Raw genomic sequence first — 144179 nt, forward strand, 5'->3', positions numbered from 1 at the left:
GTTCGTGTTGCGGATTGGGGGTCCTTGGAGTTGGTGGTAAATTGATGTGGGGGGATTCATCCTAGATATGTTCCCTAACAATTTATATAATTGCTCATTGCTATGGGCTTATTTTAGGCTCCTGATGGGTGGTGTCCTGGGGAGTAGTTTACATTCTTGGCAAGCCAACTGCGCATTAGAACGGTGCCCCTGAGCCTGTAGGGAGACGGCTGGGGGTAAATAGTTATATAGGTGGGCAGTTTGGCTCCAGATTTGTAGTTCCAAGTACTTCCCTTCCTCGTTATGTTTTATCTATATAATATTGTTTATGTTTATGTATATGTGTTAATAAAATGGCTGCGGTGGCCGACCCATTGTCTTGGTGTGTTTATTGGGCGGGTAAGGGGAGGGAAAAAAGAAGCGCTGCATTTTTAGCTAGGGGGTTAAGAAAAAGATAGAAATAATAATGGATAAGCTCTGTAATCCCATGGTCATGTTCTATAAAATCAGCTTCTTAGAATGTGTGCTAAATTATTAGTTGCTAAATGTAAATCCATCACGGTTTCTTTCATAGATTCTGATAGCGCTTGCGTCTGCAGGTATTGCTGGATGTGTGGATTTATCAAGCATCAATTCATCATTACTGTTTCATTTTTATATACTATTTTCATGAGTCTGAATTTGTTATTGATCCAAGCAGAAAAGACCTGAATTTAAACATGTTCAAGTTGTGTCAAATTTCTTGTGCTTGGCGAAGAGACCTGCTTTTCCCATAGACACCTTAGGGTATGTTCACACGGCCAAATTTCAGACGTATACGAGGCGTATTATGCCTCGTTTTACGTCTGAAAATAGGGCTGCAATACGTCGGCAAACATCTGCCCATTCATTTGAATGGGTTTGCCGACGTACTGTGCAGACGACCTGTTATTTACGCGTCGTCGTTTGACAGCTGTCAAACGACGACGCATAAATTTACTGCCTCGGCAAAGAAGTGCAGGGCACTTCTTTGCCACGTAATTTGAGCCGTTCTTCATTGAAATCAATGAAGCACGGCTCAAGGTTTACGAGCGTCTCAGACGCCTTGTAAATTACGAGGAGGAGCTTTTACGTGTGAAACGAGGCAGCTGTTAACAGTCTGTCTTTTCACACGTAACTGCCTCTCAGCGTGTGAACATACCCTTAGTTGGGCTGGAGTGGCATTCACTACAGAATAGCCAAACAAAGATGCTGCAAACTCCCAACCTGATAGAGACTGATATTGTAGTTACAAAGCTATATCGGGCAATGTCGTAACTATAGGGATTGCAATTGCGACCGGCCCCGAAGCCAGGGGGGTCTACTGCCTCCCTCACCACATCAATGAAACTTTACTATAGTAACTGGGGCCTATGAAATAAACTACACAGGCCCCTGTTACTATAGTAACTGACAGTACTTACCCCCCTCTTTCCGGAGCGCAGCTGAGGTTCTGACGTTACAGCGCCGTGCGCAGTGCATGACGTCATGACGCTATGCGCTGCGCACAACATCCCGACCCTGGATGGAGTCAGGACCTCCACTGTGGCAGAAGAGTAGGGTAAGAATAATATTACTGTCTGCTGAAGCTGATGGGTCGGAGTCCGACTCCCGGGACCCCCGCCAATCAGCTATTTGGAAGAGGGTGCGGCCGCTCGTACGAGCGGTACCTCCCCTTCATTCCGGTTAATGAGGGTTGTGTATTTTTTTTAATTTCAATAAATCAATTTTTTCTATGTCTTTGTATGTTTTTTTAAAAATGCTAGCCTGCTGCTGGTATGTTGTATCTGGCTGGTTATGAAAAATGGGGACGACCCTACGTCATATTTAAAAAAAAACACAAATATTTGGAAGCACGATGTGGGGTTCCCCCATTTTTATAACCAGCCAGATACAACACAGCAGCAGCAGGTTAGCATTACCAGAATGGGAAGGGCCACTGTTTTTGGGTTTTCCCTGCCTGACAATAACAGCCTGCGGCCGAGCCAGTGCCCCTCCGTCACTACAGGTGGTCGGGTACTGGGCCGTACCCGGCTCATCCCGGTACCCCTGGTGGCGGTGGGTACCAGTGTAATAATGGGGGTTAGTGTTAACCTCTTCATGTCTAACATTAAGCCCCACCTTTGTAATGGATGTTGTCAATCAGCCAGCAGCTATTGGTAGTAATAAATTGACGCCCCTGGCTGCTAGTGCTGCATCGTTGGGTCACTTAGGAGACCCAGTGATGCAGGTGAAAGCTGCGGGCCATTGGCCATGAGAAGTTTGGGGGGGGGCCAAGAAGAACCTTTGCATCGGGGCCCATGAGCCTTTAGCTATGCCCCTGATACCGGGGCTGACCTTCACACCACACTTGTGGTCAGTACCAAATTTACGCATACAAGTCTGTATGTCTTCAAATGTTTTTCTGCTTTTACAACATAAAGCAGAACATTCACAACGTCGTACAACATCTAGCAACATCTGACACATTCTGATATAATCTCCATTTAAAAATTCTATGCGGATTGAGGTAAATTGTTTTCAGCTAGAAGTATACAAAGATTAACTGGTTTCCGACCACTGGCTGTGTATTTACGGCCAGCGGTCAGGGTCCTTAAAACCCGCGCCATAGACTATTTACTACGCAGATTTTAACTTGCTGCCCTAGCGATCGTGCAGCTGAATATCGGGTTTCCGGTAGTCATTGACTGCCGGGGACCCTGACGAGAAGATAGAAGCAGCTTTCGCTGCTTCTGTCTTCTCCGATCTCTTTTACACAGTGCTCAATGAGCGCTGTGTATAGGAATAGAGGCAGTGGCCGCGCCGCTGTGTCTATTGGTTCTGGTGATCATGTGACTGGTCATATGATGGCCGGCATGCTGTTAGTGGCAGACTGCTGCTGGGTCTTACTAGACCCAGCACAGCCCTATTAGTGACAATAGTCACTATAAGAGGGCTGATTTCTGTGCAGCCCCAGTTACAGTGGTGTAAAAGAAAGAAAAAATATATATAAAGTCCCCCAAAGGTCTTTTCTGATCTTTGAGGGATGGACCATAGTAATAAAAAAATAAAAGTAAAGTAAAGTTCAAAAAAAATTAATAATAAATACACATAAAATACCCACCCCAAAAAAAACGTCGTCTCCCCCCCCCCCCGCAAATCATTGTCGTAACGCTAGCCCGGACCCAATTACCCTAATATAGACATGTAATATATTAAAATTTATGATAGACAATGACTATCACAAATAAAAGGTATATTTTAGGGTAAAACTATGCTATTACCAGGAAAAAAATAACTAAAAAGTAAAAAAGCTTATTTATTTACTTTTATTTTAAAACTTTAAGCCTAAAAATTCTAAAATAGAAAAAAGGATGTGTACAAAAATGATTAAAAAAAAACGAAACCTGCATTGTCTACGGAAAAAAAAAAAACACAAAAATAACGTCGCTATCCCAACAAATAAAAAAGTTATAGCCATTTAACTAACGCGTGCTAAAAATGGCTAAAAGGGGTCTGGTCCTGAAGGCTCAAAATAGCCCGGTCCTGAATTGGTTAAAATAACTAATAACATTATTTTTCTGTACAAATTTCCAATAAAAATCCATTCGTTTTCAACCACAATGTGTGCAACTTCGACAATATGATGTTTTGAAAATGGTTTTCAGGATATTAATGTCTTGCTTGATTGATATGTACTCACCAATTTATAATTATTAAAATGATGCCACTGTGCCGAGCTCTGGAAACCCACTGCCACATATTAAACAATCTGCAACAAGCAATGTTTTGATCTGACTAATCCATTGGGGATGTGACTGCATCATACAAAGGCAATTGAACTTCCAGGACTTTAACTCTGAAGGTGTAACCCGAAGTCACCACAAGGAGGAGATAAGTAACTGTTCATCTGTAACCTCCAGAAGAAGGCACTGTAATTGGAGAGGCTGCTTGCCCACACAGGAAGTGTGTGTGTGTGTGTGTGTGTGTGTGTGTGTGTGTGTGTTAAGTGTTTACACTCAGTGCACGTGTGGGGAGAACTGATGTGTGCAGAGGAGCAGTGCAGTGAGTACCTTTGGTACTACAGGGGGGTTGTATGACCCTATCTACAGGGGGATATATGGCGCCAGTTGCGTAGCTATAGGGGTCGCAGCGGTCGAAATTGCGACCGGGCCCCGAAGCCTGGGGGGCCCACGGCCCCCCCACCACATATTCGTGAGGTTACTTATGTAAAAACGCTGCATAAGCAGCATTAAAGCTGGACAGATGCCGTTTGCTAAAGGACTTTTAATGACGACATGCCCATGTGACCTGATTCACCTTTGAGGAACAGAAGCCATGCCCACCGATCAGGTCCTTCTACCACAGTATAGCAGCAGCAGAGTCGGGAGAAGAGAAGGCACGTCCACCTCTCAGGTCCTGGTGAGCGCTTCCTTAACCCCCTCTCTCCCTGCATCCCTCATTGTCTCTTCTTTACTTGTCTCTCCTGACCCCAACTCCTGTAGGGTTTGTTACGTTTTTTAATTCACCATGCGTTTTGCCGCGATTTTCGTAATCGTGGCAAAAATGCAGCGATTATGAAACTTGCAGCAAACCACACCATTCATATCACAAATTCGAAGATTGCTTAAAAGTAGTACAAGATGCATAAAAACATTAGGCTTAGGGCTTATTCAGACGAACGGGATATATGTCCGTGCAACGCGCGTGATTTTCATGCGCGTCGCACGGACCTATATTAGTCTATGGGGCCGTGCAGACAGGTGCGTGATTTTTACACAGCGTGAGTCCGCTACGAAAAACTCACATGTCCGTTCTTTGTGCGTATTTCGCGCATCACGCACCCATTGAAGTCAATGGGTGCGTAAAAATCACGCGCACCACACGGAAGCACTTCCATGGGACGCGCGTGATTCTCGCAACAGCAGTGAAAAGTATGAATGAAAACAGAAAAGCACCACGTGCTTTTCTGTTTACAAACATCCAAGCGGAGTGTCATAATGATTGCCACTGGCGTAGCTATAGGGGTCGCAGCGGTCGCAATTGCAACCGGGCCCCGAAGCCAGGGGGCCCACAGCCCCCCGCACCACATCAATAAAAAATTACTATAGTAACTCGGGCCGCGGGCCCCTGTTACTATAGTAACAGACTTTACTTACCTTCCTGGTTCCGGATCGCAGCGGAGGTCCTGACGTCAAGCGCTGTGTGCAGCGCATGACGTCACAGCGCTATGCGCCGCGCACAACATCGAGAGGACAGAACTTCCGCCGCGGCTGAAGAGGAAGGTAAGATTAGTAGCCCTCACTGGCGGGGTCCGACTCCCGGGTCCCGCCAATCAGCTGTTTTGAAGGGGCCGCAGCACTCGTACGAGAGCTGCTTCCCTTCATTCCGGTCACACTGTGAATCGGTGTCGGCGATTCACAGTGTGAGCAAGTAGTGAAATGAAGGGGAAGCAGCTCTCGTACGAGTGCTGCGGCCCCTTCAAAACAGCTGATTGGTGGGGCCCAGGAGACGGACCCCGACACATCAGCTATTGATGGCCTATCCTGTGGATAGGCCATCAATGATTAGGGACTGCACAACCCCTTTGAGCCTACGATGTAGCAGGCTTAGAGGGCCCATTAGACAGGATCACATATTGTGTGATCCTATCTGCTGGGCCCTGTATCTAAGCCAATCACATGGTAGGCTTAGATACATGGCCCATGTGTGATCTTGTCTGATGGGCCCTGTATATAAGCCTACCACACTGTAGGTTTAGATACAGGGCCCCAGCACACAGTAATCTTATACTGTATAAGATTACTGTCTGCTGGACCCTGTATCTAGGCCTACCTTGTGGTAGGCTAAGATACAGGATCACACATGGGCCCTGTATCTAAGCCTAACACGTGTTATTAATCGGTTTTTTTTGTGTGTTTTCTTACAGGTTCGGTCGTTGGACTACGTCGGATTCCAGGACTACTTCGATGACGGCTTTTTTTTTATTATCAATAAAATGGTTAATGAGGGTTGTGTGGGTTTTTTTTTTTATTTCTCTAAAATATTTTTTCTATGTCTTTGTGTTTTTTTTTAAACTATATTACTACCGCCTTAGTAATGGCCGCCGGCTGATTGACAGCATCGTTTGCTAAGGCGGGGCTTAGTGTTAGCCGGTGCAGAGGCTAACACTAACCCCCATTATTACCCCGGTACCCACCGCCACCAGGGGTGCTGGGAAGAGCCGGGTATGATCCAGTACCTGACCATCTGTAGTGATGGTCCGGCACTGGGGTGGCCGCAGGCTGGTATTATCAGGAGAGGAAAGGCCAAAAACAGTGGCCCTTCCCACCCTGGTAATGCTAGGCTGCTGCTGCTTTATTGTATCTTGCTGGTTATGAAAAATGGGGGGGACCCCACGTCATTTAAAAAAATAAAAATACAAAATAATTGGAAAGAACAATGTCAGGCCCCCCCCCCCCCCCAATTTTCATAACCAGCCAGATACAGCACAGCAGCAGCAGGCAGCATTACCAGGGTGGTAGGTGCCACTGTTTTTGGCCTTCCCCAGCCTAGTACTACTAGCCTGCGGCCACCCCGGTGCCTGCCCGTCACTACAGATGGACGGGTACTGGTTCGTACCTGGCTCTTCCCAGTACCCCTGGTGGCGGTGGGTACCGGGGTAATAATGGGGGTTAGTGTTGGCCTTTGCACCGGCTAACATTAAGCCCCGCCTTAGTAATGGAGGTTGTCAATCAGCCAGCGGCCATTACTAAGGCGGTGATAATAAAGTTTAAAAAGATACAAGCACATAGAAAAAATATTTTATTGAAATAAAAAAACACAACCCTCATTAACCATTTTATTGAGAATAAAAAAACGCCGTCATTGAAGTCCTCGTATCCGAAGTCCAACAACCGAACCTGTAAAAAATCACAAACACACAAAAATAATCAGTAACACATAAAGAAGCAATATTATTATTCTTACCTTTCCTGGGTCCAGCGCTGGAGCCGCAATGTCAGTGAGCTGAGCCCTGTATCTAATCCAATCATGTGTGATACTGTCTGCTGGGCCCTATATCTAATCCTATCATGTGTGATACTGTCTGCGGAGCTGTGTATCTAATCCTATCATGTGTGATACTGTCTGCTGGGCCACTGCATCTAATCCTATCATGTGTGATACTGTCTGCTCAGCCACTGTATCTAATCCTATCATGTGTGATACTGTCTGCTCAGCCACTGTATCTAATCCTATTATGTGTGATACTGTCTGCTCAGCCACTGTATCTAATCCTATCATGTGTGATACTGTCTGCTGAGCCACTGTATCTAATCCTATCATGTGTAATACTGTCTGCTCAGCCACTGTATCTAATCCTATCATGTGTGATACTGTCTGCTGAGCCACTGTATCTAATCCTATCATGTGTAATACTGTCTGCTGAGCCACTGTATCTAATCCTATCATGTGTGATACTGTCTGCTCAGCCACTGTATCTAATCCTATCATGTGTGATACTGTCTGCTCAGCCACTGTATCTAATCCTATCATGTGTGATACTGTCTGCTCAGCCACTGTATCTAATCCTATCATGTGTGATACTGTCTGCTCAGCCACTGTATCTAATCCTATCATGTGTGATACTGTCTGCTCAGCCACTGTATCTAATCCTATCATGTGTGATACTGTCTGCTCAGCCACTGTATCTAATCGTATCCATAGTTTATAGGGTCGTAGTGCTATAGATATGCTATGCTGTCTCCTATACACACATTTTTTTTTTGGGTGGACACATATGTTATATGGTGCTATCTACAGGGGGATATATGGCTCTATCTAAAGGGTAGGCTGTACGGCGCTAACTACAGGAGGGGCTGTATGGCGCTATCTACAGGGGGGACGTTATGGCACTATCTACAGGGGGGCTGTATGGTGCTATCTACAGGGGGGATGTTATGGCACTATCTACAGGGAGCTGTATGGTGCTACCTATGGGGGGGTTGTATGACACTATCTGCAGGGGGCTGTATGGTGCTATCTACAGGGGAGGCTGTATGGCACTATCTACAAAGGGGAGGTGGGGGCGCGATATACAGGGGCCCCTATGGCGCTATCTACAGGGGGAGGTGGGGGGCAGTATCTACAAAGGGGTCTGCATGGCACTGTCTACAAGGGGGGCACTATCTACAAGCGGGGTGTTACACTGTCTACAGGGGGGCTGTATAGCACTGTCTACAGGGGTGTTGTATGGCGCTATCTACAAAGGGGAGGTGGGAGCGCTATCTAAACGGGGGCTGTATGGTGCTATCTACAGGGGAAGGTGGGGGCACTATCTACAAGGGGCCTGTATGGCACTGTCTACAAGGGGGCACTATCTAAAGGGGGGGTGTTACACTGTCTACAGGGGGGGCTGTATACCACTGTCTACAGGGGACTGTATGGCAGAACCTACAGGGGGCACAATCTACAGGAGGGGGCTGTGTGTGGCACCCAGGGGAGGGGGTCCCTGTCAAATTTTGCTATGGGGCCCATTCTTTCCTAGTTACGCCCCTGCTAGAGAGCATAATACATAAATAAGCTGTTGCTGCTGCACTGTTAAAGTTTGCTGCATTCACTTCAGTAAATAAACAGTTAGTTGCACTAATTGCCTAGTCATTTGTCGCCCGTCCACCTGCACCTTATAATTCTCTGGTTTTGCTTTGCAGTTTTGACGACTCTGCTACAGAGAATCTTGCATGTTCTAGCTTTGCCCCAGACATTTGTTTGATGCTCTCCCTTATATATTCATCAAGTCTTTCATTCCAACTTGGCTAAAATGATGCCACTTTCAATAAATGTTGGTCATATAGGCAGCAAAAATGAAGGACATGTTTGGCATTGAATAAAGGCAAGCATCAAAAGCTTATAATGTGTGGATGTGTGTCATTAAAACACAAACGACTAGTGATCTAATGTGGTGTTGGCAATACATAATCAGAAAAAGGAAAAAAAAGGGGACACATTTGATGTGATTGTGACAAAGAAAGAAAGAAAATAGATAAGACGACCCTGTATTAAATGAAAACAAGGGGAGGGGACAGATAAGTGAAATTAAGATGTAATGGAAGGAACAAAAAACACACAAAAAAAAAAGGGGGAGAGAGGGAAGAGGGATGGGATAAGGGGGGGGGGGCAACGTGAATCGTGTGGTGACAGTGTATAAATAAAGTTAAACGTATATTGTGCTTAAATATAGGGTGCATACATGTCATGGGCACAAATACTATGCACGCACGAAAGACACAAAAAAGAGAAAGAAAGGTGTGCGCATGTGTCGGCGCACACGCGAAACCGTGTGTGCACAGGCACATGAGCACAATATGAATGCTAGTAAAAAACAGTGATTAATCCCTACGCATAAAAAACCGCAAGGAAAAGTGTGCACATGTGTCAGTGCGCATGCAAAAACGCGTGCGCGCGGACACATGATCACAAAGGAGTAAGCTGATGAAGAACAATATAATACACTAAATGTAATGCAAAGACCATATGCAATATGGTAATATATTCCAATCTGCACAACCCACACACCAAGAGTAAGTCTCGGGAAGAAAAACATATAGTTCGCAGTCCATTTTATTCAATTCTATGTCTTCCCGCATCATTCTTGTATAACCAAACAACCGAAGCTTGTAACAGCTGCCTATCCAGGAACCTTATGAAAAAGAAAAAACCGGGGAGGGTAGTTACCAATATAAGAGATAAAATACAACATATAAAAACATAGACCCGCAAAGAGTCAATGGTTATAAAAACGGAGCGAAACTCAAGGATTCGTTCAAACCAAGTGGATGCATTGTCCCAAGGGTCCATATCCAACGGGCTTCACATTGTGCCAGTTTTTGTTTGATACTCCCTCCCCTCATATTGGTTACAATGTGATCAATCCCTCTCACCTTCAGTTGGGATGGGTCACAGGAATGGTGTGTCTTAAAGTGTCGAGGTATTGGTTTCAGGACTACCATAACAACCTCATCTGCTGCTCGTCTAATGTCAGACATATGTTCTCTTATGCGTACCTTCAATTCTCTAGATGTAAGACCGACATATATTTTAGGGCATGGACATGTTGCGTAATACACTACCGCTTTCGTAGTGCATGTTATCGGATGCGTAATAGTATATGTTTTTGTACCTGTCGCATTGGAGAACATTGTTGTTTTCTCGATGTTAGGACATGCAATGCAATGTCCACAAGGGGTAAAGCCCTTAGTCCCAAAAGGATATTTTGCTTTAATAGGGTCATAGTGATTCCTCACTAGATGATCCTTCAAGTTTTTTGTGCGTCTCGCTGTGATACTGGGATATCTAGTAATATAATTTACAAGTGTTGGGTCTGTCAGTAGTATTGGCCAATATCGTTTGAAAATTTCCCTCATCTGTGGCCACCTAGAGTGGTAATTGGTTATAAATCTCACCTGCATTTGTGTGTCTATTCTTTTTTTTGGAAAAAGAAGATCATCTCTGGTTGTGTGTTTTGCCCTATGATATGCTTTTTTGATGGACCTCCTGCTATAAGCACGATTAAGGAAATGGTTCTTTAGATCTTTTGCCTGTTCCTCAAAGAGTGTATCGGTGGAACAGATTCTCCTGATCCTCAAAAATTGTCCAATAGGGACTGCCTGGATTGTCTGTGGGGGATGGGAAGTGGAAAAATGCATCGCTTTGTAGGATATCTTTAGAAAGTTTAATATCCAAGAAGTCCATTCATTTCTTATCAAATTTATAGGTAAACCTGAGGTTGAGATTGATGTTATTCAGATTGCCCATGAAAATATCCAAATCAGACGGTGTACCTTTCCAAATGACCAGGATGTCATCGATGTACCGGAACAAAAGAGGACTCGGTCCATCGAATCATCCTGGTCATTCGCCAGCAAATCTCTCTCCCACAGCCCCAGAAACAGATTGGCATGCAGAGGGTGCAGTTTTTTTCATTGTATGACTCATCTTTTTAACATTTTTGTATCTGTCTGTTAATAAAATTAATTTCTATATTTATTACGTTTGTGCTAGTATTTGTCCTCTTGTGTCTATAGTTTCTTTAGTAATGAAGAGTGCATACTCTTAAGTGAGAGATCAGTGTAACACTGCCTGCGCCTCTTACCTCCTTCAGGCAGCCACACTGCCGTTCAGAGTTTGGCGGCTGCTTCGGCCACTGACGTTTTCCACTGGGTCCTATCGCGCAGACTGATACTTGCATTCTTAAAGGCTAGCGCGCACCAAAATTCTAGTTTCCCTAGATTTCCTGGTATAAAAGCTCCTCCTGCACTAGAACACATTGCCAGAGCAATTTGGTTCTCTTGTGTTCCATAGTGTTCCAAGATTATTCTTTCTGTGTACCAATCTTGCTGTTATCCCTGCTGTGTACCGACCTTGCCGTGAATTTCTGTGTACCGACCTCGTCTGCTTTGGCCATCTGTGTCTGCCACCTGCCCTGACCAGTTGTTACATTTTCTGTGACTAATCTCTGCTGCCTGCCATGTCCTATTGCTACGTTAACCATTACGAACCTCCGCAGCCTGCCCAGACTGTTAGCTCTCCTGACTACTGTGCTTCTACTAACATCACCTGTCACCAATGGAGACTTCTGCAGGGGTAGTGAGCTGGGGCTCCCTCTCAGTGAAGTCCACGTCCCTGTACAGGGGTTAAAAGTAGACTTCGCTCCCCGGAGTAGCCCCAAGTCAAATCTTTTGGTAACAATTAGGGTTCACATCGCCTCCTGTTGCTCCAGTTACAGATAATTCCTTGGACATATGCAGAGTTCGATACAAAGGAGAGCAATAGTGGTTAAGCAGAGGGAAGCTGAATTACTTGCAAGACAAAATAATCAGGCTCAGGAAGAAAGAACTGTGAGTAAATATAGGGCAGCACATACTGTGATTGGCTACATAGCTAGTGCAATCCATAACTAAATACCAAGAGCAGCAAACACATGACTAGGACAAAGCTAAAGCACGCAAGGCTCTCTGTCAGTGCTGTCAAGGTTGCAAAGCAAGTCAGGGGAGTCCAGAGTTCCAGTAGAGGAAGTTCACGACAAATCAAATAAACTTACGAAGCTGCTTAAATGCTGATAATACCTAATAACAATGATAAACACTTGAATGTGGTTAAACCTTAAACCAAATTAAATACATGGGGTTTGTTTATCTGTGAAGCCTGCAAATTATCACCACCAATAAAAAGAACTAATGCACAAAAATTTAATCAATAAACATGTGTTTTATTAATGTCCATAGACATACGTGGTTAAACAACTTTTACAAAAATAAAATATCATCGTGCATACAATACCAATGAGTCTCAACCCATGCTCATATACCGTACAATTCCACCATAGCTGTATAATGATTAAAGCGACCCTCTGGTCCTGGGTAAACATTTTAAATATGATGTTTTATATGAAGTAATATTATATGATGCCCTCCTGCTACAAGTCTGACACACACCAACTGTTCTCAGATTGGCCAGAGCTGCACACTGCTCAGAAGCGCTGTGGCCATTTTGAGACAACACAGAGGAGACCCTAAAATGGCGGATCTCCGGCATAGGGGGGCAACCGGAGGACACCAGAATATACTACTCCATACACCCCATGATGTTTATAATTTTGTCCTGGGACCGGAGGGTCACTTTAAGTGCTAATAGTGCAAATGATGGTTACCCCACTGTTAGTTATACATAGCATCAGCAATATACACACATGAGGAAGTCCAAACCATGAGAGAGAAACCCCAACACATGTTGGGGGCTATCAATGTAGAACCTTGCCCGAATAACTCATAGACAAACTTGTCACCACAAATCCCTGTACCACCACGTGGGCATGTCTTTGTTGATCCGACAGGTGACAATAGCGACACTCTTCGATGACCTTTGAAAGGGGACAAGATCCTGCCATATGCCAGCTGCAACGCCTATTAGAAACAATCCAAGTATTAATACAGACATAAACAAAGACCCAATTATAAAACAAGAGGAAAACCATGAATAAGAATCGCTACACCACTCGGATCGGTGGGGCCACCAGTGATGAGACAATTGTCACCTATACTGTGGATGGGTGATAATTATCGACTTTGAAACAAACCCTGTAATTGAATCCTTATTTGAATCCAAGTTACATTTTGGTGACACATCACATATATAGACATATCATTTGTGACACAGAATTCATGTAATTTGAATTCATAAAATTCATTAATAAAATTGTTGCTGCAAAAATGGCATCTCATATTGCATTTTTAATAGTGTCCCTAAGGCCTCCCTCACACAACAATTTTGTCTCGCATTTTAAATTGCATAAAAAAACGCCCTAAAAAATACCAGTATTTTTTAACTGTAACGCGTTTTTGATGGTGGTTTAAAAGCGTTTTTGAGGGCGTTTCTATTTAGTGTCCTTTTGCACATCCATTTTTGTGCATTTTAATCCTGGTGTTTTGTCCATTGGCTTTTTTATAGGACCTTAAAAACGCCAAGACAAATACTTAGGGAATTCTGCGTTTTGAAACAACACTCCACTGACTGCAGGAACGCTGTGTATGTAGGCTTCCTCATATTTGACTGCAGCCTTAATATAACATCTGTCTGCAGCAATTTTTTGGTAAGAAAAGCCGTGAAAAACGGCACCGAAAACACGAGTGAACGCTGTGTGTGTCCAGGTTTAGTAATCATTTGGTTATTTAGCACCTGGTACTGGTCTAATCCTCTATCTTCTAATCAAGTCTTACAAAGAAATGAGCAATTGCAAGAAGATCCATCTTGAAACAGAATTATTATAGAAAACCATCTGGTTATAGAGAACTTGTGGTTGCAAGAAGAGGAACTTGCAAGGAGGGTGGGGTTGAAAAAGATATAGAGAGTTAAAAGCGTTAAAAGGAGAGATAAGACAAGGTTGGGCACAGAAAAACCATCTTCATGAAACCTCAGAAAAGGAATAAACAGGAAACAGCAACTTGACCAGCATGAAACGTCTGCGGTTCTTAAACGCATTATCTGTGTAGAGTTGAGGTGATGGCGAGGCAGGGATAGGAAGTGTGACTTCAGCAAGCAGAGCACTAACCGCAATGTGCCTGTCCTCTTCCTGTTACTAGGATCTTACTTTGTCACCAGCTTATGTGTGCATAGACATTGCGACGGGACTAACTTTAAAGTCACTGCAAAAGTATGCTGCGGTACAGGACATAGGACATGTGAGGAATCAGTTAGAATATTGTGCAAGCAGATTGTAGAAGAAGCAGAACGTAAGGGATACAACTAATCGTAAACAATAGGATGAACAGGGTTTGATGGAGAGGAAACATGGAACAGTCATTACGATGCGTATTATGAAGAATTGGAGAAGATATTAAATAATGAAAAGAAAAGATACAGAAATAACATCAAGAGATCCAAAGAGATAAAACACAGCTACAAGCAAGACTGGATGGATAACTAGTAGTAACTAGATAGTAGCAACTGAGTGTAAGGGCAAAAAAGGAAAAGAAAAATAATTATCAAATGGGGAGCAGAGATACAGCAAGATATCTAATGCCATTATCGGGGTCACCCACAAAAGAAGGAGGGGTCCAACTTTTAATTGGACACCATGAAAACGGTGAGTATCCTTCTCACTACTACTAGCAAGAGCTATTTGATGTTATCATTATTATTTGTGTTATGGTTTTGGTTGCTCTGTAAAATAAATTATTATTTGATTATTAATGTGAGTCATAGAGATCACTGGAAAAACTTCTAAACTTGTAGAAAGGACGCTGCGACGAATTGTATTTTTGTGCAAACATACACGTTAATATAATATTGTTTTCAATAGTATATTATGGGATTGCCTTTACAGCAATTTCCTCATATATTAAGAAAAGCGGCTCCAATGCGGAGCTTCTCTTTAAGTTCTTGCCCACACCACCAACCCTAACATGTTGCAAGTTCCTTGCTCTGAGATTTATTGTGCGTTATCCTTTTGTGGTTTTGTGCCCTTTACACATTATTCCATATTTTAGGTGGTTCCTCACACTTCATGATGGGCGACCCAACAGGCAACATTTTAAAACAGATTTTCTGAACACTTGTGCATTAACCATTGTTAGGATAACGCTCCACCGTAACACAATACATTACATGCAATATGTTGCTATATCACACCATGATCGAACACAATTGCATTTGTGCTAACCGTGAAGCCCTAGCATAAAAAGGAATCTCCAACAATATTTAGACAGATAACCTATCACTTGCTCTAGTACTCTTGTTGAAAATTTGGTCCCCAGGTGCTGATGGGTAGTTGAGGTTTATTTACATTCTTCTTGCTGTATAGAAGGATATGAATCAGCTCAATATATAGAAACAATCAGTGAACATGTTGTATGACCAGTGTATATCCTGATCCTGTTGCCTAATATTGCAGTTAAAGGCTATGTATGCCTCAACAATATATTTTGCATCTAAAATTAAAAAAGTAGCAAATTAGAAGCAGTCCTGAACAAACATGTACTATCGTTTTTTGTATACAGCACCTATTCAGGTCCATGGTTATAGGCTACAATCAAGCCCTGTATAGTCTGATCCTGCAATCATACTCTCTTCGATATGTAGCCTAGTTCTTGCTAATCTACCGAATGTACAAAACATTAGAAGAATACATTTCATATGGTCACAATAAGACTTTTAAAGGGCATGACTACTTTAGACAACCCTTTTAATAGGGCTTAATGCCTGATGCTTTTTATACTGTCAATTTGATTGATCCCGAGGGTGATCCTATACACAAGTTATATACTAATATGTTTCCTTGCACATTGTGATCCCTACGGCTTCCTCCACAGTGGTTTCCTTTGCTTCCTTAAAATGCAAAATATGCTGCACAATGTCCCTGCTTTGTAGTTCCTTGTATTCTGTGCAATTCCATCTACCTTTTGCAAGTTGTCCTATCTGTGTACACTTCCATTTCCGTAATATACTTATATTATTGGAACTGCTTCTTTTAATAGCATCAAACTTTTGATATGAGAGCAAAAAAGCCACAGAGAAATAAGTTTCCTGCACCCTTTGAATAGACAGTCTGTTTACGACAGCCTGTATTTGCTGGGCCATAAGTAAAAAACAGCCTGCCATAAACAGCATTCTAAATCATACTGTTGACTTGCAAGGTCGAAGTATTGAATGAATGAACTGCTTCATAAGAACAGCCGTACCCAGCCGCAGGTAGGGGGAGGCTTCATGACGAGGGGAAGAGGAAGGAGAGGCGCCGAGGGACACGAAGGTGGATTAGACGGCGCTCCATACTGAGCGCCAGTCTAACTCGGAAGTAACCAGGAGCAGGTTGTGTCCCGCAGCACGCTCCCCTAACGACGCAACAACCCACCTGGAAACATGGCTGACGTCCTCACTCTGCTGGAGCAGCTCTGGGCGATGGCAGGCGAATGGGGAACGGACTGGCTGAGGTCCCTGCTGGCGCCCATAACAGAGGGAGCGGTACAGGCGGAGGACGCAATCCCCAGGAGGTGAATCCACGGCTGTCCATGATGGAGCCCGGACGCAACTCATAGGGCCCGGCGCAGGGTTGGGAGCCCCACCAGGCCTGCCCTCACATCCTGGGCGAAGGCCTTGGGCTGGCAGGAATCCTGTCTCCCCGCCGGGGTCGGGGGGACTGGTCCCCAGAAGGCAGAGGGTGCCCTTAGGCCCCAGGACAATGGTGCCAGGATCTGCGGCAGGCCAACCTGGCGATGCTCCAGTCGGGTGGCCTGCTTGTCTCCAGGATGACATTGCTGATGACGACATCGCTCGGCAACCACAGTCGGTGGTCGTGCGGGGCAACGGCGGTGGGCGGTGCCCCACGGGCTCAACGATCAAGGACCATGGGGCACGGACATTGCGGACGGTGTTGTTGCCAGAATGGGCGGAGGGCAGCAGGAGCGGCCCTCCAGGGATGGCTGAGACTGGGTACGAGACCCACGAAGAGGACCATGTGGGAGAACCATGTGGGAGAACAGGACGCATATCAAGGAGGACGACGGGATGATCCGGTTTCCCCGGCTGGTGGGCCCACAGCTCTTACGCAGCCCGGTGAGTACACAAGTCCGTATTTTACTTATGCTAGCCTTAGCTTCACGGGGTAGGGCGTCACAAGGGAGTTAGGAAAGGAATCATGTGCGGGGGGGTAGGGCAGGGGCAGGACAATAGTTTGCATGATTTGTTGGGGGGTACGGGAATTATTGTCGTGGTGCCAGAATCTCGGTTTATGGGGGAGTCCGTCACCGGTTGATGCGTGGGAGGGGGCCACGGGCGCGGCTAAAAGGTCACGGGAGACAGGCACTGAGGTGCAGGGGGTTACAGTTCGGGAGGCGGGCGTGGCATTGTCGGTTCAGACTGATAAGGATGGAGAGGTTGATCGGGTGCGGTTAGATGATAAGGCAAAGGGGGAGGTTTGCGTTTGCTTTGAGGGCCCTCTGGGAGCGTATTTAAAACCGGAGGTTAAGGAAAAGACATGGAAGGACGAGTATGTGGAGATTTTTTCACTGCTACCGCTGGAGAAATTTAATTTGGAAAAGCCAAAGCAGGTGGAGAGTAAGAAAGAAGAGGAAGAGAAGAGTAGGTATAGGTTAATACCCCAAACTTTTCCCAACTGGTTGCAGGTGTTTGCTATATTAGCAAGTGTCATAGGGGAGAAGGCGCCAGATAACTGCTCCGGACTCTTCTGCTATCTAGATGCCATAGGTGAGGCGTACAGGGTCTACGGGGGGATGACCTGGCTCAGATATGACGAGCAGTTCAGACAGCGTAAGGCGGTCCGCCCCAGTATACGGTTATAATCAAAAGGACATTGGTTATGGCTGAGGGTAATGACACCGGTGAGGTTTGGCAGGGAGTCCTTTCCAGGGGGGCCGGGGGGGGTCCGGCCAGTATGGACAACAGGGGGGGCGCTGCAAACAGCAAAACGGGTTTGTGCTGGCAGTTTAATGACGGACAGTGTAAGTTCGGAGCAGGATGCAAATTTAAACACTCCTGCTCCGTTTGCGGGGGGGGGGGGCGTCCCATGGGTCATCCCGCTGCTTCAAGAAAGGAAAGGGAAAGGGAGCCAATGCAGGTGCCCATGGGGGAGACACCGGTGAAACTGGCAGAGATGTTGCCGTACCGAGGTAGATGTCCGGATAGCGAGAGGGCAAAGTTGCTGGCAGCAGGTTTTGGGGACGGGTTTCGAATACCTCCCCCGCAGCATGAGGTCCCCTTTTTGTTACGTAACTTAAAGTCGGCATGGGAGTTCCCATTGATAGTTACGGAAAAATTGAGCAAGGAGGTGGGGCTGGGTAGAATGGCAGGTCCTTTTGTTTCGCCCCCCCCCCTTTCCGGACTTAGTGGTTTCCCCACTGGGGGGTGGTCCCCAAAAAGGAACCCAACAAGTTTAGCCTCATTCATCACCTGTCACATCCAAAAGGGGCTTCTGTGAATGATGGCATCGATCCGTCTATATGTTCAGTAGTTTACACTTCATTTGATGCAGCAGTTGATCGGGTTAGGCGGTACGGAAAGGGGGCGCTTATGGCAAAGATGGAAATAGAGTCAGCTTTCCGGTTGCTTCCGATACAGCCAGAGAGTGTTCGGCTGCTGGGTTGCTATTGGGAGGGGGGCTATTTAGTGGACAGAAGTTTGCCGATGGGCTGCTCGATCTCCTGTGCCTATTATGAAGCGTTTAGTTCCTTCTTGGAGTGGGGTATTTGTGAGGTGTCGGGGGTGGCCTCAATCATTCATTACTTGGATGATTTTCTTTGTGTTGGGCCGGCAGGTTCCCGGGTGTGTAGCAACCTGTTATCAACTGTACAGTGGGTGTGTAAACGGTTCAGGGTGCCGCTTTGAGCTGGAAAAAACAGAGGGCCCCAGTTCAGTAATGGTGTTTCTGGGTATCACCATTGACACTGAACGTATGGAATGCCGCCTTCCCCCAGAGAAATTGCAGGATTTAAAGTTGCCTGGGGAAAGAATGCATCACGTGCTGAAAATCACGCTGCGGGACCTGCAAACTCTCCTTGGGAAGCTTAATTTTGCGTGTCAAATTATGCCCATGGGCAGGATATTTTGTAGGCAGTTGGCGCAAACTACGGCGGGGGTAAAGGCACCTCATCATTTTGTTTGCTTAGTCAGGGAACATCGGGACGACTTAAAGGTGTGGTCAGAGTTTCTGGACTAGTACAATGGCCGATCAGTTATCATGGCACCGGTGGTTAATAGTTTTGATTGGAACCTATTCACCGATGCGGCTGGAAGCGTGGGTTTCGGCACCTACTGCGAGGGGCAGTGGCGTGTGGGTCAGTGGCCCGACACCTGGGTGGAGGAGGGCTGGGTTCATAACCTGGCTTTCCTGGAGTGGTTTCCCATTGTCGTAGCGGATACAATATGGTGGGAGCAGTTTAGGAACAGGAAGGTGCGGTTCCACTGTGACAATATGGGGGTGGTGATGGCAATTAACAATGTTTCAGCATCACTCCCCCTGTTGTCTGTTTGTTGCGACATCTAGTCTTGTGTTTGTCTTTGAATGCGTGGGTTACTGCGGTGCACGTACCAGGGGTCGACAACTCAATTGCGGATTCTCTCTCTCGGTTACAGTGGGATCGGTTCCGGCTGTTGGCCCCAGAAGCGGAGGCAGAGGGACTCATCTGTCCAGCGCACTCTGGTCTGCAGGGAGCGGAGCGGCTGATCCTTTCATCATTAGCTCCAGGGATGTGGTTAGCGTACGAGGCAGCTTGGAGAGATTGAGAGGACTGGTTGAATGAGATGGAGGGGGTGGTAACGGATGATTACTGGATGGTTGCGTTGCTTGCGTTTTTGGGCCATGTGTCGGCCGCGGGTTGGTCGGTCGCAAAGTTGAATCGCTTTGTGGCGGCCTTGGCTTTTGGATGCAAATGGTGGGGACGGCCAGGCCCTGAGGGGATTTAGACGGGGGTGGGTGGTGTCAGATAGGCGTCGCCCCATGTCATTTGCGTTGCTCGAACAACTGGGATCGGCAGTGGACGAGGTGTGCACCTCCGGGGATGAGGTGGTTTTGTTTAGGGTGGCTTTCTCGTGGGCATTTTTCGGGGCACTTAGGGTGGGTGAACTGGTGTCGTCACGTCGATCGTGACCGGGGGGTGTGTTAAGGGAGGATGTAACGCAGCTGCATGGCAGGGTGGAGTTCTGGATTCGTCGGTCTAAAACGGATCAGCCAGCAAGATTGAAGCGGGTGGTGTTAGATAGAGTGTCGGGGGCAATCATGTGTCCGGTGCATACTTTAGTGTCTTATTTGGGGACTAACGGGTTGGGGGCGGGTCCATTGCTGCGTTATGTGGACGGGGGGTTTATGCCTCATTTCCAGTTTACGGCTGTTTTTCAAAGGTGTCTGCAGTTCATGGGCCTAGAGGATAGATCTTACGCACCACATTCATTTCGGTTTGGGGCAGCCACTGAGGTGGCCAGCTGGGGGTTGGCACCGGAAGTGGTGAATCATATAGGGATGTGGGAATCTCGGCGATATAAAACATATGTGCGTCCGCACTTTCTTGCATAAGGGCAGGGGAAGGTGGGGGGGGGGAGCGGTTTCCAGGGGAGATTGAGGCGTTCCTGAGGCTCTTGTTATTGCTCATGCCTAATGGTTGTGTTCATTCTTTTTTCAGACCAGTCCCCGTGCCTGGTATGGATCTTTGGTCACTCGTATGTCCATTGGGGGGCGATTCTGGCGGACGCACAGCCGGACGGGTGCCAGCTGGGATTCAATAGATCGGTAGCTAGGTTGCGTTGGCTCGGATTCCGGGGCATGTCATGGGCGAGGGTTTTGACGAAGTTTAATCACTTGGCAGGGCTGGCCAGGGCACAGAATGTCTTGGTGCTGCATGTAGGGGGAAATTACCTAGGCGTCCGTCCTTTTAGGGAGCTTATTTGGGACATCCAATTCAATCTCCTGCGACTATGTTGCATTTTTCCCTGGGTGGTGGTGGTTTGGTCGGAAATCGTCCCGTGAAAATCATGGAGGACCGTCAGGTCCGTGTCGGCAATCAATAGGGCACAGGTGCAGGTCAATCGGGCGGTATCTGCATTTGTGGCAAGGAATGGCAGAGTGTTTGTGCGTCATGTTGATTTTGAGGATGGTGTGGGTAAATTATGGTTGGCGGATGGTGTGCATTTGAATGCAGTGCGTGTGGATCTGTGGGCATTGAAGATTCAGGAAGGAATCGAGCAAGCCTTGGTGTTGTGGGGGAACTCGCATACTTGAGGGGGTCAAGATATGCTCGCTGTGGCAGGGTTGGGGGTCCTTGGAGTTGGTCAAATTTGGTGGGGGAGGGACTAATAGTAGGGATGGTCCCTCCCAAAATTATGTTCTGGGGGATCTGGTGGATTTGGGCTCCTGCTGGGTGGTGTCCTGAGGAGTAGGTACATGTGACTTTTTAGCCATCTGCGGTTGGTCACGGTGCACCTGAGCCTGTGTTTTGGACGGCTAGGGGTAAAATTACATTGTATGGGCAGATTGGCGCCAGATCCTCCTTCCTGAGTTACAAGGACCTCCCTCCCAAATGTTATGTAAATTGTGGTTATTTATTTCGTGTGTATTGATGTGTGGAATGTTTTGGTTTTGTTAATAAAATGGCTGCTGTGGCTAAATTCATTCCAAGCAAAAGTCCCTGTGTCTTATTGGGCTAGTTAGCAGTATGGTAAGTGGGGGACGCAGCGGGTGAATTGGTGCAGTAGTGGGAGGTAAGGTAAGACAAGACCACACTCTATTATCCCTCGCCATGGTAAGATAGTTGTTCATTGTGGATCAGTATTGTTCTCTTGGGACACATAATATTGTGGAATGCTTTTAATAGCAAATACTGTAGGACCAGACACTTCCTCCTTTTTCAATAAATATCTCAATACATCACACATACAATTGAATTTGTACTTTAGATACCTTTTGTACAAGCAGCAGTCGGCTTTGATCAAAGTTCTGAAATTTGCTGTAAACAGCAGAAATTTAAGGAAATGAAAATGAACTCACAGGGAAGCGTGCAGTTTTGGGACAGTGCGGTTGAAATTAAAGCCTGGGTGTATCTTTCTTTCAAAATTTTATTAGTTTTGCCAGCTTATGGTGTACTAGTGTTTAGATTTAGTGGTGGAGTGGAGAACTGCTTCTTTAAGGCTGGATTTACAAATTAAAATTCGCAGCATGCCCTGTCCATTGCGAAGGTGGTTTGTGAAAGGTTTTCATGTTTTGCTCTGATGAGTTGATTCCATTCTTGGCACAAAATATACGACTCACATGAAGAGCCATATTATGGCCTTCTGGATGTGGCCTAAATCTCATGTTTTGGCCTACAAGGTCAGTTTTAAATCAATGGAGCAAGTGGGTCAGGTCAAGAAATGCCCATCTCTGAAACCTTTTATGTTCAACCAAGTAACGGAATACCACAGGTGCATTCACTGGCATAAATATTACGGTTGTAATTTGATGACTTCTTCTTGGCTTCTTTCTTCTTCTTCTGTTTAAAAAAAGCATGTTCCAAAAATTGGAAGTAACTTTGAGGATTGGGATTTTATTGGTGATCACGTCAAGCCCACACATACTCGGTCATCAGTCACCCTCGTTTCATCTGTCCAAAAGATTAAAAAAATGTTTGTGTATAAGATTATACACTGAGCACTGAGGGTATGTTGACACGGGCTATTTTCAGCCGTTTTTCGGGCCATAAACCTCCGAAAAACGGCTGAAAAAATCGGAAGCAGAACGCCTACAAACATCTGCCCATTGATTTCAATATGACGTTCTGTTGCGACGGGGCGTTATGTTACACCTCACTTTCAAATAACGGCACGTAAAAAGACGCCCCATAAAGAGAAGTGCATGTCACTTCTTGAGCTGTTTTTGGAGCCGTTTTTCATTGACTCAATAGAAAAACTTCTCCAAAAATGGCCGTAAAAAACGCTAGTTGCTTAAAAAACAGCTGAAAATCTGAGGATGTTTTCGCTTGAAAACAGCTCTGTATTTTCAGCCATTATTTGTTAAACGTGTGAACATACCCTCAGTCTTAAAATTTCTCTTGGTCAATCCTGTGATTATTTAGGTTTCAATTTTTTTTTTCTTGGAAATAACCTACCGTAATTCTCTTCTCTTCCTTCTTTGAGTAAATACAGTATGTGTTTCTTAAACCACTGGGCTCTGTAGGCACTCAATCTCATTTTTAGCTTTCTTATATAGAGGAGATGATATGTGTAATGATACTGACAGAATACCAGTCCAGCAAAAAGCGCACCCACAACCAGATTTGGCGCAAGCAGTCAGACTAGGCAAGTGATGGCAAACTCACCCTGCGAAGTCCCTGCAGACTGGGGCCCTGCCTGCAGCGGATATTCCACTAACTGGAACCTGCTAACAGACCCTCAATGATCCTTCAGGTGGAAGGGAAACTTGCTTTCGCCTGGCAGCTGTTGGTAGGTGGAACGGACATGTAGAGTAGACAGGTAGTGAAGTCAGACAAGCCGAGATAATACCAGAGAGGTAACGTAGAATAAGGCATAATTTACACGAGCGTAATATACGCGCGTGCAACTCGCGTGCTTTTCACGCGTGTCGTACGCACCTATATTAGGCTATGGGGCAGTGCAGACAGTGCGTGAATTTTACGCAGCACGAGTGCGCTGCGTAAAACTCACGACATGTCCTTTCTTTGTGCTCTGTTTGCGCATCACAAACCCATTGAAGTCAATGGGTGCATGAAAACCACGCAGGTCGCACGGAAGCACTTCCGTGCGAACTGCGTGGTTCGCGCAACTGCTGTCAAACTCTGAATGGAAACAGAAAAGCACCACGTGCTTTTCTGTTTACAAACATCCAAACGGAGTGTCAAAATGATGGCGGCTGCGTGAAAATCACGCAGCCGCGCATCATACACTGATGACAAACGCAGCTGTTAAGTGCCTTTTGCGCACGCAAAATGCTGCGTTTTTTGCGTGCGCAAAACGCACACGCTCGTGTAAATCAGGCCTAATGCAGTGAAACACAAGATAAGTCAGGCAGTCCGAGGTCTAAACACTATAAATCAAATGCGGTACAAAATCGGAAGACAAGTCAGAAAAGCCGGGATCAGACAACAGGGTAACAACAAATAGATCTCACAGAAGCCCAAGAGCAAATGAGCCACAGCAAGTAAAGACAATCTCTGGCAAAGAGGACTAGCACCATGGCTGTTGTATAGGAGGCTAACTAGATGATTGAGATTGACAGCTAAGCAAAGCATTCAAGATTTTGACCCTCACCTACCTCTCAGACCAGTTCTGAGAACAGGGAATGTGACAATATGTTAAGGGATATCATCTTAGACCTAAATCACACTCTGCAGATTAGGTGCATTTTTTAGACAAAAAGATGAGTTTCAATGCAGTTTTTTGCTCAGTTTTTTTTTTTTTTTAGCAAAGCCAGAAGTGGATCCAAAAGGAAGGAAAAGTATAAAGAATAGACATGTATCTACTTTTTTTTGCACCCACTTCTGGGTTTGGCTCCAAAAACTGAGCCAAAAACTGCCACAAAAACTGCATCAAAACTGAGTTTGTGTGATCCCGGCCTACAGAGAGAGTCAAGATTGTAAATGTTGTCCTTTGAATACACTTTTTGACCTAGTTTTGCCTAAAATAACTGCCTGGAAAAAACAAAAAAACAAACAAACATTGTAGTGCCTGTAATATTTTTCTTAATAGAAATAACTCTACTGGTATTAACAAGTCTCTGAAAGTGACACATACTAATTTTCCCATACTTAAAGTTGTCCTGATACATTTGTTTGTCTTGTCATGTGTCATCAACATCTTAGGGTATGTTCACACGATGAGAGGCAGTTACGTGTGAAAAGACAGACTGTTAACAGCTGCCTCGTTTCACACGTAAATGCTCCTCCTCGTAATTTACGAGGCGTCTGAGACGCTCTGAGACGCTCGTAAATCTTGAGCTGTGCTTCAGTGAGTTCAATGAAGAACAGCTCAAATTACGTGGCAAAGAAGTGCCCTGCACTTCTTTGCCGAGGCAGTCAATTTACGCGTCGTCGTTTGACAGCTGTCAAACGACGACGCGTAAATGACAGGTTGTCTGCACAGTACGTCGGCAAACCCATTCAAATGAATGGGCAGATGTTTGCCGACGTATTGCAGCCCTATTTTCAGACGTAAAACGAGGCATAATACGCCTCGTTTACGTCTGAAAATAGGTCATGTGAACCCAGCCTAAGAATATAGGATAGCTCCAGGATTTTTTTTTCCTTTGTAATAGGTGGAAGAGTGATATAATAAAAGCAATAATAGGGCATGATGCACTATCTTTTGAACTACTGTTAATCTCATACAAAGAAGAAAAATGACTCACGGTAAACAGTAATGTCTATAGGTAGTATGGTGGATGATATTTTGAAAGGTCTTCAACTTTTGTTACTGCTCTATGTCAGAAAAAGTGGTCAAATACCTAATATAGGTGACAAGCGGCACAATATGTATCTTAGCTTACCAAACCCTACTCAGATATTGTCCAACTAATGATAAGAAGCTATTACAAATGTCAAGTGCTGATTGCTGAAATGTAACTTTAGATTCTCTGTTCTAAGCAGTCACAATCTTCGGGTGACGGACACCTTTTATTTGCTGTTTGAGCTATCTTGAAACATAAAATACAGTTGCTCAATGAGACTATGGACAGAGAAAAGGATGAAGGTCATAGCATCAGTAGGTCTGAAGTTGAGCTGCTCAATTGTTGTCTCTTTATAGCCATTTAAATTGGATTTTATTACATGTATAGGCAAATGTGTACGGAGTAATCTACGCCCCATGGCATTGAAGGTTATGAGTCCCTTATTAACCACTAAAGCCATGATACACTTGAATGAAGACCCTGGGCAAACTGAGTCAATGTGATATGCCTAGTGCAGAAATGGAGGAGGCAGTACATGACATAGGATTCTCTCTTTGGTGCTCTTTGAGTCATGTACCTCCATCTGGGGACCTGCACTAGCCATAACACAGTGTTTAGGCTTTACCTGGAGTGCTCCTTTAATTTGGGTTAATAAAAATGCATTGCAGAATACCCAAGATGAAGCTGATGACAGTACACTTCACTTCTGTACTGTCCTTGGCTTCATCTACACAATGCCACTGGACTCATCTCCCAGACTCATCTCGGGTAATTCTTAAGTTCTTTTAGTACCTAATGCCGAGGACAGTTTTGACGTGGGCATGTTTGGAACGTTAAACCCAAGCGGCAACGATATGCTGCTAGTTTAGTTTCCAATCCTAATGACAGGTTCCCTTTTAATTTTCCTTTATTTTGCTGCCAACCAAATTGACCATAGTGTATACTGCATGTGAATATCTGATAGAACAAATGACTGAAAATTGTAAGCCCTGCTACGAACAGGGACAAATGTGCATTCTCTATACAGCGTAGAAGTATGTGTCAGTGCTATTAAAATAACAGGTTTCAAAAAAAGAAATGACAAGATCCAATGACTGGTTCAAGATGACGATTTTCCCTTTTTCCTACCTACGGATGCTAAAATGTGGATCTGTGTTTTAGCCTCCTAGAAAGGATGTGTCAATAGTTTATTAATTCCCTATCTCCTAACTAATCTAATAGGCGCTATGATGCTCATAACTATAGTGTCAATTTTTATCAAAAACATTTATTATTTGCAAAGTTATGAGTATTTTTCTAAATATGTTAATGTGGCTATACTTGCCAAATGGGAGGTGACTCTTTCTTTTCACTCTGGGCGGGGTAATGTTTTCTGTATGACGCTGCATAAGCATACAGCTTCTCTCCCTTCTCTGCCCAGCAACACAGCGCGATCATATAGTATACAGCTTCCATTCCCGACTCTATATTCAACTGTTGATTTTCACTAGCACTATGAGTGTGACGGCGCCTATCAGATTAGCTAAGAGATTGGGTGTTACCAAACTGGTGACAGATCCTCTTTAAATGGTACTGTAAGTGGAGGTTTGATGAACTTTCACTCAATTCTACAAATATTTGTATTTTGTACAGTTAATGGTACGTTTTCCTCTAGAATAATTCTAAATGCATTTTTTGTTTTCTCTCAATAGGAAACGCCATGGCTCAGACAAAGGAGACAAAGATGACCTTATCAACTAGAGATGAGCTAATGGAGCAAATTAAAGTGTGTTGGTACACCACTCTGAATCCATCCTGAGCTGCTTACCCAAGAGATATTCTTTACTTGTATTTTCTAATATACAGTGTAATTTTTTTGTGTGTTTGTGCTATGATTCAGTTGTAGTACACAATTTGCAGCAACTTTTTTTTAACTCTACAGTGACACGGAGTAGCCTGGCCTTACTTGTATGTCAGATTAGTTTGGTATTTTTGCAAGGTTGCTTGCAATATTATAGTAAGGCATAAGTCGTGGTAACTGCAACTTTTCAGTGAATTGCAGGCGAGTCTGTGTTTCCATGTCCTAAAGTGTCCACCTTTTAACACTATGTTGTTTTTAGGTCCAACATTCTGTGCAGATTAATTTGCCAATACGGATGTATCTTTATCTTGACTTTGAACGCATTAAATACAGTGTCAAGAAACTTTAACTTGACTTTTTCAATGACTTTAAAATGTCTTTGTTGTGCGATATCAACGCTGCAGGAAGTTATCAGTCAAGATAAACTTGGCTACATCTGTACATCGTTATAGTGGTCGGAGCTCCGCATCTTTCTGATATAGAACTCCAAATCCTCTGTATAGACATAGAGTGAAAGGGTAACATTTTTGATGACTGCAGCCACCACAAAGCGGAACTTCTGAGCTTTATACTGTTATATAATTGAGTTCAGTGTATAAACAGTCTGCAGTAAGCTCCTAGGCTCCCCATTTTATAATTTAACTCTATGTCTATGCAGCACATTTGGAGCTCTATATCAGAAAAGTGGAGCTTTAAATTCTATAAATATATAATAACAATAACAAAAACACTAGTACACAATTTTGGACCTATTTAAAAAAATAAAATTTGAGTATCTAACCATAGGGACTCTGCAAAGTCTTTAAGGCCAATGTGTACATCTGCATAGGTCATACATTATTGGATGTGGTACAAATACACTAAATATATACTCAATGTTCTCACTGTATTTAAATGTCTTCCCTTTTTCAGTATTATTCTTTAAACTTTACAACTTCTAGGCTCTACCTATTAATGTTGGTGCTCTTTTTGAAACCCTTTGTGTTCTTTCTTCCCAACTATTTGGAGCAGAACTTGCAGAATGATATAACAGAAATTGTGGCTGAAATAGATGATTTTGAGCGCTTGCAGTTAAGGTGAGAGGAATTTACTATGTGGACTTAGCATAAACATGGAGTGCTGCTATTAAGATTTTTCATCTACGTTTTGATTTGTTTTTTTATAGCCGAAAAATACAGAGGGACAATGAACTGCTCAGTGCAAGCAGGAAATTTAACATGGATCCAGAGAAGGTGAGTTTATAAGAACTAGAAAATGATGTGGAATTATACAGTGTGTTATTAGCACATCTAGAGTTTAGACCATAGACCAGTGGCAGTGGGGCAGCTATAGGGGATTCAGAAGTAGCATCGCACCTGGGCCTTGGTGCATCATCTGTCATATAAGAACACACCGGTAATATAAAAGGCACATGTCTGCAAGGGCCCAGGAGCTTTAAGTTACGTCTCTAACCAATGTTGTTATGCCTGTGGCCCTCTCGCCTTACACTACAATTCCCAGCATTCCCCAACAGCTGAAGACTCCCGAGGTTCCACATTTACGCCTCATGCACACAACCGTAACTTTGATCTGCAATTACAGATCCCATTTATTTTATGGAATGTGTCTGGGTTGCAAAAAAAAGGACATGACCTATTTTTTAATTTACGGACCGTGCTCTTATGCTTTATAATGGGAGCATGGCCTGCAGATGCACGTGACTGTCCAAAGCCATGTGCAGGGGGCCTTAGAGTGACCATTCGAGGTTTAGAGTTTTCCCTCTAAGCTGTGTGCTCTGGAAAGTAATGAGTTAAAACAAAATTCTAATAAGGTTAACAAGCCTAATAGCAGTTGTACCTGTCTGCGGGAATTGGAATTATAAACCCTATCATTTCCAGAGTGTAAAGCTTAGAGGAAACAGTGGTTCCAACTATCTCCAACAAAAGTCCATTCACATACAGTTAGGTCAAGAACTATTTGGACAGTGACACAAGTTTTGGCATTTTAGCTGCTTACCCAAACATATTAAATACACAGTTATATAATCAATATGGGCTTAAAGTGCAGACTCTCAACTTTCATTTGAGGAAGGGTTTAGGAAATACAGATCTTTAATATGTAGCAGCCTCTTTTTCAAGGAATCAAAGGTAATTGAACAATTATCTCAAAAGCTATTTAATGGGCTGCATGGGCTATTCCCTCATTAATTCATCATCAATTAAGCAGGTAAAAGGTCTTGGGTTGATTCCAGGTGTAGCATTTGCATTTGGAAGCTGTTGCTGTGAACCCACAACATGAGGTCAAAGGAACTCTCAATGCAATCGTTAGGCTGAAAAAAAATGAAGAAATCCTTAAGAGAGATATCACAAATATTAGTGGCCAAATCAACAGTTTGGTACATTCTTGAAAAAAAAGAGCGCACTGGTGATCTTGTGAACTCCAAAATGCCTTGATGTCCATGGAAGACAACAGTGGTGGATGATCGCAGAATCCTTTCCATGGTGAAGAAAAAACCCTCACAACATCTACCCAAGTGAAGAATACTCTTCTGGAAGTAGGTGTATCAGTATCTAAGTCTACCATACAGAGAAGACTTCATGAGAGCAAATACAGAGGGTTCACCACAAGGTGCAAACCATTAATCAGCCTCAAAAATAGAAAGGCCAGATTAGACTTTGCCAAACAACATGTAAAGAAGCCGCCCAGTTCTGGAACAGCATGAAACTAAGATCAACCTGTACTAGAATGATGGGAGGAGGAAAGTATGGAGAAGACTTGGAACGGCTCATGATCCAAAGCACACCACATCCTCTATAAAACATGGTGGAGGCAGTGTGATGGCATGGGCATGCATGGCTGCCAAAGGCGCTGGATCATAAGAGTTTATTGATGATGTGACTGAAGACAGAAGCAGCTGGATGAATTCTGAAGTGTTCAGGGATTTACTTTCTGCTCAGATTCTACCAAATGCAGCAAGGTTGATTGGACGTCTCTTCACAGTACAGATGGACAATGACCCAAAATATACTGCGAAAGCAGCTCAGGATTTTTTAATGCAAAGAATTGGAGTATTCTGCAATTCCCAAGTCAATCACCAGATCTCAACCCGATCGAGCTGCATTTCACTTGCTTAAGACAAAACTTAAGGCAGAAAGACCCACAAACAAGCAACAACTGAAGATGGCTGCAGTAATGGCCTGGCAAAGTATCACAAAAGAGGAACCCCAGAGTTTGGTGATGTCCATGGGTTCCAGACTTCAGGCAGTCATTCCCTACAAAGGATTCTTTACAAAGTATTAAAAACATTTTTTATTTATGGTAATGTTAATTTGTTTATTTACTTTTGAGCCCCTGAAATGAGGCGGCTGTGTAGAAAAATGGATGAAATTCCTAAACGTTTCACAGGATATTTTTGTTTAACCCCTTGAATTAAGCCTGAAAGTCTTCACTGCAATTGCATCTCAGTTGTTTCATTTCAAATCCAATGTAGTGGCACACAGAGCCCAAATCATGAAAATTGTGTCACTGTCCAAATACTTCTGGACCTAACTGTAATTGTCCACTCACACGACACTCAATTCTGTAGCATAACATCAATTGTTGCAAGTATACAGCCTAAGTACACAGAATTGTAGTATCTCTAGAAAACATAGGTGAAGGTAAAGCGATTTATTGTCCACAGAGGGACCTCAATGTAGTTTATAAGAATTTTGCTAACTTTTATGCTAAGTTGGTAAGAGGTTTACACAGCATATGTTCAGGCTGAAAATACGATGCGGATTTCAAGAGAAAACAGTTTGTGAAAGACAGGTGTTTTTGGAACTGATTTTCAAAGAGTTTTTTTATTGTTACAATAATTTTTTAAGTCTATTTTAAGGTGTATTTTCAAAGCAATTTTTGATGTGCTAGTGGGAAATTAGAAAAATCCAGGCATTTTTATTAAGCAGCATAAAAATACGCCTCATATTGAAATCTATGGGAAACTGTTTGTAGGCGTATGTCAAGTGTATTATAGAGCTTAATACGAGTGCTTTACGCTCTGAAATACCCCTGAAAATATGCCGTGTGAGTGTGAACATGGCCGAAGGAAGGATGTGGCAATTTACAGTAGCGGGCATAATATCTACTTTGTGCGTTTGACTCAAGGAACCACTATCAATGCTCACATGCACATTCCTATGAATGAACATTTATATAAGAAACATTGCTCCAAAGTGTAATATTTGCATAATAATATGCCCATCAACAGCATTTCCATACCATAGATTTCATACATGCTGTATATGTAAGGGAGATATGCATAGTCCATTATAGGGATGAAGTAATTACAATCAGGATTGGGGTAAGGCCATAAAAGTCAGAGTAAACATTAGTATATGAAGTATAACAAACTCTTAAAGAGGAATAACTGGATCAGCGCAGCAGCCTGTGGTGGATATCAGAGTTAGGACTGGGATAAGTTGTAGGCCGAGAACTCAATCACCTAAGCACCATTGAGGAGGACGGGGGCAATTCATGGACTTAAAGTGTAGCCAAACTTCTGACATGTCATAATGACATGTCAGAAGTTTGAATTAGTGGATGTACGAGCACTGAGACCCCCACCAATCGCTAGAACGAAGCAGCTGAAGCGCTCGTGTAAGTGCTCAGCCGCTTCGTGTCTGTTCGGCTTTTTCGGAAATAAATGTATCGGTGTACGGACTCAATAGAAAGTCTATGAGCCCGTACTCCGATATATCGGCTTTCCGGAAAAAGCCGAACAGACACGAAGCGGCTGAGCGCTTACACGAGCGCTTCAGCTGCTTCGTTCTAGTGATTGGTGGGGATCTCAGTGCTCGGACCCCCACCAATCCAAACTATGACATGTCAGAAGTTTGTCAAACATTTAGCTACACTTTAAAATTTATTTATACAGCTAATCGGACATTGTGTCCAAGTAACTGAAAATGCTGTCGTTTCGAAGTCCAATTCCCCTACACTAAGGCCTTATTCACACCAGCGTATTTCACATCCATGTGCTGTCTGTATTTTTCACGGACACCACACCCGCGCAAAATGGACATGCACTCAAAACCGATACGTTCATGAGAACAAGGCCTAAAGAGAAGTGTTTATTGGTGAGGAAGCTGCCCCCTGTCATGAAGGTACAGATTTTTTCTGTGTGACAGTCACCCACTGTAAGCAATTAGCGCTTCTCTGTAGATAGAATCAACTGTTGACGGCTTTCACACAAGGGTAATACAGGTGCTTTTTTGCACCCGTATTATGGACACAACACCCGGATCTCCCGTTGTTCATCGGAAATGATGTTAGAGCACACCAAAGAGACATATGGTGCTTTAATTCCAGTTTTCAATGTATATTCATTGTCAGGACACTGCAGTAATGTTATAGTGTGTTGTGGCTGCACATAGCGATATAGTTATATCGCTATGTGCAGAGTAAATGAATGGAGAGAAGTGTATGATGCTGATTGGTCAGTGTCATACACTTATCTCCACGCCCAGTTGTCCATTGAGAAACTCATTAGCATAAAGCTAATATAGGTCATAACTCAATAATAACTAAATAAAAAAACACTGCTGTGATCTACATTACAGCGCCAATCACATCATGTACAATATAGGCCACTTATAATGTGGTGACAGAGCCTCTTTAAGCTGGAGTCACTGATCATAGTAGTGTACCAGAATGGGGCAAAAAAAAAAACAAGTAGCCAACACTGAGCACTGACCTGAATAAACAGCAGGTAATGGCCAAGGAAAGATAGTTTTACCCATTCACATGCCATTATTTACTTATATTAGTCATCCTGCTATTTCCACTAAATATGGCTTTTGCTTTTAGTATATGCCTTGTTATTATGCAGCATGTTATTAAATGTATTTTTTTTTTTTTTACTTATTTATTTATTTATATATGATATACAGGGAATTCAGTTGCTGATCACAAAGAAGTTTGTGGAAAAAGAGCCAGAACAAATAGCATGCTTCCTATATAATGGTTCAGGACTCAGCAAGGCTGCCATAGGCGAGTACCTTGGACAAAGGTTAGTACATAAAAAATAGATGTATGTATTAAAGGGGTTTTACAGGACTAGAAAATCATGGATGTTATTTACAGAAACAATGCCATACATGTCCATGGGTTTTGCCTGGTATTGCAGTTCAGCTCTAATAAAGTAAATGGGGCTCATCTGCAATACCACACACAACCTGTGAATGGATGTGGTGCTGTTTTTAGAAGAAAGCAACCATATGTTTTTAGTCTTGTACATTTAGTCTTGTACACAAATTATAACTGCTACCTTTGTACTAACAAATCACAAATCAGCTTGCCCATCGGTCTGTCAGCAGACAGCTTCTCTATCAGTCTGTCAGCAGACACAAACATCAGTCATCAGTATAACAGTACTGTATGTGAAATAAATCCTATTTAAATCAGCATTAAATTGCAGCAACAGAACAATCCCAGGGATCATTACGCTAATGACAAAGCCGATAATTATGTTATAATAGCCATTATATTTTATAATGAATTACAACAATAAAAACAACTACAAGTGATACTGCTGTACATGTGACGATTAGATTAACAGGCCACTACTTATACAGACTTCTCTCACAGCTCGAATCCGTGTGGCCCTTCAAGCTGCAGAACAAATTGGCTTATTTTCAGAAATAATAGCAGTCTGTTCATCCTCTTTCATTACTGATCTTTTATGCCGGTCATTATCTTTATACTGGAACAATCATCAGAAGGAGAACACTGCAAACATGGAGACCTCACCTGCTGGGTTGCACTATAACCGTTCATTCATTAATTCTAATATAGAAATAAAAACCACAATGAATATATAGTTTCGCAACAAACAGATGTAGCAGCGCTGAGCCTGTCATTCTGTGGATTTCCAAAGGAAAGAAATGTAAACTTATTATAACGCACTGATTTATCCTGGTGCATAAGAAATAGCTTAATGTTACGTTTAGCTCTGCTGAATGTGGAATTTTAACATCTAAATGGGTCAACAACCTGTTTTTTTTCCTTTATTTTCCATTGTATCTTCCCTTTGCTGTTATTTTCCTCTTTTGTCCCCATCCCATTTCCTTCCTAAACTTTTCTCTTTTGTTCTATCTCTCCAGGGAGTCACTGAATATTCAGGTTCTAAAGGCTTTCATTAAATGCCACAACTTCAACAAACTCAGTCTTGTAGATGCTCTGAGGTGAGAATCTTACTATATCGGCATCCAAACTTCTCACTATCACAGCTCATAACATAATACACACACGTTTCAAATTGTTCTATATTTTTATGTAATTAAAGACTATTTATACTTTTGAATAGATTTTTTTAATAAATTTTTTGGGCATTTTTAAGCACTTTTATACTTGACTTTGATTTTTCTTAACGATACAGCATCTATGTATTCTGTATACATATAAGCTGTATCATTCTCTCTCAGCCGATCGGCTGAGAGCGGATCCTGTTTATGTGTAACACACAGGATCTGTCTAATATCTATCACATTTCAGTTCATCAACTCAGATGTGATCGATATTAGTTAGATCCTGATTCAGAAACACACAGGACCTACTCTTAGCCGAGCCGTCAGATCAGCTGAACTAACGGAATCGGATGAGAGAGAGCAATACAGCTTTAGGATACATAGAGCCTGTATCGTAAAATGGAAAAAAAATGTAATAGAAATCAATTATAAAAGTGCTTAAAAACACAAAAAAAATTAATTGAATTTAAAAAAAACATCATTCAAATGGGTGCATAGCCTTAAAAGCCTTTTTCTGAGACAATTAAGGCCCATGCATACAAACGTATTTTTGCGGGCGCAATTCACCCGCAAATCCCATTTATTTCAAAGGGCCCATGCACACGACCGTGGTTTCCACGGTCCGTGCATGGCCCAGAAGCCTGGACCGCAAAAAGAACGGACATGTCTTATTACGGCCATGTTTTGCGGTCCAGGCTCATATAAATTAATGCACGCGGCCATATGCACGACCAGCAATTTGCGGGCAGCCCGCGGGTGACACTCTGCGGCCGTCCAACCCGAAAATCACGGCCGTGCACATGGCTACGGTCGTGTGCATGAGGCCTAAGTGCCTGGATGTTTTTCTGTACTCAAACATTGACTCTCCCTCCCTGCAATCGTCCAAAAGATTGACAGTGAAATACTATTTCACTCCACCTTCATTAAAGAGGCTCTGTCACCAGATTTTGCAGCCCCTATCTGCTATTACAGCAGATCGGCGCTGCAATGTAGATTACAGTAACGTTTTTATTTTTAAAAAACGAGCGTTTTTGGCCAAGTTATGACCATTTTCGTATTTATGCAAATGAGGCTTGCAAAAGTACAACTGGGCGTGTTGAAAAGTAAAAGTACAACTGGGCGTGTATTATGTGCGTACATCGGGGCGTGTTTAATACTTTTACTAGCTGGGCTTTCTGACGAGAAGTATCATCTACTTCTCTTCAGAACGCCCAGCTTCTGGCAGTGCAGATCTGTGACGTCACTCACAGGTCCTGCATCGTGTCAGACGAGCCGGCACCAGAGGCTACAGATGATTCTGCAGCAGCATCGGTGTTTGCAGGTAAATCGATGTAGCTACTTACCTGCAAACGCTGATGCTGCTGCAGAATCAACTGTAGCCTCTGGTGCCGACACGATGCAGGACCTGTGAGTGACGTCACAGATCTGCACTGCCAGAAGCTGGGCGTTGTGAAGAGAAGTGGATGATACTTCTCATCAGAAAGCCCAGCTAGTAAAAGTAGTAAACACGCCCCGATGTACGCACATAATACACGCCCAGTTGTCAGTGGCGGATTATCATTAGGGCGTTTCGGGCGGTCGCCCGGGGCCCAAGACTGCCAGGGGGCCCAAGGAGCCTATGACCGCCCGAACCCCCTCATGCCCAGTGGCGTCGCTAGCACCGGAGGGAGCCCCGGTGCCAGGACCGCACCTGTCAGGCGAGGGGAGCTTTGCTTCTACTTAGCAGCCGTGGTCTGTGCTGCTTTAGAAGCTCCCCCTCCAGCCCCCCTTCCCTGCTCTAAACATCTCTGCTGCTAGCTGTCGGGACATGGGGGAGGGGAGACTGTCGGCGGGCTCTGTGCTGTGAGCAGGAGAAGAGCTGCAGTGAAGACATAAAAGGTAAGTGCATGTGTGTTTAATATCCATATTCATGTGTGTTTAATGTCCATATTCATGTATGTTTAATGTCCATATTCATGTATGTTTAATGTCCATATTCATGTATGTTTAATGTCCATATTCATGTATGTTTAATGTCCATATTCATGTGTTTACAAGGTGTACTTTGTGTATAATGTGCATACTCGTGTATAATGTGCCTACTTAGTGTATAATGTGCATACTCGTGTGTACTTTGTGTACTATGCATACTTTGTGTATAATGTGCCTACTTTGTGTACTTTGTGCATAATGTGTGTACTTTGGGTACTGTGCGTACTTTGTGCATAATGTGCGTACTTTGTACTGTGCGTACTTTGTGCATAATGTGCGTACTTTGTGCGTACTTTGTGCATAATGTGCGTACTTTGTGCATAATGTGCGTACTTTGTGCATAATGTGCCTACTTTGTGCATAATGTGCCTACTTTGTGCATAATGTGCGTACTTTGTGCATAATGTGCGTACTTTGTGCATAATGTGCCTACTTTGTGCATAATGTGCGTACTTTGTGCATAATGTGGTACTTTGTGTACTGTGCATACTTTGTGCATAATGTGCATACTTTGTGCATAATGTGCGTACTTTGTGCATAATGTGCGTACTTTGTGCATAATGTGCCTACTTTGTGCATAATGTGCGTACTTTGTGCATAATGTGGGTACTTTGTGCATAATGTGCGTACTTTGTGTACTTTGTGCATAATGTGTGTACTTTGTGCATAATGTGCGTACTTTGTGCATAATGTGGTACTTTGTGTACTGTGCATACTTTGTGCATAATGTGCGTACTTTGTGTACTTTGTGCATAATGTGCGTACTTTGTGCATAATGTGCCTACTTTGTGCATAATGTGCGTACTTTGTGCATAATGTGCATAATGTGCGTACTTTGTGCATAATGTGCCTACTTTGTGCATAATGTGCGTACTTTGTGTACTTTGTGCATAATGTGCGTACTTTGTGCATAATGTCCTTACTTTGTGCATAATGTGCGTACTTTGTGCATAATATGGTACTTTGTGTACTGTGCGTACTTTGTGCATAATGTGCCTACTTTGTGTACTTTGTGCATAATGTGGTACTTTGTGTACTTTGTGCATAATGTGCGTACTTTGTGCATAATGTGCCTACTTTGTGTACTTTGTGCATAATGTGCATAATGTGCGTACTTTGTGCATAATGTGCGTACTTTGTGCATAATTTGCGTACTTTGTGCATAATGTGGTACTTTGTGTACTGTGCGTACTTTGTGCATAATGTGCCTACTTTGTGTACTGTGTGTACTTTGTGCATAATGTGCGTACTTTGTGCATAATGTGCGTACTGTGTGTACTTTGTGCATAATGTGCCTACTTTGTGTACTAGTGTTTAGGTAGTGTTAGCAATAGTTACGGCGCGGCAGGGTGGTGGTGGAGAAGGGGGGCCCAAGTTTGGGTAACAGCCCAGGGCCCATGGTCTTCTTAATCCGCCACTGCCAGTTGTACTTTTACTTTTCAACACGCCCAGTTGTACTTTTGCAAGCCTCATTTGCATAAATACAAAAATGGCCATAACTTGGCCAAAAATGCTCGTTTTTAAAAAATAAAAACGTTACTGTAATCTACATTGCAGTGCCGATCTGCTGCAATAGCAGATAGGGGTTGCAAAATCTGGTGACAGAGCCTCTTTAAGTTACATAAGCTAAATTTACATGAACATACTGTAGAGACCCCATTTAGCAGGATCCAAAGAAAAGACATCCCTCGTCTATCCTATTTTCTTGAAATCTTGTAGAAAACTATTCTTCAACAGTAGTTTTAATCAATAAACAACTTCTCCTTGTTCTCCAAACTGTTAAACCTGCGCAAGATCTGTTTTATTCCCGCAAACCAAAATAACAACTAAAGCTCCAAGCTCTATGTTCTTCCAGGCGATTACTAGGTAGTTTTCGGTTACCAGGAGAAGCACAGAAGATTGACCGGATAATGGAGTCTTTCTCAGCTCACTACTGCCAATGTAACCCGAGCACCTTCAAGTCTACAGGTGACCAAAAACAGCACAACAAATTATTATAATTATTAGAAATATAGAAATGATTACATGATCAGAACGGTTATTAGTTATTTATAACTGATCACTGATAGGAGGGGAAATTATTGTCAAATTCTTGAGTTTATCCTATACTCTATGTCTCATACATGTTATTATAATGTTAGACATTTAGCTCACTCAGATGATCTCTACTTATCTAAAGGTAACACCACACAGCATAGTCGACCACCCATCACACTGACCTAGAACTAGATATGAGTTGGCTTTTATAAAGACCTTGAACTTGCAGATTTCTCCCCCAACGAACAGTCAGAAGAATTTTGTCCTGTGTATAACTCCCACTATCACCTTATCCAATGAAGCCGCAGCAGAGCTCCAGACAGTCCTTGGGCTTTGTACTTTTCGATTGGATTGGATACTAACAAGATGCAAAACTTTGGCATAATGGATATTGTGCCTTAAAATTCATCATTCAACCCCTGCCCTAGGCTTGGGGCTACACACAATTTTTTGTCAAACACCTTCTATTGCAAAACTTTTTCTTATTGGGACATTTATTGCACAATAGTTGCATGAAAATCTCATGAAATTGGTATGTGTGTATGTGTGTATATATGTGTATATATATATATATATATATATATATATATGTGTATATATATATATATATATATATATATATATATATGAGACTCTTGTGTTGCACAATATATTCTGATGGACTGCAACTATTTCCAAACGTCCATTTTTATAGATTGATGTTTCTTTAACTATTTTAAGGGTATAACAGTTACAGCAAATTAAGTTTATTCTTTGAATAATAACAAGTAGTTAAAAGTCCTCATAGTTTTCAAGTTCTCTGCTTTCAGTCAGGGGCGTAACTAGGAAAGACTGGGCCCCATAGCAAACTTTTGACTAGGCCCCCCTCCCCTCAGTGCCACACACAACCCCCTTGTAGATAGTGACCCCTGTAGATTGTGGTATACAGCCCCCTGTAGATTGTGCCATACAGCACCCCTGTAGACAGTGCTATACAGCCCTTCTTTAGACAGTGCTTTACAGGCCCATCCTGTAGACAGTGTCACACCCCACTTGTGGATAGCGCCCCCTACCTGCCCATTGTAGATAGTGCCATACATCCCCCTGTAGATAACACCATACAGCCCTCCTATAGATAGCGCCATACAACCCTCCTTGTAGATAGTGCCACACAGTTCTCCCTTGTATATAGTGCCGCACAGCCCCCCTCCCTTGTATACAATGCCACACGGTCCCCCTCACTTGTATATAGTGCCCCACAGCCCTCTATCAGTGGCGGATTAAGTGTACCATGGGCCTTGGGCTGTTGATAGAACTTGGGCCCCCCTCACACAGAGTTCACAGCAGCACAGAATCTGCACGCTCCTCTCCTGAAATACTCTGTGCTGCTGTGAACTCTGCTCTTACCATTACGTGGTGACTTGCCAATCATTTGAAGGTGTTATTGAGGACAGGAGTGGATGAGAGGTAACAAACTGAGCTACGTAATGGTAAGAGCAGAGTTTACAGCAGCACTGAATCTGCACGCTCATCTCCTGAAATACTCTGTGCTGCCTTAAACTCTGTGGACAGGTCAGGATCCTGTTTTTTTTTAAATGCTGCACTGTAGCGCAGCCTTATATAATGGATCGAGCGGGTTCCCCAGCAGCATTTAAAAGAAACAGGATCCTGACCTGTCCACAGAGTTTAAGGCAGCACAGAGTATTTCAGGAGAGGAGCCTGTGATTGGCTGCAGAGGCCGCTGCAGCCTGTGATTGGTTGCAGAGGCCGCTGCAGCCTGTGATTGGCTGCAGAGGCCGTCACGTGGGATGAAGCGTCATCCCTGGAGGCCGGCCTTCTGACGTCATCCTGACGTGCGTGACCGCCACTACAGCCTGTGATTGGCTGCAGCGGCGACATGGATGAAACGTCATCGCTGGAGGCCGGACAGGAGGAATGTAAGTATGAACGTATTTGTAATTTTTTTTTATTACATTAAAATTTTATTTTCCGTGCGCCGAGCATGTACTGTCAAGGTTGTTGAAAGAGTTAGTGCAGCCCATTAACTCTATCAGCACCCTGGACAGTACCATGCTCGGCGCACGGAAATTACAGGTTCGGTCCGAATCGAACTTTTTCGTGAAATTCGGCGAACTAGCCGAACCGAGCTTTTCATAAGTTCGCTCATCTCTAGTCATAATGATGGCGGCTGCGAGAAAATCTCGCAGCCGCGCATCATACACTGATGACACATGGAGCCGTTAAGTGCCTTTTGCGCATGGAAAACGCCGCAGTTTTTGCGTGAGCAAAACGCACACGCTCGTGTAAATGAGGCCTAAAGGGTAAGTCAATTTTTAACAAACTTCTAACATGTCATAGTGACATGCCAGAACTTTTGATGGGTGGGGGTCCGGGTGCGGAGACTAAGCGGCAGAAGCGCTCATGTGAGCAAAGAGCCACTTAATTTCTGTTTGGCTTTTTCCAGAAAGCCAAAGTAGCGGTGTACGGGCTTATTGACTTTCTATGAGCCCGTACATAAGCTGCTCAGCTTTCCGGAAACAGAAACCAAGTGGCTCAGCGCTCACACGAGTGCTTCCGACGCTTAGTTTTAGTGATCAGAGGGAGTCGGCGAGAGACACTGCTTCCGTAACCATCATTCAGTTTTATGAGACTTACGGATGGTGGATATGTCATACATTTTTCTTATGGGAAAACTGAGGGCTGTATGGGGGGATTATATTGCAAGGGGAGGTGAGTTTGTCTGACTTCTGGGGGCTGTATAGGGAGGTCTGAGTGTCTGATTCTGACATCTCTGTGGGGGGGGGGGTAGCCCCCCCCATAGAGCCCGTCGCTCAGACCCCCCTATACAGCCCCCAGAAGTCAGACAATTTGACTTACCCTTGTAATATATTAGTAACTAGTGAGGGCTCTATGGGAAGGGGGGATTATACTGAATGGGGGAGGGGGGTTCTAACCATCTAAGTGACTCCAGAGGACTCCATGAAGGGGTAATAACCCCCCATCCCATCCCCCATAGAGCTCTCAGTATTTCAGTATTTATTATACAGCAGGGAGGGTTGAGCGTGTAACTCACTGCTGAGTGTCTATGGAGGGAAATTATTGTCCCCCCATAGAGTCCTCTGCAGTGAGTTACACCGCTCAGACCCCCCTGCTGTATAATAAATACTGAAATACTGAGAGCTCTATGGGGGATGGGATGGGGGGTTATTCCCCCCTTCATGGAGTCCTCTGGAGTCACTTAGATGTAAATTAAGATGGAGACGAACATGAACACTAACCTCCTCGTTGCTCCACCACCGCCCTTCTCGTCTGTTCCTCACTGGCGGTACGTGAAGCGTCAGAGGGGCGTGTTCTACTAGCAGACGCACGTCTGCTAGTCCTATCCAGCAATTGATATCCATCCCCCTCCTCATCAGCACTGCGCTGCCCTCTGTTGCAGTCCGCCCGCCCCTCCCTCTCAACGGCCATTAGCGGCGCTTTTTATGAACGGCCATTAGTGAGTCCGACCTTAAGCGATTTAAAATGATGTGCGTCCATATTATAATCCGCCACTGCCCTCTATAGATAGCGCCACATACAGATCCCTGTAGATATTGCCACATACAGCCCCTGTAGATAGCGCCACACACAGCCCCCTGTAGATAATGCCACACACAGCCAGCTGTAGTTAGTGACACACAGCCCTCCTCCCCTTGTAAATAGTGTCATACAGCCCCCCTTAGTATAGTGCTACACAGCCCACGTTGTTTATAGTGACACACAGCCCCCCTTAGTATAGTGCCATATGGCCCCCCTTGTATATAGTGCCACACAGCTCCCCCTTGTGTCTAGTGCCACACAGCTCCCATTGTATATAGTGCCACACAGCAATTTCCCCCTTGTATATAGTGCCACACAGCCCCCCTTGTATATGTGAGGACGCAGATACAAGTTAATGTGGCTGTCGCTAGCACCGAGGCCCCCTCCGGTGCTAGCGACGCCATCGGTTATGAGGATGCCTGTGCCGCCCGGCCCATAAATGCTATGGGACCGGGCAACTTGGGCCCTGTAGCAACTGCAGGCATGGGGCCCTGGGCAATTGCCCAGTTTGTCCCCACCCTTACGCCGGCCCTGCCCGTAGCCTCCCTGCTCTGCCATAATGTTCAATAGTATCTGCGTCCTTATAACGCAGATACTATTGGATGTGGCAACACTACCGCTGTAGCAGCCATAGCGGATGCTAACGGCGCCACCGGGCATGGAAGGCGGGGCCTGACGGCTGGCAGCACTGGCCCTCTCATGCCGCGGGCCCCATAGCAGCTGCTATGGCTGCTACAGCGGTAGTTATGCCACTGCTTTCAGTCATTCAATAGGAAGTTTCAATATTTACCATTGATTACTCCCAGGGGCTAAAAATCTATCCTGGTCATGTAATGGATACACAGGCTCCTACAAGAAAGAGCTCTGATAACTGTACTGAATCTGTAAAAGATAAATTTAGTCAGCACCTCCTAATAAAGTGAAATAAATGGGCACGTGCAAATCTGCTTTGACTGCAATGCAATAGCAAAAAAATAAAAATAAAACATGCAGCAGCACTGTACTGCACTATAGCTATAATCAGTGAAGCACCTGTGTGTCCATCACATGACCAGGACAGATTTTTATGCACTGGAAGTAAACAATGAAGGTTTCTATTTAATGACTGCATGCAGAGATCTTAAAAACTGTAAAGAAATTATACAAATAGTATATTGGAAAATTATATAACTTCTCATTATTCAATGAATAATCCTAACTTGCTAAATGCGTAATACCACTTTAACTAAAAAAATCTGGGTCAATATATTATTTCAGTGCATATGACTTGAATCTCTATAATCAATATCTGAATCAGTCTCTCAGTCAGAATTGCGCGTTTCTTTACTAACATTAAGTATGATTATAGCTAATTACAAAATGTAATATACTGATTCATTGTGGAAGCTTCAGACTCAAACTGGGGATGGATATTTGATCTGTCTACCACCAATGGATATTCCCTTTCATTTAACCACCAGTGTCTTGGCTTGTAGGGAATCACACTTAGCATAAACCATCGAAACTTCAATGTCCTTTTAAGCTTTGTTCATGCAGTTCAGTTCTGGTGCAGGTTTTGCTTCCTCTTATCTAGTTTAGTCATCCTCATCTCCTCATATACTTGTAATTTTTGCATAATCAGTTATTATACGAACCTATAGCATATTCCTATACAATTCTGCTCATCTGAAGACTACCAGTCTTTTACCAGAAAAAGGGTTCCAATAATAATAATAATAATAATAATAATAATAATAATATTATCTAATATCAAATACTAGTTGTTCATCTGTGTATGAATCCTGCTCATTTGCCTTTTTTTTATGCCTCATGCATACGTCTGTATTACAGATCCATGTAATATGTATCCATAGAATTATATGAGCCCTTACAGTTCCTCCTTGTGCCTCTGATTCAAAATTGTGTCATGGTCCCTCTCATGTCTTATTATGGAGGTATTCTCCCCTAGAAGAATTGTCACTATATGGCTCCATAATACATATAGACTCTGATTGCCCCTGTATAGGATCTGCATTGTTATGTGCATGAGCCCTTTGTTCAAAGTTCAAAAGTGTGTATGCTGAAGGAAACCTCCGTGAGCAACAATAGTATTTCCTAGAATACCTTTGTAATGGCATATGATGGAGCATAAAACTGTAGATATCTGATGTTAGTGTAAGGGAGAGAATTCAAGAGTATAAGCGCAGCATAGAATAAGTCTTGGAGATGGTCTAACAGGTTGAAACAATAGAAGCAGGATATTGGTCAACTGGTCAAAAAAGTAGCGGAAACAATAGTAAAACTAGAGGAGAAATTTTATTGAAGAAAGTGTACACTTGGGTGATAAAATTGTGATAAAAACCAAACCTGCTGAAGTTTTTTTCTTGCAGACACAGATATATAAAAATATATGTTCTCTATAGAAGTGCAAAAATATTTTGTATCTGAAAGCATACCATAAAATAAAAGACGTATTGTGAGCAGCAGAAGGAGGGGACATAGGCAGGGCAGGGAAGACGGCTTCTTCATGGTAAAGAAAATGGTTGCAAACACCACAAGTAATAGAAATTTTCTATAGATTTTATATACCTTCTTCACTCCCCCTCAAAACAAATATAAAAATAAAAATTACTGTAAGCATATATAGTACATCTCACTATTTGATAGGCCTGCTCCAGCTTGTGGTCTGATGCATTGATGTTTTGAACATCCTGTTTGAGAGAGATGACGTGGTCTCTGTGGAAACAGTAATTCGGTGTAATTTTAAAAATACAGAATGTTTCATTCCAGACAGTATTATTAAACTAGTCACATACAAAATGTGCATGTATTGTCCTGCATGTTCCCATCATAGCTAATAATATTGGATGTAGTATAGAAGCTCAAACCAGATTCAAGACAGAACAGGCTCAAGTATGCCGCCCACCATGAAAAAATACAATGTAAAAATGATGAATACGTTTTAGCATAGTCCAGCAATAAAGAAAGGCCGGAGCCTGACCGGGGTGATAGGAGGGGAAAGGTTAGGAGGCGGAGCCTAATCGGGAGTTAGATGGCACGCACAGACAGTTCAGCGCCATTAGCAGAGAGCTCACGCAGGGGAAGTTTCTTCTCTGCACTCTACAGTCCCCCTTGTTATAATGGTGGATGTTGGCGCTGTTTTTGAGAGACTTCAGTCTCTCGCCGGTGAGCGGGGCACGGAGTGGCTGCTGGAGCAGTTATCAGGTTTGGTCAGTGACCCAGCCGGGCCTACCGACGCAGTTCCCCGTTAGTTGAGGGTGGCCCGCTTCACAGGCGAGAGTTGTGATTGAGGGGGTAGCAGACCCCTTGCATGACAGGCCGCAGCGTTCCCGCAGGGCCTGCCCGACTTTGCCCTGAGGCTACAGCTCGAGTCCGGCGCAGGCTGGGGTCCTGGGTCCCCCACTGTGGGCCGCATGTCTCAGTCCGTCAGGAATCCCGCTTCCTGGCCGGACTCTGTGGAGTCGCGGTGGTCGTTCTTTTTGCCACGGGGGTCGCCCCCCCGGCTACAGTCGACGAGATCCTGGATCTGCGGTGGGTCGGCCTGGCGATGCTCCGGTCAGGCGACCCACCAGGGCTCGTGATGATGGGCTATTCAGGTAGAGAAGACAGCGCTCCGTGGTGGCGCTTCGAGTCAGCAGTGGGCGGCGCCCCGCCAGCTCTGGACGGATGGGGAGACAGGAGTCGTTACCTTTGTCAGCAAGGGAAGATCGAGGACCCTCGGGACATTGCAGGGCGTGCCCCTCCTGTGATACTGGCTCCGACCCGCCCCGTCTTGTGGTTTCCTTAAGGATGAAGTGGATTGTGCCGGTCTTCTGGATACCCCGGGTTCTTCTGGCTGGTGGGGTCACAACTCCCGCACAGCCCGGTGAGTCTTTGCCTTTTTCTTGTTCTATTCCCGAAGTTTTTAGATCCGAAGGGGTGGGGTTTGCATTGGGGTAGAGGGGTTACAGGAATCGGGTTCTGGGGGGTTTTGTCGTCAGTAGGTGGGGAGGTGTGCAAATTGTTGAGGAGCGTATGTGAGTTGTTAGCACGGTGTGATGGGTGTAGGTTGTTGGGGGGTACATCCCCGATACCGGAATAGGTTAGCCTGCCTAGTTTGGTCTTCCCTTCAGCGGGTGGTGGGTTAGCGGTCGGCGGGTCATCGTCGCGAGATGTGGGTGTGGCGGTGTCGGTGCAGATGGATAAAGATGGGGTAGTGGACAGGGTTCGTTTGGATGATAAACCCAAAGGTGAGGTTAATGTGTGCTTCGAAGGCCCACTCGGTGCCCATCTGAAACAGGAAGTGTGTGATAAGATATGGATGGACGAGTATGTGGACATTTTCTCCTTCTTCCCTCTTGGAAAATTTTATCTGGACAAGAGTAAAGGGGGTTTTACACTGGGCAATTATTGAGCAAACAATCCTTTATAGAACGCTTGTTGCCAATAATTGCCCTGCGTAAACAGGGCAGCAATCAGCAGATGAACGAGCAAATGCTCGTTCATCTGCTGATCGTATAATTTTACATAGCTCGTCTCCATACATAGCTCCTTGCGACTTGTTGATCGGCGCTTGCTGCACCGGACAAAATTGGCCAGTGTAATAGGGCCTTAAGTGTGTGGAGAGCAAGAAGGATGAGGAAGAGAAGCGCAGATACAGATTAATTTCACAGACCTTCCAGAACTGGCTTCAAGCATTTGCCATCTTGGTGAGTGTCATTGGGGAAAAGGCGCCAGAGAATTGTTTGGCACTTTTCTGTTATATGGACGCTATAGGCAAAGCGCACATGGTATATGGGGGTTTGACTTGGCTTCGATATGACAAGCAATTTAGACAGAGCAAGGCGGTTCGTCACAGCATCAGGTGGGACCAAAAGTTTATCGGGTTGTGGCTGCGAGTTATTGTTCCGGTGCATTTTAGCCAGTCCTTTCCTGGGGGGGGGGGGCCGGGTTAGCCAGCCAGTCCGGTCAATCCAGTCAAGGAGGTTAGCAGACCGGAGGGGTGGCAAAGTGCTTCAAAACGGGGAAGGGCAAAGTTGGACAGTGGGGTGGCCAAAGGTTGGCTGAGATGCTGACATATCTAAGTAGATTTCCTGATCATGTTCGGGCTGTTTTGTTGAAGGAGGGTTTCAGGGATTGTTTTCGTATCCCTTGCCCTCCTCATGAAGTCCCCTTTTCCCTGCATAACTTGAAGTCTGCCTATTAATTCCCATCAGTGGTGTCGGACAAGCTACAGAAGGAGGTTTCGCTGGGTAGGATGGCGGGTCTTTTCCTTTCTCCTCCATTTGATGATTTGGTAGTTTCCCCACTGGGTGTGGTCCCCAAGAAAGAACCGATACGTTTCGGCTCATTCACCAGCTCCCTCATCTGAAAGGTTTGTCAGTAAACGATGGCATTGACCCTTAACTATGTTCGGTGGTTTATACTTTGTTTGATGCGGCGGTGGAATGGGTTCGTTTCTATGACCAGGATGCGCCCATGGCCCAGACTGATATAGATCGGCTTTACGTCTCCTCCCGATGCATCTGGACAGTGTTCGGCTGTTACGTTGCTTCTGGGACGAGGCTTATTTTGCTGATCGCTGCCTCCTTATGGGCTGCTCAATTTCGTGCGGCTATTTTGAGGCTTTCAGTTGCTTCCTTGAGTGGGTAGTGCATGAAACAGCTGGGGTTGCATCTCTTATACACCATTTGGACAATTTTCTTTCAGTTGGCCTTGCGGGTTCCTCGGTGTGTTCCCTTCTACTGGCTACTGTGGAATGGGTTGCGCTGTGGTTCAGCTTCCCTCTGGCCCCGAAAAAAACTAAGGGACCGGAGTCTGAGTTGGTATTTTTGGGAATCCAGATTGATTCTGAGCATTTGGAATGCCGGCTGCCGGTGGACAAGCTGTCAGATCTGCGAGATGTCGTGGCGCGGGTCAGGTGTGTACGTAAGATTAGTCTTCGGATTCTCCAATCCCTGCTCGGGAAGCTTAACTTCGCCTGCCGCATCATGCCCATGGATAGGGATTTCTGGTAGGCGCCTGGCTGGGGCCATGGCGGGCGTCAGGGCTCCCCATCATTTTGTGCGATTGTCCAAAGAACACAGGGATGATCTGGGGGTCTGGCACAAGTTCCTGGGGATGTACAACAGGCGATCGCTCATCATGTCCCCGGTGCTGGATAGTTTGGATTGGGAGTCGTTCATACATCTGGGGGTCTGGGTTTCAGAGCTTTCTGTCAGGGGCAGCGGTGTGCGTCGAGATGGTCCCAGGCTTAGTTTGAGGAAAGTCTCGTTAGAAATCTTGCTCTCCTGGAACTGTTTCCAATTTTATTGGCAATTATGATTTAGGGTGATCGGTTCTGGGACAGGAAGATTATTTTTTCATTGCGATAACATGGGGGTGGTTTTGGTGATTAATAATGTGTCGGCATCCTCCCTCCCTGTTGTTCAATTTTTGCGCCGCCTGGTGCCCCTGAGCCTGTGGGGAATTGGCTTGGGGTAAAATTGTATTTTTTGGGCAGATTGACTTGCCAGACCCTCCTTCTTAGCTCCAAAGACTTCTTTCCTTTGAATGATTGTTTATATGTGTGAGAATGTTGATGTACACTGACGGTTATACATTTTCCATTTGATGTTGTTGTTTGTTAATAAAATGGCTGCTGTGGTCAACTTTATCCAATCAGGAGTTTGTCATTGTTTGAAAGGAATAGTGGTACAAAGGAGGGATTGGGAAGTTGGCTTTTATTCGGATAAGTGGAATGATCACCAAGACCGATCTCTATCATACCTCAGTCATGCATTTTCATTAGGGAAGTGACCACTCTTTTCAATAAGCATCGCACAGGGTACCCTTTAAGCAGGACAAGCTTTATTGGCACCTCTAACAGTTCCCTCTTACTTTAAGCCAAAATGACCCCATAAGAGTGTCAGCCAGAGTGTTCTCAATGACTGTTTTTCACCATGCATCAGAAAAGTGCCAGCCTCCATCCCTAATAACTGTGCCAGACAAAATGCCCCAATAAAAGTAACATGCCACAGTGTCCTCATGAGTATCAGCCTCATAAATGCCAGCCATAAAGCCTCCTCCATGACTAATAGCTATAGAACCCCCATTAAAGTAAACTATAATGAACCCCCATGAATACTACACACAATGCCCCTTCAGTGTATACTACAATATATACCCACCTGCAACGCAAAGTTACATGTGAGCACCCAGAGAGTGCGGGTTGCCGTTACAGTATGTGACACCACTTGGTCCTCCTTACCAGAAAGATGCTGCGGATTTTGTCAGCTAGGTACATATTTTATATGATCAGAAGTCGTTTTCTGGGAACACTGTTGCTGATCAAGTTAGGAAGTTAGGAAGGCATTGGCAGTTGCACTCTAGGCAGCTGCCTATTTTGCTTACTCGCTGTTCTGGCACGGCCCTACAGAAGAATTGTGACTCTAAGCAAAAGTATAATATTGGACGGGCTATCCGGGATTTTAAAATTGATGGCCTATCCTAGGATAGGCCATCAATATTAGATCATTGGGGGTCCGACTCTCAGCACCACCACCAATCAGCTGTTTGCAGGGGCTACGGCGCTCGTACAAGTGCGCTCCCTTCTTTGTTTATACTGATTTTATTTTTGTTTATAATTGCACACGCCGTTACATCGTAGTGGCTGTGCAAAGTATTGAAGCATGGGATAGTGCAACAATACCTCGCACAGCCGCTATGAATGTAACGGCATGTGCAAGTACGAAGAAGTATGATATAAACACGGAGCAGCTGATCCGCGGGGGTGCCGAGAGTCGGATCCCCTTGTTCTAATATTGATGGCCTAACGTAAGGATATGCCATCCGTTTCAAAATCCCGGACAACCCCTTTGGTTATTACAAAATATTCAAGTTGAAAGTCGTCTCCCACCCCATAAATTCACTCTTATCTGGGAGAGTTGGGTAGTTCAGCTTTTCTGTTTTCTCTCGAGCATGACATTGCCCTTCTGGTGTCAAGCTCTAGTGGAAGCAAGCTATTGGACTAGACATATATAAACGTTTGTGAAATAGGAGTTAACTCCTACAGTAATTTCAACTTTTCCCAAAGTCACACTTTCAAATATGCAGTCAAACCCCCTCAGCCTAGCTGTACAGAAGAGACACACCAATGGTTTATTCACTGACTCCTCGTAATATACACGTACAGTGAAGGGAATAAGTATTTGATCCCTTGCTGATTTTGTAAGTTTGCCCACTGTCAAAGACATGAACAGTCTAGAATTTTTAGGCTAGGTTAATTTTACCAGTGAGAGATAGATTATATTTAAAAAAAAAACAGAAAATCACATTGTCAAAATTATATATATTCATTTGCTTTGTGCACAGAGAAATAAGTATTTGATCCCTTCGGCAAACAGGACTTAATACTTGGTGGCAAAACCCTTGTTGGCAAGCACAGCAGTCAGACATTTTTTGTAGTTGATGATGAGGTTTGCACACATGTTAGATGGAATTTTGGCCCACTCCTCTTTGCAGATCATCTGTAAATCATTAAGATTTCGAGGCTGTCGCTTGGCAACTCGGATCTTCAGCTCCCTCCATAAGTTTTCGATGGGATTAAGGTCTGGAGACTGGCTAGGCCACTCCATGACCTCAATGTGCTTCTTTTTGAGCCACTCCTTTGTTGCCTTGGCTGTATGTTTCGGGTCATTGTCGTGCTGGAAGACCCAGCCACGAGCCATTTTTAATGTCCTGGTGCAGGGAAGGAGGTTGTTACTCAGGATTTGACGGTACATGGCTCCATCCATTCTCCCATTGATGCGGTGAAGTAGTCCTGTGCCCTTAGCAGAGAAACACCCCCAAAACATAATGTTTCCACCTCCATGCCTGACAGTGGGGACGGTGTTCTTTGGGTCATAGGCAGCATTTCTCTTCCTCCAAACACGGCGAGTTGAGTTAATGCCAAAGAGCTCAATTTTAGTCTCATCTGACCACAGCACCTTCTCCCAATCACTCTCAGAATCATCCAGATGTTCATTTGCAAACTTCAGACGGGCCTATACATGTGCCTTCTTGAGCAGGGGGACCTTGCGGGCACTGCAGGATTTTAATCCATTACGGCGTAATGTGTTACAAATGGTTTTCTTGGTGACTGTGGTCCCAGCTGCCTTGAGATCATTAACAAGTTCCCCCCGTGTAGTTTTCAGCTGAGCTCTCACCTTCCTCAGGATCAAGGATACCCCACGAGGTGAGATTTTGCATGGAGCCCCAGATCGATGTCGATTGACAGTCATTTTGTATGTCTGCCATTTTCTTACTATTGCACCAACAGTTGTCTCCTTCTCACCCAGCGTCTTACTTATGGTTTTGTAGCCCATTCCAGCCTTGTGCAGGTCTATGATCTTGTCCCTGACATCCTTAGAAAGCTCTTTGGTCTTTTGCCCATGTTGTAGAGGTTAGAGTCAGACTGATTAATTGAGTCTGTGGACAGGAGTCTTTTATACAGGTGACCATTTAAGACAGCTGTCTTTAATGCAGGCACCAAGTTGATTTGGAGCGTGTAACTGGTCTGGAGGAGGCTGAACTCTTAATGGTTGGTAGGGGATCAAATACTTATTTCTCTGTGCAAAATGCAAATAAATATATATAATTTTGACTATGTGATTTTCTGTTTTATTTTAAATATAATCTATCTCTCACTGGTAAAATTAACCTAGCCTAAAAATTCTAGACTGTTCATGTCTTTGACAGTGGGCAAACTTACAAAATCAGCAAGGGATCAAATACTTATTTCCTTCACTGTATATGTTCCTTCACAATCTATTCTCACCTACGTAACTCAAACTTATGTGCTACTAAAAACATTTCTCAGTGCATTAGTGTACTCAGTAGGAAATATTGGGCAGCAATACAAGATGTATTACCCCTAGTTGAATGCATTGCATGGAATTTCCCAAATATATATTCAGCATGGAGAGTATAGATAGTTTGACAGGGAGGAACTAAAAACAGGAAACCTTCATATTCATAAATTGTGTAAGCTTGGTTTTATTATTTTAATGCAAAGAATCACGCAAAACCCACATTGCAGTCATATTTTAGGTCTTAAAGGGTTATTCCCATCTAATAATGTGTTTTATGGCTAGGTTATGCCATCACGTTATGAACGGTAGGGTCCAACCTCTGGGACCCCCACCGATCCTGAGAATTAAGGAGCCACAGAACTAATTTAGCGTGGAGTCCCCGTACAAGAAAATTTCCCTGCACAGTCGGGTGGACTGGAGTGACTCTATTAAAGAAATACTTAGATGTAGACACAGCACAAAATCAGCACTGCTGCTCCCTCATTTTCAAAATCGCTGGGGGTCCCAGTGGATGTACGCCCACCAATCATAAAGTTATGGCATATCCTAGCGATATACCATCACATTATTAGATGGAAATAAACCTTTAATTCCTAAGATCACTTCCTTTCGTGATAACAATGTGTGTTTTGAGTGATACTTTGCATCGTCCTAAAAAAAACGAGGTTTACGTAATTTCTGAATATCCTAGCAATATGTCATCACTTTATGAGATGGGAATAACCCATTACACTTGAAATAATGTAGACAAATAGTCAGGCAATAACAGTAAAACGTCCCTGTTTTATTATTCTCAAGAGCCGAAGATACGTTTCCAAGAATATGAAACTTGAAGATATTAACAAAACTTCCAGGTTCAAAAACTGTCTTTATGTAGCCCAATGTTCTCACATCATATTTACATATTTTCATACCCCATTGACTTACAGTAAGTAGATATTATATGTATTGTATTAATGGACCCCTTCCCTCCCCTTTATGGCTCACAGTTCTTATTTTAAGATTGCTACTACTGGGGGAGGGTGCAATGTTTATTTACAGCTTGATACAACTTGTAGCTTCATATACAGACTGTCCAGAGTTAAGCCCCATGCACACGACCGTAAAAATTCTCCGGAATTGCGGACTGTAATACGGTCCACAATTACGGACCCATTCGCTTCTATTGGCCGCGGACACCTTTCCGTATCGCTATAAATGTCCGTGACGTAGAAGTGTACCGCAAAAGATAGGACATGTCCTATCTTTTGCTTTTTACGGGCCGTGCTCCCATACTTTGTATGGGAGAACGGGCCGAAAATGCGGCCCGCGGCAGTCGGCGGCCCCCTGTGCCCGCATTTGTGGGCCGTGATTACGGGCACAGCCATGTGCATGAGGCCTTATTCAGCCTTATGGATGTTTGTCATCTGAAGAACAGATTCTATGAATGATCTTCATGTAAACAACCATTGCCCTGTAACTGCAGTCACTAAGATTAGAAGACAGTGGATGTAATCCTTTTTTATTAGACGGTTCTTCCGACAATAAGCAAAGCGTACCACTGCTGGGACCCTCAGCTATCAGCTATAATCTGTGGAGGATTTTTTTTGCAACTGTTCAATTTCCCTGAAGCGCTACCACAGGGAAACTGAAGCATTACATGGTCTTTTTTCAGAATCAAAGTGCTGTCCGCAGGGCCGCCATCAGGGGGGTATTAGGGGTACTACTGTAGGGGGCCCGGCCAAACTTAATTGAAAGGGGGGCCCGGCAACTGCCGCGACTTGCATTTGGTAGAAAAAAACAGGCCCCTGCAATGGGGCCTGTTTTTTTCACCAAAACAATGTCGTGAGCTGCGGGCCCCCCTCTCGTGAAACACCGCCGTGAGCTGCGGGCCCCCCTCTCATCACCGCCGCGAAACACCGCCCGCAAGCGCGCGCGCCCACGCGCGAACGACCAGGCGCGCCGCCGAGAGGGAGGCGGTGCGCCCGCAACACAAGATCTAGGGGGAAGGAAAGCCACACAGGGACAGCGGCGCAGTCTACTTACCTGCTGGCCCGCCTCCGACTCGTCCTCCTCGTCCGCCTCCTCCTCCGACTTCGCCTCTGACTCCGCCTCCTCGTCCTCCTCATCCGACTCCGCCTCCTTCTCCAGAGCGTAGCTGCGTAAGGAGAGGGGGAGGAGTCTAGTTGTTGCGCGGCGGCAGTTCTACGATCCCCGCCATTTTCTGGAGCCTGGAGCCTGGAGGTGAAGGACTGGACGTCTGGACCGAAGACATCGCCTGAAGAGGACTAGAGTGGGAGCAGCTCTTCTGACACGGTGAGTAAAGTGTCTCAAAGTGCTGTTTATGTATGGCCCTGTTCACACAGAGTATTTTGCAGGCCGAAAAAATCTGCCTCAAAATTCCTTAAAGAATTTTGAGGCAGATTTTGACCTGCCCACACTATATTGCCGCGTTTTTTGCTGCGTTTTTTGCCCGCTGCGATTGAGGACAGCAGACAAAAAAACTCAGCGAAAAATGCATTTTCTGCCTCCCATTGATTTCGATGGCAGGTTAGAGGCGGAACCGCGGCAAGAAAGGACGTGCTGCTTTTTCTTTTTTCCGCGACTGGCTCCCATTGATTTCAGATTAAATCAATGGGAGGCGGTTTTGGAAGTTTTTTGGTGCTGATTCTGACGCAGTGTCCGAGTCAATATCAAGGCCCAAAAACTCTGTGAACTGGGCCTTATTGTTAGGGCTTATTCAGACGAACGTGTAATACGTCCGTGCAACGTGCGTGATTTTCACGCGCCTCGCACGGACTTATGTTACTCTATGGGGACGTGCAGACTGTCAGTGATTTTCATGCAGCGTGTGTCCGTGTGTCCGCTGCGTAAAACTCACGACATGTCCGATATTTCTGCATTGTTCGCGCATCACGCACCCATTGAAGTCAATGGGTGCGTGAAAATCACGCCCAGCACTTCCGCAGCAGTATAAACTATAAATGAAAACAGAAAAGCACCACGTGCTACAAACAGAGTGTCATAATGATGGCGGCTGTGCGAAAATCACGCAGCCGCGCATAATACGCTGCTGACACACGGAGCTGTTATGGACCTTTTGCATGCGCTAAACGCCATGTTTTTGCGCACGCAAAAAGCACACGCCTGTGTGAATCCGGCCTTAGGGTAGGAACACACTAGGCATGAACACTGCGGATTTTATGCAACACATTTTATTGTGGAAAATCCGCACCGTATCAGTCGCAGCAGAGTGGATGGGATTTGAACAAATCTCATCCACACGCTGCAAAAAAAATGGACCTGCAGTGTGGCTTTTTAAGCCGCAGCATGTCAATTTATGCTGCAGAATCGCTACTCCTCTGTTGCGGAAATGCTGCGGTTCTGCCGCAAAAATCACACATGAGAAAAAAAAAAGGTACTTTTTTACATTTATAAAAAAGTTTAGACTTACCCCGGTCGTAGTCATGGTGACGCGATCCTCTATTCTTAGCGCAGCCCGGCCTCCTGTCATGACGTTTCATCCCATGTGACTGCTGCAGCGGTCACATGGTCTACAGCATCATCCCAGGAGGCGGGGCTACGTTCAGAAGAGAGAGACGCGTCATCTAAACTACGGCAGGGGCAAGTCTAAACTTTTTATGCTGAGTAAAACTACACAGCTTATCCGCCCCGGTAGCCGCAGGGAATTCCGCCAGCAAAACCGCACCAAATAGTGGCGCAGGTTTCGTGAGGCATGTCCGCTGCGGGAATCCTGCAGGGAAAAAAAAGTTTAGACTTGCCCCGGCCGTAGTTTAGGTGACGCATCTCTCTCTTCTGAACGTAGCCCCGCCTCCTGGGATGACGCTGTAGACCATGTGACCGCTGCAGCAGTCACATGGGATGAAACGTCATAACAGGAGGCCGGGCTGCGCTAAGAATAGAGGATCGCGTCACCAGGACTACGGCCGGGGCAAGTCTAAACTTTTTTATAAACTTTTTTTTTTCTCATGTGTGATTTTTGCGGCAGAATCGCAGCATTTCCGCAACAGAGGAGCAGCGATCCCACAGAATAAATTGACATGCTGCGGCTTAAAAAGCCACACTGCAGGTCCATTTTTTTGCAGCGTGTGGATGCGATTTGTTTAAATCTCATCCACTCTGCTGCGACTGATACGGTGCGGATTTTCCAAAATAAAATGTGTTGCATAAAATCCGCAGTGTTCATGCCTAGTGTGTTCCTCCCCTAAGGCCGGATTTACACGAGCGTGTGCTTTTTGTGTGCGCAAAAACGTGGCGTTTTGCGCATGCAAAAGGATCCATAACAGCTCCGTGTGTCAGCAGCGTATGATGCGCGGCTGCGTGATTTTCGCGCAGCCGCCATCATTATGACACTCTGTTTGTATGTTTGTAGCACGTGGTGCTTTTCTGTTTTCATTCATAGTTTATACTGCTGCGGAAGTGCTGGGCGTGATGCGCGAACAATGCACAAATATAGGACATGTCGTGTGTTTTACGCAGCGGAGACACGACACACGCTGAGTGAAAATCACTGACAGTCTGCACGGCCCCATAGAGTAACATAGGTCCGTGCGAGGCGCGTGAAAATCACGCGCGTTGCACGGACGTATTACACGTTCGTCTGAATAAGCCCTAACAATAAGGCCCAGTTTACAGAGTTTTTGGGCCTTGATATTGACTCGGACACTGCGTCAGAATCAGCACCAAACAACTTCCAAAACCGCCTCCCATTGATTTAATCTGAAATCAATGGGAGCCAGTCGCTGAAAAAAGAAAAAGCAGCACGTTCTTTCTTGCCGCGGTTCCGCCTCTGACCTCCCATCGAAATCAATGGGAGGCAGAAAATGCATTTTTCCCTGCGTTTTTTGTCTGCTGTCCTCAATCGCCGCGGGCAAAAAACGCTGCAAGATAGTGTGGGCAGGTCAAAATCTGCCTCAAAATTCGGTGCGCGGTTCCAGGCAGTCGCGGGTGCACATGCGCGGGAGTTTGCGGGTGCGCGCGATCGATCGCACGGTCGGCAGTGTTTGACGGCCCCCATGACGACCCCTGTGCTACCCAGGGCCGCCATCAGGGGGGGTATTATGGGTACTGATGTGAGAGGCCCGGCCAAACCTAATTGAAAGGGAGGCCCGCAGCTCACGACATTCTTTTTTTCTACCAAAGGCAAGTCGCGGCAGTTGCCGGGCCCCCCTTTCAATTAGGTTTGGCCGGGCCTCTCACATCAGTACCCATAATACCCCCCCCGATGGGGCCCAGGGTACCATTATATAGTGCTGGACGGAGTACCGTTAACAGGCGGTGCCACGGTAGGGGGGGCCAGAAAATTTAGCTGTAGGAGGCCCTGAAATTCCTGATGGCGGCCCTGGCTGTCTGTGTAATTTAAGGACAGTCTGGGTCATCCAGTGTGAGAGATGCTCTATGTAGTTACTCTATACACTGACTTATTGATAGAGGTCCTTCTATGAACTTGAACTGCCCTAATAGGGTATTTGAAAATGACAGAGCTTAAAGGGAAGGTGTCATGATTTTTTTTTAAATCATATTGCTTTTAATATGATATTAACATAAATATTATTTATTTGTATTCTCGTGTTCTACTTTTTACTTTGTACTTACTTTTACTTCTCTATTGGGGCTGTCATTTTTTTTCATCTTTGTATGTGTCGATTAACGACACATACAGAAATGGAATACGGCACATACAACCCTATAGAGAATGCGAACGGGAGCCGTTCCATTCTTTGCAGCGTACGCAGTCTGTGTGGTAACGGCGCATGCGCCGCTCCCACACAGACCAAAATGAAGCTCGTTCGCAGAGCGAAATCCGGCGCCATTTTCTTGTGGACCGGAAGCCGCGGCCGGACAGTAAGATGACGACTTCCGGCCGCGGCTTGCGGCCATATGTTCAAGGAAGCGAAGGCGCAAGGAATAGGAGCGGAGGTGGCAGCAGCGGCAGGAGCAGGTAATTTATGTTCGTGTATGTGATGTGTGTATTATGTTCGTGTTATACTGTCTGCTGAGCCCTGAATCCAGTGGCGGATTAAGTAAACCATGGGCCCTGGGCTGTTCCACAAGCTTGGGCCCCCTTCTCCACCACCGCCCTGCCACGTCATGTCTATATTAAACACCACCTTTCTGTGTGAGCATTGACAAATGGGTGTTACGATTCCCCTTGTCAAAGGGCTGTGTCCCTACACACTGACAGTCTCCAACCATCGGTGACAGTATCACACTGTGTAGGGACACATCCTCCTGACAAGGGGAATGGTAACACGCATTTGTCTATTAGTCCTGGGTACACAAAGACTTTATGTGGAATACAAGGATTTCCGATAACAGACATGTCAGGAGAGGTGACAGATCTATAAATGCAATTTCTCACAGGAGATGTCTTCACTGATGGGTCGTTCTCTTTTCTTCTCCATCTGACACAGACCGTTATGGCGACTTCTCCTGATGACTGCAGAGTTTCCTGATGAGAAATCTTTTCCCCTTGATTCTGTAGCCATTTTCAGCGTCTATAGCAACATAAAAATTCAGAAATAAACACCATAAATTGTCTTATACCCCAGACCCCTAAGCAAATTAAGACCCAGGCCCATACATTAACTCAAACCAATAAATTCAGTCCCCAAGGTGTAACTAAACTTTTAAAAAACATTTGGCGCGTCATAGTGAGAGTGATATGTCAGAAGTTTTGATCGATGGGGGTCCCAGCATTGAGACCACCACCGATCACTAAAACAAAGCAGCAGGAGTGCCCGGGTGAGCGCTGTTCCACTTAATTTCTGACTGTCTTTTCTCGGCGCGGTGTACGGACTCATAGACTTTCTGTTGTGCCCATACACCGCATGCTCGGCTATCAGAGGAAAGACGATCAGAAACAAAGTGGCAAAGCACTCACCTGAGCGCTTCTGCCACTTTGTTTCAGCGATTGGTGGGGTCTCAGTGCCCGGACCCCCACCGATTAGAACATTTGACATGTCACTATGACATGTAATTTTTTTTTTAAAGTTTCGTTAGTTACCCTTTAAGCAGTCAGACACCCCTCCCCAGTGCATCTGACTGACTGCTGAGTGCCCTATGGGAGGGTCTAAATGTCTGACACTTAGGGCGGATTTACACGAGCGTGTGTGTTTTGCGCACGCAAAAAATGCGGCATTTAGCGCACGCAAAAAATGCGCCGTTTTGCGCGCGCAAAAGGCACTTAACAGCTCCGTGTGTCATCACCATATGATGCGCGGCTGCGTGCCTTTCGCGCACCCGCCATCATTATGACACTCTGTTTTATGTTTGTAAACAAAAAAGCACCTGGTGCTTTTCTGTTTGCAATCATAGTTATACTGCTGTTGAGCAAATCACGCACGTCCCACGGAGGTGCCTCCGTGCGGCATGCATGATTTTCACGCACCCATTGACTTCAATGGGTGCGTGATGCGCAAAAAACGCAGAAATATAGGACATGTCGTCAGTTTTACACAGCGGACTCACGCTGCGCAAAAATCACTGACAGTCTGCACTGCCCCATATACTTGCATAGGTCCGTGTGACGCGCGTGAAAAGCACGCGCGTTGCACGGACGTATTACACGTTCGTGTAAATCCGCCCTTATGGCTCTGGGGTGGGGAAGGAGTTATTCCACTATAGAACCCTGAACAGTCAATCAAACGCTCTGACCCCCCCCCCCCCTGCAGTATAATAACTACTGAGGGTTCCATGGGGGAGATTATACTGCAGGGGGGGGGGTTCTGAGCATCTGACCTACTGTAGAGGGCTCTATGGGTGGGAGATTATTTTGCACACAAAAAACGTGAGATTAAACACCCTATATACAATTCACACTAACACCAAACACTATATATTCAAACCACACACACACTATATAGACTTACATTATAGACACTATAAACACAGCACACACTATATACACAGCACACACTATATACACAGCACACACTATATACACAGCACACACTATATATACTATATACACAGCACACACTATATACACAGCAAACACTATATACACAGCACACACTATATAGACTTACATTATGACACACACACACACACACTACATAGACTAACATTATAGACACTATATACACAGCACACACTACATAGACTTACATTAACACACACACACACACACACACACACACACACACACACACACTTACTTACCAGTCTCTTCCTCTGCGGTGCTTGTCTCTGGCAGCCTCCAGGACCTTAATCATGTGACTGTCACGTCACCACAGGTCCTTCACCCTCTAGTTTCAGTTTTGCCGTTATCATCAGCTGCTGGAGGTTTAGACAGGAGGGACAGTGTACAGCTACACAGTCTGCTCTCTACAGCTGATGTGCTGTGCCCCTGTTCCCTGGCCGCAATTGACTCCCCCTGCACATTCCCCCCGCCTCTTCATCAGCACGTGGGACCGATGATCACTAGAATGCGGCCGGCAGCAGCCCTGGAGAGTTTTTTTTCCACTTGTGTGCGGTGTGGGAAGCTATGGGCCCCCTGCAAGCCTTGGGCCCCGGGCGACCGCCCGAAACACCCATATGGGGATCCGCCACTGCCTGTATCTAATCCTCCTACACTGTCCAGTTGCTCAGAAAATGACAGCACACAGTGTAGGAGGTTTGAAGATTCAAACCCCTCCTTCTCCTGGCACTAGCCAGAATAAGGGAGAGGGGATTGTGTGAGGACACTAGAGAAAGTGTGTCTACCCCAAATTTTCAGCATAAAGCAATGAAGTTGCTTTACCACATTGACCATGCTTCAATTTTGGGAACTGCTCCCCCTAGTGGCGAGCACATGGAAATGTTATAAATTAGAATCTAATTTATAATATTTCCTGACTTGTGAAAAAATAAAAAAAATTAAAACAATGTGTAATCACTTAAATATTAATTGTTTAACTAAAAAAATAAAAATACATTTTAGCAACACATTCCCTTTAACTTGACTACCCTATTAAGAAACTTGGAGCACGATGCACAATATGTGCTTATTTATTTCAACCATTTTAGTGACTCCAGTTGAAACTCTTTGGAGGGGATTTAAAGGGGTTGTGAAGGGTTAAATAATTTTTTTAGTATCGGACATACAGTAAATGATAAATTGGCAATGAGCATCCGCTGGCAACTTTTTAGGAGCTGAACTCACTGCATTGCATATAGTGACTATTCATCATGTTTGCAGGACCCACACAACTGCTACTAGAGCTGCACATGTAGTATATAGTTACATAGTTAGTATGGTTTAAAAAGAACATAACCAAGGGATGGGAGGGAAGGAATATGGATAAACTTTAGAAATTTGTTTTATCCATATTGATCCAGAGAAAGGTTAAAAAAACAAAAACATATGTCATAAAACAATCTGCCCTAAAAAGGAAAAATTTCCCCCTCTTGATCCCAACACTCGACCAAGAATGCTATACTTGACATAGGCGTTAATATTATTTTGTTTTAAGAAATTTTCAAAGCCATCAACCTTTACTGCTGTGATCAGCTCCTGAGGTAGGCTATTCCACAGATTCACAGTTCTGTCTTTTCACAGGATTTTACATGGAACAGCTTTTCACCATATTTTTCATACAGCCCATTTATATACTGATACAAGTTAATCATGTCCCCCCTTAGTTATCTCTTTTGAAGGCTAAATAGGTTTAATTATATAAATTTGTCTTCATAACTAAGATTCTCCATGCCCCTTATTAGCTTTGTTGCTCTTCTTTGTTTTTTTTCCAACTCCAGGGCATCCTTTCTATGAACTGGAGCCCAGAACGGAACTGCATATTCACTAATGCTTTATAAAGGGGTAATATTATGTTCAGTGGTGTAACCACCGCTGTAGCAGCCATAGCAGCTGCTATTGGACCCGCGGCATGAGTGGGCCCGTGCCGGTGGGCGGCACGGGCTCCCTCATGCCCGGTGGAGCCGCTAGCATCCGCTATGGCTGCTACAGCGGTATCGACGCCACATTCAATAGTATCTACATCCTTAGGACGCAGATACTATTGAACACTATGGCAGATATCTCCCTGTTCTGCCATTTACTAGGCTACAGGTCACATTAGCCTATCAGGCGCAGGGTCAGATTTCTATTTTTACAGGGGATGTTGAATTTCACTACAGGGGAGGTGGGGGTCGCTATCTAATGGGGGGGTGCTATATGGCACTATCTACAATGGGGAGGTGGGGGCACTTTCTACAGGTGGGGCTGTATGCCACTATCTACAGCTGGGCTGTATGGCACGATCTACAAGGGGAGTTGAAGACACTATCTACAAGGGGGTGCTGTATGGCACTGTTTACAAGGGGGAGAGGGCAGTATCTACAAGGGGGTGCTGTATAGCACTGTATACAAGGGGGAGGGGGCACTATCTACAGGGGCGCTGTATAGCACTGTCTACAGTGTGGGCTTTATGTCACAGTCTACAGGGGGCACTACCTACAAGGGAGGGGGACTCTGTGTGGCACCCATGGGAGGGGGCCCAGTCAAAATTTGCTATGGGGCCCAGTCTTTCCTAGTTACGCCCCTGATTATATCCCTGTCTGCGAGTCAATGCCTCTTTTAATACACTACAATATCTTGCTCGCCTTAGAAGCAGCTGATTGACATTGCATGCTGTTATTCAGTCTATGATCTACAAGTACACCCATATCCTTCTCAACAAGTACAGCTCTTCCCAGTATAGCACCCCCTAGGACATATGATGCATGCAGATTATTGGTACCCAGATGCATTACTTTATATTTATCCACATTAAACCTCATTTCCCAAGTTGATGCCTGAACACTCAGCGTGTGCAAGTCGGCTTGTAATTTATAAACATCTTCCATCGACTGAAAAATACTACATAGCTTGGTGTCATCTCCAATAATAGAAATAGTGCTATTAATACCATCCTCCATATCATTCATATATAAAATGAATTATAGTGGTCTGAGCACTGAACCTTGGGGTACACCACTTATAACCGGGGACCAATTGGAGTGGGAATCATTGACCACCACTCTTCGGATACGGTCCTTGAGTAAATGTTCAATTCAATCAAAAACTATACTATCTAAACCTATAGACCTGAATTTACACATTAGGCATCTACAAGGGACAGTGTCAAATCCTTTGCAAAGCCCAAAAACATTATACGCACAGCGGCCCCTCTGTCCGGACTTCTATTCACCTCTTCATCAAAACAAATCAGGAATGCTAAGAAGTTCGCCCTTCAATTCCTCCGTCTAATTTATATTTTTATACATTCAGACAGCTGCTATATTGTTTCCTTCTCGTTGATCATCTTAAATACCAGTTTACACAACCCAAGTGTAAAGGAAAAGCCTGACCAGCAACACTTCATTTCTTTACATAGAGGTATACATCCAGGTGGAGATCTGCCGGCAGAGCTGCTGACCGTGAGTAAGCTCAATCTATGCTGCTAAATATGTCCAAATCTTATGTTGTTCATTACACATAGTAGACAGTTTATAGCTGTAGTACTTAAAGGGTTGTCTCAAGATGACAACCCTGGCCCCTATAAAATAGATGATTTGCGCAGCTCACGGTTAGATGAAGTCACCAGACCGTTCAAAGGTATTATGAAGCAAAATAACTTGCTCCTTTCACAGATTTCAAGAACACGTTGCAGTTGCAGGATCTCTGTTATCCGGTAAGATGAGCTATCCATCAGTAGTGCCGAAAATAAATCCTCGTCAATCGCTCTATAAGGGAGAAAGGCAAAACACTGTCCACCAGTATAGGAGCAAGTTCACTTAGCTTCTGAAACCTTTTGGACGATCTGGTGACTTCATCTAACCATGAGCTGCGCAAATCATCTGTTTTTTTATTGACTGTCATTTAAAGTTTCAACCTGCTTTTGGTTTAACTCTTCAGAGCTCTGGATTCTATCGGCAAAAAATGTACTATACCCTACCCGTTTTTAACCTCTGGACCAAGTTTTTTGAGCCAGAACACCGCTCCAGCAGACTTTAGCTGTGTATGGATGTAGCCATCTTTATCTTGACTGTGATAACTTGCTGCAGCGTGATATCACACAACAAAAGCCATTGAAAAGACATTGAAAAGTCAAGATAAAGGATCAAGCCGCTGTGTATTTAATGCGTTAAAAGTCAAGATAAAGACTGCTACATCTGTAGGTATTACAGCGGCCGCTGCAGGGGAAGTGTCTGACCAGAGAATGCTTCGCTCTGCAAAATCAGCTGTTTGCTGGGAAATCAAGAAGTCAGACCCACGGCGAGCCAATTGCTTCTGCACCTGCAATCTGAATAGGGTCGTCCAGTATTAGAAACAATGTCATGCCTGTCCTATTCAAGTTAACGGTAGTGAACGGCAATATCAGACATAGCCCATGGACAGTTTTCTGCTTAACCATTGGGGCCCATAAGTGTCAGAACCCCATGCAATGATCCTCTGGTACACTAGCGAGCCAGTCCAACCCTGGTGTTAACCATATTCATTGTTTTATTAGGCTACTGCAGTTTATTTAGCTATATATATGGCTCAAACATGATGTGAACATAGCTTAGTAGACAGCTTTACAGTTCACTCAGGATCCATTGTTTTTCAGGATCCAAAAACGGCTGAGTTTTTTGTGGGACCTGCAAAAAAAACTGATCATGACTGCACTTTGGCATCAGTTTCAGTGAAATAAATAGAATCTGTCTATGAATCTGTCATGATCAAGCATTCAGCAAATACAAAAAAAGTAAAGAAAAACGCAAGTGTGCATCTGACAGAGAAAAAAGTTTGAACTTAGCCCAAAAGTTTACAGATGTACTGTCGTCTGATATAGTGTAATGCAGTATAATGTTCCACATTTCTACTATGTTTTACTCTACAGAATATTCAAGCTTGTTTCTTCTATATGGCAGGACATGTACGAAAGCCTGAAAAAAGAGCCATTTCAGCTTCCTGAGGATGAGGATGCCTGGGAGCTCACACTTGCCTTCCAAAAGCCACAAAGAGAGGGCTGGCTTCTCAAAATGGGTAAGTTGTCTCCCCAGTCACTGTTTTTTTTTAGCCTTCTTGGTGTATCTGATCAGAGGAAAGGGCTTGGGTGACTTAAAGTTTTCATTTTTATTTAAAAAATAATAATAATGTAACTTGTGTTTCAACTTCTCACCATTTTTAAGATCTCTTCTTGCTGTCAGCTAATAGGAAAATTCATACGGAGGCTAAAAAACTCATACCAACCAAATACTCCTCACAGCTGAGTGTTTGCTACAATCGTATATCTAGACTAGGGAGTCCTCTGTGATCTAAATACATCAGCAGCACTTGTGGTAGTTTGTTACTATTTATCAGTGTAGTTACAATTTTTTAGCTTGGCGTCCAGACTGTTCAGCCCTCGGAGGATTGTCTGTATTGTGTGGGATAGTATCTATAAATATAGTTAGGTGTTTTCTGTACGTCAGCTAATTTTGAAACTATACACTTAGAATGGTAAAGAAACCACAAAGTAACGTGTCAAAATGTATGGAACTTAGTTCTCTTTTTTGTAAATAATTCTGAATTCATGATACATACTGTCTCACTTCCCATTTCTTCATAGGAATGTAAATGTCCCCAGTTTCCAAAATTACATGTTGTTCTACTATCCTTGAATGTGCAATATGTGTCATATCCGTATATTGCTAACTTTCATGTTTGTTATGTTCACCGGCTGTCTCCAGGTTTAGCAATTTCGAACTGTCTCGTCGATCGGCGCTCGTTTACACGGCCCATGTTGGCCTGTGTAATAGTACCCTTACATTGTGATAGGAACATGTATGTTTGTGACAATCAATGTACAAGTACAGAGTATACCCTACAGAGCAGGGGTCTCAAACTCGGCCGGGTAAGTGGGCCACATATAGAAAACATGTGAAGTTGACGGGCCGCATTGCTTTCAAATTTGATACATTACAAAATGATTGTTAATTAATTAGTTATTTGAACCACTATAACAATACTACATTACTACATTACTATAATAATAGCGCTAGGTTTAAACTTTGCGAGAGTTCTCCACGTGCTTTTTTTAAGAATCCAGTTTTACAGTTTACGTTTTCGCTAAATGCAGTCCGGCAGCTCAGTTGGCAGCGTTTGACAGACACACAAATGTCAAAATTAGGTAGCCCCTTTGTAGATCGTGCCACAGAGCACTCTCTAGATACTGCCACAGTGCCCTCTGTAGATACTGCCACAGTGCCCTCTGTAGATACTGCCACAGTGCCCTCTGTAGATAATGCCACAGTGCCCTCGGTAGATAATGCCAGTGCCCTCGGTAGATAATGCCACAGTGCCCGCTGTAGATAATGCCACAGTGCCCTCTGTAGATAATGCCACACACACCCCTTGTGGATAGTGCCACAGACACCCCCAGTAGATAGCTCCATTGGGGCTCCCTCTAGGAGTGTAATACCCAGCCACAGTGTTGCCGATGCTTTGGACAGAGATTCCTCTGCTGGAGGAGCCCCTAATGTCACTGTTCATACACAGTGATGTCAGGGGATCCTCCTGGACTGGAATGTGATGTCAGGGGCAACCCAAGAGCCGCTGTCCCAAAGCGGAGCACTAGTATAGGCTCTGCTCCGGAAGTCTGGGGAAGCAACTGACATCAGTGTCCATATATGGACAGTGATGTCAGGGGCTTGCCCAGAGCTGGAGTCCCGGAGAAGAGCCGCTTCTAGCACCCTGCCTGTGAATTCAGCTCTGCTCCTGGCATCACTGTTCATATATGGACAGAGATGTCAGGGGCAACCCCAGAGCTGGAGTCCTGGGCAGAGCGATACTAGCGCTCCTACTGGGACTCCATCTGTGCTCCTGACATCACTGTCCAGCTCTGGGGAAGCCCTAGACATCGCTGTCCATATGTGGACAGTGATGTCAGGGGATTCCACAGAGTCACGGAGTAGAGCCTATGGTAGCGCTCTGCCTGAGACTCCGCTCTGCGGAAGACCCTGACAAAACTGTCCATATATGGATAGCGATGTCAGGGAATTTCACAGAGTCCCAAGCAGAACATATACTAGCTCTCTGCCCGGGACTCCGCTCTGGGCCAGACCCTGACAAAACTGTGCATATATGGATAGCGATGTCAGGGATTTTAACAGAGTCCCGGAGCAGAGCCTATGCTAGCGCTCTGCCCGGGACTCAGGCTCTGGGGAAGCCCCAGACATCGCGTGTCCATTCATGGACAGCGATTTCAGGGGATTCCACAGAGTCCCGGAGCAGAGTCGATACTAGCGCTCTGCCCGAGACTCTGCTCTGGGGAAGACCCTGACAAAACTGTCCTTATATGGACAGCGATGTCAAAGATTTCCACAGAGTCCCGGAGCAGAGCCTATGCTAGCGCTCTGCCCGGGACTTAGGCTCTGGGGAAGCCCCAGACATCGCGTGCCCATTCATGGATAGCGATGTCAGGGGATTCCACAGAGTCCCGGAGCAGAGCCGATACTAGCGCTCTGCCCACGACTCTGCTCTGGGGAAGACCCTGACAAGACAGTCCATATATGGACAGCGATGTCAGGGATTTCCACAGAGTCCCGGAGCAGAGACTATGCTAGCGCTCTGCCCGGGACTTAGGCTCTGGGGAAGCCCCAGACATCGCGTGCCCATTCATGGATAGCGATGTCAGGGGATTCCACAGAGTCCCGGAGCAGAGCCGATACTAGCGCTCTGCCCGAGACTCTGCTCTGGGGAAGCCCTGACAAGACAGTCCATATATGGACAGCGATGTCAGGGATTTCCACAGAGTCCCGGAGCAGAGCCTATGCTAGTGCTCTGCCCGGGACTCAGGCTCTGGGGAAGCCCCAGATATCGCATATCCATTCATGGACTGCAACGTCAGGGAATTCCACAGAGTCCCGGAGCAGAACCTCTACTAGCGCTCTGCCTGGGACTCAGGCTCTGGGGAAGCCCCAGACATCGCGTGTCCATTCATGGACAGCGATGTCAGGGGATTCCAGAGAGTCCCGGAGCAGAGCCTATGCTAGTGCTCTGCCCGGGACTCCGCTCTGGGGAAGATACTGACAAAACTGTCCATATATGGACAGCGATGTCAGGGATTTCACAGAGTACTGGAGCAGAGCCGATACTAGCGGCTCTGTGTCCTGCGGGCCGTAGATGACAGCCTCAGGGGCTGTATACGGCCCGCAGGCCGCGTGCTTGAGACCCCTGCGTTTAGAGTATCGCTTCTTTTCTGTGGGAACAAAGAAATTTATAGGGAATGTTGTCATGTATTTAATTTTAGTTTCATTAATTAGTTTTAAGTATATAGATGATAAATAATGTGTTTGTTTTTTTTTATTTTGTATCTATTTTTTTTTTAAAAACCTTCCCTGGGGTCTGCTATATTGGAGACACACACTTTCTTCCTGAACTCTCTGTGTAGTCAGTACAGCAGGGTGCGTACGCTTTATGGCATCTGTAATGAATGGGAGTCAATTGACACGAGAAATCTCCTATTTTTACAGTCTTCAGGAGGGATGGAGTACACCCCCTCCCGCAGAGACCAGAGGAGATGCAGTCAAAGCTTTATCTGTGTACATGGTGTATATCATTATGGGGGTCATACATGTGAGATGTATGTCAGTTGAACCTGCTGATTTTGTGTGCTGATTATCCCCTGACAGGAAAAATATTTTTTTATGTGGATAGTCACATAAAAAAAATTAAACAAATACCACCACATAAAAAAAAATTGTATAAAAAAACCTGATTCAAATAATATGTCATTTTCTGACCATGCAATCCTTCTTAGAACCTTCTGTATTATTACCGTAGAACTTTGCCTCACCAATATTTCCTAGCCCTGATATAAGGCTTATATAATCCTTCCCACACACTTTTATATCAGCGTTTTAAACTCATTTAACCCTTTAAAGACCCAGACATTTTTTGTTTGTACGTTTTAGCTTTTAGTTCCTGCATTCCAAGAGCCATAACTTTTTTATTTTTTAATCCATAGAGTGGTGTGAGGGCTTATATTTTGCGGGGAGGTGTGTGGTGGGGGGGGGGGAGAGGGTTGTGGTTCCTATTAGCACAGTTTCTAGTGTAGTATCCTATATCCCAATAGACTGGCAGCATGAGTGCTGTTGCTCTCCCGGGTTGCTCCCTCTGCAGGTGCTGTGTTGCAGCGGCATTGGTTGCCCTGGGATACTACACTTAGTAGAGTAGGGACCCACTTGAAAGAGGTTGCGATGAAGTGGCAAGTGGGCTTATACAGTTATATCAAAATGAATACTAAGAACCTTATGTTCATACATTTTATTTTGCTGAGCCGCAATATATCAAGTATAGCAAGCGGATGTGTGGTCCAGGTTTTCTTTTCTCCCTTGTGGATGACAAAAAAACAAAAATTCTGGTGTTTTAAAATTATTTATTTTTACGCCGTACACCGTGCGCTTTAAATAATGCTATATTGTAATAGTTCAGAGTTTTACAGATGTGGCGATACCAATTTTGTTTATTTTTTATATTGCTTGCGGAAAAGGAGGGTTTTTGAACTTTTTTTTTTTTTTTTACACTTCTGAAATATGTATTTAACTTTTTTTATACTTATTATTAACAGCGATAATTTTTACAGGCTTCTGCCAATCCCTGCCGGAGGCATGGCTTAGCAGAGGCAGACAGAAAGCAGACCTGGGGGTCTTCATTAGTCCCCCTGCTGCCATGACTAGCATCATCGCCCCGCGATCGCGCCAAGGGGGGAGTGGACTATTGGAGGGGGCCGCTTCCTCCTTCTAATGGTTTAAATGCCACAGTCGCCATTGACCACGGCATTTAACTAGTTAAATGGGCAGGAACAGAGCGATCTCTATTCCTGGCTGTTAGAGCAGTGTGTCATCTGTGATACAGAACTGATACGTGCAGCATATGGAGCGGGTTCAGCATGTGAGCCAGCTCCAAATTTCACCCCCCGCTCCATGACGTACAGTTTCGTCATGGGTCGGGAAAAAACACCATAAGTTTTAAACATTTTTAAGGAATTATTTATGCATTTTTGGTGGCATTATTATTTAAAGAGGCTCTGTCACCAGATTTTCAAATCCCTATCTCCTATTGCAGGTGATCGGCGCTGCAATGTAGATAACAGTAACGTTTTTCTTTTTCAAAAACTAGCATTTTTGGCCAAGTTATGAGCATTTTTATATTTATGCTTATGAGCCTTTCTTATGGACAACTGGGCGTTTTTAATCTTATTTCCAACTGGGCGTGTATTGTGTTCGTTACATCTGGGTGTGTTTACTTGTTTTACTAGCTGGGCGTTGTGAATGGAAGTGTATGATGCTGACGAATCAGCATCATCCACTTCTCTTCGTTATCACCCAGCTTCTGGCAGTGCACAGACACACAGCGTGTCCTCGCGAGATCACGCTGTGACGTCACTCGCTTCCTCCCACAGGAACTTCATCCCGTCGGACGTGTCTGTGAACTGCCAGAAGCTGGGTGGTAACGAAGAGAAGTGGATGATGCTGATTCGTCAGCATCATACACTTCCATTCACAACGCCCAGCTAGTAAAACAAGTAACCACACCCAGATGTAATGAACACAATACACGCCCAGTTGGAAATAAGATTAAAAACGCCCAGTTGTCCATAAGAAAGGCTCATTTGCATAAATATAAAAATGCTCATAACTTGGCCAAAAATGCTCGTTTTTGAAAAAGAAAAACATTACTGTTATCTACATTGCAGCGCCGATCACCTGCAATAGGAGATAGGGGTTGCAAAATCTGGTAACAGAGCCTCTTTAATGTCATTTTGTAAATGCGTTTTCCTGACATGTTTGAAGTCCTATAGAGAGGCCTATGGGAAAAATGCTTAAAAAAACACTTTACCTAGAGAATTTAGCATTTTGAAAAACAACGCCACTGACCCTAAAAATGCTGCAAAAATGCCACAAATCAAAATATTGTCTATGCTTTTCTTATTGTACCATAGACTTTAAAGTAAAATCGGGCCCAGTTTTTAAAAAAAGCTGAAAAAAAGTCACTGAAAATGTAAGTTAATGTTGTTTGTAAATCCAGCCTAAGACCATAGTCACATAGCTTGATTTGATGAGAACAATTTTTCTTTTTTTAATTTTTTTTCATATTTTTTATTGTTTCAAAAGTTCTCAAAAAAATAGGAGAAAGAAGAAAGGACAAGAAAAACATCCTTTCAAAATTACCTTTATAAATAATAATAATAATAATAATAATAAAAAAAGGGCTATTTGGGGAGAGCAATTTACTATTGGCGTTTTAAATTGCATGAAAAAACACGTCATTTTGTAGAAATGCGTTTTTCCAGGCGATCCTGTAGAGAAAAATGCCTGAAAAAAACACCACACATCGTTTTGCTGCGTTTTTCGTGGCGTTTTCTGTTAGAGTTTATCACTTTTTTTTTTTTGGTCAAAACACTGCTGCCAGATCAGGATAGGCCATCAATAGCTGATGGGTCGGGGTCAGACTCCTGGGACCCCCGGTGATCATCTGTTTTGAAGGGGGTGCAGTGCTGCTTCTTTTTCATTTCTACTTGCTCACTGTGACTCTTTGATACACATTCAGCGGAGATTCACAGGTATTGTAGCCTTTTATTCAATTCAATGGGTGAGAACGCTGCAATACCTGTGAATCGCCGTGGGATCAGGTCACAGCTGCTCATAGAAGTCTATGGAGAGGTGGGAGAAGAGGGGGGAGGAAGTAGCAGGAGCAGAGCGAGAGAGAGAGGCAGAGAGAGACACACTGGAATGCTGCTGCAGCTTTCTAGTATTTGTTGGATTCTCAGCTACACTGCTCATTACAGCTGTATAATGTCATCCATGCTGCTGCTGCTGCTTTTTAGGGTGTGCTAAAGAGATAGCGGAGCATAATGTTCTCTTCTCTGTGTGAAGTGTTTAGAAGACATGATAGCAGTTAGGCTCCACCCAGTAGCGCAGAGAAAACTGATATTTACAGATAAAGCTTGCAGAGGGGGACGTTTCAAAAAAAAAAAAAAATGCAGAATACTAGCCATACATAAGAAATAGTATTATTCCTCCTGGGGAGGACACAAACAGCAGAGGGTCTCTGTGAAAGAACATTATATGGGCCCCTTTCTCTCTAATGCCTCAACATAGAATGCCCCTTCCTCATATAGACATAGTTACATAGTTAGTACGGCTGAAAAAAGACACATGTCCATCAAGTTCAACCAAGGGATGGGAAAAGGGAAGGTAAAAATTTCTACACATAGGAGCTAATATTTTTTTGTTCTAGGAAATTATCTAACCCTTTTTTAAAGCCATCTCCTGTCCCTGCTGTGACCAGCTACTGTGGTGACTATTCCATAGATTCACAGTTCTCACAGTAAAGAAGGCTTGTCGCCTCTGCAGGTTGAACCTTTTTTTCTCCAGACGGAGGGAGTGCCCCCTTGTTTTTTGAGGGGGTTTTACATGGAACAGGATTTCACCATTTTTTTTGTATGTGCCATTAATATATTTATATAAATTAATCATGTCCCCCCTTAGTCGTCTTTTTTCAAGGCTAAATAGGTTTAATTCTTTTAATCTTTCCTCATAACTTAGATTCTCCATGCCCCTTATTAGCTTAGTTGCTCTTCTTAGTATTTTTTACAACTCCAGGGCATCCTTTCTATGAACTGGAGCCCAGAACTGAACTGCATATTCTAGATGAGGCCTCACTAATGCTTTGTAAAGTGGTAATATTATATCCCTGTCCCGCGAGTCCATGCCTCTTTTAATACACGACAATATCTTGCTGGCCTTTGAAGCAGCTGATTGACATTGCATGCTGTTATTTAGTTTATGATTTACAAGTACACCCAGATCCTTCTCAACAAGTGTCTCCCCCAGTGTAGCTCCCCCTAGGACATATGATGCATGCAGGTTGTTGGTACCCAGATGCATAACTTTATTTATCTTCAATAAACTTCATTTGCCAAGTGGATGCCTAAACACTTAGTTTGTTTAAATCCGCTTGCAACTCACAAACATCTTCCATAGACTGAACATTACTACATAGCTTGGTGTCATCTGCAAAAATAGAAATAGTGCTATTAATCCCATCCTCTATATCATTAATAAATAAGTCGAATAATAGTGGTACCAGCACTGAACCCTGGGGTACACCACTTATAACTTTTGTCTCTATAACAATCCACCAGTAACTGTGAGATAAAGACAGTAGAAAGATGCTAGCTGCTTATAAGGTGGCAGTGGGCCCCCTTACCTACTGTGCCCTTTTCGGCTGCCAATGGTATGTTCGCGCCTGTATTCCTCACGTACACACATATGACAGATTATTCTAAAAAGTCACATGAAAGATTAGGTATGCGTTAAACTAACATCTGACCGCAGCATTTCAGCCACCCTAAAATACACACAAAAAACGAAGCTAAAAGCGCTACAGAAAACGTGTCAAAACGCTATGTGTGAAATTGGCCCAAAAGGATTGTCTCTTTTAAGTTTAGTCGCAATTTTGGGGATGTGGAATGGACCTCTTTTAATCATAAGCTTATCACAGGGTACCACACTACTGTGACACCCAGCAATCAACTGTTGTCTGTTGGGGAACTCCACCGATTTCAGATACACCGCAGGAGAAATGAAGCATTACACATATAGCAGTGAAATCAATGAGCTAATTGGTGTTCTGGCTAAAAGATGAGGGATTAGAGAATAATTTTGAGAGAGAGAAAGAGAGAGAGAAAGAGAGAGAGAGAGAGGGAGGGAGAGGGAGAGGGAGAGAGAGAGAGAGAGAACGAGAGAGAGACTGAGAGAGAGCGACATACAGACAGAGAGACACTCTTTGTAGATGTTTTCTGATTTTACTTATTGATGAAGGTTCTGGATGAGCGACCCCTTCTATTAACTCAGATTAACCCTAAAATGGCATTTGAAAATTTATTTTCTAGAATGGGTAATACCTTTAATAGACTTATTTGTAGACTTATTTGTATCCACTACTATTCATATTTTAGGGACAAGGAACAATAGAGGAGTGTGAGTGCTAGCACTTTTCTGGTTAGAACACTTGTCTCACTGATTTTAGGTTTCATTTATTAAAGGGCTTGTACCAGAATCAAAAATTATCACTTCCACAGGATAGATAATTGTCTAATTGCTGGTGCCCCCACCGATTGCGAGAATGGGAGTCCTAAATTCCGTGTTCCTCCTCACTGCTTGACCGCAGTGATAAGGACATTGAATGGAGCGGTGTTCCAGCATGTGTGGAAACAGCCAAGTACAGAGCTCAGCTGTTCTCGCCATTCTCGTAAACCTTAAGTTTATCGGTGGGCGAATGCTCGATCACTGATCTATTCAAGCTCCTTCTTACTGCGGGGGGAGCAATAAGGAGCATCTGGGGGTTCGGAATGCCCATTCTCGTGATCAGTGGGGGTCCCAGCGGTGGGGCCCCCAGTGATCAGACAATTATCACCTATCCTTTGTTTCTGGGATTATGCCTTTAAGTATAGAAAATTCTGATGTAATGCGAAATGTAATTAACAAATGAAAAATATCTTCTGTATGTAAAAAAAATCACAAACAATAAGGAAGTCCATTTCACAGAAAGAGAAGTATTTCACACATATACTGTAAATGGGGGATGTGAACTGTTGTAGCAACAATTTTTTAACCCCTTCCCGACGCCCAATATCTTTTGATGGTAAGCGGTGCAATCTACAGCTAAATCTTTTGGAGTCGCTGTAGTATAGGCTTATGAGCGCTGCATAAGTGGTTCGTATTCCTGATGTTTAACCCTTTGATAGCCGTGGTGCATGACTGCAGCATGATCAAAGGGGACTCCCCCTTACCATTGCATCACTGGGTTTGTCGGTGACCCAATCGGAGATTGGGGAAATCCTCTGCAGTCTGCCCAGGGGATCTAGAAAGGAACCCAAGGCTGTTTGTTCTATAAGCCTGCTGTTAGGAAACACTATGTATCACCCCAACAGCAGCCTGTCATAGTGACACAGTATAATGTAATAGCATGCAGGAGTATGGTGATACATTATAAGTATAAAATAAACTTGATAAAAAGTTATAACTTCATGGGATTAAAAAAAAAATTTAACCAAAATAATTATAATAATACAGAAATGTCTACACAAAAGGCATTAATTTGTATAAAATATATTAAATTGCCCAAACATTACATAAAAACAAAAAGCCTACGCAAATTAGATATCCACACGACTGTAATAAACTGATGCATAAATTTAACAGGTTATTTAGCGTGAAATGTGAATGGTATTTAAGAAAAACCCACAAAAATAAATTATATAAAATGACACAGTAATTTATTTGTACCACCACACTGCGCAGGGAAAAAAAAAAAAAATTTCTCTTGCATAAAACAAGGCCTCATACAGCTGCTTGAATGAAAAAACAAAAATGTTATGACTGCTGAAAGGCAGAGAGGCAAAAATGAAAACACGGCAGTCACTAACTTTTCAGGGCGGCCTAGTCTAAGTTCAGCACGGGTGTCCCATGCAGGCTGGAGCAGGTGCTTGGCTGACTCAGTGATTGAAATGATCAAATTTTTCTTCAAATGTGACCGTTTAACCCCTTAGATGCCATGGTCAATAGCGACCACAAAATCTAAGTGGGTTACAGAGGGAGGGGGCTCCTTCTGTCACCCATCGGCAGCCCTCAAATGCGATCGCGAGCCGCTGATGGGTTGTCTTAGCAGCCAGGGACCTAACAAATGCCCTTAGGCCTGCTCTGGATATATGCCTATTGAGACATGCCAGAGGCATGGCCTAATAGATTGCCTGTCAGTTTTACACTGACAGGCAATAATGCTTTGGTATACTAATATACCAAAGCATTATATAAGCGATCAAAAGATCACATAGTGAAGTCCTCTAGTGGGACAGAAGAAAATAATGAATTAATGTGAACTAAAAATTATTAATAAAAGGTCCACAGTAGAAAAAATAAAACAACAACAATTTTTTAACATAAAAAGTGGTTTTATTTAGTAAAAGTGTAAAAAATAAATAAAAATAAAAATGTATGGTACTGCCACCATCATAATTACCCAAAAAATAAAGTTAACATATTTTTTAAACCGCAAGGTGAATGGAGTAAAAAAAAACAGAAAAAATAAAGTCGGAATTGCTACCAATGGTTCCAATGAAAACAATGTTTCTTCCCACAAAAAACAACCCCTCATATGGCGACATTAAGGGAAAAAAATTTGAGGTGATGCAAAATCCAATTATTTTAGTTCAAAAGTGTTTTTTTGTCGTGCAAAAGTAGTAAATTATAAAAAAAAAAATGTAGTATCGCCATAATAATACAGACCCGTAGAATACAGGTATCAGGTTATTTATGCTGCACGGTGAACTCTTTAAATAAGTAATTGGAAAAAACTACACCCCCTCCATTTTTCATAACCAGCCAGATACAACACAGCAGCATCAGGCTAGCATTACCACGGTGGGAAGGGCCACTGTATTTGGTTTCTCCCAGCCTATTACTACCAGCCTGCGGCCACCCCAGTACCTCGCCATCCCAACAGATGATCGGGTACTGGATTGCAACGAGCTCTTCCCGACACCCCGTGTGGTGGTGGGTACCAGGGTAATAATGGGGGTTAGTGTTAGCCTCTGCACCAGCTAACACTAAGCCCAGCCTTAGTAATGGACGTTGTCAATCAGGCAGTAGCCATTACTAAAGCGGTAGTAATAAAGGTTAATAAATTACAAGGACATAAAAAAAATATTTTATTTAAATAAAAAAACAAGCCACACAACCCTAATTAACCATTTTATTGAGAATAAAAAAAGTTGTCATCGAAGTAGCCCTCGAATCCGACGTAGTCCAACGACCGAACCTGTAAAAAAAACGCAAATGCAAACATTTTTTGTAACATGTAAAAAAGCAAAACAATTATTATACTTATCTTTTCATGGTCCAGCAGTGGAGCCGCATTGTCAGCGAGCTGGGCCCTATATCTAAGCCTATCATGTGTGATACTGTCTGCTGAGCCACTGTATCTAATCCTATCCATAGCTATAGGGTCAGAGAGCTACAGATCTCATATATATATATATACACACACACACACACACACACACACACACATATACATACACGCACACACATTTTTTTGGGGGGTGGACATATGTTACTACAAGGATACTTACTGCTCAGGCCCTGTATCTAAGTCTATCATGTGTCATACTGTCTGCTGGGGCCATGTATCTAAGCCTATCATTTTTGATACTGTCTGATGTGGCCATGTATCTAAGCCTGTCATGTATGATACTGTCTGCTGAGACAAGGTGGGTATGTGGGGCTACCTACAGGGGACTGCATGGCACTGTCTACAAGGGGGATGTATGGCAGTGGGACTGTGTGTGTATCCATACAGGGGAGTTGTGACACTATATACAGGGGGCAGTGTGTGGGGAACGCTCTATAGGTGTCTTTGATTATAGCCCCAAGACATAACTTCCCCTGAGGGTTAGTACAAGGATACTCACTGCTGGGACCCTGTATCTAAGGCTACTTTCACACGAAAGTGAGTTTCACGCGTGTAAAAATCGCACGTTAATCTGGTCATGTGCGTTGTGTTTTGCATCAGTGTGCTTTGCATGTGTTTTTCTTGCACTTGCAATCACTTTTTTTTTTCAATGTAATTGATGCGTGAAACACGTACACGGATGTCGTCCTTGTGCTGTCCGTGATTTTCACGCCCCCATTGACTTCAATGGGCGACTAGGTGAGTGAAAACGCACCAATATAGGACTTGTAGTGAGTTTCACTTAGTGGACACTCGCTCTGTGAAAACTTACGCATGTGTGAATAGCCCTATTGAAATCAACGGGTAAATATATGTCTCGGGGCTTGCGCCACTGTTTTTTTAAACGCTAGCAACGCCACAGACACATAGGCCCTTATGTTAAAAAAAAGTATACCACACGGATGGAATACCGTTATTTACTATGTTATTCCATCCTTACATGAAAAGGTATACCGATGTATACCAGCCCCATGGAGGTCAAGAGGACACTGTTTTGGTCTCCGTCAGGCTAATGGAACCCGACCTACACAAAAAACTTAGAGCACAAATGTGATGTGAATCAGGCCTAGGCCGCACTCCTGTGAAAAGTAACTGGACAGGTTTAACAAGGTCCATTTTCTTTGAACAAGCAGAGATCTTAAAAACGATGAGGAATTGAAACAAGAAGTGTTGTCATGAATAAAACCCCTGTAAGGAAATCTTCCTCAGAGTGTAGCACAAAATAAGGAATAGAAATTACTTCTTCAATAGACATTGCAATAAATCTATGTCATACACAATATATTAGCAGGGACTAATACCTAGAAATCCCTTCTTAGCAGTTCATGAGATGCTGAGTTCAATGAATAAAATCTTTCTTTCACCACTAGGGGATATCGCTGAATACAGATTTATTGTAAAATTTAATGGGAGCTGTATAAAACTATATGCAGGGAGCTCCCCCTGGTGGATGCTGCAGACAAACAGAATTTATACCTGCAAGGCCCTGTTCACATGTCATGTATTTGACGCGTCAAAAAAACACATGATTTAAGCCTCCCATTGATATCAATGGTAAAGCGCGCCGTTAGTGCTTACGACTACTTTTTTTTTACGTGAGAGTATTTAAAAAACGCGCTGTGTAAAAAAAAAAAGTGTTTGATCTATTATTTGGCAAGTAAAACACACCAAAATGCGCGTAATTCTCATAGACAATGGGAGTCCTAATTACGCGCCAAAAACTGACAGAAAGCGCACACCTACCCCGTCAAAAATGCCTGTAATTTATAAACCACTTTATAAAAACGCTAGCATATTTGACATGTTTACACGTCGTTTTTTTTTAGTGCCATGTGAACAGGGCTTTCTGGCTGTGTGAAGGCAAAGGCTTTGGACCAGAGCTCTGACCCCTATTAAGAATTTTGGACATATTTAGATTAAATAGAAATAATTTATACAGTAGGTACCTTTACCTGCCCAACATTTACCTGCACCATCCAGGAATTTTAGATCTTAACCAGGGCTACCAATAATTCCAAAATGCCTGGACAGCCCATATCATGTATGAGTGTGGGTAAAGGGGAAAATGTTGACATCCGCACCGTGGGCACCATGGGAACCTTCCCTTTAAAAATAATTTGCTCCAGAGAAAAATGTTATTAACATATATATAGGGATAAAGTGTTGTTTCTATACACAGAATAATGACATGTATCAATTGATTTGCATTTAAAAAGCCTATTTTGTCGGTGACCTGCAAGCGTCTGAGAAGTAAATGCGCAATTTCCCTTTTATTATGATAATGATGAGTTTGATAGCAGCTGATATTACTTGTTACAGGAGGCCGCGTCAAGACGTGGAAAAAACGATGGTTCATTCTCAAGGACAACTGTCTATATTACTTTGAATATACAACGGTGAGAATGACGCACAGATGAAAGACCAACAAGAGGAATAGCTCTAAATGAAGAAGCATTAACCACTGCCTATATTTATGTTTTTCCAGGATAAAGACCCGCTGGGGATAATTCCTCTGGAAAACCTATGCGTCGAGTTAGCAGAAGATCCTAAGAAGCCGGTAACTATAAATGTCATTGCTTTCAGTGACATGTATAAGAGTGGGGACACCATAGCAAAGAACAAAATGGACCTCCAATATTGTGACCAGCACATAAGGACTACAAATGTATTTATTTTCTCCTCCACGCCATTATTGTCTCTTTTCCTAACAAAGCAGTTCCTGTGGACGGGAGAGTCCTGCACAGATTTCGCCAACTCCAGTTGAATACCACGACTAAAGGTTTTCTTACACTGTCCGTCCTGGGCCGTGAAAACGGGCGCCGATCAACGGGACAGATCGTTGATCGGCGCTCGTTTGCTCCTGTCACACAGAGCTATGGATGCGGACGAGCACTCGTTACTCCGATCGCTCGCCCCCATACATTATTATCTTATCGGCAGCACGTCTCCCTGTTTACACAGAGAGATGTACTGCTGACAATGATAATATTTTTAATTTTTAAAACTATATGATCAGCAGATGATCGAGCGTATGCTCGTTCCTCTGATCGCTGCCCCGTTTACACAGGGCAATTATCGGGAACGAGCGTTCTTATGAACGAGCGTTTGCCCGATAATTGGCCCGTGTAAAAGGGCCTTAAGTCGATACATTCCCCCCTCCCTCATACATATGCAGAAGTCTCTGTATGGAGCGTTATTACTGAGTACAGCTCTGTTGGTGGATGTAATGTGACCACTTTAGGATGGCTCTATATGTTCAGATAGGGAATTTTCCTGAATTTCTCATTAGCAAATTGAATCCAAGAAGATTAATGATCTTTGTGAAACAGATTTCTACAGGATCTTTCCTTTTGCCTTGAGCTAATTTTATAAATGTTAGAATGATGTTCGAGCGGTGTATGAGACCCCAAGTGGTCAGCCTAAAATTTGCAGGGAAATTTAAACAAGTAAATCTTTACACTACATTACAGCCATTGTGTTAAGATTTTTCATAAATTCTGTATTTTTTTCTTTACTTAGCACTGCTTTGACCTGCACGCAAGGGGACAAACTATTAAAGCATGCAAGAGTCAAGCAGATGGGAAAAAAGTGCAAGGAAAGCACCAATCCTATCGATTGTCTGCTGCAAGTCATGAAGAACGAGAGAGTTGGGTACAAAGTCTTAGGTCAGTCTAGGCTTGATGTACTATGGTAGCATGGAGGCCTTCCAGACACATTAAGCAGATTTTAAAAATAATTTAAAGAGGACCTGTCGCCTCTCCTAACATGTTTAGTAAATACTTGCATTAAATAACAATTCTGCAGCATCCTGGAAGTGTATGAATAAATTGACAACTGAGTGATACCATTCCCCTTGTCAAAGTTGTATGCCTACACAATAATCAGTGCTGACCGTGTCAGGCTGTGTAGGAACAGATCCTATTGACTAGGGGAATGGTCACTTAATTCTTAGATTTCCAGGAGGAATAACAGAGGGACAGTACAACACAAATTTCTAAGAAAAGATGCTCAGATGAACTGGCATTGTTATTTTATGGAGAGAGTAGATATTTACTAAAACAATCATGTTAGGAGAGCTGACAGGTCCTCTTTCATTTTTCAATTTATGTTATCTCTGCATTTTCATAGTAAAGAACATGAATGTTATTTGTTAAAAAGAAAAAAAAACTATAGGACTCAAGGGTGACTTTTCATTCTAAGCAATCCGTTCTTTTCTAGTTTTGATTGATTGAAAAATTTATAATTGCACGCACCCGTCATATTTCCAGCAGGATGAATCTGTCACCCCAGACCATAACGTCTGCTTTTTGCATGTACAATATGTAAGAGTTGAGTTATCATTGGCTATCTCAGATGCCAAGTTATATCCATTAGTAAAATGTGTTTTCCCCCACATTGTGCTTACTTGACTCAGCCTTTCATTACAATGCACAGATAGTGGATACTTCAGTACTGTAGGTAGTAGGTAACATATTCAATAAAGTCATGTCTCAACTTTACATATAGAAATGTAAGAGAGAATCCAGCAAAAGTGATCTGGCCTTTCAAATCAATGACATTTTGCTATGAATGTTGAGCCACATTTTCAGTAACAGACATCTCTGGGTAGTGCCAAAGGGGTTTAAGTGCTCTAGAAATCTCCATAGATTCTGGAATCAGAGGTGGCCCAAGACTTGTCAGAGACTTTATCAATGTGACCTTTGCACATGTATCTATGACATGAGAGAAGACTGGATTTGCTATTTAATCTAACCCTTTGTATATGAGTTAAGTCTGTATATATTGTTTGCAAGGAAAATTTACCAGGCTTCTCGTCTTTCAGATCCAGCATTTCTTGGGACCCCTTTTATGACACTGTCACCTTCCAGAAAAAATTATCAACAATCAAAAATGGCCACTGAAGAAGACAAAAGAAAAAGTTGTATAGATAAATAAATATCACATGGGCCATCTGCAGCCAAGATTTCATTCCACAAAGTATTAGGACTGGTTAAATATTTGGACCTATTTGCACTATTTACATAGAAATTAGGGTCATAGTTCCAGTTTGGTATGACCATGACACATATATGACTACACATTTTGCAGGCAAATTGTCATCAACCTAAAAAATTTAAATTGTGTACATTTCCTGCTGCTCAAACTCAAGTCCATCCCGAAGCTCAAAGTGCAGATATGGCTCTCCAAGTCTCCTGTATCCCTAACTGCAAAAACTCTGTTGTATGACGTCAAGTTTACACTCAAGATTATATTTTTTAATGACCCTTCTTAAGAATAATCTTGAGCACTGCTGTCTAAACCATAACAACATGGACAAAAGCAGCAAACCCTGCAAAAAGAAAGAAAAGAGTGGGAAGATCAATGTCGGTGGAGGCCCATGGGCCAGACATTGGATGAGGGCTCTACTTTTTTAGGTTACGGGCCTCATCTTATTTTTGGAAAAACAGGAAACGAAAATTCTATGTTTAATAAATAGCAATACAGTTTTTTGAATGATTTTTGAATTGGGTATGGTTAAGGCACTGTCAGGTCCACAGGCGACGAAGACCCCAGGTCAAATGCCCCATTTGCCCCCTCTATTAACTGTCCCTGGTCAATGGACTGTGCAGGACTATTCAAGTTTTAACAGATTGCGCTTATCTGTGCACAAAGGAAATACTGTTTTATATAAACAGAACAGGAAATGTATAAAGGAAGTTACTATACCTGTCATAAGTGTAATATTTGACAGTACATGTACTAACCTACTAATAGGTTGATATGTTTTTGTAATAATAACGGTTACTTAGTTCTTTAGCAAGTAATATATTCAATATTTTAGAACGTCGTATGGGTAAACATAAAAATAAAAGAAACTTTTTGTAATTCCTCGATCAGCTATATCCGTTGCCGCCAGCAGAGGTCACCCGACTCCATCATACCGACAGAAAATATCATTACCGCGACTGTTCTGCAATTATATCAGCATTGCTCATCAAGTCTACTGGTATATTCCAAAACTAAAAAACACAACTTAACAGGATTACACGTTGGTGTCACTTCGACTTGCAAGGAACTAGAAACATATTACAGTGTTGATATATAGGTTACCCATTAAGCGAGCATTTTATGCTGAATATTACAGTTTCAGAGTCACTTTCATCATATTTTCTGGGTGAAACAGATAGACCACCCTTAAAGCTGATGCACAGTTGCCTGCGCTGCTCTCGGAGTGTTGCAGCTGAAGATGAGTGTTGTCCCTTCTGGCAATGATACACTTTGAAAATATGATACATGTCTGTTACACGGAGTGTGCATACATTCAATACCAGCTACAGATCTGTCCTCATTAAAACTGATGTATGCAAACGAAGCACCAAATATTTCTTCTTTGAAGTCCCCGCTAACAAGCAAGATAAAAGAGATGCAATTTAACCCTCTCACTCCGAGTAGACACTAGTGGAGCTATTACTCATATCTTCTTCCTGACGGCTGCATTTCCATCTCAGAAGCCCCAAGCCCATACAGAATCTGGGAAGGGAGGAGTGAAGGACTTTTCATCTTAATCCCTCATCGCTCCCTATCACGTCACCCTCTAGTCAGATTTACCTCCAGAGGAACATTACTGTCAGAAGATAATTTGCAGAGGGGATCTTTAAATATGGCTGCCCGCTGGGAATTTTCAAAGCAAATGCCTTATAATTGAGTCTAGGCTATTGGTTGGTATATTTTAACCCAATTGTTCCAGAGTTGAGTGCAATGCATTTATGGAGGGGGGGGGGGGTCATTTATCACCAGTAAATAAGTACCCCCAAATAGTGTTAGTGTATAATAGTGTGCTTCGTTTTGTGTATGTTACTATATTGTTTTGGTTTAGTACTATACCTCGGGTTTTAATGGGAATCTTTTTTTCGAACAAAGTATTTAATACCTGTTTGTGCGAGGCGTGTGTTGTGGTACACGGTGTGATGTGTGTGGTCTATGGATCACTGGACTTGCAGCATTGAAGCATCAGGTTTAATTGGTGCTGAGGAGAGGAGGTTTCCATGGTAACAACACATCCCATCTCTGCAGTGCGCTACTGTGGGGTAGGACACACCCCGAGAGAAAGAGGGATGGGGAGAAGGAGAGAGGAGAAAAGGAGGAGAACATTAAATAAGTGAGGGAGATCTCCAAGTACAAGACATGGAAGAGGCTGAGATGGTCAATGCAGATCACATAGTAAAATGAGAAAAGTAATAGCAAAAGATGGGAGGAAAATGATAAATGCCTAATATGTGATGAAAAAACAAGCAGCGGAGGAGAAAAAGGGAGGCACAAGAGGAAAGATTGCTGGAAGAATGAACGAGAAATTCACTCCCCCTGCAAGACCTTATTGGCTGTCGTTGAGGATAGTCTAGGTTGCCTAAGTAGTGCTTTCAGGGAGTATGCTGCTCTCACCCTTCTCTTCAATAGCTGCTTTGACTTGTGAATTTATTATAAGAGTTATATATATTGTTCTATAGAAAAGAAGAATTGTATTTATTGGGCAGGTAACCCTGCTCCTTTCTTGTTACTGTCTCATTAACTCCTTTCCTTCCATATACTGCACATGGTTGCATGTATAGGTGACAGGATTGTGTAGATAAATTTATCAATGGGGCTGTAAGTGTTGCCATCTGTCACTGATCTAGATACATGAAGATGAATTTAGCCTCAGTGTGTGCAAGAGGGAGGACAGGAGACCTGCCACCATGATAGATAAGGGGAAGGCAAGAGGTGAGAAAGGAGATTGTAAATCACATGCTGAATAAGCCAGTTCCTGCTGTCTCTCTTCACTGACCAGGCCTGGAGAAAAGTCCAAGGATAAGGAATGGTGGATCCGGAACCAGATAGGAATAGGAACAGTGAAATAGAAGCATCCTCTTTGTAGCCATTGTAAAGAATATATAAGGGATACTACTGAGATTGCAATCACCTAATAGAATGTTAGTATTTGCATTTCTCTTCCACGTGCATTTCTACCATTTAACTTTAACATTAAATTTACTCCAGAAAAGGTATTTTTTTGGGAAGTCCATTTGCTGAATGACACACTCTTCAAAATCCGACTAGAAAAAACTTGTTATTACCACACTAGAGACTGTACCAACTACCCACCTCAAGACCCTCCTACAGGACAAAAACTTCACCATCTGCCCTACAGAACCCCATCTATGCTGTCCTGGATAACTAGAATCAAAAATAATATCCAATTCCAGTTAGATGCAACCCATCAGGTTAATACAGTTTAACAACTCTTAAACATCTGATGCCTCACATTAGTTTGTAAGCCTCAAAATTAGCGATAGATTATTGAAATTTAACTCTAATCAGTTCAATTGCAACCTATCGTCTCTCCAGTGTAATTGAAGAACAAGTCCGGCCAGACCGGAAAATAATTAGAAATAAGCTGCAAAAAATCTAACTCGATCATGTTGATTAGAATCTTGTTCTGTGTCACTCCCAGAGCCTTACGTGTGGATAACCTGTTTCCTTGTATCAGGAACTACTACACAGTCAAGTCACATTATTAAGACCACCAGCTAATATCCAGAGTAACCACCGTGTGCAGCACGAACTGCAGCTAGACGGGCTTGGAGTGACTCAACAAGGTGCTGGTAGGTTGTCTCAGGTATCTGGAGCCGTGCTGACTGCAGTGCATCCCACATTTGCTGGAGGGTGTGTGGGGGAGGATTACTAGAGCAAACAAGATGATCGAGGTGGTCCCACAGATGTTCAATTGGGTTCAAGTCTGCCGAAATAGGGGGCCATGGAAGTACTTGGAAGCCATGGTCGTGCCCTTCCAACCACTGTTGGACATATCTAGCCATGTGACATGTTGCATTGTCTTGCTGGAAGATTCCATCTCCCCATGGAAGACCAACAGCACGTATGGGTGGATGTGATCTGCAATGATGGATTCATAACCAAATCGGTTCAGAGTGCCTTCCACATGGATGAGTGTGCCCAGAGAATGCCGTGAAAATATTCCCAAGACCATAACGCTGCCGCCACCAGCTTATGTTCTTTTAGCAATGGTTGCAGAGTGTTTGTTCTCTGATGTTTTTCACCCGACACGCCTACATCCATTTGTTCGATAAAGCAGAAAAGGTGACTCATCTGAGAAGGCAAACTAATGGCAATCATCGGGGGTCCAATTCTGATACTGCCATGCAAATTGAAGCCTTTTTTTCCGATGCACGTTTGTTAGCATACGAGCAGTGACCATCCGTCTGCTTCAGAGTCCCATACGTAGTAGTTTTCGGTGAACTGTTGTTTTAGACCAAGGGTGGGGAACCTTTTTTCTACCAAGGGCCATTTGGATATTTCTAACATAATTAACGGGCCATACAAAATGATCAACTTAAAAATGAGTCTGCTATATTTGGTCAAACATTTAATTAACTCACAACTAAAGTGATGGCTGGAAATGCTTCTCTTTTGTGAGGCGTCTGATTTTAGCTGGTATTGATGATGTTGCTACTGCGTTGGTCAGTCTGGAGTGCAGTCGACTCTAGGTAAGTTTTGAAAAGAACTCGCAGCAGTAAGTTGTTCCGACTTACTTACTTAAAGGGGTTTTCCCTTCAGGGACATTTATGATATGTCCACTGGATATTTCATAAATGTCAGATAGATGCGGGTCGCACCTCTGGTACCCAAACCTATCTCTAAAACGGGGTCCCCTAAACCCCGTTCTTCCACTCTGTGTTCCGGCTGATTTCCGACCATGAAGAAGAAAACAGCATAGCTCGCTGAGCTATGCTGTTTCCGTAACACCCATTGTAGTGAATGGCAGTTACAGAAGCAGCATCGCATGCAAGTTACGCTGTTTCCGTAACTACTATTCAGTTCTATGGGACTTACGGAAACAGAGTAGTTCAGTGAGCTATGCTGTTTTCTTCTTCATGGTCAGAAATCACAAGCTTCAGCCACAACACAAAGAGGTAGAACAGGGTTTAGGCAGCCACATTCTAGAGATAGATCTGGGACCCAGAGGTGGGACCCGCATCTATCGGACATTTATGACATATCCTGTGGATATATCATAAATGTCCTTGATGAAAAAAAACCTTTAAGTCACCTGACCTCACTTCGAGTAAGTAGGGCGGACGGAGCCAAGGAGGGAATGACACGGCGGCAGTGAGAGTGAGGTCGGGGAGTGCTGTGAAGGGAGTGGACTAGTCCAGTCACCTGACCTCACGTCACTGACTGGACTGTGCCGGCCCGGGAGTGGACTAGTCTGGTTACCTGACCTCACGTCACTGACTCAGGTGACCGGACTGGTCCACTCTTGGGCCGGCACGCACCGACCTCACTCAGACTGCTGCCACCTCCATACTTGGCTCTGTCTGCACTTCTCCTGCTCCTAAATGTGAGGTAGTAGGGCGGATGGAGCCAACAAGGGAATGACACGGCCGGAGTGGCAGTCAGAGTGAGGTCGGGGCGTGCTGTGACAGAAGTGGACCAGTCCAGTCACCTGACCTCACGTCACTGAGGGCCTTATACGGCCTGTGGGCAGGCATCCCCCCCCCCTGTTTTAGATACACATCTGGTAGCCCCCTGGTTGATTTTCATGGTGAGCTGCTCCTGTAATGGCGAGGTAGGGAGACAGACAGGTGAGCCCTAATCTACCCTCCACTCAGTCCTTGCCTACTTGCACGGCCCATCCTAGGCGATGGCGTACAAGTGGGCGACGGTCCCTACGCTCAATATGTGCATGACAAGGATACACAGAAGCTAAGGGAAATGGGGCAGTTGCCCACAGCAACACCGTGAGCAACAGGCGTAGTGAACGAGCCGAGTCAATCCAGGAGTGTACGAGGTACCAAACGCAGAACAGGAGCGTAGTCAGTAAAGCCAGGGTCAAAATGAAGCAAGGTCAATAACAATAGCAGGAGCAGCAGAGCCAGGAAACAGGAAAGAATCACAGGCAGAGACAAGCAGGAAATGAAGGTATAAATAAACCAAGGGCGGGCGCTAGAACCGTCTGGCCAGGCTGTGATAGGTTCTCCCACTCCTGAGCCTACCAGCCTGAGTGGTAGCAGATCGAGTCACTCTATCAGACTTAGGAGCAGGTGCAGACTGATTAACCACGGGCGTCGACACAGAAGCTGTGTCTGGCAGATCCTTTACAGCTCCACTATAGCATGTTGTTCGGCCCTCGCGCACCTTCGTAACCGACGTTCACCACGTTCTCACAACAATGGCACGTGGTGCTCCGCAATTTCCATGTTTATTCCCGAAGGTGCGATTTGTCACGATACACTTTCACCACAGCAGAGCGCAAACAGCTGACAAACTGCGCTGTTTGAGAAATACTGCATGCCTTGGCCCGAAAGCCAATAATCATCCCTTTTTGCAACTCTAATAAATCGCCCCTTTTACCCATGGCAACAACGAGTGATATGTGTTCAGACAGCCTATCGCACACCTTATATACCCACCAAGCCAGCTGACGACACTTCCTTCAAGGGCTACGTGCTTCCGACGACCAAAGTAGGATGTGGTCATAATAATGTAACTCCAGAGGCGTAGCTAGGTTCTCCAGCACCCGGGGTAAAGATTCAGTTTGGCGCCCCCCCCCAACCTCTTTCCCGACATCTACTTCCCCTTGCGCCATGTTTGTTTTCTCTACCAATCAATGACATGTCATTTCTTTTCCACATTTTTTTTTAATGATACTCGAGCATAAAAGCATTTGTACATCTTACAAGCAATATACTTCTATACACAACACCAGAACCAAGCTCATTACATATATACAACACCAGAATCAAGCTCAGTACATAAATACAGCCCCGGAATCAAGCTCAGTACATATATACAACACCAGCACAAATACACAAATTTCTACACCTATAAACAAAGATAAAGTTCTCATTATACCACACACTATGCCCCTAAATATAATAGCGCCATACACTGCACCTCTAATTATAAAAGCACCATACACCGTGTCCCACATACACACCGTGCCCCCTGTAGATAGTGCCTGCCATAGAGCCCCCTGTAGATAGTGCCCCCATATAGCCCACCCCTGTATATAGTGCTCCACATATAGATCCCCCTATAGTGCTCCACAGATAGCCTACCCCTGTATATAGCTCCCTGTAGATATAACCCACTCCTGTATATAGTGCTCCACAGATAGCCCACCCCTGTATATAGCCCCACCTGTAGATATAGCCCACCCCTGTATATAGTGCTCCACATATAGCCCCCCTGTAGATAGAGCCCCCTTTAGATAAAGCCCCCCGTAGATAATGCCCCCTGCAGATAAAGCCACCCCTCCCCGTAGATAATGGCACACACTTTTTTATTACGATAAAAAAACAAACTATACAAACTCACCATAATCCTGTTCCCGCGCCGTGCGGCGGCAATGGAGACCTGCTCTCTTCTGCGCAGGTCTCCTGGGGTTGAACGAAGCGTCTATGAAAGGCGATGATTGGCAGTGCAGAATGACTTTCCCTGTCAATCATCGCCTTTCAAAGACGCAAGCGGCGCAGAGTATCGCGCCACTTCACTCGTAGAAAGGTGCTGAATGGCCGGGCACGGAACGTACCGGCCATTCATTGCTTCTAATTGTAACTGTGTCCTATAGACGCAGGTACAATTATAGTGCAGGAGGGGGTGGCGCTGGCGCCCCCCTCTAAGTTGCGCCAGGGGCACATGCCCCGCCTGCCCCCCCTAGCTACGCGCCTGTGTGACTCGACTGTGTATTTCACAACGCAGACCACCCCAACCATCTTTTCACAACCTCGTTCCACTGAAAGCCCAGGTGGTGAACAATAAGTATGACTGCCAGCCAGCATGATGACCATAAAATGTTTGGATGTCGAGAATCTAGATTCAACAGAGTGGTGTGGTGGGGCCTGTAAAAAACCTATAAAGAAGGCAAAATACAAACCCAGAGGTGAATGGAAAATTGGCTACAGAAGCCAATGAACGGCCCAATAGTGAAAACCTCAGCACTCTAAAATATAGACTTGTGGATGGATGTACTGTAGGTTCTAAAATATTAGTATTCCCAGTGGCCTATCTGTTGTATGATCTGATCCAGCAAACCTTACCTTTCTCCACTCTAGTGTGATAGGAATGGGACCAAGAGTCCTCCTCTTGAGACCCAAAGCTTGCAGGAACATATAGAATGCAGATATAAACTGGTAGTGGGATTGTGGGGTGTCATGCACAGGAGCAGCCCCTCCCATGTTCTAAAAATAATAATTTGGCAATTTCATTAATACAGAAAGAATCCGATCATTGATACTCGTATCAGAGACTTGCAATTTTACATGTACTTTAGAGATATAACTCACTAGCTCCCTGATGCACAAAGCTTAAAAAACAGTCAATAAGAAGACAAGGTTAAAAATGCAGCTCTAATAAGGCTAGAAACAGGGGGAAGTCAATCAACACCATCAACAATTTGTAAGAAATGTGGATATGGCTATTGTCAGCCCCCAATGTTGTGTGCAATAGGTGCAGGCAAGAGTCTTCTTCACTGGGAACTTTTATGCCCTATGATGCCCCTGCACATGCTACAGATTTTATGCTTGCTGCAGAAATTACCCCATTCAGATAAATGGAACTGATTTTCTGTTACAGAAACTTCTGTAAATAAATCTGCAGCATGAGCAGGGGGCCTGATACTGTGTGTGGCGTCAACAAGTGGAGTAAGTCCAACTGTAAACGTAGGGTAAGGCTGTGTTCAGATCAGTGTAGGGGACTCCATCAGGTGGGTTCGTTGGGCGCTATTGGTGTCCATCATATGATTGATCCGGTACTTCCCTTATTTTAGTTTTTCTGTTTCTATGATGGAACATAATAACTGAAATAACGATGCAGCTATGAACAGAGCCTAAGGGTGCATTAACAATTGCATCCTTTTCAATATGTTGTTGTTGTTGTTGTTGTTTCTTTATGCAGTATTCTATTCATTGCTTTGGGACTGTTATGACAAAGTTCATGAGTCTTCATAAATTCCGACAAAGGAGCAGTACAACGAAAAAAACAAAAGCGCCAGAACCATTGTCTGACGACTTTAATGGGTTCCATCGGTTTTCGGGCATGGTGTCCGTCGTTTTACCCGAAAAAAATAGATCATCATGCTGAACTATTTTGTCTGGCAAAAATGACGGAATTTGCGACAGAGGCTCCAAATGCAACTTCTGACACTGCTCTGTAATAGCCTTATCTCTATCAGGAACATAACAAGCTCTAAGGTCTCATATTCATGGCAGAGATGTGTCATCTGTGGCCATTTGGTGCTCTATCAGGTGCCAAATATCAGAGATATTCTCCTGTAGAACCAATGCTTCTGGAGGAGAATACCTCTGTAGTATGGCATGTTGGGAGAGAATACTAGCTGGGTGTTAAGGATCTGCCAGGCACAGCTTCTGTATCTACGCCCATAGGTAATCAGTCTGCACCTGCTTCTATGTCTGTGAGACTGACTCCATCTTCCACCACTCAGGATGGCAGGCTTAGGAGTGGGAGAGCCTATCACAGCCTGGCCAGACGGAGCTAGCTCCCGCCCTCTGTCTATTTATACCTGCCTTTCCTGTTCCTCCTTGCTTGTGATTCTTCTCGTTTGGTTTCCTGGCCCTGCTGCAGCTTCTTGAACTATTTGACCCTGCTTCATATTGACCCTGGCTTACTGACTACTCTCCTGCTCTGCGTTTGGTACCTCGTACACTCCTGGTTTGACTCGGCTTGTTCACTACTCTCCTGCTCTGCGTTTGGTACCTCGTACACTCCTGGTTTGACTCGGCTCGTTCACCACTCTTGTTGCTCACGGTGTTGCCGTGGGCAACTGCCCCTTTTCCCTTGCTTCTGTGTACCCTTGTCTGTTTGTCTGTCGTGCACTTATTGAGCGTAGGGACCGTCGCCCAGTTGTACCCCGTCGCCTAGGGCAGGTCGTTGCAAGTAGGCAGGGACTGAGTGGTGGGTAGATTAGGGCTCACTTGTCTGTTTCCTTACCCCCACCATTACACTGGGGTGGCGGAGTATTTAAACTGGGGCTGAGGAGGGAGGTCAATGTAGAAAATAAAGGGGTAGTTAGGTTAGAGAGAGGTGAGACTATATTGGTGGGAGGAGAAATAGACTGTGGGGAGAGGACTAGGCAACAAGATAAGGAGATCCTTTTATTACAAAACAGCAATGAAAATAAAAATGCCCAAAGAATGTAAAATAATCAAATTTCTGATAAATGTGACATTTTGAAATGCAAGTGAAAGTGTATGTTCACAAATGCCAGAAGTCTAGAAAGCAAAATGGGGGAGCTCTTAGCCTTGGTACTGGAGGAACATATTGATTTAGTTGGTGTTGATGAAACATGGCTAGACTCTTCACAGGACTGGGCTGTAAATCTACAGGGTTTTACACTGTTTCGGAAAGACAGGACAGATAGAAAAGGCGGTGGTTTATGTCTGTATGTGAGAAGTGATGTAGGACCCCTAAATAGTGGTAATGGGGAGTTGGTCACAGGGGATAAGAGAAGGCAGAGTTACTAAACGGCTTCTTTAGCTCTGTATATTCAACAGAAGAAAGAGCAGCTGTTATAGCCGGTGCCAGTGCTGTTAATATATCAGTTGATATACTGAATTGGCTGAATGTAGATATGGTCTAAGCTAAATTAAATAAAATAAATGTGCACAAGGCCCCGGGACCAGATGGGTTACACTCTAGAGTTCTTAAAGAGCTTAGTTCAGTTATTTCTGTCCCCCTCTTCATAATATTTAGAGATTCTCTAGTGACTGGTATAGTGCCAAGGGACTGGCGCAGGACAAATGTGGTGCCTATTTTCAAAAAGGGCTCTAGGTCTTCCCCGGGTAATTATAGACCAGTTAGCTTAACATCAATCATGGGGAAAAATGTTTGAGGGGCTATTGAGGAACTATATACAGAATTATGTGACAATAAACAGTATTATAAGTGACAGCCAGCACGGTTTTACTAAGGCCAGAAGTTGTCAAATTAACCTGATTTGTTTTTATGAAGAGGTGAGCAGAAGCCTAGACAGAGGGGCCACTGTGGATATAGTGTTTTTGGACTTTGCAAAGGCATTTGACGCTGTCCCTCATAGACGTCTTATGGATAAATTAATGACTATAGGTTTAGATAGTATAGTTTGTAATTGGATTGAGAATTGGCTCAAGGACCGTATTCAGAGAGTTGTGGTCAATGATTCCTACTCTGAATGGTCCCCATTTATAAGTGGTGTACCCCAGGGTTCAGTGCTGGGACCACTATTATTCAACTTATTTATTCATGATATAGAGAATGGGATTAATAGCACTATTTCTATTTTTGCAGATGACACCAAGCTATATAATATTGTTCAGTCTATGAAAGATGTTTGTAAATTACAAGCTGATTTGGACACACTAAGTGTTTGGGCGTCCACTTGGCAAATGAAGTTTAATGTAGATAAATGTAAAGTTATGCACCTGGGTACGAACAACCTGCATGCATCATATGTCCTAGGGGGAGCTACACTGGGGGAGTCACTTGTTGAGAAGGATCTGGGTGTACTTGTAAATCATAAACTAAATAACAGCATGCAATGTCAATCAGCTGTTTCAAAGGCCAGCAAGATATTGTCGTGTGTTAAAACAGGCATGGACTCGCAGGACAGGGATGTAATATTACCACTTTACAAAGCATTAGTGAGGCCCTCATATAGAATATGCAGTTCAGTTCTGGGCCCCAGGTCATAGAAAGGAAGCCCTGGATTTGAAAAAATACAAAGAAGAGCAACTAAGCTAATAAGGGGCATGGAGAATCTAACTTATGAGGAAAGATTAAAAGAATTAAACCTATTTAGCCTTGAAAAAAGACGACTAAGGGGGGACATGATTAACTTATATAAATATATGAATGGCACAATGAAAAAATATGGTGAAATCCTGTTCCATCTAAAACCCCCTCAAAACAACAACAAGGGGGCACTGCCTCCGTCTGGAGAAAAAAAGGTTCAATCTGCCGAGGCGACAAGCCTTCCTTACTGTGAGAACTGTGAATCTATGGAATAGTCACTGCAGGAGCTGGTCACAGCAGGGACAGTAGATGGCTTTAACCCCTTCCCGCTCCTTGACGTACTATTACGTCATGGCAGCTGTATCGTTCGCGCTCCATGCCGTAATAGTACGTCTCGGGAGTAACGGCCGTTTCGGCCGTCCTCCCGACACATACAGGAGCTGTGACGCTGCTGTCTTGTTCAGCAGCTGTCACAGCTCCTACAGCGGGGACCGATCGCTGTGTCCCCGCTGATTAACCCCTTAAAAGCCGCGTTCTATAGAGATCGCGGCTTTTTAGGGGTTAAGCTGCCATCGCCGGCCTGCTACGCGATAGCGGCCGGCGATGGTGACTATGGCAACCGGACACCAAACAATGGCGTCCGGCGATGCCATAGACGGAAGCCTAGTGGGTCCTGACAACGTCAGGACCCACTATGCTTGCTGTCAGTGAGTAGCTGACAGTTCTAATACACTGCACTACGCATGTAGTGCAGTGTATTAGAATAGCGATCAGGGCCTCCTGCCCTCATGTCCCCTAGTGGGACAAAGTAATAAAGTAAAAAAAAAGTTAAAAAAAGTTGTGTAAAAATAAGAAAATAAAAGATTTAAAAGTATTAAAAGTAAAAATCCCCCTTTTTCCCTTATCAGTCCTTTATTATTAATAAAAATATATAAAAAAACAAATAAACTATACATAATTGGTATCGCCGCGTCCGTAACGGCCTGAACTACAAAATTATTTCATTATTTATCCCGCACGGTGAACGCCGTAAAAAAAATAAATAATAAACCGAACCACAATCACAATTCTTTGGTCACTTCACCTCCCAAAAAATGGAATAAAAAGAGATCAAAAAGTCGCATGTACCTAAAAATGGTACTGATCGAAACTACAGTTCGTTACGCAAAAAATAAGTCCTCGCACGGCTTTATTGATTGAAAAATAAAAACTTTATGCCTCTTAGAATAAGGTAACACCAAAAGTGAATGATTGTTTACAAAACTTATTTTATTGTGCAAACGCCATAAGACATAAAAAAAAACTATAAACATCTGGTATCGCCGTAATCGTATCGCCCCGCAGAATAAAGTGAATATGTCATTTATAGCGCACGGTGAACGCTGTAAAAAAAAACGAAAAAAAAAACAATCGTACAATTGCTGTTTTTTAGTCACCACGCCACCTAAAAATAGAATAAAAACTGATCAAAAAGCCGCATGCACCCCAAGAAAACTACAATGGATTCCTCAAGGGGTCTAGTTTCCAAATTGGGGTCACTTTTGGGGGGTTCCCAATGTTTTGGCACCACAAGACCTCTTCAAACCGGACATGGTGCCTAATAAAAAAGATGCTTCAAAATCCACTAGGTGCTCCTTTGCTTCGGAGGCCGATGCTTCAGTCCATTACCGCACGAGGGCCACATGTGGGATATTTCTCAAAACTGCAGAATCTGGGCAATACGTATTAAGTTGCGTTTCTCTGATAAATCCTTTTGTGTTATAAAAAAAATGGTATAAAGAGGATTTTCTGACAAAAAAAAAAATGTAAATTTCACCTCTACTTTGCTCTAAATTCCCGTGAAACACCTAAAGGGTTCATAAACTTTCTAAATGCTGTTGTGGATACTTTGAGGGGTCTAGTTTCTAAAATGGGGTGTTTGATAGGGGTTTCTAATATATGGGCCCCTCAAAGCAACTTCAGAACTGAACTGGAACCTAAAAAAATAAATAAATGAGGCAATACTTCGCTTCTTACATTATACTGATAATGAGCCGTGCCCACCCCGAGATGACCCCAGTTTTGACCGTTTGTATAAACGGAGACCCCTATTAGACCGTTCCAGTGCCCGGTTTTCCCAAGCATACACCCCTGAGAAGTGTATTTCTATTGATGAGTCCCTGGTACATTTTAAAGGGAGGGTTCAATTCCGCGAGTACCTGCCGGGTAAGAGGGCAAGGTATGGCGTGAAGATGTATAAGCTGTGAGAGTGCATCAGAGTATACCTACAGGTTTAGGATATATGAAGGAAAGGCCACCCCCAAACCAGACTGCATCCTGGACTACAATAGGTACATGGGAGGGATGGACTTGTAAGATCAAGCCCTGAAGCCCTACAGCGCCATGCGGTGTGGTATAAGAAGCTGGCCGGGCACATCATACAGATGGCATTGTACAATGCGTACATGCTACGTCGATGTGCAGGCCAGACGGGAACTTTCCTGGAATTTCAAGAGGTGATTATCAAGAACCTAATCTTTAGGGACCAAGAAGGGGGGGGCACCCAGTACTTCTGGAAGCGAGCCCACACGCATCGTACCAGGGCAACACTTTCCAGGAGAAGTTCCCCAAACTGGCAAGAAGGGAAAAAGTCAAAAGAGGTGCAAAGTCTGCTATAAGAGGGGGTAAGGGAGGACACAATATATCAATGTGACACGTGTCCCGAATAACCAGAGCTCTGTATGAAAGTGTTTTAAAATTTATCATACATCCCTTGGTTTATAATTTACCCCAATTTTACTTACCCTGATGCACTCCACACAGCTTATCCCCCCTCGTCTTTCCCCTCTGATCCCTGCTGTGTGTCCAGGCAGCTGATAACAGCCACATGTAGGGTATTGCCATACCCGGGAGAACCCACATTACAGTTTATGGGGTGTAGGTCTCCGGTCAAAATGGCCACTACACCTCTAGATGAATGCCTTAAGGGTGTAGTTTTTAAAACGGGGTCACTTCTTGGGGGTTTCAACTGTTCTGGTACCTCAGGGGCTTCTGCATACATGACTTCGCACTAGAAAATCCCCAGTAGGCCAAATGGTGATCCTTTCCTTCTGAGCCCTCCCATGGGCCCAAATGGCAGTTTATCACAACAAATGGGGTATTGCGGCCCTCAGAACAAATTGCGCAACAGAATGGGGTATTTTGTTTCTTGTGAAAATAAGAAATTTTCAGCCAAAACTACATATTATTTGAAAAAAATAATTTTGTTTTCATTCCCAGCCCAATTCAAATAAGTTCTGTGAAAAAACTATGGGGTCAAAATGGTCACAACACCCATAAATGAATTCCTTGAGGGGTGTAGTTTCCAAAATGGGGTCATTTGTGGTTGGTTTCTATTGCTTTGATACCTCTGGGGCTCTGCAAATGCGACATGGCACCCGAAAACCAATCCAGCAAAATCTGGACTCCAAAGAACACACAGCGCTCCTTTCCTTCTGAGCCCTCCCATGGGCCCAAACGGCAGTTTATCACCACAAATGGGGTATTGCCGCACTCAGGACAAATTGGGCAACAGAATGGAGTATTTTATTTCTTGTGAAAATAAGAATTTTTGAGCTAAAATGACATATTATTGGAAAAAATATATATTTTTTTAATTCCCAGCCCAATTAAAATTAGTTCTGTGAAGAAACTATGGAGTCTAAATGGTCACATTACCCATAAATGAATTCCTTGAGGGGTGTAGTTTCCAAAATGGGGTCACTTCTGGTGGGTTTCCATTGCTTTGATACCTCTGGGGCTCTGCAAATGCGACATGGCACCCGAAAACCAAACCAGCAAAATCTGTACTCCAAAGAACACACAGCGCTCCTTCCCTTCTGAGGCCTCCCATGGGCCCAAACGGCAGTTTATTGCCACAAATGGGGTATTGATGCACTCAGGAGAAATTGGGCAACAAAATTGAGTATTTTGTTCCCTGTGAAAATAAGAAATTTTGGTAAAAAATTACATCTTATTGGAAAAAATGTCATTTTTTTAATGTCACAGCCCAATTGAAATAGGTGCTGTGAAAAAACTGTGTGGTCAAAATGCTAACAACAACCATAAATGAATTCCTTGAGGGGTGTAGTTTCCAAAATGGGGTCACTTTTGGTGGGTTTCCATTGCTTTGATACCTCTGAGGCTCTGCAAATGCGACATGGCACCCGAAAACCAATCCAACAAAATCTGGACTCCAACAAACATATAGCGCTCCTTTCCTTCTGAGCCCTCCCATGGGCCCAAACGGCAGTTTATCACCACAAATGGGGTATTGCCACACTAAGGACAAATTGGGCAACAAAATGGGGTATTTTGTTCCTTGTGAAAATAAGAAATTTTGATCACAAATGACATTTTATTTGAAAAAATGACATTTTTTTCATTTCAGAGCCCAATTCAAATACGTGCTGTGAAAAAACTGTGCGGTCAAAATGGTAACAACAACCCTAAATGAATTCCTTGAGGGGTGTAGTTTCCAAAATGGGGTCACTATTGGGGGATTCCTACTGTTTTGACACCTCAACACCTCTTCAAACCTGGCATGCTGCCTAAAATATATTCTAATAAAAAAGGGGCCTCAAAATGCACTAGGTGCTTCTTTGCTTCTAGGGCTTGTGTTTTAGTCCACGAGCGCAGTAGGGCCACATGTGGGACATTTCTAAAAACTGCAGAATCTGGAGAATACATATTTAGTAGTGTTTCTCTGGTAAAACCTTCTGTGTTACAGAAAAAAAAATGAATAAAATTGAAATTCAGCAAGAAAAATGAAATTTGCAAATTTCACCTCCACTTTGCTTTAATTCCTGTGAAATGCCTGAAGGGTTAAAAAACTTTCTAACTGCTGTTTTGAATACTTTGAGGGGTCTAGTTTTTAAAATGGGGTGTTTTATCAGGGTTTCTAATACATAGGCCCCACAAAGCCACTTCAGAACTCAAGAGGTACCTTAAAAAAAAGGCTTTTGAAATTTTCTTAAAAATATGAGAAATTGCTGTTTATGTTCTAAGCCTTGTAACGTCCAAGAAAAATAAAAAAATGTTCAAAAAACGATGCCAATCTAAAGTAGACATATGGGAAATGTGAACTAGTAACTATTTTGGGTGGTATAACCGTCTGTTTTACAAGCAGATGCATTTAAATTCAGAAAAATGCAATTTTTTCAAAATTTTCTCTACATTTTGCAATTTTTCACCAATAAACACTGAATATATCGACCAAATTTTACCACGAACATGAAGCCCAATGTGTCACGAGAAAACAATCTCAGAATCGCTTGGGTAGGTTTAAGCATTCCGACGTTATTACCACATAAAGTGAAATATGTCAGATTTGAAAAATGGGCTCTGAGCCTTAAGGCCAAAACTAGGCTGCGTCCTTAAGGGGTTAAAAGAGGGTTAGATAATTTCCTAGGACAAAAAAATATCAGCTCCTATGTCAATGTGTAGAAATTTTGTTTCATCTCTTCTCTGTTCCCATCCCTTGGTTGAACTTGATGGACATATGTATTTTTTCAACTGTACTAACTATGTAACTATGTTATGGGGCATGCCACAATTTTTTTTCTGTCGCCCTAATGCTGAATCTGACAAAGGAAAACCCTCCTTATAAAATCAGAGCTATAATACTGCTATGTCCATGAGGCAGAAAAATTCAGAAGGATCTTACAGCCATGATTCTTTATTACCGTGCTTATTATCTTGGTTGACATTGCTACCTTTCCTCCCAGGCAAGACCCTTCTCCATGTCTTCAAGCTGTCCACTACTACACTCCTTCACTGACCTCTTAAGATATTTACTGAAAAAACAGCAATAGATTTCTTATCAGATTGTAGCGGCCGCGACCCCAGATCTCTCTCCTCCTGCCGACGTTTCCTTCCCCGGAGACACCAGCACATCCGGTCTCTCTGCCCTTTATTTATTAATTAATTATCCTCAGATCACCCTGGACTATAAAAAGGGCCCTGCCCTTTCACTCCTTGCCTGAGCGTTGTTGTGTATTTCCATGTTAGTCTTAGCAAATGGTCCCTTAGTCGTATCCCATTACCAGTGTTCCTGTGCCCTGCTACCTGTATCTCATGCTGTATTTGTTCCTGTGCCTCTTCTAGTGTTGGAGTCGTGTTTTTCTATCTGTCACGCCTGCTGTCATACACCACGTCTGGTGTCATCTGCCACGTCTAATATCATCCGTCATGTGTGGCGTCATCTACCTTCAAGTTCTATCTGTGCCTAAGCCTCTGCTACTGTCTGGACTATTACAAGGTACTCTTGTGCTAGGACTTTGCATAGACTTTATAGACTGTTGTTTGGCCAGCTGCTACTCTGCTATGGCGGTGCGGCTTACATACCCATGGATCGTGGCACTGTTAAACTACGTTGGTTTAATACTTTACTTATACCGCATATCAAACACATATCATAATTTAATATTCACCACATATAAACCATTGAACAAGAAGAAGCATGTTAAGTTATGTATTATATATCTTCACATTCAGGACTTTTCCAAAGGGTTAAATTATTCTGTGACTTAACGAATGAGAATCACTTTATGTCATTTAGCAATAAACTCGTTCACTTTACCCACCAACAGAAGACGAATAGAACATGAATAGAACATCGGCAGTACTGTATGGAGGTGAGTAGTGATCATTCTGTCAGACCCCCACTTTTTTAAGAATATAAGAACAATACCCTCTTCCCATCAAATATGCAGAGCATACAGTATGTATCTACTACTCACATTACCATTTTGGCCTCCCGTCCTTTGGGGCTTGTTAGTAGAAGGTGAGAGTTAGTTCATGTGGGACTCGCATCTAATGTCAACCACTGGTTGTAACTTCATTATGCACATATAAAAGATTGGCACAGTAGATCATGAAGATTCAAAGCCACCTCATAGTTATGATAGAAAAGCCTTAATATGTGACTGTCATTAGAAAAAACTCTTAATGACATGTCAGAAAAGTTGACCGATGGGTGTCCTTAAATTCTCACGGATTGCTCAAACGAAGGGACAGAAGCACTCAACTGAGCACTGTGCCCCTTCAGCTGTGATCAGCTTTTCTTAGTTGTCCTTGATGACACTAGCTTCATACAGACTCATACTGTCTATAAGTCTGAAATGTCAAAAGTTTAGGACAGTTAGGCTGGGTTCACACACCCTATTTACGGACGTAATTCGGGCGGTTTAACCTCGAATTACATCCGAAAATACAGCACCAAAGCGTCGGCAAACATCTGCCCATTCATTTGAATGGGCTTTACGATGTTCTGTGCCGACGGTCATTTTTTTTATGCGCCGTTGTCAAAAGACGGCGCCAGTCACTTCTTGAGACGTAATTGGAGCCGTATTCCATTGACACCATGGAAAAACAGCTCCAATTACGTCCGTAATGGACGCAGTGAAAAGCGCCTGCACATGCCATTACGTCTGAAATGCCGGAGCTGTTTTCTCCTGAAAACAGCTCCGTAATTTCAGCCGTAATGGAGGCTGCCGTGTGAGCATACCCTTAGGGTATGTTCACACGCTTAAAGAGGCTCTGTCACCAGATTTTGCAACCCCTATCTGCTATTGCAGCAGATAGGCGCTGCAATGTAGATTACAGTAACATTTTTATTTTTTAAAAACGAGCATTTTTGGCCAAGTTATGACCATTTTTGTAGTTATGCAAATGAGGCTTGCAAAAATCCAAGTGGGTGTGTTTAAAAGTAAAAGTCCAAGTGGGCGTGTATTATGTGCATACATCGGGGCGTTTTTAATACTTTTACTAGCTGGGCGCTCTGAAGAGAAGTAACATCCTCTTCTCTTCAGAACGCCCAGCTTCTGACAGTGCAGATCTGTGACGTCACTCACAGGTCCTGCATCGTGACGGCCACATCGGCACCAGAGGCTACAGTTGATTCTGCAGCAGCATCAGCGTTTGCAGGTAAGTCGATCTTACCTGCAAACGCTGATGCTGCTGCAGAATCAACTGTAGCCTCTGGTGCCGATGTGGCCGTCACGATGCAGGACCTGTGAGTGACGTCACAGATCTGCACTGTCAGAAGCTGGGCGTTCTTTAGAGAAGAGGATGTTACTTCTCTTCAGAGCGCCCAGCTAGTGAAAGTATTAAAAACGCCCCGATGTACGCACATAATACACGCCCACTTGGACTTTTACTTTTAAACACACCCACTTGGACTTTTGCAAGCCTCATTTGCATAATTACAAAAATGGTCATAACTTGGCCAAAAATGCTCGTTTTTTAAAAATAAAAACGTTACTGTAATCTACATTGCAGCGCCTATCTGCTGCAATAGCAGATAGGGGTTGCAAAATCTGGTGACAGAGCCTCTTTAACAAAAAACGTCTGAAAATACGGAGCTGTTTTCAAGGGAAAACAGCCCCTGATTTTCAGACGTTTTTCGTGGCGTTTTCGCAGCGTTTTTTATGGCCGTTTTTGGAGCTATTTTCATTGGAGTCTATGAGAAAAAGGCTCCAAAAACGTCCCAAGAAGTGTCCTGCACTTCTTTTGACGAAGCTGTAATTTTACGTGCCGTATTTTGACAGCAACGCGTAAAATGACAACTCGTCTGCACATTGGGAATATAGGGGCAGTCAGTAAAGAAAAAGAAGAAGGCTAAATATGCCAATTACTTAAGCAACAAAAAAATGCAAAATAATTTTAGCATGGATGACTTTTAATAAAACGATAGTTCAATGGGTAAATATAAGCATTTGCTATCCTTCGCGTGGGACCACAGAACACTTTCAGGGTGCTTGGGTTATTTAATAATAGAATGAATATTGAACATGTATTTAAAGAGACTATTGTATGAAAGGTAATGCTTAGAAATGGCTTTTAATATAAAGTGCCTTGGATGTATGGTACAAAGATGGCACAGTACAAAATTACTGGGGTTTTAAATTATTTTAAGTGAAAAGAAACCCCTATGTATCCCGCAATAAAAGAAACAAACATTTTTGGGGTAGACTAAGGGAAAATAAAAATCTCTTTTAAGAATATAGCATCCCGAAATGTGAACATTTTCTCTTGGCATCTAGGCTCAAAAAAACCATGGCCATTAAGGGGTTAAAATCCTGTGAGTACAGTAACATCACCACTGATTCTGGCAGTGACAAGGATTGTACTAATAAGGGGGATTCACACACAGCGTTTCCAGTGGAATTTTTCACTGCATTTTTTTTTTCACTTTTTTTTCCACAAAAACGCTGTGGCCAGATGTTACTTTTAGGTTGGACGTACACGCCTCTTAACAAATTTGTCGCACCCTCAGCGCACCCTCAAATTTGTCGCACCCTTAGTGTGCCACTAAATGAAATCTACGACAGCCAGGAGCTGGTATAAATTATGGTAAATGTGTCGGCGGGTGGCTACGCCCCTTCCGCTGTGCTCCGACCACGTTTTAAAAAGTGTGAAGTCGCAATTTTTATGACTTTTGGGCTGTTTGCAACATTTCTAAGCTTAAATTCCACCCATAGTGTTTTGCAGCATTTTTTGTAGCATTTTCATTGCTTTTTATGACTTTTTTAGGTAAAAAAAAAAACAAACCACTATGATCAGATCTGACTTTAAAGTCTATAGTGAAATATGGAACACTACAGACAAAGCGTTTTGGTTTGTGGTGTTTATGGGGTCATTGGCATTTTTTTTTTTAAAAACAGCATGCTCTGGGTATGGTGTTTTTTTCTGGCCTTTCTCTTAAAGGCTACTCTATACTCTAGAACTTGAAAAATGTCAGAAAAAACTCATGTCCAAAATGTTTCAAATTACAAAAAAATACCATAAACGCTTGTAATAAAAAAGGCATACAAAATGTTTAATTTTTTTTAACAAGAATTTAAAAACTCTGAAATAGTCGTGTGTTTACGTAGAAAGCCTAAAGTCTGTGTTCAAATATGAGAAAGCCTACATACATAGCATTTTGGTTTGTGGAATTTTTGGGGATCAGTGTTTTTGTTTTTTTTCACAATGCAGTATGCTCTAGTAAAAGCTTTTTTAACAGGAGTTTTCCTATAGGCTTCTCTATAGGACTTTAAATCTGTCAGAAAAATGCGTGCACAAAGTGACACAAAATAAAATACCACCAAAAATGCATATACAAATGCAGGATTTTTTTTTACATACATTATTTTATGCCGTTTAAACTGGCAGACATAAACCCTGTGTAAAGGAAGCCTTAAAGGATATGTACACCCTCGAAAATATATTTTTTTTTAAATAAATCAATGTTTTATAACAACTTTTACATTTGCTTCTATAAAAAATTTGTTTTAACTTTTTATGATACAGTTTCTATGTATCCTGTATACAAGGTGTATTGTTCTGTCTAAGCCAAATCCGTCAGTCCAGCTGAACTCACGGCTCGGCTGAGAGCAGGTCCCAGATTTTTATTGGCTGGATCCTGTGTGTCAGAGACACACAGGACCAGCTGTAAGCCAAGCTGTCAATTCAGCTGAACTGACAGACTCGGCTCAGACAGAACGATACAGCTTTTTTGTATACAGGATACATAGAAGCTGTATCGCAAAAAGTAAAAATAAATAAAATAATAAAAGTCTTTATAAAAGTTTTTTAATAAGACATAAAATGTTGATTTAAAAAAAAAAAGAAAGATGTACATAGCCTTTAAGGAATAAGGCTAGTGCTGCACAGCGACTTGTCCACAGATTGTGTGTGGTATTGCAGTTCAGCCCTATTCACTTCAATGGAACTTAGCTGCAATACCAGACACAACCAATAGACAGGTGTGGCAATGTTTTGGTAGAAAGCAGCCATGTTTTTAATCCTGTGCAACCCCTTTTGAAAAAAAAAGCCCCACAAAAATACTGTACATGAAATGCTAAGAGCATGGTGAAGTTTTATTTTTCACTAGAGATCTGTTTGTAAAAAAATGAAGTTACTAATTGTTATAAAAAAAAAAAAAATAATTAAATGCCAGATCAAAACATAATTCTCAAAATATATATTTGATACTACCATAATCATAAGACAAGAACAGTAGAGACAACACATTATTTCTAGAAATGGTGAAAGAAATGGAAGGAGATAAAAGTTAATCAAAAAATTAAGCACTAACTCATATGTACCCCAAAACTACAACTCGTTCCACAAAAAAACAAGTACCTACAGATGTGCTCTTCCTTGCCTTTTCTCTAATTTTAACATGTGCTAAATTGTGTGGCGCGAGATGACCAGATTTGGAAAAAAAACAACATGATTTTGCAATACCCTGTCACGAGATGTCTATGCTATATGTGTCTATGTGTAGCCACCCAGTGGTTGTGATGTGAATTGCATCATGTCATGGGTTTTGCTAGAATGTTGTGATATTGTATTAAATCGGTTTCATCACAAATTGGAGTTTCAAGCAAAGGTTAGATGTTAAAATAACAATAGCTCTCAGAATGTGGTGAAAAAAAATAAAAATACATGGGGGATGTTCAGACTATAATTGCCCTTAAGGGATTAACAATTTGCATCTGACTTCTGCATTGCCCTTTTCTCATATGCAGATATATATATATATATATACATATATATATATATATATATATATATATATATATACTCAGCACATAAAGCATGAAGCCACTTTGATTGTAATTCTAGGTGGAATCAGAAAAGTGTGGTTTTCTTTAGCTGATGTCATTATATTAACCTGACCATTAGCCAAATGGATTTGCTGTTGTAAAATGGTGAAACAGTGAAATACACGCGCACGCATGGCTTAATATAGATGTCAATACACCTGTGTGTGAGAGATGAGCAGAGGCAGCAAGTATACAGGGAAACACATTGATCTGTGGGCCTTTAATTAAATGCCTTTTAGGCAGACATCAAACAAGATCGCAAGAGGGAAAGAGGAAATAAGGTGGAGAGAATGTACTTATAGAGATAGAACCGTGCATACATGTAGGGGAATAGTGAGTGCAAGAAATAGACATGAATAGCAATGTTCAATATAGAAGGCTGGGAAGACAGCCTTCCTGAAGGAATTTTGAGCCTGCAAAATGCTCCGTGTGAGCAGGGCCTTAAAAGAAAATGTTTGCTTTGTTTTGTTTTTTTCCGAAAGTTAGTGTAAGCCAAGGTTAGTGTAAAGGTATTCTAGTTTATATTACTGGCCACAGTGGCATTACTATGGACGAGGAGCTCATGGATTCAACAGAAGACGGAGTCCAGTTCTACTGCACCACTTACACTTTCTCCATGGTGTGTAATTAAAAACCCCGGCCACAGGTCCAGCTTTTCTAAACCACAACAATCAACTGTTATGGCAAGGGAAGCCCTGTGTGGCCACTTATACCCCCATCAGTGGCTGCTGCAGAGGAGATGTAGTATTGCCTGGTGAAAGGGTGACTATGTAACACACGGCTGCATCGAGTCCACCAGAATGGGAATAGATCTGTGCCATGGCTCGCTAGTATGGCTTAGAGGGGGCATATGGACAAAGGTTGTGTGGATAGGACTACCTCTTTAAGGAGGAGGAATGTCTAAACTCCATCTACTATGTTTTAAAAAATGTAAAGAGCCAATACACAAATTTATATCTGAAAACAAAGCAGTTCTCTCTCTGCTATATTGAAGCCGACAAAACCTATAACCAAGGAGTTACGAAGGAATCACAGAGTTTGGTGCATAAGCTAATCCCCTTACCCTTGATTGTGTCAATAGGCATGTTGTCTACTTGAAGAGATCCAGCCCTTACAGCAGAATATCTTTAAGAAATAATGGGCATGACAAGGTTGATCGTGCCACTTCACCATCAGGATCACAAATGGAAAGTTGCACTCTACATGTATTTTATATATTTATATAGGCTTTATATAGGCTTCTTTCCTTCTTTCTTCCATGTATACTAGACTTGCCCACTGTTTGTCTATATGCTTCTCTTCATTCATTTGAAATAAGCAATTCATGTCTCTCAAGTAAAGAATTATTTAACTTTTTATTTTTAACAATTGCTTTTTTCTGAAAATATACACTAATTATTTACCAGCTTGTATTTCACTTTTTCATAAATATTTTTTAGCAAAATGATAAGGTTCTTTTTACATTTGCGTTGCGAGTCTCCATCAGGAGATCTGTTACGTTTTCATTACTTTTGATGACTAGAAAAGTGCAGCATTCAGCGTTATTCTTGCCATCAAAAAAGACGGAAACCTCGATGGATCCTATTACAAGTCACTAAGGTCCATCGGCACAATTTGGATTTGTCATATACAGCGTCATGGCCCCTGTTATAAACGGAAACTAGAGCACAGATTTGGACAGGGCCTGAAACATTTACCGTAATAAAATAACGGAATTTTCTTCTCACATAATGTTGAACATACCAAACATATGACACAACCTAATATATATAACAAACACTCAGCTATAACGTTTAAAATCTGCATCTCTCCACTGCCCCTCAATATGCATATTAAAAATAGAATATATACTTACTCAGATATCCTTTTTACAGTAATGGTATAGGTCACTATTTTTCTTCCTTTGTAGCGCAGCCATCATTTTAACTGAACGTGGATGGCCCGGTCAACTCTCCAATACAATGCTGTGATCTGTATGTGTTACCTGTAGGTTTTGGCCTCTTAATGAGCAATCAGCCAATATACTTGTACCGATGCTTAGGTTTAATGTGTAATTAAACTTTAATGTAACATGTCAGAAGTTTCGATCTGTGAAAGTCAGAGAACTGAGACCCCCACCGATTGATAAAACGAAGCAACAGAAGGGCTCGGGTGAACGTTGTGGCGTTTTGTTTCTGATCGGCTTTCCTTGGCTTGAGTCTATGAGTCCGTATACCACTTGCTCGGCTTTACAAGGAAAGCCAATCAGAATCTAAGCGGCACATCGCTCACCCGAGCGCTTCTGCAGCTTTATTTTAGCGCTCTGTGGGTGTCTGAAGGTACGGACCCCCACCTATTAAAACTTCTGACATGTCACTATGACATGTCAAAAGTTTTTTAAACGTTTAGTTACCCTTAAATTATTTGTTCAGAGCCCCCATCAAGGGTTGGGCCCCGTCAGGTTGCTATTTACAGGAGTCCCCTGAAACTTGTTTTTTTACATTTTCCCCTGCTAATTTAAGGTCAGGCCCCATGCACACGAACGTAAAAATCATCCGGAATTGCAGGCCGCAATTACGGTCCCATTCACTTCTATTGTCTACTGACAACTTCTCATTTATTTACGGGAAGGTGTCCGGGTCGTAGAAGTGTACCGCAAAAGATAGGACATGTCCTATCTTTTACTTTTTAAGGGCCGTGCGCCCATACTTTATATCGGAGCACGGGCCGAAAATGCGGGAGGCTGTCCGCGGCCGGCCATGCCCGCAATTGCGGCACACGATTACGGGCACGGCCGTATGCATGGGGCCTGATGGGCCTTTCGTTATAAACCAGAGTCCCTTTAGCTGTAAACATATACTGATGCATTCATGTACACACCTATGAATGGGCAGGCAGGTGGTGGTAAATTGGATAAATATTTGATGTCTTTAAATTTCGTGTAAGTATCCCATTGTCATAAGGCTTTACCTTATAATGTGATTTTCTTTCCAGTTTCGCTGATGCAAAATTGTATCAGTGGGACAACTTTGGGTCTGTTCAGATTGGCATCATGGCTTCTATTTGTATAGGAGCCAGGATGGATATGATTTTGCAATTAATCCCCTTGACTTTATATGAATTTGTCAGGTTTATGTTTTTTTACTCAATAGAATTCTAACTAAAAAGTGCTAGCACAAGCATGAACAGAACTTACTCAGCTATTTTACCAGTTGCTGTACGCTTCATATTTTTCAAGCTCATTTTACTGCTTCACTGTGAATTAACATATAATGTCTGTAATAAACTAGTTAGTAAAATATGTTTTTTAGTATAAATGCTCCATACTAATATTTCTCCTACATTTTGTGCAGGGCCGGTTTTAGAAGTTGGTAGTCTTGCCAATGGCCCAGGGCCCCCATTTTATCATTCTAGACCACCAGGCATTGCCACCTTCAACCTCTTTACAAGTCTAGATTAGCCCTGAAACAACCCGGTATTATTAAGCAGTGTATTATGGTAACAATTTTGAAAATCAATTGCAGAATTATGTATATGTAGTATATGGTCTGTATATGCAGTATTATGTGAACACTGTATTGGAGTCTTATTTAAAGGCGTCATCTTAGAGATACAGTGAAGGAAATAAGTATTTGATCCCTTGCTGATTTTGTAAGTTTGCCCACTGTCAAAGTCATGAACAGTCTAGAATTTTTAGGCTAGGTTAATTTTACCAGTGAGAGATAGATTATATAAAAAAAAAAAAACAGAAAATCACATAGTCAAAATTATATATATTTATTTGCATTGTGCACAGAGAAATAAGTATTTGATCCCCTACCAACCATTAAGAGTTCAGCCTCCTCCAGACCAGTTACACGCTCCAAATCAACTTGGTGCCTGCATTAAAGACAATTGTCTTAAATGGTCACCTGTATAAAAGACTCCTGTCCACAGACTCAATTAATCAGTCTGACTCTAACCTCTACAACATGGCCAAGACCAAAGAGCTTTCTAAGGATGTCAGGGACAAGATCATAGACCTGCACAAGGCTGGAATGGGCTACAAAACCATAAGTAAGTCGCTGGGTGAGAAGGAGACAACTGTTGGTGCAATAGTAAGAAAATGGAAGACATACAAAATGACTATCAATCGACATCGATCTGGGGCTCCATGCAAAATCTCACCACGTGGGGTATCCTTGATCCTGAGGAAGGTGAGAGCTCAGCTGACAACTACACGGGGGGGGGGGGGGAACTTGTTAATGATCTCAAGGCAGCTGGGACCACAGTCACCAAGAAAACCATTGGTAACACATTACGCTGTAATGGATTAAAATCCTGCAGTGCCCGCAAGGTCCCCCTGCTCAAGAAGGCACATGTACAGGCCCATCTGAAGTTTGCAAATGAACATCTGGATGATTCTGAGAGTGATTGGGAGAAGGTGCTGTGGTCAGATGAGACTAAAATTGAGCTCTTTGGCATTAACTCAACTCGCCGTGTTTGGCGGAAGAGAAATGCTGCCTATGACCCAAAGAACACCGTCCCCACTGTCAAGCATGGAGGTGGAAACATTATGTTTTGGGGGTGTTTCTCTGCTAAGGACTACTTCACCGCATCAATGGGAGAATGGATGGAGCCATGTACCGTCAAATCCTGAGTGACAACCTCCTTCCCTCCACCAGGACATTAAAAATGGCTCGTGGCTGGGTCTTCCAGCACGACAATGACCCGAAACATACAGCCAAGGCAACAAAGGAGTGGCTCAAAAAGAAGCACATTAAGGTCATGGAATGGCCTAGCCAGTCTCCAGACCTTAATCCCATCGAAAACTTATGGAGGGAGCTGAAGATCCGAGTTGCCAAGCGACAGCCTCGAAATCTTAATGATTTACAGATGATCTGCAAAGAGGAGTGGCCCAAAATTCCATCTAACATGTGTGCAAACCTCATCATCAACTACAAAAAAACGTCTGACTGCTGTGCTTGCCAACAAGGGTTTTGCCACCAAGTATTAAGTCTTGTTTGCCAAAGGGATCAAATACTTATTTCTCTGTGCACAATGCAAATAAATATATATAATTTTGACTATGTGATTTTCAGTTTGTTTTTTTTTAGATAATCTATCTCTCACTGGTAAAATTAACCTAGCCTAAAAATTCTAGACTGTTCATGTCTTTGACAGTGGGCAAACTTACAAAATCAGCAAGGGATCAAATACTTATTTCCTTCACTGTAGGTGTGGGTCCCAGAGGTGGGACCAGCATCTATCTGACATTTATAACATATCCTGTGGATAAGTCACAAATGTCCCTCATGGGAAAATCCCTTTAAGTATCGTAAGAAGATAATATTTGGACACGGAATGCCTGTATTCTGTGGGCACTATATGGAAGTATTATTTGGCAATGTATGGCTGTATTATCGTTTAAACATTTGGATGAAAAGTGCATGTTTGTGTGTAAGATATATATGTATATATATATATATATATATATATATATAGTATTTATATATAAATATATATGTATATAGTGTATATGTGCAATGTTCGCGGCTGCAGGCCGTCAGCTCCAATCTCCTCCTGACAGCCACAGCCACGAGTCGGCAAGCGCTGGCCCCAGCCTCCTCCTCAGGAGATGCCAGCAGTCGCATCCACTCACCTCAGCCGGATCCCGTAGCGTGGGCGCGCACGATTGTTCCCAGCTCTTAAAGGGGTAGCACGCTCACCGGACTTCTGATGAACTTGAACCCGTGAGTACCCTGGACTATAAGAGGACTCCAGTCCCCTGCTTCTATGCCTGAGCATTGTTGATGTTTCCTAAGTTTGTCTATGTGATGGCCTCCTAGTGTTTTCCTGTTCCCTGCATTCCATACTATCCTGGTCGAGCACTGTGCTGTGCCAAAGTCGTGTCGTGCTGTATCCCACATCTGACCTGCTTCACCTAGCCTGACGTCTACCTGCTGCATAGTCCAAGCCGAGCCTGCCCTGCTGTTGTGCGAGCTGCCACAGGTACCTATACGAACTATAGACTTTGACCTGCGCCCTGTTGTCCAGCTGCCTTACCGCCAAGGCAGTACAGCCCAGTGGGTCCACAGACCCTTCGTGACAGTACACTCAGGCTATGGACCCCGCTGGTCGATTCAAGACTATGTCGACGTCTCAAGAAATGCGAGCAGATATGCTAGACCTCCGGTCTCGACAGGACCTACTCCTCCAGGTGTTGAACATTCTTGCACGTCGGCAGGAGGCACAAGCTGCTGTTCCTCCTACTACACCTTTTGGCAGTGTTGATCCTCAGACTACACCTCTTGGCAGTGTTGACCCGTGTGTTTCTTTTCCACTTCCTGACCGCTATGATGGAGAAGCAAGTACCTGTCGTGGATTTCTGAATCAGTGCCAGATCCACTTCAGCCTGTATAATAGGACATTTTCATCTGATGGCGCAAGGGTCGCTTTCATCATCTATCTCCTCACTTGCAGGGCTCTTGCATGGGCAAACCCTATCTGGGAGAGACAAGGACCAGAGACCCGTGACTTCCAAGCCTTCTTCCGGACTTTTGATATGGTTTTTGAGGAGCCTCGTCGGGTCTCAACTGCAGCGGCTTCTTTGATTAACCTTCGCCAAGGAGACACCTCCGTGAGTGAGTACGCCATCCACTTCCGCACCCTGGCGGGAGAGCTATAATGGAACAATGAGGCCCTGGTGGCTGCATTCTGGAATGGACTGGCTCCTAAAATTAAGGACAAACTTGCCGCTCGGGATCTTCTGTCTGCCCTGGATGACCTCATTCTTCTGTCCACCCGGATTGATATACGGATCCGAGAACGCCTCCAAGAGGTTTGAAGGGAGGGAGTCCTTCACAGTCTGGCTCCTACTTTGCAGCAACCCCTGCTGTCCTCATATGTCAATCCTCCTAAGGAGTCTGTGATGATGGACCAGTGTAAGTTATGCACTCAAGAGAGGCAAAGCAGACACACTTCTGGACTCTGTCTGTATTGCGGCCTCGGTGGCCATCTTGTGCGCATGTGTCCCCAAAGATCCCAAAGCCTAGGGTTGCTAGGAGTGACAATGGGAAAGAATGTACTTCCGTCTAAATTGTCCATACCTGTGACGATAGTGTCCGGTGAGAGAACGCATCAGGTCTCTACGTATCTAGACTCTGGATCCGCTGCTAATTACATCCGTAGAGACCTGTTGGACCTTGTACAATTTCCCACCACCCCTCTGGAGAGCCCGTTGACAGTTGCTTCAGTAAATGGACTACCTCTGCCAGATCCAGTTATAGCTGTGACCAAGCCGCTGAGGCTCCAAGCAGGGGCTCTTCACTCCAAACTTCTGTCATTCTATCCTATCCAAAGCTGTTAACCCTGTGCTGCTGGGCATGCCTTGGCTCCGACTACATGCCCCAGTTCTGGACTGGAATTCTGGAGAGGTTCTCCAGTGGGGCCCTGAGTGTCAAAGCCGTTGCCTGATGCAGATACGTTCGGTTCAGTCTTCTCGGCCTCGGGCATTGGCAGGATTGCCGAGTCATTAAGCTGCATTTTCGGACATCTTCAGCAAGTGGGAGGCAGAGACATTGCCTCCACATTGGGCGTATGACTGCCCTATTGAACTGATTCCTGGTGCATCCCTTCCCCGTGGTAGGGTATATCCTATCTTCTTGCCAGAGACTATGTCCATGTCCGCCTATGTGAAAGAGAACTTGGAGAGGGGCTTCATACGAAAGTCTTCCTCCCCGGCAGGAGCCGGGTTCTTCTTTATCAAAAAGAACGATGGCTCTGTTCGTCCTTGTAATGCTCCCGCGGTCTTCCAGGAGTTTGTTAATGACATTTTCCATGGCCTCCTTTATGTTTGTGTAGTAGTCTGCCTTGATGACAATTTGATTTTTTCTCCAGATCCTATGACGCATCAGAGACATGTCCGTCAAGTTCTGCTACGGTTAAGGGAGAATCGTCTGTATGCCAAGTTGGGGAAGTGCGTGTTTGACAGAGATGCTCTACACTTCTTGGGCTACATCGTCTCGAACCGAGGTCTCGAGATGGATCCTGAGAAGGTAAAGTCCGTCCTGGAATGGCCACGCCCTCAAGGCTTGAGGGCCATACAGCGCTTTTTGGGATTCGCCAAGTTTTACAGGCAATTTATTCCAAACTTCAAGTCACTGACTTCTCCCATCTCTAAGGGTATGAACGCCAAGGTGCAGAGTCCGCATTCAATAGCCTCAAGAGTGCCTTCACGTCAGCCTCCATCCTCCATCATCCGGATGTCTCTCTGCAGTTCTAGTTGGAGGTGGACGCATCCTCTGTCTGTGCTGGTGCACTCCTGTTCCAGAGAGGTCCCAAGGGCAAGTCAAGGGTATGTGGATATTTCTCTAAGCTCTTCTCTTCCACAGAAAGCAACTACTCGATTGGGGATCGGGAGTTACTGGCCATCAAATTGGCTCTGGAGGAGTGGAGACATCTACTAGAGGGCGCAGCTCATCCGATCCTAATTTTTACAGACCACAAGAATCTGACCTACCTCAAGACGGCCCAAAAGCTGAACCCTTGTCAGGCCAGGTGGTCACTGTTCTTTACCAGGTTCCAGTTTGAGCTCCATTATCGTCCGGCCGAAAAGAATGTGAGGGCCAATGCCTTGTCCAGGTCTTTCAAGACGGAAGACACCATGGAATTTCCACAGAACATCATTGATCCGTCTTGCATTGTCTCTGTCAACCCACTGCAAGTTGGGGACATTCCTCCAGGGAGGACTTTTGTGTGCCTGGCTGATGGAAGAATCCTCCGCTGGGGACACTCCTCTAGACTGGCAGGTCACGCGGGGGTCCGTAAGACCCGGGATCTGATTGCTCGTCATTTCTGGTGGCCCACGCTGCCAAAGGACATTATGGACTTTGTTTCTTCCTGTTCTGTATGTGCAGCCAACAAGGCCGCTCACTCCAGACCTGCTGGTCTTCTCCAGCCATTGCCTGGCCCCAATGCTTCATGGCAGCATATAGCTATGGACTTTATTACGGACATGCCTCTCTCTGCTGGATGCAGTGCTGTCTGGGTGGTGGTGGACTGATTTTCGAAGATGGCCCACTTCGTTCCTCTGACTGGTCATCCTTCTGCTCCTCAGCTGGCCAAGCTGTTTATCCAACACATCTTCTGCCTGCACGGCTTGCCACAGCATATTGTGTATGATCGGGGGGATCAGTTTACCTTGAAGTTCTGGAGAGCCCTCTGCGGACTCCTCGGTGTGAAGTTGGACTTTTCCTCAGCCTACCATCCTCAGTCAAAGGGTCAGGTCGAGAGGATCAATCAGAACTTGGAGAACTACCTACGCCACTTCATCTCCAAGCAGCATGATGACTGAGTGCAGTTGCTTCCGTGGGCTGAATTCTCCTACAATAATCACACCAGCAAGTCTACAAGGAATACACCGTTCTTCATTGTCTATGGCCAGCACCCACAAATTCCTCTCCCGATGCCCAATACTTCCAAGGCACCAGTGGCTGACTCTGCTTTTAGAGACTTCCTGCAGATCTGGCAGCAGACTCGATCCTCCATCCTAATGGCAGTCGACCGCAGGAAACGGAAGGCTGACACAAGGAGAAGAGAACCTCCTCAATTTCTTCCTGGCACAAAGGTCTGGCTGTCTTCTAGGAATATCCGACTAAGGGTGCCGTCGTGCAAATTTGCTCCCAGGTTCCTTGGACCATTCGAGATCCTGTAGCAGATCAACCCTGTCACCTACAAACTTCAGCTGCCTCCTACCCTCAGGATGCCCAACTCCTTCCATGTCTCCCTCCTGAAACTGGTGGTTCTGAACTGCTATACCAAGTCTCCTAGCCCTGCGATTGCCTCCAGCGGCCCTTCGGACACCTTTGAGGTTAAGGAGATCTTGGACTTCAAGAAAGTGAGAGCAAAAACTTTTTATTTGGTGGTTTGGAGGGGGTTTGGTCCTGAAGAGAGGTCCTGGGAGCCAGAAGAGAACCTCAATGCCCCACTCTTTTGAAAAAGTTTCTCTCTCACTCTGGTCCCAAGAAGAGAGGGCGTAAGAGGGGGGATACTGTAATGTCCATGACTGCGGGCCGGCAGCTCCAATCTCCTCCTGACAGCCGCAGCCATGAGTCGGCAAGCGCTGGCCCCAGCCTCCTCCTCAGGAAACGCCAGTGCTCGTGTCCACTCAGCTCAGCCGGATCCCATAGGGTGGGCGTGCACGCTCGTGCCCGCTCCTAAAGGGGCAGCATGCGCACCGGACTTCTGATGAACTTGAACCCGTGAGTACCTTGGACTATAAGAGGGCTCCAGTCCCTTGCTTCTTTGCCTGAGCTTTGTTGATATTTCCTAAGTTTGTCTATGTGATGGCCTCCTAGTATTTTCCTGTTCCTGTTCCCTGCATTCCATACTATCCTGGACGAGCACTGTGCTGTGCCAAAGTCATGTCGTGCTGTATCCCACGTCTGACCTGCTTCACCTCGCCTGACATCTAGCTGCTGCCTAGTCCAAGCCGAGCCTGCCCTGCTGCTGTCCGAGCTGCCACAGGTACCTATACGAACTAAAGACATTGACCTGCGCCCTGTTGGCCAGCTGCCTTACCGCCAAGGCGGTATGGCCCAGTGGGTCCACAGACCCTTCGTGACAATATGTATATATATATATATATATATATACATTGTATATATAATATAGAACCTAAGTGAACCGAAACTTCGCTCACTTTTTGGTGATTAAACCAGCTTCTCTCCATTCACCTTGAAGTCCTGGTGCTGTTACTTTTCCTACAAGTTCTCTCTCTCTCTCTCTCTCTCTCTCTCTCTCTCTCTCTATATATATATATATATATATATATATATATATATGTATACACATATATACATATATACATGTATTTACATATATATATATATATATATATATATATATATATATATATATATATATATACAGTTATGTGTGGAATTATTTGGACAGTGACACAAGTTTTGGCATTTTAGCTGTTTATAAAAACATATTCGATATAGTTATATAATCAATATGGGCTTAAAGTGCAGACTCTAAGCTTTAATTTGAGAGTAGTCACATCCTAATTTGAGGAAGGGTTTAGGAATTACAGCTCTTTACTATGTAGCTGCCTCTTTTTCAAGGGAGCAAAGGTAATTGGATAATTATCTCAAAAGCTATTTAATGGGCTGCATGGGCTATTCCCCTCATTAATCCATCTTCACGTAAGCATTTAAAAAGTCGAGTTGATTCCAGGTGTGGCATTTGCATTTGAAAGCTGTTGCAGTGAACCCACAACATGAGGTCAAAGGAGCTCTCAATGCAAGTGAAACAGATGATTGTTAGGCTGAAAAAAAGAAGAAATCCTTCAGAGAGATAGCACAAATGTTAGGCGTGGTCAAATCAACAGTTTGGTACATTCTTGGGGAAAAAAAAAGAGCACACTGGTGATCTCATGAACTCCAAAAGGCCTGGACGTCCACCAAAGCAAACCGTGGTGGATGATTGCAGAATACTTCCCATGGTGAAGAAAAACCCCTTCATAACATCTACCTAAGTGAAGAACACTTTCCTGGAAGTAGGTGTAGCAGTATCTAAGTCTACCATAAAGAGAAGACTTCATGAGAGCAAATACAGAGGGTTCACCACAAGGTGCAAGCCATTAATCAGCCTCAAAAATAGAAAGGCCAGATTAGACTTTGCCAAACAACATCTAAAGAAGCCACCCAGTTCTGGAACAGCATTTTATGGAGAGATGAAACTAAGATCAACCTGTACCAGAATGATGGGAGGAAGAAAGTATGGAGAAGGCTTGGAACGACTCATGATCCAAAGCACACCACATCCTCTGTAAAACATGGTGGAGGCAGTGTGATGGCATGGGCATGCATGGCTGCCAATGGCACTGGGTCACTAGTGTTTATTGATGATGTGACTGAAGACAGAAGCAGACGGATATATTCTAAAGTATTCAGGGATATACTTTCTGCTCAGATTCAACCAAATGCTGCAAGGTTGATTGGATGTCTCTTCACAGTACAGATGGACAATGACCCAAAACATACTGCGAAAGCAACCCTGGAGTTTTTTAAGGCAAAGAATTGGAATATTCTGCAATTCCCAAGTCAATCACCACATCTCAACATGATCGAGCATGCATTTCACTTGGTTAAGACAAAACTTAAGGCAGAAAGACCCACAAACAAGCAACAACTGAAGACAGCTGCAGTAAAGGCCTGGCAAAGCATCACAAAGGAGGAAACCAGCGTTTGGCTTTGCCTGCAAAGGATTCTCCATAAAGTATTAAAAAAACAAAAACATTTTATTTATGGTAATGTTAATTTGTCCAATTACTTTTGAGCCCCTGAAATGAGGAGGCTGTGTTGAAAAATGGTTTCAATTCCTAAATGTTTCACAAGATATTTTTGTTTAACCCCTTAATTAAATCAAACCTGAAAGTCTACACTTCAATTGCATCTCAGCTGTTTCATTTCAAATCCATGTGGTGGCATGCAGAGCCCAAATCATGAAGATTGTGGCACTGTCCAAATAATTCTGGACCTAACTGTATATATATATATATCTATCTATCTATATATATATATATATATATATATATATATATATATATATAGATATATATATATATATATATATATATATATATATATATATACAGGGTGGGCCATTTATATGGATACACCTAAATAAAATGGGAATGGTTGGTGATATTAACTTCCTGTTTGTGGCACATTAGTATATGGGAGGGGGGAAACTTTTCAAGCTGGGTGTTGACCATGGTTGCCATTTTGAAGTCGGCCATTTTGTATCCAACTTTAGTTTTTTCAATGGGAAGAGGGTCATGTGACACATCAAACTTATTGAGAATTTCACAAGAAAAACAATGGTGTGCTTGGTTTTAACGTTACTTTATTCTTTCATGAGTTATTTACAAGTTTCTGACCACTTATAAAATGTGTTCAAAGTGCTGCCCATTGTGTTGGATTGTCAATGCAACCCTCTTCTCCCACTCTTCACACACTGATAGCAACACTGCAGAAGAAATGCCTCCCGATCTGACCCCCTTAGACTTTTATCTTTGGGGTCATCTGAAGGCAATTGTCTATGCTGTGAAGATACGAGATGTGCAGCAACTGAAACTACGGATACTGGAAGCCTGTGCTAGCATTTCTTCTGCGGTGTTGCTTTCAGTGTGTGAAGAGTGGGAGAAGAGGGTTGCATTGACAATCCAACACAATGGGCAGCACTTTGAACACATTTAATAAGTGATCAGAAACTTGTAAATAACTCATGAAAGTATAAAGTAACGTTAAAACCAAGCACACCATTGTTTTTCTTGTGAAATTCTCGATAAGTTTGATGTGTCACATGACCCTCTTCCCATTGAAAAAACTAAAGTTGGATACAAAATGGCCAACTTCAAAATGGCCGCCATGGTCAACACCCAGCTTGAAATGTTTCCCCCCTGCCATATACTAATGTGCCACAAACAGGAAGTTAATATCACCAACTATTCTCATTTTATTTAGGTGTATCCATATAAATGGCCCACCCTGTATGTATATATATATATATATATATATATATAGTTGGGATCTGTACATATGGGACGGGTTGCGATCGGCAATAAAAACATAGATATAGATCAAGTTTAAAGCTTGGCGTTATTGCAATCCAAAAATAAGCAAGTTCTTATCCAGAATGCAAGACTTGCAGCATATAAACAAAACAAACACCGTGCCCGTCTGGGCACTAACTATACATCAGGTTTCCTCATCTATTATAAATAATGAGTACAGTATTCCTTGGATTAGTCTTTCCATGCTATCCCTATGTGGATTCCCAGGCTCTGACGCTCTTTGCACTAACAGCTTTTATTGCTCAGTAACAAACCTAGTCTCTTCACTTGAGCTGATTTGGGCTATGGAAAAACCATATACTGAAGCGGGGTGGAAATGGCAAGTGCCTCTACCAATCCTACCTGCCATTCCATAGAAATCCAAGCCCGGAAATTTGACTTAACAAAAGCCTCAGCAAATTAAGCAAACTTGCAGAGAACCCCAGCTTTCCTAGATTTCTCATCTCACCCATCTTACACCCTCTGCAGTTCTATACCAACCACAGGCAATATACATATATATATATATATATATATATATATATATATATATATATATATATATATATATATTTATATATATATATATTAATATATATATATATATATATATGTATATATATATATATATATATATATATATATATATATATATATATATATACATATATATATAAATAGCAAGGCAGCACTTGTGATCCAGCCACGTAATCATACTAAGGTAAGTGGGCTGTGCAACACCATCTTTGTTCAAGGCAGAATACCATTATGTGACAACCTATGTGGACGTAATACTAGGGGGATTATATCCAAATCCGGGATAGTATGTTCAGCTTTAACAACGGAGTACTCAAGAGTAGTATGTCACATACTTCACTCAAAAATCAGGTTGCAATTGAAGTCTTACGTCCCTAGAGACAAAAGGTCACCCACATATAGAAATGCAGGAGTCTCGAGTCTCACAACTCCACTCAACCAGTGTGTCGATGTATAATCAGCACAGAGGTATATGGTGAAGATCAATCCGGGATCATTGGCTAAAGAGAAAAAACCTGTATTATTAAAATCAAGAACTCCTTTATACAGAACATACATCCATGAGTCAGAGGGTCTAGGGATCATGAATCATCCCACATAGAAGTAAACTATTTGGCTGGATTCACACAAGCACATTACGTCCGTAATGGACGGACGTATTTCGGCCGCAAGTCCCGGACCGAACACACTGCAGGGAGCCGGGCTCCTAGCATCATACTTTTGGACGATGCTAGGAGTCCCTGCCTCTCCGTGGAACTACTGTCCCGTACTGAAAACATGATTACAGTACGGGACAGTTGTCCGGCAGCGAGGCAGGGACTCCTAGCGTCGTACATAATTATGATGCTAGGAGCCCGGCTCCCTGCAGTGTGTTCGGTCCGGGACTTGCGGCCGAAATACGTCCGTCCATTACGGATGTAATGTGCTCGTGTGAATCCAGCCTTTCTGGTATATAAAGATATATCAAAGTTGTGCGATGTCAAAACAGCATTACAGAGTACACGAAAAAGCAAAAATATAAAAATGTATATAGTATTTTTATTTTTATTTTTGTTCAGTAACAATCTTAGGGACAGAAAAAAACAGTAATAAGTATTCAGTCCTTCTAGGTCCAGTTGGTGAGTGTCCATAAATATCAAAAATCAGACATCATTCTGTCAAGAAAAAGAAGGACATAAGACTTTAATTGCAACCTGATTTTTGAGTGAAGTATGTGACATACTACTCTTGTGTACTCCGTTGTTAAAGCTGAACATACTATCCCGGATTTGGATATAATCCCCCTAGTATTACATCCACATAGGTTGTCATATAATGGTATTCTGCCCTGAACAAAGATGGTGTTGCACAGCCCACTTACCTTAATACGATTGCGTGGCTGGATCAGCCTTCGAAGTTGCTGTGATTACGTCAGACACCTCGTTGTTGTGCTTTGCCATAGCAACTACAGAACACGAGTACAGCGTTACCCAATGGACAGCGAGGGTTTGGACATGCGCAGCTCTGCGTTTGTGACGCCGGGATTTTAGTATCGACACATTAGTAATTCAGTTCAGAAGGTTGGTGAGTGTCAGATTTTCTACGTTTTAACATTGATCACTATTTACACCTAATTAACCCCTTAAGGACACAGCCTGTTTTGGCCTTAAGGACACAGCCTATTTTTTCAAATCTGACATGTGTTACTTTATGTTGTAATAACTCCGGAATGCTTTTACCTAGCCAAGCGATTCTGAGATTGTTTTCTCGTGACACATTGGACTTTATGATACTGAAAAAATGTTGTCGTTAAATTCAATATTTATTTGTAAAAAACACCAAAATTTAGAGAAAATTTGCAAAAATCTGCATTTTTCTAAATTGTAATGTATCTGCTTGTAAAACAGATAGTTATACCACACAAAATAGTTACTAGTTAACATTTCCTATATGTCTACTTTATGTTTGCATTGTTTTTTGAACGTGCTTTTATTTTTCTAGGACGTTACAAGGCTTAGAACTTTAGCAGCAATTTATCATATTTTCAAGAAAATTTCAAAAGGCTATTTTTTCAGGGACCAGTTCAGTTCTGAAGTGGCTTTGAGGGCCTTATATATTAGAAACCCCCTATAAAACACCCCATTTTAAAAACTGCACACCTTAAAGTACTCAAAACAGCATTCAGAAATTATTTGAACCCTTTAGGCATTTCACAAGAAATAAAGCAAAGTAGAGGTGAAATTTACAAATTTCAATTTTTTTTTACTAAATTCATTTGTAATACAGTTTTTTCTGTAACACAGAAGGTTTTACCCGAGAAATGTAACTCAATATTTATTGCCCAGATTCTGCAATTTTTAGAAATATCCCACATGTGGTCCTAGTGCGGTAAAGGACCGAAACACCGGCCTCAGAAGCAAAGGAGCACCTGGTGGATTTTGGGGCCTCTATTTTATTAGAATATATTTTAGGCACCATGTCAGGTTTGAAGAGGTCTTGTGGTGCCAAAACAACGGAAACCCCCCAAAAGTGACCCGATTTTGGAAACTACACCCCTGAAGGAATTTTTCTAGGTGTATAGTTAGCATTTTTAGCCCACAGGTTTTTTGCTAAATTTATTGGAACTTGTCTGTGAAAATGAAAATCGACTTTTTTTCTGAAAAAACATACGATGTTTTCGTTTTTACAAGGAATAAAGGAGAAAAAGCACCCCAACATTTGTAAAGCAATGTCTCCCGATTACGGCAATACCCCATATGTGGTAATAAACTGCTGTTTGGACCCACGGCAGGGCTCAGAAGGGAACTAGGGCCATTTGGATTTTGGAGCGCAGATTTTGCTGGAATGGTTTTCGGTGCCATGTCGTGTTTGCAAAGCCCTGGAGGGACCATAACAGTGGAAACTCCCCAAAAGTGACCCCATTTTGGAAACTACACCCCTCAAGGATTTTTTCAAGAGGTATATTTAGCATTTTTAGCCCACAGATTTTTTGCTAAATTTATTGGAACTGGTCTGTGAAAATGAAAATCTACTTTTTTTCTGGAAAAACATACAATGTTTTAGATTTTACAAGGAATAAAGGAGAAAAAGCACCCCAACATTTGTAAAGCAATGTCTCCCGATTACGGCAATACCCCATATGTGGTAATAAACTGCTGTTTGGACCCACAGCAGGGCTCAGAAGGGAAGGAGGGCCATTTGGATTTTGGAGCGCAGATTTTGCTGGAATGGTTTTCGGTGCCATGCCGTGTTTGCAAAGCCCTGAAGGGACCATAACAGTGGAAACTCCCCAAAAGTGACCCCATTTTGGAAACTACACCCCTCAAGGAATTTTTCTTGGGGTATAGTTAGCATTTTGACCCTACACGGTTTTTGCTGAATCTATGGGAATTATGCCGTGAAATTGAAAATCTAAATTTTTTCTAATAAAATGTAGTTTTAGCTCAGATTTTTTCATTTTTACAACAGATAAAGGAGAAAAAACACCCCAATATTTGTAAAGCAAACTCTTCTGAGCACAGCAATACCCCATATGTGGTAATAAACTGCTGTTTGGACCCACAGCGGGGCTCAGAAGGGAACGAGGGCCATTTGGATTTTGGAGCGCAGATTTTGCTGGAATGGTTTTCGGTGCCATGTCGTGTTTGCTGCAGAGCCCTGGAGGGATCATAACAGTGGAAACTCCCCAAAAGTGACCCCATTTTGGAAACTACACCCCTCAAGGAATTTTTCTTGGGGTATAGTTAGCATTTGGACCCTACACGGTTTTTGCTGAATCTATGGGAATTATGCCGTGAAATTGAAAATCTAAATTTTTTCTAATAAAATGTCATTTTAGCTCAGATTTTTTCATTTTTACAACAGATAAAGGAGAAAACACACCCCAATATTTGTAAAGCAAACTCTTCTGAGCACAGCAATACCCCATATGTGGTAATAAACTGCTGTTTGGACACATGGCGGAAGTTAGAAAGGACGGATCGCCATTTGACTTTTGGAGCTCAAGTTTTGCTGGAATGGTTTGCGGCCCCATGTCACATTTGAAAAGCCACTGAGGGGCCAAAATACTGCAAACCCGGCAAAAGTGACCCCATTTGGTAAACTACACCCCTCAAGGCATTTATCATTTGCCTGGACATATGACGGCTTAGGAGTGAAAGGCGCATGTGAGACCAATTTTGGTGATTTTCGCAGCATTAGCCCACAACGGCAGGGCTCTGGGGTCAAATAGTAAAACAAACCCCCAAGTAGTGACCCCCATTTTGGAAACTGCACCCCTGAAGGCATTTTATTAACGGGTGTAGTGAGCATTTTGACCACACAGGTTTTTTTTTTTTCTATTAGAAATGAATGCTCAGTGGATGGTGCAAAGTGAAAATTGCAAATTTCCACAGGTATGTGCCATTTTAGTGCACAATATTTTGTGCCCAGTTCGTGCCACTGAAGACAAATACCTCAAACTGTTAAGCGGGTTCTCCCGGGTATGGCGATGCCATATATGTGGACGTACACTGCTGCTTGGGCACGCTGCAGGGCGCACCATTTGGCTTTTGGAGCGTGGATTTTGCTCGCTAGTTGTTTTGTTTGGGGTATTGCTGGTATTTCAGTTTATGATGTGGGGGCATATGAAAGCTGTGCGGAGAACATCAGGGGTATAATAAGAGAGTATAATAATGCGGTAAATAAATAATAATCCGCAGACGTGGCCGGTGTTGCACTGATAAATGGCGCCCGATATTATCCGCTTTTGGACACTCTGCACATTTTGCATCGCCATATTCTGAGAGCCAAAACGTCTTTATTTTTTTTCCCTGGAGCTGGGTGAGGGCTTATTTGTTGCGGGACAATCTGTAGATCTCATTGGCACCATTTTGGGGTACATGCGATTTTTTGATCACTTTGTATTAAATTTTTTTGGCAAGCCGGGTGACCAAAAACCTGCAATTCTGATGATTTTTATTATTATTTTTTTTACGGCGTTCGCCATGCGCTATGAATGACAATTTTACTTTATTCTGCGGGTCGGTATGATTACGGCGATACCATATATATATAGTTTTTCTTAAGTTTTGCAGCGTCTGCACGATAAAATCACTTTTGTTTCAAATAATTTATTTTTGGTGTCACCAGATTCTGAGAGCCATAACATTTTTATTTTTCCGTCAAAAAAGCTGCGGGAGGGCTTGTTTTTTGCGGGACGGGCTGCGTTTTTTAATGGTATAATTTTGGGGTACATGCAATTTTTAGATCCCTTTTTTTATTCTGTTTTGCAAGGGGTAGTGACTAACAAAAAGCGATTCTGGAATAGTTTTTTATTTAATTTTTTTACGGTGTTCACCGTACGGGTAAAATAGCGTGATATTTTTATAGTTTGGGTCGTTACGGACTCGGGGATACCACATATGTGTACTTTTATTTATGTTTTTTGGTTTTTCCTATAATAAAAGACTTATTATAGGAAAAAAGGCTGTTATAGTGTTTTTTAACATGAAACTTATTTTTTTTTTACTTTTTTACAACATTTTTATTAACTTGTTTTAACTTTTACTTTTGTCCCACTAGGGAACTTGAAGGCATGAAGCCCTGATCGCTATTCTAATACACTGCACTACCTACATAGTGCAGTGTATTAGAGCTGTCAGCTATTCACTGACAGCAAGCCTATTAGGCTTCGCCTCCCGGCGGGGCCTAATAGGCTTCCGTACTAGGAAGCGATTGTTAGGCTATGGTTGCCATAGCAACCATCAGAACACTCGCGGGTGCCGATGGTTGTTATTAGCAACCATAGGGTACGATCTAATCACTTAGATGCAGCGATAGCTGCATCTAAGGGGTTAATCGGCCGGATCGGAGCCTTGCTCCGGTCCTGGCCGTTAGGGCACGATGTCAGCTGTGACAAACAGCTGACACCCGCGCCCGTGGCAACCATCGTGGTTGCCGACAGGGCTACAAGCCACTTCGATGCATCGATCACGTTTATCGATGCATCGAAGGGGTTAATCGGCCGGATCGGAGCCTAGCTCCGGTCCTGGCCGTTGCAGAGGGGCGTCGGGCAGCTGATTCCCGGCGGTGATAACGCTGGCTCAGCTTCTGAGCCAGCGTCATCACATACACACGTCATAGAGCTGTGATTGGTCAGTCTGCTTTGACTGACCAATCACAGCGATCGCCGGCAGGAGACCGCTGTGAATGGTCCCCTGCCGTCTTACTGTGCCGATCAACTGTCATAAACAGTTGACGGCACAGTTCTGTCACCTTGTCCTTTGACAGGGTGACAGTTTTTAGCCAGGACGCACCGGTACGTCCCTGTGCCTTAAAGCACTTCAATGCAGGACGTACCGGTACGTCCTGGTGCGCTAAGGGGTTAATAAACTACACTTGTTTACATGTACATGTTATAACATGACTTAATATTTCTCTATATTGTATGTCTAATTTTGACTCTTAACCACGTGTTTTGGTACTTGGTTACGCCGTTACACTATGCGATTTTTTTGCATGATTTGTATAGATTGCTAATATTTATAACACTTGATAATTGAACTATGTTCTTCCTATATATACCTGTGTGGTACTATCGCCTATTGCTTGAAAATGCTTCCATTGAGGAAGTGAAACGTTGCATCTGTTGGGTGAATAAACTTCACTTTTCTTCTTTGAGTGCTGCTTCCGTGCTCTCATTTCTTTATATATATATATATATATATATATATATATATATATATATATATATATATAAAGCTTTTGTTTATACACAGAAGAGAAGTCAATTTTAACATGCAGAGCTGCAGTATAAAGCGAGTTGATAGTGACACCTTATACCGAAGTTGCCACAGGTACATCTATTTGAAACTATAATTGTGTCTTGTTGGCCAGCTGCCATACTGTTAAGGCAGTACGGCCCAGTGGGTCCACGCAGCTAACATGACAGTACGCTCAGGCCATGGATCCCGCTGGTCAATCCAAGACCATGATGACATCACAAGAGATGCGGGCGGATATGCTAGACCTCCGATCTCGACAGGACCAACTCCTCTAGGCATTGAACGTTATTGCTCATCGGCTGAATGTGCAAACTGCCGTTCCTCCTACTACACCACCTGGCAGTACAGACCCTCTGACTACAGCTCCTGGCAGTGCTGATCCCCGATTTTCTTTGCCGCTACCTCACCGCTATGATGGAGATGCGAATATCTGCCGGGGATTTTTGAACCAGTGCCAGATCCACTTTAGCCTGTATACAAGGGCATTTTCGACTGATGGCGCAAGGGTCACTTTCATCATCTCTCTCCTCACTGGCAGGGCCCTAGCATGGGCGAACCCTATCTGGGAGAGACAAGGACCAGAGATCCGTGACTTCCAGGGGTTCCTACTGACATTTCGCACAGTGTTTGAGGGCCCTGGACGACTCTCTTCGGCAGCTGCCTCCTTGCTGAACCTATGCCAGGGAGACACTTCCGTGGGCGAGTATGCCATCCACATCCGCACCCTGGTGGGAGAATTGTTGTGGAACAATGAGGCCTTGGTGGCTACATTCTGTCAGGGACTGTCTCCTGAGATTAAGTACGTGCTTGCCGCCCGAGATCTGCCGTCTACCCTGGATGACCTCATCCTTCTGGCCGCCCGGATTGACATAAGGATCCGAGATCGGTTCCAAGAGGCTCATCGGGAGGAAGGACTCTCTAGCCCGGTTCCTACTTTGCAACAACCCCTGCTGTCCTCATCAGCTGTTCCTCCAAAGGAGTCTTTGAACGACAGACCAGTTCAAGCTGTCTACCCAGGAGAAACAACACACACGCACTTCGGGATTGTAACATCTATGTCCGCTGATAGTCATCCTGACTTACCCCTTGACGGCCGCGGCCATGGACGAGTGAGTTCCCTGCGGCAACACTCTCCTGAGAGACGCCAGCACTCACTTCCTGGCCCGGACACTGTTTTCCACAGGGCCTGCGTTCCCGGGCGTGCATGGCCTTAAAGGGCCAGTGCGCGCACAGTTGCAGAATATCTGCAATTAGCCCAGAATGCTGCTGGACTATAAAAGGGGCTCTGCTCTCTTGATTCTTTCCCGAGCGTTGTTGTGTCACCTAAGTTTGTCATTGCAAATGGTCTCCTAGTGTTTTCCAATTCCCAGTGTTACCTGCTGCCTATACCCTGTGTCCTGTGCAACCGTGCCCCTGTGCCTTCAAGAGTTATGTTGTGTTCTCCGCTGCATCTATTGTGTGCTCCCCGCCGGGTGCCTGTCTACTGTTGGAGCCTCATCTTAGCCTGAAACTCTTTTTTTTATTAGAAAAATAGAAAAACATAACAACATGACTAATACATAACATAAATCACAATAATATGTACAATATATACACAAAATACATTACTGCATTTTTTTCCCATCCCTGATCTTAGCCAATTTCCTCATCCATTTGCACTCATCCACATTCAACCTTTATCATATTCCCCCCTCCTCCCACCAGAATCCACTCACCCCCACTCACTCCCTTCCATACTCATTCGAAACAATCACCCGGAAATGTGTCAAACCCTCGTCATACATACCTATATACATGGTGAAACACCATACACCGCAAACATTATATACACCCTAACATTTTTTTTTTTATATTAATATACTGACCCTAACTCTATCTAAACTAACCCATCACCACACCAGGCCAACACCCCGCCCCATGTCCTCTCATGTCCGCTTAGTCCTGGTGTTGGCCTCCACCACCTCACCCTAAACCTCCCACTCAGACCCTCGCCCCATGTCCTCTCATGTTCTAGATAGTCCGGGCCTGAGAAGGAAAATAAAAACCACCCCTCTCCCCACTCCCCTCAATTCCCCCACCCAAACTTTATAAACCCCTTTCACTATCCCTCACATATTTATAGCAACGAAACACCAAAACCCGAAAACACCAAGTTCGGTTCCTGTAAGCCTTTATACTGCCTTTACGTATCAAAAACAAAAACCTGAAGTACACTAATCCAGCCTACTACCAGAAGGAAGGAGACAGGAGACCCACCCGACCCCCCCAAGGCCAGGGTCCACCCACGCCGACACATTCCCTATCACGCCCCCATCGCTTTCCCCTATTACTATCCCTTCTCTTACCCTACACTTAATCTAGCCCTAAACTTACCCTCCTTTCCCTATTATTCTCCCTATCGCTTCATTTTATGTGCTGAAACGAGGGCGGACCCCGCCCCAGACGAGCCGGATCAGCCCCCCCTGAAGGCCGATACCCTAAGGCACCCTAAATGAAAAGCCCCTCCACAAGTTAAGGCTTTGGGTGCTCCCAGTCTATCGAACTCCAAAGAACGCACCTTCACCAGGTCACCGATGATATTCCCTACGACCTCATCAACCCGGAGGATTTTGCTCTGCGTAGATACTAAACACTGTGCATTCCAAGTAAAGTGCCTAACCACTATGCTAACTAAAAAGGAAGTGTTATGGTCCCTACCACCTAGGTCTCTGAACATCCCATAAGCCCACCCGGCATAGGAGAGGTTGGCTAAGCCAGGTCAGCCGATGGAGGTACCCACCCTTTTATATACCTCTGCATTAAAGGGGCAATGAAGCAGGAAATGCTCCATACTCTCCAGTGTATTGCTACACTCCTCCCCAGGACATCCTCTGTCATCAGTGTTTCTGTACTTCAGATTACCCCTTACGTACAGTCTCCCGTGGAAGCAGCGCCAAGCCAGATCCCAAAACTTCTGGGGAATCCTCACTGAATTTAAAAGTTTTAATCCCTCCCGAGGTCACTACTTGGGCAGTCTTTGAGTGCCAGGGGCTTCTGGAAGTGGGTCATCAGAACCCTTCTGTCGATAAATTTTCTTGGCATGGTCCCGATCTCCCACACCTCCAGACCCCACCGGCACACCATCTTCAAAACCAGGGTGGAATAAGCCGGGAGATGCCCGTGGGGTGTACGCAGGTCTTTCACTTGGCCTCCTCTCTCCCATTCCTGGAAGAAGGGCTGAAACCACTCCCTGCAGTAGAGAATCCACCAAGGAGCCCTCTCTTGTCCGAGGTTTGCTAGATTAATCTTAATAAAAGTGTTCACTAGGAACACCACTGGGTTAACCATACCTAACCCTCCAGGTCTCCTTGGTAGATACGTGACTTCTCTCTTAATTAGGTTAAGCCTGCTCCCCCACAACAGTTGTAAGAACAGGCTATAGACCCGAGCCCAGAGAGGTTCTGGCAAGATGCACACACTGCCAAGGTAGAGCAACATGGGCATCAGGTAAGCTTTAGCCAAATGAACCCTTTCTCTAAGGGTTAAGGACCAACCCTTCCATTGGCCAACCTTCTGGGCAACTAAGTTTAGCCTGCCATCCCAGTTTTTCTTGGGGTAATCACCCGGGCCAAATTCCACTCCTAAGATCTTTGAAGACCCCTGAGGCTCAGGAAGGGTGTCCAGGAGACCAAAACTAGGATCTCTTCCTCCCAGCCAGAGACTCTCACACTTGTCACGGTTAATCTTGGATCCAGATGCCCGCGAGTAACATTCCACTTCTGACATCACCCACTCCGCCTCCCCTTGCGAGGAGACGAAGATGGACACGTCATCCGCGTATGCAACCACCCTCTGGGTGGCCTCTGGCCCTTCCAAGCCGACCCCGATCCCCGCCAATGGTCCACGGTCAACCCTTCTAAGAAAAGGGTCAATCGCGAACACATATAGCAAGGGACTCAGAGGACAGCCCTGGCGGACACCAGACCCAACCTCAAAGGGGGTTCCAACCCAACCGTTAACCAGTGCAAAAGTCTCTGTCCCAGCATATAAGGTCTGGAGCCAATTGACAAACCCACCCGGCAGGCCATACCTCAGAAGGACCGACCATAGATACTCATGATTCACCCGGTCAAACGCTTTGGCCTGGTCCAAGGACAGGACGTACTCCTTCCACTGGCCAGAATTTCCCCACTCCACTGCCTCTCTGACACTGAGGACAGCACTAAATGTGCTGCGGCCTGGAACGGAACAATGCTGGACAGGTGAAAGGAGCCGAGGTTCAAATTTCACCAACCGATTAAACAGCACCTTGGCGAGAACCTTTCTGTCCGTATTGAGGAGCGCTATGGGACGCCAATTCTCAAAACGAGTCGAATCCTTACCCTTTGATAGAACAATGAAAGCTGACCTCCTCATTGACCTTGGCAGAGTGCCCGAGGATAGACACTCATTAAACACCGATGTCAAGAGGGGAACTAGGGTTCCTTTAAAGGTCTTATAGAATTCGGATGTTAAGCCATCTGGCCCTGGCGATTTTTTCAGACCTAGCCCGTCAATCGCCAGCATTACTTCCACTTCTTTGATTGGATCTATCAAAACATTAAGAGAGGAATCCTCTCCTGACTCGGGAACAGTTTCAGCCACGAAAGCCGACATCTCCTCCCGGTCTGGATACTGCTTACCCAAAAGGTGAGAGTAGAAGGATCTAATGATCTCCAGAATCCCTGACTTAGATCTCCTCAGGTTCCCTGTACTGTCTATTAGTCCAGTCACTATTTTACGACTCACTGACATCTTACAGTTCCTGTAGTGGTCGGCCGAGCGGTACCTCCCGAAATCCCTCTCAAGAACCAAAGATGCCTGCCTATCATACTGACACTTCTTGAGCAACGCTTTCACCCCGGAGATCTCCACCTGGCTACCTCCGGCCGAGACCAGACGTTCGAGTTTCCTCCTCAGTTCCTGATACAGGCGGTACCTGCTCATGGACCTGAGGCCTGAAAGCCGGCGGAAAAATCCTGCCACCCGATATTTGAACAACTCCCACCACTCTGACTTAGTGCCACCTAGATCCAACAAAGGTACCTGGTCCTGAAGAAAATCCTCAAAGGCCTGTCTTATCTCTGCTTCTTCCAGGAGAGAGGAATTCAGCCGCCATATACCTCGTCCCATCCGGAGGGATTCTGCAATGTCCAGAGAAAACAAAATCATACAGTGGTCGGAGAATTCCACCTCAACAACGGACACTGGTGAAGAGATGGCTTCCTCCTTCAAAAAAAACCTGTCTATCCTAGACCTACAACTACCTTTTTGATAGGTGAAACCGGGGTGACCTGGGGTATGCCTAATGTGGATATCCACCAGGCGAGCCTCGCTAGCTATACTATTTAAGGCCATGCTATCATAGCCCAGTCTATCTTTGGAACCTCCTCTATCACGGGGTCTAACGACAGTGTTAAAATCCCCTCCAAAGATGACCTGTCGACTAGAAAAAAGGAAAGGCTTAATCCTCATAAAGAGACTTTTTCGGTCCCACTTTGTTTGGGGACCATAGATGTTAATTAGCCTTAATTCTTGTCCCTTCATGAGAACATCTAACATCAGGCACCTCCCCAGTTCTAATTCTATCATCCGTCGGCATTTTACCGGTGCGGTGAAAAGAACTGGCACACCGCTATATGGCACATCTCTTTTATGGGACAAACTATAGGCCATTTTTTTTTGGGGGGGGGGCTGTATGGCATTATCTACAGGGGGGGGCTGTATTATGTTATCTGGGGGGGCTGTATGGTATCTACAGGGGGGCTGTATGGTGTTATCTACAGGGGGGCTGTATGGCGTTATCTACAGGTGGGGCTGTATGGCATTAACTACAGGGGGTTTGGGGCTGTATGGCGTTATCTACAGGGGGATTTGGGGCTGTATGCCGTTATCTACAGGGGGCTGTATGGCGTTATCTACAGGGGGATGGCTGTATGGCGGTATCTACAGGGGGCTGTAAGGCGTTATCTACAGGGGGCTGTGTATGGCGCTATCTACAGGGGGGCTGTATGGTGCTATCTATGGGGGGCGCTGTGTGGCGGAATCTATAGGGAGGCACTATCTACAAGAGGGGTTGTGTGATACCCAGGGGTGGGGGGTCCCCATTCAAAAGTTTGCAATGGGGCCCAGTCTATCCTAGTTACGCCCCTGACTCTGCCTGTATTGCGGCCTCGGAGGCCATCTTGTGCGTCTGTGCCCCCAAAAGCCCCAGAGCCTATGGCTGGTTGAAGAGACAACCCTGGGTGATGAAGGATTTTCTTCTAAATTGTCCATTCCCGTGACCATAGTGGCCAGCGAAAAGACGCACTGGGTCTCTGCTTATCTGTACTCTGGATCCACAGCTAATTTCATTTGGAGAGACCTGGTGGAACTTCTCCAGTTGCCCACAACCCCTCTGGAGAGGCCTTTGATTGTTGCATCGTTGAATAGACTACCTCTGCCAGACCCGGTTGGAGCTGTGACCAAGCCACTGAAGCTCCAAGTGGGAGCCCTTCATTCCTAGCTCATCTCATTTTTTGTCTTGTCTAAGGCCGTCAACCCTGTGCTGCTGGGCCTGCCCTGGCTCCGTCTACATGCCCCAGTTCTGGACTGGAATTCTGTACACGTCGTCCAGTGGGGTTCCGAGTATCTCAACCGCTGTCTAATACAGATTCATCCAGTCCAGCCTCCTCTGCCCTTGTCAGGATTGCCTTGTCATTACTCTGCATTCTCGGATGTCTTCAGCAAGAAAGAGCCGGAGACGCTGCCCCCACACCGGGCGTATGACTGTCCTATCGAGCTGATTCCTTGGTGGTATACCCCGTGGTAGGGTATATCCTCTCTCCTTGCTAGAGACTCAGTCCATGTCCGCCTATATTAAGGAGAACCTGGAAAGGGGATTCATACGGAAGTCCTCCTCTTCGGCAGGTGCCGGGTTCTTCTTCGTCAAGAAAAAGGATCGTTCTCTGCGACCATTCATCGACTACCGGGGTCTCAACCAGATCACGGTAAAGAATAGATATCCGTTGCCATTGATTTCTGAACTGTTTGATCGCATATGAGGAGACAACATTTTTTCTAAACTCGACCTGCGAGGGGCTTATAACCTAATCCGTATTCGCCAGGGTGACGAATGGAAGATGGCATATAACACCCGTGACAGACACTATGAATATCTAGTAATGCCCTTTTGCCTGTGTAACGCTCCCACGGTCTTCCAAGAGTTTGTTAATGACATCTTTCATGACCTCCTCTATGTTTGTGTTGTGGTCTATCTTGATGACATCTTGATTTTTTCTCCAGATCCAATGACTCATCACAGACATGAAATTTTGCAGTGGTTAATGGAGAATCGCTTGTACGCTAAGTTGGAGAAGTGTGTGTTTGAGAGAAATGCTCTATCCTTCCTGGGCTACATCATCTCGGATCAAGGCCTCAAGATGGATCCTGAGAAGGTAAAGGCCGTCCTGGAATGGCCACGCCCTCGAGGCTTGAGGTCCATACAGCGTTTCCTGGGATTCGCCTATTTCTACAGACAGTTCATCCGAAACTTCTCACTGACATCTCCTATCTCTACCCTCATCAAGAAAGGCATGAAGGCGAAGCTGTGGACTCCAGAATCGGAATCCGCATTTAATAGCCTGAAGAGTGCCTTCACATCAGCCTCTATCTTCCATCATCCAGATGTATCTCGACAGTTTTCGTTGGAGGTGGACGCCTCCTCTGTTGGTGCTGGTGCACTCCTGTTCTAGAGAGATTCCATGGGCAAGACAATGATATGTGGGTATTACTTTAAACTCTTCTCTTCCGCAGAAAGCAACTACTCGATTGTGGATCGGGAGTTACTAGCCATCAAATTGGCCCTGGAGGAGTGGAGAAATCTACTAGACATCTACTAGAGGGCGCAGTTCATCCCATCTTGATATTCACTGACCACAAGAATCTATCACCTATCTCCAGATGGCCCTATGACTGAGTTTGAGCTCCACTAACGTCCGGCCAACAAGAATGTGAGGGCCGATGCCTTGGCCAGGTCGTTTGAGACAGAGGACCCCATGGAGTCTCCACAAAGTATTATTGACCCGTCTTGCATTGTCTCGGTCAACCCTCTGCAAGTTAGAGACATCCCTCCAGGGAGGACTTTTAGGCACCTTGCAAACAGAGGGAGAATCCTCCACTGGGGACACAGCTCCAGACTGGTAGGTCACGTGCGTACCCGTAATAACCGAGACCTGATTGCCCATCACTTCTGGTGGTCCATGCTGCCCAAAGACATCATGGACTTTATTTCATCCTACTCGGTGTGCGCAGCTAACAAGGTTGTTCACTTCAAACCCGCTGGCCTGCTCCAGCCGCTGCCTGTGCCCGATACTCCCTGGCAGTATACAGCAATGGACTTTGTTACGGACCTGCCACCCTCTGCAGGATGCATTGCAGGATGATTTTCGAAGATGGCTCACTTCGTTCCGCTGACCGGTCTACCTTCTGCTTCTCAATTGGCCGCCCTCTTCATCCAACACATCTTCTGCCTGCATGGCTTGCCTCGACATATCGTGTCTGATCGGGGGGTTCAGTTCACCTCAAGTTTCTGGAGAGCCCTCTGTAAACTCCTCAATGTAAAGTTGGACTTTTCCTCTGTCTACCATCCTCAGTCCAATGGTCAAGTCGAGAAGATCAGCCAAATCATGGAGAACTGCCTGCGACACTTCACCTCCAAGCAGCATGATGACTGGGTGCAGCTTCTTCCTTGGGCCGAGTTCTCGTACAATAATCATACTATCGAGTCCACAAGAAATAAAGCGTTCCTCATCGATTGGTTCGACTACAGAGAATATGATCACCGTTATTAATTGCTTTGTGACCGCCCACAGTAAATTCACGTCGGCGCTTTCTGGGTGTTAAAAGTGCAATCTGAGTGTCTCAGAGTAGTGTTCAGGGCCTGCCCTAGCATAGATGGCGCCCTGTGCGAAATGATCTTTCGGCGCCCCACCCCATCATTAAAAAATAATGCCCCATAAAAAATTATAATGCCCCTTTAGTAGCCCCATACAGTATAATAATAATATGTAATAATATAATATATTACAACCCCTTCAAGGACACAGTATTTTGTCCTCTAATTGTGCCCACAGTATTATGCCATCTGTAGTACCCCTACACAGTATAATGTCCGCTTAGTGGCCCCCACACAGTATAGTACCCGCCTGTAGATTTTGCCCTACAGTCTCCCTGTAGAGAGTGCCATAATTCCCCACCTCTGTTTTGTAGATCGTGCCATACAGCCCCCACCTCCCCCTTGTAGACATTGCCATACAGTCCCCACACCTCCCCCTTGTAGACAGTGCCCCCAAACAAAAACAAAAATTGTACTCACCTAGGCCCCATTCCCATGACGAACTGAGCTGTTCCATGACGGGACCCTGTAGCCTAGTACAGAGTTTCCCAACCTTTTCGGACTCGAGGCAGCACAGGAAAAACACAATTTCCTCAGGGCCCCCCTACCAAAAATTGTTTTGAGAAAGACAGAAAACGGCTAAGAACAAGCACTCCACTCGTAGGGCATGCTCACACATGTTTTTTGTAAGGCAAAAAAAATCTGCCTCAAAATTCCTTTAGCAACTGAAAGCGTCGTGTGACCTTTTTTGTGTTTTTTCTTAAGCTCTTGAAGCGAATGCAAAAGACGCAGGAAAAAAAGCTCCAAACGGGCGCCGCAGGTATTTTCTGCCTCCTATTAATTTCAATTGGAGGTCAGAGGTGGAAACCACTTGAAGACCATCAGCCCCCCACTCACAGTAAAATGACCATCAGCCCCCGACTTACAGTAAAATGACCATCAGCCAACCACTCACAGTAAAATGACCATCAGCCCCCCACTCACAGGTAGCGCCACACAGCCCCTTGTAGGTAGCGCCACACAGCCCCTTGTGGGTAGCACCACACAGCCCCTTGTAGGTAGCGCCAGACAGCCCCCTTGTAGGTAGCGCCACACAGCCCCTTGTGGGTAGCACCACACAGCCCCCTTGTGGATAGCACAACATAGCCCCTTGTGGGTAGCGCCACACAGCCCCCTTGTGGGTAGCGCCAGACAGCCAACTTGTAGGTAGCGCCACACAGCCCCCTTGTAGGTAGCGCCACACAGCCCCCTTGTATATAGCGCCACACAGCCCCCTTATAGATAGCGCCACACCGCCCCTCGTAGATAGTGCCACACAGCCCACTTGTAGATAGCGCTACACAGCCCCCTGTAGAGTGCGCCACACAGCCCCATGTAGGGTGTGCCACACAGCCCCCTGTAGGGAGTGCCGCACAGCCCCCTGTAGGGAGTGCTGTACAGCCCCCTGTAGGTAGTGCCGCACAGCCCCCTGTAGGGTGTGCCGCACAGCCCCCTGGTAGGAAGTACCACACAGCCCACAGCGCCCTGGTAGGGAGTGCCACACAGCCCCCTGGTTGGTAGTGCCCCACAGCCCCCTGGTTGGTAGTGCCCCACAGCCCCCTGGTTGCTAGTGCCACACAGCCCACTAGTTGGTAGTGCCCACAGCCCCCTGATTGGTAGTGCCCCAAAGCCCCCTGATTGGTAGTGCCCCAAAGCCCACAGCCCCCTGGTTGGTAGTTCCACACAGCCCACAGCCCCCTGGTTGGTAGTGCCACACAGCCCACAGCCCCCTGGTTGGTAGTGCCACACAGCCCACAGCCCCCTGGTTGGTAGTGCCACACAGCCCACAGCCCCCTGGTTGGTAGTGCCACACAGCCCACAGCCCCCTGGTAGGTAGTGCCACACTGCCCACAGCCCCCTTGTAGGTAGTGCAAGGACTACGAAATGACCCTGATAGCCGGCGGGCAATAGACATTCAAAAAAGGACAACTGTGCAGGAGCACACAAAATACCCAGCTTTCCCAGCTATCAAATAAATGTGTGGAAATAAACTAAGATATAACTTTTATTTAGTCTGAGTAAAGGATTAATCATTTTAGCTAGATTAAATAAAAGTTATATCTTAGTTTATTTTCACACTTTTTCTTGATACCCGGGAAAGCTGGGTATTTTGTGTGTTCCTGCACAGTTGTTCTTTGTAGCTACTTTGTTACAAATTAATTTGGCAAAAAAAAATTAAATTTGTAAATTTCACCTCTACATTGCTTTAATTCCTGTGGAACGCCTAAAGGGTTAAGAAACTTTCTGAATGCTGTTTTGAATACTTTTAGGGGTGCACTTTTTAAAATGGGGTGATTTATGTGGTCTATCTAGTACATAAGGCCCTCAAAGCCACTTCAGAACTGAACTGGTCCTTGACAAAATCTTTTGAAATTTTCTTGAAAATGTGAGAAATTGCTGCTAAAGTTCTAAGCCTTGTAACGACCTAGAAAAATAAAATAATGTTCAAAAAACAATGCAAATATAAAGTAGACATATGGGGGATGTTAATTAGCAACAATTTTGTGTGGTATTACGATCTGTTTTACAAGTAGATTACATTTAAAATTTGAAAAATTATAATTTTTGCTAATTTTCTTTACATTTTGGTGTTTTTCACAAATAAGCTATGAATTTATTGACCAATTTTTTTCCACTAACTGTATAAAGTACAATATGTCACGAGAAAACAATCTCTGAATCGCTTGGATATGCAAAAGCATTCCAGAGTTATTACCACATAAAATGACACATGTCAGATTTGAAAAAATGTGGCTGGTCATTGAGGCATCGATGACCTTTTGTCCTGAAAGGGTTAATATAGTTATAATTTTCTATGGCCATATTGCCTTAATTTCATTATTCTCTCACTCCCCTGTGCGGAAAATACGCAGCAAAACCGCAAGAAACTGCAAGAAATTAGCAGGAAAAAAACGCACCTGAGGGTGCATTTTTCTATGCTTTTTCGGTGTGCATTTTACATTTTGATGCCTAAATTGCTGCGTTTTAATGCTGCGTGTTTTGGTGCGATTTTCCTCTGCACTAGGCAGAGAGAATTCGCAAACGGAAACTAAAGATAAATTGACATGCTGGAAATGTTAAAATCTACACGTTAATATGCATGCGGTTAAATGTTTATGGTGGTACTATATTAAGCTGCGGTATTGCCGCACGCAAATGCGAACACCAAAACCCCACGTAATACGCATCGTGTGCATTGACCCTTAATGTTATTTTATGCTCTCACAGGTTCCGAGTTTAATACTTATAGACATGTCCCAGTACTGTGTGAAGGTACACACAGAGTTAACTTCACAGCCCGGCCATTGGGCCTGTAGTGTTCATTGGGCCTGTACTGTTCATGAGGCCGGTGAGTGTTGCTATAACGCTTATGAACACTCGCTCACTCAGATATCAGCACTTGCCCTGTAGTAACATGGCCGTGGTGGATTTTTCCACTCTTCTGCACATGTGGACATCAACACAGCAATGTCCCATTGATTTCTCCCCTGCACAGGTGCACTAGCACTTTCAGGATGCTGGGCGAGCTCCCATTGTAAACACTTCCTACCATGCTGGAGTCCTCCTCATTTGTATATTCATTAAATAAGTACTGGGGCACTTTATTACTTATTATCATATAACAGACTGTTACATTATACTATGAAAGATTATGAAGGTTTATTTATATGCTATATATGCACAATTGTAATATATATCACCCTTTTCACTTGGATGCTTGCAGGCATCCACTATATGAACAGCAGAGGCTGGACGGCAGCACGGAGGGCTTAACGGGAAGCCTCCATGACTGCCGTAGGAGGGAGGGTTTAGCCAATAGGAAAGCAGGTAGGTGAGGGGGAGGGAGAGATGGGAGGAGCCGGGGTGTGGTAACTGCTCTTCCTGCTGTTTTCGGCATTGAGCCGGAAGCAGCGGGAGGAGAGAGACAGGGAAACCTTAGCTGCGGTCAGGTTAGAGAGGTCGGCTTACCGCAATGGCGTCCCAGGTCTTGCTTCTCGAGCAGCTGCAGGCAGCAGCTGCTTATCACGATCCGGGCTGGCTGGAGGAGACTGTAGCGTCGCTGGCACGGATCCCTCAGGCGGGCCCGTCGTCTGGGTCGGCAGCCCGCGCTGATGCGCTCCCCTCCCCCGCCCCCCTCTCAGACCCTGGGGATATGGCGGTGGGGGGAGAACTGTTAATGTCTGCCCCTGCTGAAATAAAGCAGAGGGGAGCGGCGGCTGCCCAGGCTAGGTCACCCCGCTGCTCCCGTAGGACTCGCCCACCAGAGCGTCTTAGTCCGGACGTGGCCCCGCGGGCCCGGCGTCGCAGGGGGAGCCCCTCTAGGGACGCTGCAGGCCAGGCTGCTGGGACGGGCGCCTCCTCCCAGGGCCTGCGTCCTGGCAGGAATCCCCAGCCACGACGGGGCTCGGTGGTCAACAGGGAGTCGCAGGCCGGGCTCCCTGTCACACCCCCGCCTTCAGATCCTGTGTTTGGAGGGCAGTATACGGCCGCCCCGCATGGTGATGTTCCGGCCAGGGGGCAGGCTTCCTCGAGAGCATCGGTGAGGACGCCAAGATCAGCGACGACGAGGCAACAGGTCCGGTCGGAAGTCTGGGACCCTGCGGTCGGGCGGCAGGTTGTCGGCCCATCTGTCAGCGTGCTTGGATCCCCGTGTCGTAGATGTCGGTGTGAGTACCAGTCGGCGGCGAGAGAGGATTTGGAAGATGGAGAGCTGGAGGAGTCGCATCGCGGTCAGGATTTTCTGGCTGGCGGGAATACAGCGCCTGGGCAGCCTGGTGAGTGTGTAACTCCTACGTTACCGTATCCAGCAATTTTCATGTCGGGTGTTGGGGGTGGGTCAGCGAGCGGGGTAGCGACTGGCGGTAGTGGCGTTGCCGGGCACGATGGCTTAACAGATTTAGTGGGTTGTTTGCGCGAGCTAGTCGGGCGTTTGGATAGGGCAGCGGCGCCTGTAGTGCCGGCGGGGTCTCCGGTGGTGGTTTGGGAAGGTCCTCGTGATGTACAGTCGCGGTCCACGGTTGGGGAGGTCCCGGGGGTGGTAAAAGAAGCGGTAGCAGTGTCTGTCCAAACCGAGGCGCAGAAGGATGGGGATAGGATTCGGCTTGATGATCGTGCTCGGGGCGTGGTATACGTCTGTTTCGAGGGCCCTTTAGGGGCTCATCTTAAGCAAGAGGTACGGGAACGGATTTGGAAGGATGAATACGTGGAGATATTTTGTCTTCTGCCACTTGCGAAGTTCAATTTGGATAAGGGCAAGCGGGATGAGAGTAAGAAAGAGGAGGAAGAACGTCGGCGGTATAGTCTTATCCCGCAGACGTTCGCTAACTGGTCGCAAGCTTTTGCTATTTTGGCAAGCGTGATCGGGGAAAAGGCGCCGGAAAATTGCTCGGCGTTGTTTTGTTATTTTGATGCCATCAGGGAGGCCTACCGGGCGTACGGGAGCCAGGCGTGGTTGCGGTACAACGAGCAATTTCGCCAGCGAAAGGCGGTCCGGACGGCCATCCGGTGGGATCAAAAGGATATTGTGTTGTGGTTCCGGGTTACGGCGCCGGTTAAGCAGTCCTTTCCCGGGAGCGTTGGCCAAGGGGGCCAGTCTAGTCAACCCTTGCAAGGTTCCGGGTCAAAACTGGGTTTCTGCTGGCAATTCAACGATGGCCAGTGTAAGTTCGGGGCCACCTGTAAATGTAAGCATGTCTGTTCAGAGTGCAATGGCTCCTCACACGGGGCCTCAAAATGTATGCGGAAAGGTAGGCGGTCAGGCCCTCAGTCCACTTCAATTGGTCAAGGGGCGGTCGCCGGTGAGGGTGGAAAGGATGGCCCCGTATCTAAATAAATATCCGGATAGGGTTGCGGCCAAGTTAATTTATGAGGGGTTTTCGTTTGGTTTTGTTATTCCCCCCCCCCCTCCATATGAGGTTCCGGTTACACGGCGCAACCTTAAGTCGGATTATCTGCATGCGGCGGTCGTTTCGGAAAAGCTTTTGAAAGAAGTGTCTTTGGGCCGGATGTCTTGTCCTTTTGCCGAGCCACCGATTGATAATTTAGTGGTATCACCCTCGGGAGTTGTGCCAAAGCGGGAGCCTCACAAATTCCGTTTGATCCAGCATTTGTCGTTTCCCAGGGGTGCGTCGGTGAACGATGGGATAGATCACGACTTATGTTCGGTTGTTTACACTTCATTTGACAAAGCGGTGGCGTTAGTGCGGGAGGCGGGGCCCGGTGCATTGTTGGCAAAGACTGACATTGAGGCGGCTTTTCGCTTGCTGCCGGTACATCCAGAAAGCCAACGGCTGTTGGGTTGCTTCTGGATCGGGGGGTTTTATGTTGATAGGTGTCTGCCAATGGGGTGCTCCCTTTCTTGCGCATACTTCAAGGCGTTTAGTAGTTTCGTGGAATGGATGATGAAGGGTGTAGCAGGGGTCGATTCCTTAATACATTATCTGGATGATTTTTTGTGCGTAGGCCCCAGCGGGTCCCCGGTTTGCGGTAATTTGTTATATTCCTTGCAGAAGGTTGCGACGGATTTTGGAATCCCTTTGGTGCCTGGGAAAACGGAGGGCCCGGTTTCCACCATCTGTTTTTTGGGGATACAAATTGATTCGGTGGCAATGGAGTGCAGGCTTCCTGAGGATAAATTATTGCCATTGCGACAGGAGGTCAGGCGGGCTTGCCAATTGAAGAAGATCACTTTGCGCGATCTTCAGTCGCTGCTTGGAAAGTTGAACTTTGCCTGTCGAATTATGCCAATGGGAAGAATTTTTAGTAGGAGGTTGGCGTTGGCGACGGCGGGTATCCGGGCGCCCCATCATTTTGTGAGGATTGGTGGGGAGCACAGGGAAGATTTGCAGGTATGGGACGAGTTCCTCGGGCAGTATAATGGTAGATCATTGTGGATGTCGCAGGTACAGAAGATGGGCGAGTTGGAGCTGTTTACTGACGCGGCAGGGTCAGGTGATTTTGGCGCGTATGCAGGAGGACAATGGTGTGGGGGGAACTGGTGGTCTTACGCGAAATCTGGCCCTGCTCGAGCTGTTCCCCATCGTGGTGGCGGTGACCATTTGGGGGGACAGGCTCAGGGATAAAAAGGGGCGATAACATGGGGGTGGTGTTAGCAATTAACAACTTGTCAGCATCTTCTCCACCGGTGGTTCAGTTGTTGCGTCATCTAGTTTTGGTGTGCTTGTCGTTAAACACGTGGGTGGTTGCGGTGCATGTACCTGGGGTTTCCAATTGTATTCCTGATGCTCTTTCTCGCTCGCAGTGGGATCGTTTTCGTCAAATGGCATCGGGAGCGGAGCTGTGCGGTTTGGCTTGCCCGGAACATCTCTGGGGTCTGATTTCGGTCCCGTGGAACAGTTGATCGAAAGGTCGTTGGCGAGCACGACGTGGAGCGCTTATTCGGCGTGTTGGCAGCAGTGGGAGGAGTGGGTAAGAGTGTTGGGTAACGTCAACATGGCGCAAGACAGGTTGGTGGCGTTATTGTACTGGTTGGGGGGATGCTTGGGAGGCGGGGTTTTCCCCGGCAAAAGTGAATCGTTTCGTTGCAGGTTTGGCGTTTGGTTTCAAATTACGGGGTTTTCAGGATGTGTCCAAAAATTTTTTAGTACGGCAAGCTCTAAAAGGTCTACGTCGGGGCAGGGCGGTAGCAGACCGGAGGCGACCCGTTTCTTTTTCCCTACTCGGGTCATTGGGTGCATCGCTGGGGGCTGTTTGTAATTCACCTGAGGAGGTAGTATTGTTCCGTTTGGCTATTTCCCTCGCGTTTTTCGGAGCACTCAGGATTGGGGAGTTGGTTTCTCCTAGTGCGGCTAGGGCTGGGGGATTGCGGCAGGCTGATGTGGGTCTATATGAGGACAGACTAGAGTTGTTTTTGCGGCGGTCCAAGACGGATCAGGCGGGCCGGGGTAAGCGGATAGTGTTGTTTGCCCTCCCAGGGTCGGCGATGTGTCCAGTTGCTTGTATGGTGGCTTTTAAGCCACTTGTTGGTGGGCCGGAGGCGCCATTGCTCCGTCATGAGAATGGCTCGTTTCTGTCCAGGTATCAATTTGGTGCGGTGTTTAAAAAATGCTTGGCTGCGGTGGGCGTGGGGCAGGGGTATTACTCGTCTCACTCGTTCAGGATCGGCGCTGCTACTGAAGCGGGGCGTTGGGGGTTGGATGACGAGGGCGTGCGGTGGATCGGCCGGTGGGAGTCCAATAGGTTTCGGACTTACATGCGCCCTCATTTGTTGTGAGTCGGTAAGGTGGGTTTGATTGTTTGACACGTGAGATTTTGTTTTTCGTTTCAGATCATCACCCTTGCTTAGTGTGGATTTTAGGACATTCTTTTGTGCACTGGGGGGCATTGCGGGCGGACGTTCGCCCAGATGGCCGCCAGCTTCGCATTCCGCGGCACGATGCGGTTGTACACTGGCTGGGCTTCCGAGGTATGTTGTGGAGCCGGGTACTTGCTGAGTTTCAGCCATACTCTCAGTTAGATAGGGTTCCGGAGGTTCTGGTGTTACACGCGGGGGGAATGATCTGGGGGTGCGCCCGTTTCGCGAGTTAGTGCGGGATATTAAACATGATATATTGTGTCTATGGGCAGCTTATCCTCGCCTGGTGATTGTATGGTCGGACATCGTTCCGAGGAAGTTTTGGCGTTTGGCAAGATCGGTAGAGAGGGTTAATAAAGCCCGTATTAAGGTAAACCGGGCGGTGTCACGTTTTGTTGCTAGAAACGGGGGCATTTGTGTTCGACACAAGGATTTGGAGTCAGGAGTCGGTAATTATTGGAGGAGTGATGGGGTACATTTGACCGAATTGATATGTGGAGCCTGGCTTTAGCAGAAGGAATTGAGAGGGCGGTGGTGGTTTGGAGGGACTAACAGGCTTGAGGTGGTCAAGGCCTGTTTCACTGTGGCGGGGGGAGTCCTTGAGGTTGGTCAGTACAAAATGGTGGGGGGGTCGCATCGGGGGTATGTGTCCCCCAAAAATGGTAGATCATTTGAAGACTTCATAGGGTGTTATCCCTTTGAAGTGGTCTTCTGGTGGTTGGAGCCATCTGCAGAGGTAAATAGTTGGTGGTGGTGTGCAGATGGCTAATTTAAAGGAAATCGGAAAAATGGCTTCAAGGACTTCCCCTGCTCTGTTTAGTG

The 144179-nt window shown here is 44.3% G+C and overlaps 1 protein-coding gene across 1 annotated transcript; it reads left to right on the top strand.

Annotated features, from left to right (window-relative positions):
• Nucleotides 1-14151: 14151 nt before the first annotated feature.
• On the top strand, nucleotides 14152-82699 carry CYTH4 (cytohesin 4). Its single transcript, XM_075832338.1, has 13 exons — nucleotides 14152-14596; nucleotides 27082-27155; nucleotides 28242-28306; nucleotides 28396-28462; nucleotides 33140-33258; nucleotides 34352-34432; nucleotides 38322-38434; nucleotides 63122-63270; nucleotides 64747-64861; nucleotides 79196-79272; nucleotides 79362-79433; nucleotides 80396-80541; nucleotides 81699-82699. Exons 1-13 carry the CDS (start codon nucleotides 14500-14502, stop codon nucleotides 81775-81777), a joined length of 1254 nt encoding a protein of 417 aa, XP_075688453.1. The 5' UTR covers nucleotides 14152-14499; the 3' UTR covers nucleotides 81778-82699.
• Nucleotides 82700-144179: the final 61480 nt, after the last annotated feature.

This window comes from Rhinoderma darwinii, chromosome 7 (assembly GCF_050947455.1).
Source record: "Rhinoderma darwinii isolate aRhiDar2 chromosome 7, aRhiDar2.hap1, whole genome shotgun sequence".
In the NCBI taxonomy this organism is placed as follows: domain Eukaryota; kingdom Metazoa; phylum Chordata; class Amphibia; order Anura; family Rhinodermatidae; genus Rhinoderma; species Rhinoderma darwinii.

Excerpts from the sequence above, each read along its gene's own strand:
- CYTH4 (XM_075832338.1), top strand. The coding sequence starts at position 14,500 with ATGGGGAGCAGAGATACAGCAAGATATCTAATGCCATTATCGGGGTCA. Across the intron at positions 34,433-38,321 it reads AGTCTTGTAGATGCTCTGAG|GCGATTACTAGGTAGTTTTC; the intron begins GTGAGAATCTTA and ends ATGTTCTTCCAG. Across the intron at positions 38,435-63,121 it reads GAGCACCTTCAAGTCTACAG|ACAGCTGCTATATTGTTTCC; the intron begins GTGACCAAAAAC and ends TTATACATTCAG.